The 121896-nt window shown below is 45.2% G+C and overlaps 1 protein-coding gene across 1 annotated transcript; it reads right to left on the minus strand.

Moving 5' to 3' along the window:
• Nucleotides 1-58379: 58379 nt before the first annotated feature.
• Nucleotides 58380-119842, minus strand: Chd1l (chromodomain helicase DNA binding protein 1 like). Its single transcript, XM_051166020.1, has 23 exons — nt 119718-119842; nt 111508-111620; nt 108321-108427; nt 107317-107431; nt 106126-106157; nt 101565-101646; nt 96507-96669; nt 93542-93697; nt 92716-92808; nt 90626-90722; nt 88749-88822; nt 87537-87647; nt 84363-84477; nt 83388-83541; nt 81680-81848; nt 74673-74821; nt 73197-73360; nt 66784-66986; nt 65696-65794; nt 63449-63519; nt 61287-61401; nt 59724-59832; nt 58380-58772 (listed from the first exon to the last, which is right to left on the minus strand). Exons 1-23 carry the CDS (start codon nt 119824-119826, stop codon nt 58694-58696), a joined length of 2679 nt encoding a protein of 892 aa, XP_051021977.1. The 5' UTR covers nt 119827-119842; the 3' UTR covers nt 58380-58693.
• Nucleotides 119843-121896: the final 2054 nt, after the last annotated feature.

A 121896-nucleotide genomic window follows, 5' to 3' on the forward strand; every position in this document is an offset into this window, starting at 1 on the left:
TTGCATGCCTATAATCCCAGCACTTAGTAGGCAGAGGCAGGTGGATCTTTCTGAGTTCAAGGCCAGCCTAGTCTACAAAGTGAGTCCAGGACAGCCAGTACTACACAGAGAAACCCTGTCTTGGAAAAAAAACAAAAAGAAAAAAATTATATTCCCTGTAGAAAACTATGAGAATGCCCATTTCTTGCAGACTGTTTTTATGATTTTAATTTGTAAGCATTTATTTATTTATGTAACGTGTGTGTGTGTGTTCGTGCACGCGCACGTACGCTATGGTCCATGTGTGGAAGTCAGAAGACAATTCTCAGGGCTCTTTCCTTCCCTCATATGGCATCAGAACTGAGAGTCAGGTCTGGTTTGGTAGCAGATACCTCAGCCCACTGAGCCATCTTGCTGGTTTTGTTTTTTCTTATTTTAATATGACTAGAGTTTTCCAAAGGACAGTGTTAAAGCACAGTGGAAATTGTGTGGTAATGCACACCTATAATCCCAGCCTTTGAGAGGCAGAGGCAAGACACTCTTGAGTTTGAGGTCTTCCTGGCCTACACAGCAAGACTACGTCAAAGAAACCTAAACACCACCACCACCACAGTGGAGTTCGGTGGCTGAAGTTGGGACGGAGAAAGGATAACTGATAGCACAGAGTTCTTGAAGAAGGTGAGGGAACCAGTGGGTAGGAGGCAGTTTGTCTTAGGGGGAAGTGTTGATGTGGTCATGCAGGCCCAGGAGGACGAGGGACTCTTCCATCAGTAGCTCCTACTTTCGTCAAAGCCCATGAGACGAAATCCTTGGATCATGTTATTAAGGAGAGATAGAGCCAGGATCCTGAGATCACTCACCAACTCATTACCATGGTGACATCTCACCAGAATTACACTTCAAAGGTTACTAAAGACGATTTTTAATTCAAATACAAATGATCATGGTGGGGATGTGCATGCTCAGGAAAGGAGTAGTAGACTTTAAACATGTCTCCTAACAAGGCCATTGAATTTTGACAAGCAGTATCATGTTACCCACATTTGACACTTCATCTCAGCCAAAAGCTGGGACGTGATCACACCATCTATAGTTTTAAAGAACACATAAAAGTTTTTCCTCATTACTTTGAAGGACTGCAAAGGATACAATTTCCAGGGTCATCAGAGTTGCCATATTTGCATAAAATGTGACACTTAAAAGAGAGCTCTTTAGGATTTTTCATAGATTCTTGAACAGCAGGGTTTTTTTTTTTTTTTTTAAGTATTATGATTCATTTTTAAAACTACACAAACCAGTAGTCCCAACTACTTGGAAGACTGAGGCAGGAGGTTCATGAGATCAAGGCTAGCCAGGTAAAATAGTCAACCTCCATTTAAAAAACAAAACAAAGCCAGTGTGGTGGCGCACGCTTTTAATCCCAGCACTTGGGAGTCAGAGGCAAACGATCGATCGCTGTGAGTTTGAGGCCCACCTGGTCTACAAAGAGAGTCTAGGACAGCCAAGGCTACACAAAGAAACCCTGTCTTGAAAAATAAACAAACAAACAAAAAGAAAACAGAGCAAAAAAGAACGAAATTAAAACATACATGAACATACCATTAGTTAAACATTAGAAGTTATAACAGTTAGTGAAAACAGTGGCCATGAATTCAGAGGAGAGTGGGGAGGGGCTTATGGGAGGGTTCAGAGGGAGGAAAGGGAAAAATGTTGTAATACTTTAATCTCAAATTTAACAAAAACCAGTATGTGCTCTTTTAAAAAGTTAGAGTATTAATATTCTATTTTTCAACTTTTATATTAAACTTACATTTTTATTAAAATGTATGTTTTAGTGCAATACATACTATGCTCTGTTAAATTTTAAAAATTTAAATTTCCCATTGCCACAAAAATTATTTATAGATTCAGTATTAACAATATAGTATTTTTTAAAAGGGCTGGAGAGGTAGCTTAGATGTTAAAAGCACTGACTGCTCTTCCTGAGGTCTTGAGTTCAATTCCCAAAAGCCACATGGTTGCTCACAACCATCTATAATGTGATCTGAAACCCTCTACTGACCTGCAGGCACACATGCAGGCAGAGCACTGTATACATAAAAATAAGTACAAAAAAAATTTTTAAACAATATAGTACACAATTAATTAAATAATTTCCGATTTTGGAAAGTATTGTTTATCATAAGAATGTAAAATTTCACTACAAATAAGACTTTTAAGAAAGGCTGGTTCTGAGGTGTGTGGTGCATGCCTTTAATCCCAGTACTTGGGAAGTAGAGGCAGGCAGATCTCTGTGCGTTTGATGCCAGTCTGGTCTACATAAAGAATTCCAGGACAACCAGAGCTACAATAATGAAAACTTGTTTCAAAAGGAAAAAAAAGGGCAGGGAGAAAGGAAAGAAAGAAGAAAAGGAGTAAGAAAGAGGAAAAGAAAAGGAGAGGTTGCTTCATGTATTCAATATTACTTATTGCCAAGGCAATATAGGGATTGACATCAACTCTATCTCAACTCTGTTTTTTCATAACTTTTTGTGGCTTTCATAACTTTCAGTGACAAGCAGCTAAACCCAAGAATATGAGTCTCTAGAAATAGAAAGACTTTTGTTATATGACTGCCATTTGGTTCTTTCAAAATCATTCTGAGCTACCCACCCATATCACACAGTATTATGTAATCAACAATACTGAAGTACATCAGTTAGTCCCTAAATTTTGTTGAAAGCAAGCAGTTGAGACAGTGACCTCCAAAGCTGATCTGTTGCCTACTAATTATAGTCATTTGCTTTCTCATTTACTGGAAAGCATCACAAGACTTGTCAAATTACTATTAACTGCGGCCAGCAACCCACTTAGGAATGTAGATTTGACAGGGTTCAGACAATCAAATCATTATTCATTTAAATACACTTTCCTAGTGAAATGTTCTTTCTAAAAATGGGTCTAATTTTATCATATGCTTTTGCTGGAGTCTTAGGCCTTCAATTGGGTACCTATCTCCTTTAACTCATAGTAAATATCCACAATGCAATTTGTTTGCCTAGCCAAATTCTCATAACCAAATCTATCAGGCAAATTAGGGGGAAACCCGACTTTTTATTTAAATAAGCATATTACTACACATGCTCATGATAGCCATGCAACTACATTTAAAAAAAAAAATACCGGTGTAAGTAAACAGACACACGAGGCATGCATAGGCTCTCCGGGAAGGGCTGCCTTCGCCGTGCTGCTGGCACCCTCGTTATTACCAATGCACAGGGCCCTCAGCATAGCCATGCTGCTGAATCAGCAAAGGGGACCTGCTGGGAAGCAACTGCTGTTCCTTGTGCTGCATCTACAACAGGCATGAATCGTGGGGTTGACCAAGATGACAACTTCTAACGTGAAGCTTCTCCTCCAACAGAAATGTGAGGAGGAGTAGGGAAAGTTGGATGGCTACAGTGAGGTCCCTTGAGAAGGGAGCTTGGCCTAAGCCAATATTGTACCTTGTCCTTTGGCAGGTGACCCTAAAGCTCCTTTAGACTGGTGGGAGATATGCACACCCTTGAGACATAAATCAGGAGTAAATATAGGGTAAACAGTAGGAGACCATTAGCAGAGCGAGGCATTCCCTGAGCTAGGTGAACTTGAGCCTTGAAGGAAGAGAGTGTGCTTGGAGCAGCACAGGCTAATGGACAGCTGTATCTGGAAGAGCTAACGGATGCACAGCAAGCTGATATTCAGGGTGGAAATACCCAGAAAAATCTGCCCATCCCAATGACTACCCAAACGTCATTAGTGAATTTCAGTGAAAGTTTATGGAGCCACTGGCAATCCATTTGCTGAGCACAAAAACCTTCTGCTAATGGTATCAAGTTTGAATATTCATTGAAATTAACTAATGATCTAATTAATGAAAAGACAGATGAAAATGGTAAATATTTTTTTTCTTGAGACAAGGTTTCAAGGAGCACATACAGGCCTTTAGTTCTCTAAATAGTCAAAGGATGGCTTTAAACTTCTGTTGCTCCTGTCTCTACCTCTCAAGTGCTGGTAGGTATATGACCTTACTGAGTTTATGCAGTGCTGAGGATCGAGCTCAGTGTACTTAGGCAATTCTTCTGGCAACTGAGACACTTCTCCACTCCCGGTCAAGGAATTTTTGACCAAGTTTTATATGATGGGATCTCCCAAGACTGGGTGTTCGCAGATAGTTGACTATGGAAAACAAGCCCTGGCTCTTTTCCCACTTGTAGTCAGCTCCATTAACCCTTTGCCTACAATTTTCCTAAAATCAGCTCTGATCCTGAGTCTCATTACCCACAATGGCTCCAAATACAATGCTGACCACATGGCAATACTTTGACTTCCGTGTTCTGACATTGGCTGTTGAGCTCATTATAATTCTGTGGTAGTATCTCACGCTGAAATAGATAAATAGGGCAAGAAGAAGTGAGAGTTTCAGGCTTTATTTTAAATGTGTGTGCATGCATTCATGGTTTAGGTGTGTGCACATGGATGCAGGTGCCTAGAGAGGCCATCAGATCCCCCAGAGCTGGAGTTCCAAGCAGAAAACTTCCACTACAGGTTGAGCCATCTGACATGGGTGCTGGGAACTGAGCTCTGGTCCTCTGCAGAAGCATTGGGTACCTAACTGCTGAGGTATCTCACAAGGCCCTATTTGTTGTTGTTGTTGTTGTTATTATTTTTAAGGCGTTTCAAAGTCTTTGGATTTTGAGTTACATTGCCAGAATTTAAGATGAAATTATGACTTTGTTTACATTTGTGTTCTACTTGGCAGAATTCCCAATAAGCACCTGAGGGAGGATAAGAATCAAAAATAAATCAGGTACATCTTCAAAGGTACTTTGTGAAAAAAGAGGGAGGGGAGACTAAGAAGGGGAGCTGCTTTTCATAGGATCTTTATCTTGGATTGAGTTTGCAAGGATTTTTTTGAGTATTTTTCTATCAATGTTCATAACAGAAATTGGTCTGAAATTCTCTTTCTTTGTTGAGTCTTTATGTGGTTTATGTATCAGGGTGACTGTTCCCTCATAGAATGAGTTTGGAAATTATACTTCCATTTTTATCTTGTGGACTAGTTTAAGGAGTATTGGTATTAGCTCTTCTTTGAAAATTTGGTAGAATTCTGTGCTAAAACCATCTGGTCCTGGAATTTCTTTCTTTCTTTTTTTCTTTTTTGGTCATGGGAGGGGTTAGGAAACTTTAATGACTGCTTTTATTTCCTTAGGATTTATATGTCTATTTAAATTGTTTACCTGATCATGATTTAACATTAGTAAGTGGAATCTATCAAGAAAATTGTCCAAATCATTTAGATTTTCCAATTTTCTGGAGTACAGGCTTTTGGAGTAAGACTTAATGATTCTTTGGATTTTTTCTGTATGTTGTTATGTCTCCCTTTTCATTTCTGATTTTGGTAATTTGGATATTGTCTCTCTGCCTTTTAGTTAGTTTGGCTAAGGGTTTGTCTATCTTGTTGACTTTCTCAAAGAACCAGCTTTTAGAGTTGTTGATTCTTTGTATTGTTATCTTTGTTTCTAAGTTGTTAATTTCGGCCTTAGGTTTAATTATTTCCTGCCATATACTCCTCTTGGACATATTTGCTTCTTTTTGTCCTAGAACTTTCAGGTGTGTTGTTAAGTTGCTAGTATGGGATCTCCCCAATTTCTTTATGAAGGCACTTAGTACCATACATTCCCCTCTTAGCACAGCTCTCATTGTATTCCATAAGTTTGCATATGTTGTGCCTTCATTTTCATTTAATTCTGGAAAGTCTTTAATTTCTTTCTTTCTTTCTTTCTTCCTTTACCCAGTGATCATTGAATAGAGAGTTGTTCAGTTTCCATGAGCTTGTAGGATTTCTGTTTTTTCTGTTGTTGTTGTTGTTGTTGTTGTTGTTGTTGTTGTTGTTGTTGAAGTCCAGTTTTAGTTCATGGTGGCCTGATAAGATACACGGGGTTATTTCAGTTTTCTTGTATCTGTTGAGACTTGCTTTGTGACTGAGTATATAGTCAATTTTGGAGAAGAGTCTATGAGATGCTGAGAAGGTCTATTCTTTTCTGTTTGGATGGAATGTTCTGTAGATGTCTGTTAGGTCCATTTGACTCATAATGTAAGTTAGTTTTGTTATTTTTCTGTTTAGTTTCTGTCTTGATGACCTGTCCATTGGTGAGAGTAGGGTGCTGAAGTCTCCTACTATTGACGTGTATGGATGGTTCAATGTGTGATTTAAACTTCAGTAATGTTTCTTTTATGAATGTAAGTGTCCTCACATTTGGGGCATATATATTCAGAATTGAGATGTCATCTTGATGGTATTTTCTTTTGATGAGTATGCAGTGTCCTTCCCCATCTCTTTTGATTAATTTTGGTTGAAAATCTATTTTGTTAAATCTTATAAAAGTTGCTCAAGTTTTTTGTTGGGTCCAGTTACTTGGAAAACCTTTTTCCAGCCCCTTATTCTGAGGCAATGTCTATTTTTGTTGGTAAGGTGTGTTTCTTGTATGCAGCAGAATGATAGATCCTACTTTCACATCCATTCTGTTAGTCTGTCCATTTTTATTGGGGAATTGAGTCTAGCAATGTTGAGAGATTGACCAATTATTGTCGGTTTCTGTTATTTTGATAGTGGTGGTAGTGTGTGTGTGTGTGTGTGTGTGTGTGTGTGTGTAGTGTTTCTCTTCTTTTGGTTTTGCTTGCGTGGAATTATTTATCAAAGAACTCATCATAAAACTGGATACACTAAATCTGATAGGAGAAAAAATGGGGAATAGCATTGAATGCAATGGTACAGGAGACAACTTCCTAAACAGAACACCAACAGCTCAGGCTCTAAGATCAACAATTAAATCATGGGACTTCATGAAACTGAAAAGCTTCAATAAGGCAAAGGACACTGTCAAAGGCCAAAACAGCAGCCTACAGAATGAGAAAAGATCTTCACTAACCATACAACTGATAGAGGTTGATATGCAAAATATACAAAGAACTCAAGAAATTAGATAACAACAAACCAAACAACCCAATTAAAAATGGAGTACAAAGCCAGGCGTGGTGGCGCATGCCTTTAATCCCAGCACTCAGGAGGCAGAGGCAGGCAGATCACTGTGAGTTCAAAGCCAGCCTGGTCTACAAAGTGAGTCCAGGACAGCCAAGGCTACATAGAGAAACCCTGTCTCAAAAAACCAATAAATAAATAAATAAATAAATAAATAAATAAATAAATAAATAAAAATTAAAAAAAAAAAAATGGAGTACAGACCTAAGCTGAAAATTCTGGACACAGAAATCTTTAATGGCTGAGAAGCACTTAAAGAAATTTTTTACATCCTTTGGTTTCAGGAAATGCAAATCAAAATGACTTTCAGATTCCATCTTACATGTGTCCAAATGGCTAAGATCAAAAACTCAAGAACAGCTCCTACTGGTGAGGCTGTAGAGCAAGGAAACAGTTCTCTACTGCTGCTTGGAGTAAAAACTTGTACAAACACTTTGGAAATCAACTTGGTAATTTCTCAGAAAATTGGGAATAGTTTTACCTCAGGACCCAGTTATACCACTCCTGGGCATTTACCTAAAAGATGCTCCATCATACAACAAGGACACTTGCTCAACTATGTTCATAGCAGCTTTATTTTTAATATCCAGAAACTGGAAACAATCTAGATATCCCTCAACTAAAGAATGGATAAAGAAAATATGGTACATTTACATAAGGGAATATTACTCAGCTATTAAAAGCAATGTCATGATGAAATTTGCAGGCAAATAGATGAAACTAGAAAAGATCATCCTGAGTGAGGTAGCCCAGATCCAGAAAGAAAAACATGGCATATGCTCACTTATAAGTGGATTTTAGCTATAAAGTACACAATAACCATGCTATAATCCACAGACCCAAAAAAAGCTAAGTAACAAGGAGGGCCCAATGGAGGATGCTTGAATCTCATTGAGGAGGAGAAATAAAATAGACATCGGGGGTGGATGCAGGGGTGGGGAGGGGAACAGGAGGGATCAAGTGTGTGTAATATAGTGGAAGAGAGAACTGAAATTAGTGTGTGTGTTGGGGGGGGTATTCCTGGGACAGCTAGAAACCTAGGACAATGCTTTCTAGGATTCTCCCAGGAATCTATGATGGTGACCCTAGCTAAGACTCCTAGCAACAGGAACATGAAACAGTCACCTCCTGTAACCAGGCAAGACTTCAAATGGAGGGATGGAGATACCAGCCCAGCACAAAATCTTCAACCCACAAATTTTCCTGCCTATAAGAGACATGAAGATCAAGAGGGAGCAGAAAGTGGTGGAGTGATCCATCAGTGACTGGCTCAACTTGAGACTCACCTCATGGGAGAGAGCCCACCCCTGACACTATTAACAATACTCCACTATATTTGCAGATAGGAAGCTAGCATAATGGTCATTTGAGTGGCCTCACCCAGCAGCTGATGAAAACAGCCAAACATTAGGGAGAGCTCAAGGAATCTTGTGGAAGAGGAGGAGGAAGGATTGAAAGAGCCAGAGAGGTCAAAGGCACCACAGGAAAACCTATAAAATCAAATAACCTGGCCTCAAAAGGGCTCGCGGAGACTGAACCACTAACCAGAAAGCATCCATGGGACAGACCTAGCCCCCCACACGTATGTAACAAATGCACAGCTTGGTCCTCATGTGGGACTTCTAATAGCTGGAGCAGGGGCTGTGTCCGACTCTGTTGCCTGTCCTTGGATCCCTTTCCCCTAACAGGACAGCCTTATCTAGCCTCAATAGAAGATGTCCTACTAAACTTGAGATGCCAAAAAACGAGTAGACATCCATGGGAGGTCTCCCCTTCTCTTAGGAGAAAGGGAGGGGGTCATAGGATAAGAGGAGGGAAGAGGGCAGGACTTTGAGGAAAGGAGGGAGTGGAAGATCTGATTGGGATGTAAAGTTAATTAATTAATTAAAAAAAGATCTTTATCCAAGGCCTATGCAGGCACTTATTTGCAGAGCAGGCTCTGTCCCCTAACAGCCTGTCTCAGGAAGGCTAAACACTAATCAGTGGCAATTAAAAGTTTCACTGGGCACTATTAAAACTTTCAAAGTCAACGGGTTGGAGTAGCAGTGGCAAATGGGTGGCAATGGGGATTGCTAAATAGTCAGTGTTTGCAAGATACATCAGCCGTAGGAGTGTGCAAATTAAAAGATTTCTCCTGCGACACCAAGTCACCGAGAAACTAATTTAATCACATCCCTAAATAATTAGAAGCTCCGTGCATTCATTAAGAACCAAAAATAAGTGCTTGCGCCATGTGCAGGTAAATGACAGCAGGGACGTGCAAAAGTTGTTTTCTAGTTCAGACTCAGAAAAAAAATGTGTCATTTTTATTGGTTGAAGAAAAAAGAATCCCTGTAATAATTTTGTGGTTATGCTCTCGTTAGGAGCCACGGGAGAGCTTAAGAAGCCCAGAGCTCTCATAAAGCATCCTGGTATTTTCATCCAATCCTCAATAACAGTTTTATGATAAAACTAACATAATGAGACAGAAAGCCCTTTAGCCCTTCTGCCTAGGGATGCTTAGTGTCAGTACACACACTGAGGTTAGGGTAAGGCTCACACCAAAAGTTTCAGGTGGCTGGGGGGTCTATACAGTTTACCCTGGACAGACTTTCAAAGGAAGAAGGAATGCTTAGTGTCTGGGGCTGAGCCTCTGGCACAGATTGCTAAGTTTGAAGCTGTCTTGGACCAGAACTTTGGTTTGAAGTAGGAAGCAGACACACTTTCCCTTCACCAAAGTATACTAAACTTTCTTTACATTCAAAGTCCGCTAGGATAAGCCCTGCAGAGGACACAGTGCTGGGCTACTTGCCAATGCTGACCTCCAGAGTTTGTGCATGTACCAGATAAAACTGGTCCATCAACAGAGATGTTGACAGCGTGGAATAATGGGCTGAAAACATAGTGTTCCCTGAAAACACCGGTAAAGCTTCGAATGGGTGTGTTCACACTGTGGAGCCGTAGGCTACCACAGGACTACTTACACTGCAGACCTTCTAGATGAAGATGGAGCTACATCTCAGTCAGGAACCTGTGGTCTTAAGACAAGACATGAAGCTTTACCCACACCCTCTCTGGTCCTACTGAGGCAGCCCTCGGGGGAAGTATGAGCTTTTGTTAGATGTAATCAGCTATGTTATGAATTTAATTTTGAAGTCGCTGTAATAGAAACTGTGTCCTTGGGGTGATTGGTCAATGTTTCAGATAAGAATTTGGGCAGCTCCCCATGCTGTGTATGTGGCAGGCTCAGCAAATAGGCCTGGAGCGCCTTTTGGGTCCCTGTATGAATAGATGGTGCCCTTTACAGTATTTCTCGATGCTGCAGCACATAAGGTTCTCAGTTGTTTAGCAGAATCGTGAGCAGCCAGGAAGTGCAACACTGGTTCCTCTGCCTTCAAACCCTCTGAAAAAGAAATTGCATCTCTTCTCTGTTAGGAGACAAAAGCACTGGCTTTTCTTTCTGTGGAGTTTTCAGACCTAACCTGTCATCTCTGATTCTCATCATCTATACATCTTGGGACCCTGAAAGAAGTGTGGGGAAAACAATGCCACCTTAGTTTCACCTAATTTGAAATGTCTAATATGTGTCCTCTTTCATATCTGAATTTAATATTCCTCACTGTGCTGCACGGTCTGAAGAATGAAACAATGACCATACTGTATGCTTCAAAGGAGTGAGTTTGTTAAGTATATGGCAAGCCAAACGAAATGAATAAATAGTGAGTAGTAATTGACACACAGATGGAAAGCAAAGTGCTATCAGATCAGGTATTTGGATCGTCCATCATAAGTTGACTGGGGAAGCACCTTTAAGACAATCAGCAGGCTCTCCCAATAGACAGTCCCAAGTAGAACAGAATGTCCCCTCCATTGAGGTGTCCGACTAAAAGAACAAATAGCCACAATTAGAGATGACACCATCAAATCCAGCAATCGCAATGGGTAGGCCTAGAAAGCTGAAGCAGTCAGCTGATGTTTTCAATGAATTTTCTCCCCATGGCTTAATTTCCAGTTTCCCTTTCCCACTGTAGCACCTTCTATCACAGGATGAATAGCAGTAGTGTCTTTTAGAAATGGTACATCATCCAGCTGCTCTCCATGGCACAGTGTTTTTAACCCTTGGGCTGGTCTGTCTTCTGCATCATGAAGCTAAAGGGGTCAGCCCGGCTCCTTGCAAGGAGCCTTGAAGGATGTGCTTGGGTCTACACTGGGGGTGGGGGACAACCTTGTTTCCAGAGCCAGCTTCACATTGAACTCCAACAACACGTGACAATTTACCAATAGAATCCACTTGACACTCACCAAAAAGCCAGACTCGTGTGGGGAAACACTTAGAGGGCAGTACTTTCTTTCTTGCGATTATCTTCTTGACCAAGTGTGAGTGATACAGTCCAAAGAGCTAGTTCTTCAGATGGAAAAACCTGGGCAGGGCATGGGTAAGGAAGGTCAGAGACAGGGAACTGTGCCCTTGTTTCTCCTGCAGAATATGCACCACACATGCCTTGTCTGGATGCTGGGCTCTTTAGGGGCATGGCCCGGCCTGTGGATCCCAATGATGTGAGCCTGTGATGTAGCATCATGTAGCATGTGAGCCCGTTCTTTAACCAACCCTTTGCAAAAAAGGAAGGAGGCTTACAACTGGTGTCCACCCACAGCTACTCTCCTGCATCTTGGGCGCTCCTTTTTCTTGGCATCCTAGGAGGAAGGCACTGGGTTTTAAGGATGAGCAAAGGCACCTCCAGATGCACCAGGAAGCACCTGTGAGTGCACTGTGCGGCTGCATGTATGAATGTAAAGTAATAGCACTAAATTATAATGAAAGTTACTAGAAAGCAAAGCATGGCTTAGCAGTCAAGAGTGTGTGCTACTCTTCCAGATCTGAGATTATGGGACCTGCACATCTACCAACTCCAGTCTCTCTTCTGGTCTCTAAAGGTGCACCACCTCCCCTATCTCCTCCCCTCTCCTCCCCTCCCCTCCTCCCTCCCTGTCACCTCTCCCCTCCCCTCACCGCCCCCTCTCTCACCAACACACACACAAATAAATTCTTTAAAATACACAATTCTTTGGTATATGTAGTGGATGCAAACCAGAAACCACCAAAGTCCAGATTGGCGTACTAATGAGTTTTATTGATTTAATTGGACTTTTAAATGTTAAGGGCCTCTAAGGGTTGATTTTTGTCATTGCTTGGATGTGTAGGACTTTAAGAAAACTGTTGTTTTGCTCCGGTAAACAAAAGCTTGCCTTGCAAGAGAGGATGTGCAATGTGACTTTCTGTTCTTTGCCTTCAAAAGGCCCTGCCTAAGGTGGCTGGCCTCTGTTTTTGGGAATCCCCAATTCTCAGATGTAGACCCGGTGCCAGTACATGAATAAAAGCCTCTTCTTTGTTAAAAAATCCTGGGCGATAAGAAACTGATTTCGAGGCATTTATTTAGGAAAGGGTTGCTAGGATGCCAGATGCTGGATTACAGATAGCTGGGAATTTCTTCTTAGGGTGGTCTAGGCTTTGGAGGTCACAGTAACCCAACTTTTGAATGTATTAAAAGGCACTGGGTCATACACCTTAAAGAGATACATTCATGGTATCTGAATTATATCTCAATAGTCTCCTCCTAATCCCCCAGAAGAACACTTTACTCTTGAATTTGAATTAGGTAGAAAGAAACCAGAGCTAGCCAGTTGCTTGCTAACATTTGTTTGGTCTGGCTAGCCAGTGTGGTCAGTCAACCCGACCTCTCCACTTAGCTTTAATCAAAGAGGAGTTCACACTCTGCCACGCCTGCCTGTTAGACTGGATGTTACAATGGCTGAGCCCGGCTCTTTTTATTCACTTGTAAATATGCACTGAAGCTCTCAACTAATGTATACAGCCAATATACGTAATGAATAGATTAATAATAAAATCAAATCATGAAAGGAAAAGAGCAAATGACTGGCGTGCAGTGTTGTCAGTACAAATCCACCGAACTAAGAAAAACAGCCTGTTGGATTCGGCTGCTAAGGAACGGCAATTTATTTAGAAAGCAGCTGCCTTTCCAGAATAGATTATCTTCTGATCAAACTGATGAATATGGATGTATGGAGGGGAGGGGCGGCTGGCTAAAGATTGCACCCAAGATAATTCAATTGATTCCCGTCTGAACTGCACTGCTGGGATGACGCAGCTTGATGGGCGAAGCACTCGCCTGTCCGTGGCAACCTTTAAGGACAGAAAAAAGATGCGGTCTGTTGTGGATTTATAGTGGAGAGCTTATCGTAGCGCTCCATCACTAAAAACAGTAATTATGTTCCTTTGACTTGGTCACTCCAAAAAGAGAATTCAAGGCAAAGTTTTCCATGAAGAACGAAGATCCATGCACGCAGTCTCTGCAGAAAGTTAAAGCCACAAAAAAAAAAAAAACAAAACAAACAAACAAACAAAAAAAAAAAACCTTACTCCTCCCATAGCCTTTTTCTTCCCACCATCCTTCCAAGCATGAACGATATGAAGAGACATGAGTGAAACCCTGAGCCATGGGTGAGTGGGTGTAGAGTAAAAGGTCCGAGCCAACTTCCCGGTTCGAAAATCTACCAAACCTACCAATCCCAGAGTTCAAAACCCCCCACCAATCCCTGGCTTTGGTTTGGAATCTCACCAATCCCCGCGCTGGAAATCCTGCTGAGTTCCTTGCTGCTTCTCACCCAAACAGAGGTAGCTACCGTCTTAATGTCTTTCCCAATAAATCGGTGTGAGGTTTAGTGAGCTGTGTGGCTTTGTGGTATGCCTTGGCTTCCAACTGCCACGATGCCGTCCCCTTCTGTGCTATACCACTTACATAGGGAAGCCCTCTCCACTCCGAGCTGTAACACTTCCGTTGGCGGAAGCCTTTCCTCTCGGAGCTGAACACTTAGAGCAGGTACCAAGAGAGTTGCTTTAATTTGAAAGTCCCCAAGGTAAAAGTCTTGGGTGGCTCTATTGGAAACATTTAGGAGGCAGAGTCTACGGAGCTCTTTAGGTCATTGCGGGCACCCCTTCAGGGAGATGGTAGGACCTCAGTATCTTCCTCTTCCGTTTGCTTTGTAAGACAACTAGGTAAGCGTTCCTCAGTGGTGCATGTCCACCGCTTATGCCGTTCTTGTCTGAGAGAGCCCACTCTGAAGCCTCAGCTGAAAACCTCTAGAACCATAACTCGAGCCTTTTTCACTTCTTAATTTAATTGCCTCTGGTAGTTTGCCTTTGCGGTGGAACGCTGAGGGACATAGAGACCGTTCCTGTACTTCCGGTAGAGCCAGCGCCCCTTGAATAACACCAGCCAGGAGCTGTAAAATTGCCGAGTGGGGCAGAATAAGGTTTTGAGCCAGGTATGTTCACGTCCCAATAATTAGTTCACCTTGGGCGTGTTATCAGCATTCCAGGCCTCCACTTCATGATGCGCACACCAGGGCTTTTCATATTTGCTCTACGGGAGCACGAATGGCTAAATGAGACGTGGCTTTCCACACAGAGGGCACAGAACAGCCAGAGATAACTACATATAACCAGATTATAAGCAGACTCTCCACTGTGACTTTAGATCTATTTCGAAAACGTAGACTTCTATTGAATTAATGAGTCCATTTTCTTTCTGGAATTCACTTCCTGTGGATCCTGTGGCTGACCCACACTTAGGTGCAAGTGCCAGTTTCATTTCAAACTCACTGTTAAACTGACCCCTATCATGGTGTTGAGCCCTCCAGTGACTGTCCCTTATGTCCTTCAGATTTCAAAACGGAACGTTGACTGTAAAATGGTGGTAAGGAAGAGAATCTCATAGATGGCCATTCTGTTCCCAGGGTGGCCATGGTTACAGAGGTCATTAACTTATTTTGTAAGCATGAATCCACAATTCATCCACTGGGTGGTGCAGCAGCATCCTTTAGTTTTAATGCTGTCTTGCAGTTGGGTGGGAAAACAACAATAGAAAGCAAAAGAAGGGCTGGAGAGGTGGCTCAGCGGTTGGAAGCACTGACTATTCTTTCGGAGGACCTGGGTTCAATTCCCAGCACCCACATGGCAGCTCACAACTGTCTGTAACTCCAAAATCTGACACCCACAGACATATAATGCACATAAAATAAAAAATGAAGCAAAAGAAATGCTTCAACACACTCATAGCCACGAGTCTCTCTGGTTTCTTTCTTCTTGGAGACTGTGCTAAGATGCAACTACTAATGGTCTTTGTTAGTAAGGACCCCTAAAGTTTCAATTCACATTAAAAAAAAAAAAAAAAAAAGCTTGTCTTAAAAGAAAATATTTACCAAGACCTGTCCAAGAGCAATCCAGTGAACACACTGGCATGGAGGGGGCAAGGAGTTCACAAGCCCCTCACTTGTAACTGAGGAGCCATGGACAGAAAGCTGGCTGCTTCAGGGACAGGGAGCCAGTCTTCTTTCAGGGTGTGGCTCCTGGTGGGTAGAATATATGCACAGCACAATTTAGACTTGATAGTTATTTTGAAAAGAAAACACAAAATTGGAGAGGTAAGGAGGGGGGAGGGGATGTAAGAGGAGTTAGAGGGAAGAGTTGGGGGTGAATGTGAGCAAAACACGTTGTGTGAAGTTCTCAAGAAATTCATTAGAAAATAGTATATTCATAATAAAATGTGCATAGCATTTTATGGGTGTGCTCTGCCCCTTCACCGACTTCATTTCTCATAACTCAAGGGCTTCCTGCTGAGGAGAAGCTGTTTGGGAAGAGAAGCAGGTCCCACTCTTGCTCTGAAAGGATAAACTATTACTCCTTTATGAAAGAGAAAAGTCACAGAGGTCCCCGCTCCTGGCAGTGACAGCTAACAAGGCTAATTGTTCTCCTTCTCCGCATGCTGTTTATTAGAAAAGGAATAGAAGAAACAGCAGGTGGGCCTGAGGGGGAGTCGGAGCAGGCTCTATATTTAGTCTTAAGAGTCAGGCAGGGAAGAGAGGCTTCTGGCTGTGACCGGAGGAATCTATGGCAGATGGGCAAACTTTTTTTTTTTTTTTTTAATACTAAGAGAGTCTAAAACCATGCCTTATCCCAGTAAGACAGCCCAGGACTGATGACAAAATAAGAAGTCAAGATGGGTTAGAAGAAAATCTTTACTGAAATCAGAGGGCACCAATTAAGTGTGCCTGAGCACCGCAAGAAAGTCCTGATGGCACCCTGCCTGTGACTTGGTTGAATCTTGTATCTTCTATATATCCACTATATCATTTTATGTAAAAGGAACTTTTATTCTCCTGGCTCAGTTGCCTCAGAGGCTTACTACCTCCTTCTACTAACTGAGGCCTAAGCCTGGAAGCTTCTAACCTCCTTACAATCTAACCTAGGCCTAGAATGTTTTCAGCCTATGACACTTGCTGCTTAATAAGCTCACCCTTGTTCTTTCTGAGCACTGGGCAGGCTGGTTCAACTCAGCTGTTCTGTCTCAAACTCCTCTCCCAGCTGACTTATTTAATCTGGCTTCTCTCTTGGCTCAGAATTGCTCTGCTTGGCCTCAAACTAACTCAGCAATCTGCCCTAATCTTCTGTCTTCTTCTCGTTTTCTGGGTCATTCTGTCTTCACCTGAGTTCTCTCTCTGCAACCCATCTCTATTACTGTCCTGGTAAAACTGCCTCTTAAGTAGCTTCCTTACCCCACCCCCATGAGAGTTTGGCGTATCCTATTCTGTCAAATCTTCTCTAATTCGTCACCTTTTCTGCCCCTCAATTAGACATCACTTTCAAACATGGGTGTTTCCTTCTACAAATTAACTTTATCTTTGTTTGGGATTAAAGGTATGTATCACCACGCCTGGACCTAAGCTTTGCTTTACCTGATACTTGCACTATACCAGGCTGGCCTTGAACTCAGATCTGTTGGCCTCCTGGATTAAAGTGTATCTGTATTCCAGCCTGATCACATATACCTAAAGGTCTTTGGATGTGATCTCTTGCCAGCCAGATCACATAGACCTAGAAGGCCTTTGGATGTGATCTCTTGCCCAAACAGCTTTGTTCTGAATTAACATTCCTCTACATTTTAAGCAGGTATGTTTACCATTGGCTGTTTAAGGAATGTGGGGATTATATCTTATTATTGTTGTGTGGAAGGTTTGTAAGTGCAGGAACATGTGTGTCAAAGCATGCATGCCATAGCCAAGTGCAGTCACCAGTTGCAGGAGTCTGTTCTCTGTGTCCACCATGGGTTCTGAGGGTTGATCTCAAGTCCTTGAGTTGGTACTGCCAGAGTTTTCCCTGGCTGGGCTTTCCTGCCAGCCCCGTCTCTGTTTTGTTTGTTTTAGACAGATTTTCACTATATAGCCCTGGCCACGACTCACGAGGATTCACCTGTCTCTGTCTCCCAAATGCTGACATTAAAGCTGTGCACTCCCATGCCCGGCCAGTTTGTTTGCTTGTTTGCTTTTAATTGAAGAACAGTATAATCTTTTTTTCTCAGTTGCCTATACTTAGGGTTATCTGGTTCTTTGGACCATGAGATAAACAATTATAAAACTGGTGTTTGGAATGAAAGTTTAAGAAAGCAGTGAGTGGGCTGGAGAGATGGCTCAGTGGGTAAGAGCACTGACTGCTCTTCCAGAGGTCCTGAGTTCAATTCCCAGCAACCACATGGTGGCTCACACCCATATATAATGTGATCTGATGCCCTCTTCTGGCATGCAGGTGTACATGCAAATAGAGCACTCATATACATAAAATAAATAAATAAAATATTTAAGAAAGCAGTGAGCTACATTGCTTTCTCTCTGAAAAAGACTGCTTAGTCTGTTTGTTATTGCTATAACAAAGTATAGCAATAACAAACATATATAAAAGGCCTGGGCAGTTATCTGATTATGTTATTCGGCTCGTGGTTCTTTGGACTATTGAGTCTAAATGACTTGCTGCCAGCGCCCTGGTGAGGGGCCTCTGGCTGCATCCCAACATGGAAAAGAAGCAGAAGGCGAGTGGTGTCCTGCAGGGAGGGCAAACATTTAGAATATTCCAGGCTCATGAGAGACCTAACTCCTCCTAAGAAACAGCGTTAATGCACTTACAAAGTGGATTCTGTGTGACCTAATTACTTCCTGCTATCCATGACTGGAAGGTTCTCCCTGCTCAACACAATCTTACTACAGACTGCACACCCAAACCTCAGCAAGGGTTGAGGTTGACTCAGAAGCTGAGTAGAGAATTTGAGATGTTCTCCATTATTATATTGCTTATTTTTTATGGGTTCTCTGCACACAGTCTCTAGTGGGCCTGACTCGCTGGTTTGAGGTAATGCCTTGGACTTCCCTTTTCAGACCAGCACTCCCTGTGACTCCCAAGCACGTTGGGGTCCTTTGCATTGAAAGTACTAGGACGTTCTTGATGTGACATAATATAAAACAACGTTTCCTAGAAGCGTGAGGTGGATTCTCTTGGAACACAGGTAAGAGTGCAGCTGGATCTTCTCTCTCTCTGCCCATCTGCTTCTAGTTTGTTCTATCCTCAGAACAGACCCGACACAAGCTTGGGTTCTGTGCTCCCTACAGTTACCCATGTGCTCCCTCCCAGGCTCACTTCCGAACCCCAGAAGAGAGAATCTGATTGTCAGACCTCGTCCTGTCCCAGTCAGTTAGGAAGGTGCAGTCACATGGTACAAATGTGGCGACTGGCCCTGTGGGTCAGGAGTGCTATCCAAGGGGCATCCTGATGTCAGTGCCCTGAAGGCAACGTGCTTTGCGGTTACGTGCCAATGGCAGAGATCATGCAGCCATCTATGCAACTAGTTCATTCCTGGGCATGTGATCTGAGGCATTACAGATATCTAATGGCTGTTTTGTTTTTTTGTTTTTTTTTTTTAATTAGTATAGAGGTTTGTTTAAAAAAAAAAAAAAAAAAAAAAAAAAAAAAAAAAAAACCTAAAAATAGAATTACTGTAGGATTCGGCTATGCCTCTGACTAACCCAAAGGAATCTAAGTCAGCATACAGCAGGGAGCTACACATCTGTGCTTAGTGAGTTTTTTCACAATAGCCAGGATAAGGAATTGGCCTAAGTGTCCATCAACTGCTGGATGGATAGAGAAATTGTGACATATGCACACAATGGAGTTTCTTTCAGGCAGAAAGAAACACAAGTTAGTCCATCTGCAGGAAAATGGGTAGAATGACAGACTTTTAGTAAAGTAAGCCAAACACAGACAAATATGACATTTTCCTCTCACATGCGAACTATTCACATATGTGTGTGTATGACAAGAAAGTGAAAAGAGCTTGGCAGGAGGAGGGAGGGACAGCAAGAATGGGGGGGGACATGGCAGGAGGAGGGAGGGACAGCAAGAATGGGGGGGGACATGGCAGGAGGAGGGAGGGACAACAAGAATGGGGGGGACATGGCAGGAGGAGGGAGGGACAGCAAGACCAGGATGGGGGACATGGCAGGAGGAGGGAGGGACAGCAAGAATGGGGGGACATGGCAGGAGGAGGGAGGGACAGCAAGAATGGGGGGGACATGGCAGGAGGAGGGAGGGACAGCAAGAATGGGGGGACATGGCAGGAGGAGGGAGGGATAGCAAGAACAGGGGGGACATGGCAGGAGGAGTGAGGGACAGCAGGAATGGGGGGGACATGGCAGGAGGAAGAAGGGACAGCAAGAACAGGGGGGAACATGGCAGGAGGAGGGAGGGACAGCAACAAGGAGGGGGAGGAAGACATGCTCTCAGCACATGATACATCGAGTGGAGATGTCATTATGAGCCCATGACTCCGTACAATGGATGGTTTAGTAATAGTACTTTAATACTTGTTCTTTGTATTGTATGTACTATGCTCCAGAGTGAAAAGACAGAGCAAGGGAAAGACTGTAGTTTCAAAGTACACAGCTTCAGGCTTCCAGGCACAGTGACTTAAAGCCTTAAAGTCAGCTGTATGGCTCTGCAGTAGAGGAATGATGCTCCCACTTTCCTCCATGCCACACAGGTGCCCTCCCACGTTCTCACCCTTATATGCATCTGGGAATCAGCTGGAGAGATTGTTATTACTCGGTTCCCATGCACAGTCTCTAGTGAGCCTGACTCGGTTTGAGGCAACACCTTGGACTTCCTTTTTTAGACAAACACCCCCAGTGACTCCCAAGCACAACACCCCTGAGCTGTGCTCTTTAAGAAGTTGGTCCTAATAAGGTGGCCAGCACAGTCACTCCTTATATGTTTAGCTCATTTCCTAGGTCAATGTTACCAAGTTACTTCATTTATTAACGTAAACTTTCGACAGATGTCTACCTTTTTGCACCATGTTTTGTTTTTATTTACCAACCCCACTCTTAACACTAAAATTGACACTTCTTACTCATTTTTTATAGAAAAGCTGTTTTGTGATTCCACATCATCCCATGTCAGAGGAAGGAAGGCAACAGTAAGGGGAGGTCTGAAGGAGAGAGGCCAAAAGGCCCCTGGCTAGCCTCTGGAAGCAACACTGATGCATGGCATTATGAGGCAAATCAGCTTGGTTTCCGGTTACCCCACAGGCCCATGCAATGTGTTCATCACCTGCAAGCATCTTTTTTTTTAAAAATTTTTTTATTAATTTCTTCTTGTTACATCTCAATGGTTATCCCATCCCTTGTATCCTCCCATTCTGCCCTCCCTCCCATTTTCCCATTATTCCCCTGCCCTATGACTGTTCCTGAGGGGGATTACCTCCCCCTGTATATACTCATAGGGTATCAAGTCTCTTCTTGGTAACCTGCTGTCCTTCCTCTGAGTGCCACCAGGTCCCCCCCTCCAGGAGACATGGTCAAATCTGAGGCACCAGAGTATGTGAGAAAGTCATATCCCACTCTCCACTCAACTGTGGAGAATGTTCTGAGCATTGGCTAGATCTGGGTAGGGGTTTAAAGTTTACCGCCTGTATTGTCCTTGGCTGGTGCCTTAGTTTGAGTGGGACCCCTGGGCACAAATCTGCTTATCATAATGTTCTACTTGTAGGTTTCTAGAACCCTCTGGATCCTTCTACTTTGCTATTCTCCCATGCTTCTCTCATCTAGAGTCCCAATAGGATGTCCTCCCCTCTGTCCCAGTTTCCTGGTAAGTGAAGGCTTTCGTGGGACATGCCCCTTGGGCTAGTATGCAGATATAAGTGAGTATATACCATTTGAGTCTTTCTGCTTCTGGGTTAACTCACTCATTATGATCATTTCTAGCTCAATCTATTTATCCACAAATTTCGGGAATTCCTTGTATTTAATAGCTGAGTAGTATTCCATAGTGTATATGTACCACAGTTTCTTTATCCATTCTTCTACTGATGGACACTTAGGCTGTTTCCATGTTCTGGCTATTATGAATAAGGCTGCTATGAACATGGGTGAGCAAATTTTCTTGTTGTGTGCTGGAGCATCTTCTGGGTATATTCCAAGGAGTGGAATAGCTGGGTCTTGAGGAAGCTCTATTCCCATTTTTCTGAGATAGCACCAGATAGATTTCCAAAGTGGCTGTACTAGTACCTGCAAGCATCTTAAAGAAATGGGCTAGCTGTGTTGTAGCTTAAGATTGAGATTCAGAGAAAATGACTTTTAAAAAAATGTCAAGATGAGCTCTGACTGAGCATAAACTATGCAGCAGGCACTTCTGCACCTACCAATAAACTATCCAGCTCACTCTTGTAAAAACTGTGAGTTAGGGATTCTCAGTACAGTGATGCACGCATTTTGCTTTCCAGTACACTTTGGCTTCACGCAGATGTACTCCTGTTCAAGCTGTGGCAAACTGTTTAAGGAAACACTGCTCTGTGGGTAGCTGTTAGTCATCACAGGTGTGCCTGTTGCACAGGTGTGTTTACTGTACACAGAGCCGGCTTTTGCCAATGTCAAGCCCTGGGTGACTGCTCTGTCCTCTCTGCTGCCACTCCCAGGATGCTGAGGGATTCTGAAGAAACACAAAACGCAGCTCCCCAGGTCCATCCTGAATCATCTTCTCTCCAAGGCTGGAGTGTCATTGCTGTTCAGTCCCTTACATCTCTCGGAATTGTTGGTAAGTATTGTCTATTCCAATGGTTCCTCATTTCTTAAGACTCCCCGACTGCGCCCTTCAACTCAATTCTTTCTCCAAGACCACTTCATTCTTCGCAGATGGCCATTGTAGTACATTATTGCTCCCCCCTCCTTTAAATGGATGCTCCCCTGACTTCACTCCAGAGAGACTTCAGTCACCATGGCAACCACTGCCGGCTTTGGTTCATTTCCTCAGAAACCCCAACTGGCAGAGATGGTTGAATCGGGGAACTTTTACAGGAACATTCTGGGGCCTTTTGATACTTGAAGCTGAAATCTTAGGGGCAGCTCCAAATTTAAATCACCAGAAAGAAACTGATCCCTGACCTCAAAAGGATAAGCAAAAAGGGGTCTAGAAACAGAAATCTCTGGTCCTTCTAGGTGTTGGACGGTCATCACGGGGTGTATGAAAACATGAAGGCAGGTCAAGAGACCCTGCTGTCAAAGGCATTTTCACGCTTTGTTTCTGTGCCTTGAATATACATTGAGAGTGGGGACCTGAAAGAAAGCAAATGACTACCTAATCTTGCTTCTGCCTTCACTGTCACTTCAGAGCTGATGCACTGAGTGATGTGGGCAGAGAGTGACATGGAGAGTGACAATTCAGGCCTTTTAAGCAAAAGCTGTTGCTGTTCTCTTTGGGCCAGACACTGTGCTGTGTTGTACAAAAGGAAGAAGCACAACACAGACTCGGCATACTAGCAGAAAATGAAAGCCTTCCCAATTACACCACAGTCAGCTGCTCCGAGGGCCTCGTGTCATGATGCTCAGAACAGCAGCAAGCCAGCAAGGGGACCCCATGGATTAAGAGAACCCCGACCAATAGAGAACCATTGAGCCTCTATAGCACATCCGAGCAACCAGAGAGTTCCATCCTACTTTGAGTCAGTCCACAGAGAATCCATAGATTCCCCTAGGAGGCACCCATCCTTTATGCATGTGGGGGTTTGAAAATTCTCTTCCCCTCATCAGCCTCTTATCGCTTGCTCAGCAGCTGAGAAAGAGCTCTCTTGGCCAATATTTGAGGTTAATAATCTGAGATTGCACAACAGTCAATGAATAAAATGCAGTAAGTGGGTGTGTTGGTTAGGTTTCTACTCGACACAAGCTAGACTCATTTGGGCAAAGGGACTCTCAACTGAGGACATACCTTGGTAAGACTGACCTATAGGCAAATTTATTGGGCTTTTTTTTAATTGGAAGAGCCCCACCCACTGTGGGTGGTACCAACCCTAGGCAGGTGGTCCTGAGTTGTATAAGAAAGCAGGCTGAGCAAGTCATGAGGAACAAGCCAGTAAGTAGTTTCCTCCATGACCTCTGTCTGCATCAGCTCCTGCCTTGAGTTTCTTATCCTGATGAAGTGTGACCTGGAAGTGTAAGATGAAATAAACCCCGACTTGCCCGAGTCGCTTTTGGTCATGGTATTTATCACAGCAATAGAAACCCTAACTAAGACCGACATAAGAACAGCTGGCAACCCACGTAAGGAAAGTGGCAACCCATGGAAGGACAAGAAGAGGAAAAATGGTTTATTTTGCCAAAGGGGTTTAGGAAAGAAACAGTTGGCAAAGCTTCATAGAAGAGAAAATAAACAGTAATGTGTACTCAGAGCTTCTAGGTGGTATTTTAAATCATATTTCCCTCTTGGGGAAATTAAGAATAGCAAATATTTCTATTTCAAGAGAAACATTTATTCACAGCAATTAGAAGACTGCCCTAAGCATTCAAGTTCTAATTCTTCGCTGTGCATGGTGGGTGAAAAAACGAAGGTGAGAAAGACACGCTGCCTGGGATGTTGAGTACAGACAGGGGAGACTTGGATGATGAAGAAACACATTTGTTATCACCAGGCCTTTTAAAACAAAGCACTGGAAACAGTATTAAAGGTGAACAAAACTATTGCGAGAGTAAAAGACGCATCCAGGAAGCTAACTGCTTTATCTCTCCCAGCCTCAGCCCAGGCTCTGGGGTGAACTCTGCCTGGTTGTGGCTCTGGATGTTTTTATTAAGACTGTGTGAGACACAGCTGTATTCTTCCTTTACCCAGAAGGCAGCGAGCACTCTCCAATTCACTCTCCAGATCCCTTAAGCTTACATGACTTAATTTCTTTTTTTCCCCATTAAATTAGAATTTGAAAAAAAAAAACGTATTATTAGTTTCCTCAAAGGGTTTTGGAGAGATAAAGAAAGCCATCAAATCTTAAGAGTGTCATAAACCTCCGGGACACACATGGCACTCAAAAACTGGAGATGATGTCTAATGATAACATTTTTTTAGAATGTCTTTCATTATTATGCCATGTCCTGAAATCTCATAAAAGCATAACAGAAGTGGGCTTGGGAATTTCACGAGAGGGAAACGTGTAAAGGGAGAAGAAAGAGGACGAGCGTCCCCTCCATTTTCCTTACTGCTCGTTTCAAATTCTAGGAAAAGTAAAATATTGGTCAGGAAGCACAGTTAAATGAGTCTATATAATAGAAACTAAGGTAGGGTGCTTAAAAGCAACATGTTTTAGTAATGCCGAAATAGAATCCGCATGAGACTGGCAAGATGGCTCAGAGCCTGGGAGGACCCGAGTTCGGTTCCCAGCTAGCATGTACTTGTAACTCCAGCTCCAAGAGGCTCTGTTGGCCTCTTCTTGCCTCTGTGGGTCTTACATGCACATGCACACACACAAAGCCACACATACATGGACATGAATAAAAGAAAATAACCCTTAAAAAAACAGTAATCAAAATCCTAAAATTTCCCAATAGTGGACATTCTATACTGCCCTAAAAACGTGTTCTGGAGCGCCCTGATTATACTTCAGCTCGTCGACGTGGCCAAAAGCATCTTAAAGGTTGTGGTTGTCCATGTCCCCTGGATGGGGAGAGCCCTGGTGGCACTCAGAGGAAGGATAGCAGGCTACCAAGAAGAGACTTGATACCCTGTGAGCATATACAGGGGGAGGAGGTCCCCCTCAGTCACAATCATAGGGGAGGGGAGTAAAGGGAAAGCGGGAGGGAGGGAGGAATGGGAGGATACAAGGGATGGGATAACCATTGAGATGTAATATGAATAAATTAAATATATATATATATATATAAACAAAAACCAAACAAACAAAAAAAGGTTGTGGTTGTCTGAGTTATTGCCTTTGGTTAGCTATGTGTACAACTCCGGAGGATGGGAAGGGCACCGAGAACCCCTCTGATGGCAGGAACTACAGTGGTAACAGAGGTGACCTGTCCTAAGATGCAGATTGGGAATGACAGCTCTGCTCAAGTTTGGTTCAAACCCAAAGAAAAACGCTGCATCATTTGCTGACACCAAAATGCTCACCAGCACCTCCAGCATGACTTCCTTTCTCCAGTTCAGCCTCAGAGATAGTACTAATGATTGCCAGAGATGGGAGTGAAAGCCAAGCTTAATCACCATAATTGACAATTAAGTTGGGTAACAACACAGAGACAGGTGATTTCACACAAGGCTAATGAAAATGGGCGATTAAAATCCACACACGTTTGGCAGCAATTATGAGCTCCTGGAGCCATTTGCTTTGAAATGTGCACACTTCACAGGCAGCTGCCTGCCAACGAGGCAACTCTGAGCAGGACCAAGAAAGAAAGGGGAGCAGACAGAGTTACTGGAGATCCCAAAAGGCACCATTGCTTCTTGGTGGTCTGTTGCATCCTTTGCTCTAGCCCTCATCGCTTAGAGCCACAGAGAATGGCACCCTCTTTCTATAGAAAGCATGGGACTGGGCAAAGGATGAGGGTGTTGGCACTAACAAATACAGGAGTGGCAAGGCAGAGGGAGCCCATGGGCGACATGCTGGACCAGATGAGAGGGGGATGGATTTCCTGAGAAGATCTTTTAATGATGTTTTAAAAACACTGAAAGGGCATTTAAACAAATTTGCTTATTCTTGTTTTATGTATAGGAGTGTCTTGCCTGCATGCATGTAAAGGGCACCATGTATATGCCGTGCCTGTGGAGTCTTGAAGGCTATGGCTCCCTGGAACTGGAGTTACAGATAGTTGTGAGCTTCCGTGTAGGCGCTCGGACCTGAACCTAGCAAGAGCAGTAAGTGTTCTTAAACACTGAGAGCCATCTCTCCAGTTCCTCTAACCCCTACTTTTTAAACAGGATCTCACTGTTCAGCCTTGGCTCACCTGGAATTCACTGTGCAGACCAGGCTGGCCTTGAACTCACAGAGATCCACCTGCCTCTGCCGCCAAAGTACTGGGATTAAAGGTGTGTGATGTCACACCCAGCCCTAAAAGGACTTTTTTTTTTTTTTAAGTATCCATGTAATGTAAAATGAAAGCGATGGAAAATGTTCCCTGTTTCTCTGGGATGGCAGAAGAGTGGGTAGCGGCAGGTGGATTGGGAGTGAAAGTCTAGTGTCTACTAGTTTGAGGCATCTTGGATTATAAAAACTCTGGAGGGAGTGGGCTAGTCAAATATAGCAGTTAAATGTTCCCCTTTTTATCCATTGTGACAACCTCTGTCTTTTCATTAGATAATTCTCATTAAAGTAATTATTGGTGCCATTAAGTCAATCAAGATCTGTTGTTTCTTAATTGTGGCACTTTGCCTTTAGAAGGTCTTGAGTTTATATAATTCCATTTTTCTCCATCAGCACATCAAACATATTTTTTTTTCTGTTGTGTTAATGGTTGCCTTAGAGTTTGAGTAGTAACTTTGCAATTCATGTGTCTACCTTGATTTTGTGTGGAGCAAGCACTCTGCTATGGACTTTTCGCAGTTCTTTGCTCCCATCTCTAATGGCTCTGTTGTCCATTTGTTTCTCTTGCCCATGGCATATAGTCACCCCACGTACTGTTATTGTCACTAAACAATTAACTCCACTGTTAACTCATATTAAGAAAAGCAAGACATTTTATTTTTATCTTCATTTGTTCCTTCCATACTTTGTTATATCCAAATTCCTGATCTAGCCATCTTCCTGTTCCTCTGTGGCAGGGCAGGTCCGCTGCTGCTGGGTTCTCTCCATTTAGTTTAAAAGTGTCAAGTGCCTGGTCCATAAAACAGGATTTCTACAAGGTTACAAATGATTCTTGGTCATCTTAGAGAGGAATGTCAGTTGGGACAGCCTGCCTTGCTTTGCACTAACAAGTTCAGGAAGAAGAGGCCACAGGAGGAGAAATGTGAGCTGTGTACTGCAACCATTTCCAAATTCCTAAGACCCTCACTGCACGCCATTCAAGGGTCACAGCCATCTTTTTTTCCTTCAACTTCCCAAAGGAGAGAGTGTGCCAATAAACACATTCTCCTATCAAAGGTCAGGCTCCTGTGTCTTTCTGCCTCCTGTCCCTTTAAGCTGCCTCAGAAACCTAACAAGAGACAAAGTGCTTAGAAGGATAGTTTCGGTGGGTATAGAATTCTAGGCTGGTGGATTTGTCTCTTTCAGCCATTTCACTACATCACCCACCCTCTTGCTGCTTTCACCTTTGTCCCGAGAACTCTCTGTTAGTTGTGTTCTTTTGCTTCCCTTTCATTTAAGGTTTTCTCTGTGTTTGCTGCTCTGAAGTTTGACTCTAACATAGCCAGGGCTCTGTTGCTGTTTGGTTGGTGGCCTTGTTCTGCTTTAAGGTGCTGGAACAAACCCAGGGCTCTCAGCATGAAAGGTAAGTGTTCGCTGGTTCTCCATCTCTGAACTTTTCTTTGCTGGAGGATTGGTGCCAGTTGTCATTCTGGGAAATTCTTGGCCATTTTTATTTTACATATATCCTCTCTGCATGGCATTCCAATTATGCGTTTTATATCTTTTGAAATCGTATCATTTTTTTTAAAGTGTTATAATAATGTAAATGAAGGCACCGTGAAACCATGAAACTGGACCACTCTGTGGGTAGAAAGAAAAGTTTATTGGTAATCCAACTGCTAAGATCATCTCTTGGGAAAGAGAACTTGATTGGCTTCCTGGAGTTGAAGTCAGGAAAGAGTGCATGATTTATTCTAAGATCGGAGCCCTGGGCATTGCCTCTGGTTGGTCAGGTACTGTTCTGTGTCCTTACCAGTTACTGGTTTGGGGCAGTTTCAGTCCAATTTAGCTAAAATTAAACTGCAGTAGTTGACCGCCTGGTTTTTCAGTAGTAACAGTTTGTCCTGGCAATCTCAATTTTCTGGCAAATCAATGGAAAGTTGGTGGTTTTCCGCTTATTTGGCTTTAATCCTATTGTGGGTATGGAAATGGCAGCATCCAACACAATGCCACACCTTAAGCAAATGTTTCTGCAATGTTAATGATCCTTCAAGTCTTGCCTTGCTCCCTTAAAAGCTACCCGATCCAAAGGTAATTGCTAAGCATCTCTTAGTCTTGACTGTCACTCCAAAGGAAATTAGAGTCTATGATAAGGTGTTTCCTCAACTTCCTACCCTGTGGACCACACATTTGACCACATCAAAGTGCCAAAGGGGACTCCTCCTTCTTATATAGTCTAGACACCCCAAACTTCCCACCTCTGTCAGTGGCTCTTCCCCATGCATAGCCCCCCTCCCCACCGTGTATGTGTGATTGTGTGTGTGTCTCCTCTCTCCCTCCTTTAGTCATTGCAATTGTGTTAGATTTTTGCATTGCAGTGACCAATATCTTAGAAAAAAAAAAACAATTTAAGAGAGGAACTGTTCTGGCTTAGGGTTTTAGAGCTTTCAGTCCACCATGATAGAGAGGGGTTGATGGAAACACAACAGCTCAGTCCGTAGTGACCAGGAAACAGAGGAAGGATGCTTGCAGTAACAGACTTCTTCCTCTTTCTTGCTTCTAAACCTCCAGTGTACTCAATGGACATGTAGATCAGGGCATACCTTCTGATACAGGCCTCAGCTATAAAACAGGATTCCTATGAGGTTACAGACACCCTTGCTCAGCCTTGTTAGTCGGTCCAAAAGGGAATGCCTGTCTTCCAAGGTCATCTGTCTCAAACACTTTCATGAAGGAGAGACTGCAGGGCCACACGTAACAGAACCTATAGTCCAACAACTTCTTTGTTTCCAACCCCTTCATCCTGCACTTACCAAGGGTCACAGTCAGCTTCTGAAAAGCTGCCCTGTGTGTTAATAAACACAGTCCCATCTGTTGAAGGTCAGACTCTGGTCTCTTTCTGTCTTCTGTCTCTTTTATGCTGACTCAGAAATTTAGCAACCTTTCCCTTGAGTTAGTTCTTGGGGAAATGCCTGCACGAACACACTGAGATGCGCTTTATTAATCTCTACCTATTTTTCAAGCCATTCAAGCTGATGACGGAGATTCACCATCCGACAAGTGCAACAAGTCACCTCCCTGTTCACTTGACAACCAAACACATTTATTATACCATAAACCATGGCAGTCCACCCCTGATGCCTTAAAAGCTCATGTGTCCAACCCATAGTGCAAAATATGTTCAGCCCATCACCAAGGATACCCATAATATTTACAGTTACAATATTACTTAAAAGTCCAAGTTCAAAGTCTTCTCTCAGACTCAAGACACACTCTCCAGAAATATGTTCCTATAAACGCAAAAACAAGTTATTTGCCCCCCTAAGTACCCAGCACAGAGTAGTTCTCATTCCAAAGGGGAGGAATTACAGTACAACAGGAAAGTCGGGACCAAAGCAAGACTGAAATCCATCAGGGCAAACAGTAAACCCTGTAATTCTGTGTCCATTATCCAAGATGCATGGTCTGATGTGAGCTTCCAAGGGCTTGTACAGCCCCATCCCTAGGACACTGCCCAGTGCAGCCCACATAGCTTCTCTTATAGTCACTGTCTTCACCTTTGCTTGCAGGATGTCATGTGCCTGGCACCTCCAACATCCTGGCATCTTTATCATGTCTTCCAGGTTGCCCTGTTGCCTCCTCTGGACCTGTCTGCAGGGATCTTGTTCTTACTGTACACTGCCTGGCCTCCTAGGACTTTCTTGGAAATCTGAGCAGAAGTTTCTATGACCTCCTAAGACACATAAGCCTGGAAAACTAGCATCTTGTGGCCAATGGCAGGAGCAGCAGCTGAGTCCCTTGTGCCTTCTCCTTATGCTTACAGTTGGCCATCTATTTTTACACATTTTCTGACTTTTTTTCCATCAGAGTTCCTCAACTATTAGTCATAGCTATGCCAAAATCTGTATCATACTCCAGTCCAATTATAATAAATGCTTACTCCCTTCTGACTGTTTAAAATGTATTTTCTTTTATTATTGTTTGGGGTGCTTTGTGGCTCTTGTAGCTGTAATCTGATGTTACTACGCTGAAGCCCTGTTGATATGGTGATAAAAGTCTGAGGAAGAAGCATTCAAAGTCCCATGATCAAATTCAGTCTTTTTGGTTGGACTTGCATCTCTAGGGGTGACCTCCACAAGTACTTTTCACTTCCTCTTAGGTGGGACAGGAAATCAAGAGATGACTGAAATAGGGTCAGGTTCCTGATGTCTAGATGAGATGATGCTATGTCCAAGTTTTCCCATGGAGAGTGGATCTTAAAAGGGAAATGCTTAGGGGGTATTCCAAAATGTCAGAGCCACACTGAGGAATATTTCCTTGACTTTTCATATCAGTTTCTGGAGAGGAAACTTGTAAAAATGTGGAGTCCTAAGACTGTGGCCTCTGTAGTTTCTTGCTCCCTGTAGAACATAGTCTGTCTCCAGCAGTTCACCAAAATTAGTAGTTTTTTAAAAACTAGTTTATTTGTGTATATGGATGTCTTGCCTCCATGCATGCATGCAGCACATATATGCAGTGGCCATAGAGGCCAGAAGACGGCATTGGCTCTCCTGGAGCTGCAGGGGCCATGTGGGTGCTGGGAATGGAACCTGGGTCCTCTGGAGGAGCAGTTGGTACTCCTAACCTCTGAACCATCTCTCCATCCCCTGGAATTTGTAGTTTAGGCTGTCTGCTAGTTGGTACCTGGAAGCTCCTGCCCCTGTGGGCAGAACTTGCCTGACGTTTTCTGGTTTTGCTTTTCTCCAGGTTTCGCTGTGCAGTGCTACTTGGCCACCTCAATTTTACGGTGGTTTAAAAAAAAAAGCCATGCTGTCTATTTTCAAAATTTGTTGTTGTTGTTGTTGTTGTTTTATATTCTTATAAGGGCAAGTGCAGTGATTTCTGAGCTCCATACCCATCAGAGCTGAATCTGCTAATCTAATAGTTTATTTCAATTAATTTAGATTTAAATACAAAAACTGATACTTGAATGAATAACAGGAAAACTTTACATGTGTTTGGAACAATTTGAATATAGGAACCTAGTTTTTTTTTAATGACAAATTCTATTCAATCCATATATAGTTTATATGTTTCCAGTGAAATTTACCATTCAAATTGAGATGGATTAAAATATAAAATACATATTCCAAGCATTAAAAGAAGGTAAAAGATATCTTGTTAATATTTTTGTGATTTTCATATTGCAATAAAATATAATGGATTAAATAAAAATATTAAAGTTATGTTGTTAGGGGATGGAAAGATGGATCAGTAGTTAAGGCCATCACTGCTTTTGCAGAGGACTGAAGGCCAGTTTCTAGAGCCCACATGGCAGTTCACAGAAGCCTGTTACCCCAGCTCCAAGGGATCTGAGACCCTCTCATGCCTCTGTGAATACTGAGCACACGTGGTGCATATACCCACACACAGACACATAAAGATTTTAAAACACATTTCATGTATTTTTGGTTAGATTTTTTAAAATATGACTATTAGAAAATTTCAAATTGCTTATGTTGTATACATATGACATTTGGTGATATTGCTCTATAGTTTAAATTAAGCATCTTTGGCTTATCACAGTACACTTTTAAGATGTGTTATAAGATCGCACAAATGATTTTGAGGTTTTGATTTGTGTGTTTGATTGTTTTGCTTGGATGGTTGATTTTTTTTTTCTTTTTGTTTTGTTTAGACACAGGCTCACTGTGTAGCCCTGGCTGGCCTAGGACTCTCAATTTGGATCAGGCTTTCCTTGAACTCAGATGTTTACCTGCCTCTGTCTTCCAAGTGCTAGGATTAACTGTACGTGACTATTCCTCATCTGCACATGTGCTTTAAAATCTTACAGTATTTGTTCCAAATCTTTCTTCTGTCCTTTACACTATTATTGTCTTGCATTGTATTTCTGTGTTCTAAACAACGCACTAAATTATTGCTTTGCTATTAATAGGCAGTTGTCCACTAAAGACGTCACAATTAAGAGAAACACCTTTTCGAATTTTTTTATTGACCCACATGTACCCCACTGCCAGCATTTCATCTTTGTGTGTAAATACACTGACACCAGTATTGTTTTGCCTGGAAACTACCATGTGCCGGTTTTCATAATGCAGTTCTGCATCTGTTTAATTATCTCAGCCTTTGTTTATCTGAAAATATGTTCTAATTTAGCTTTCATTTTTAAAGGATAATTTCACCGGATAGAAAATTCTAGGTAGACAGGGCATTTCCCCCTCTCCTTTCCCTACTTGAAAGTTGCTGTGTTGGCTTTGAATTGACATAATTGCTGATTTATAGTCTTTAGAAATTCTAATCTTTGTTTTTTTCCATTTTTTTTCTGCTTGTATGTGTATGACATCTTTCTTCTAATTTTTCTTTTCAGGTTGATCATGTCTCTAGTTTTCCAATAACTTAATTGTGCTGTGTGGTGAAGTGATTTGGGGTGTGTGTGTGTGTGTCTTCTTTGAGGTTCACCAAGATTCTGTTTATTTTTAGTTTTTGAGACAGTACCTCTATGTAGCGCAGGCTGCCTTGTAACTTTCATTCTTCCTGTCTCAGCCTTTCAAGTTCTGTAATTTCATAGCTGGGGCATCACATGTGGCATTTCCGTTTTTTGCTGTTTGTTTCTTTTGTGGGACTGGGATCCAACAACCCAGGGTCTTACCCATCCTGAGCAAGTGCTCTTCCCCAGAGTTACATCTCTACCCCTGAGATTCTTCATTCACAAACATCAGACAATGTTGAACCACTCTTTGCTCAAGTGTTGTTCTGCCCTGATCTCTTTCTAATGATGCTGGGCCACACGGCATAACATTCTGAGAGGCACTGAGACTCCCACTGTACTCTTGCTCACTCAATGCCCTTTGGACAGATTCTGCTGCGATGCCTTTGCTTGCAACATTTCCTCCTGCAGTGTCGGACCCTCTCTTAATCTTATCATAGGAAAATGTTCATTTCCAGCATATTGCTTATCATTTCTAGGGTTTCTCTTTGTATTTATATATTCTGGGTTTTTTCTGTTGTATTCATTTTTCTTTATGTTTCTGAGCACATGGGTGTATTTATAGCACCTGTTATATTTTCCTGTTTAGTCAACCTTCCCTTGTCCTTTGAAGTCCACTCCTCATGTCAGATTTCCTTCTGGGTGCCTTGGTTTTCTCCTGACCTGTGTGGAATATGTCTTATTAGAAACTGAATGCTGTGACTTACACATTGTTGGTTGCTTCATCTCAGTTTTTCCATTAAAAAGAAAGACTCTTGAACTATATTCTTAGCTGCAGTTATTTGTTCAGTTTGATTGTGTTTGTTTGTTTGAGACAGGGTCTCACTGTGTCACTTTGGCTGGCCTGGAACTTGCTGCGTAGACCAGGCTGCCCTCAAAGTCATAGAGATCCCCCCCCCAGCACCTCCACACCTGGTCTAGCTTGATTCTTCTGGGGTTTGCTTTTATGTTCTCTGGGGCAAGTCTTTCATACTCTTTATTCCAAAGCTGTATTGATCCCACTTCTAAGGCTTAGTTTTCTGGGCCTCCCAAAGTGGCTTCCCCACCTTTCCACCCTCAATTGTTGAAGAGATAATGATCTCTAGTTCTCACAGTACAAATGCAGCTATATGTAAATGGTGTGTTTTGTCTCATGACTAGGAACAGGACGGGCTGTGTGTTTATGTGTGTAAGCCTGTATCTTATATCCGTATGATTAGGACCACATGGCAGAAGTGCATTTGTGCATTATGCTTTTATTAACTTTTTATTGATTATTTGTAAATTTCACATCATGTACCCCAGTCCCACTCATCTTATCGTTTTGTATCCACCTTCCACCCTTGCAACCTCCCTCTCAAAAAAAAAAAAAAAAAAAAAAAAATCTCATCGTGGAAGCTGCAGTGTGTCACACAGTAGACCCTTTGTCCACACTTCCTTACGTGCAAATGCTCATTGTAATGAGTCTTTGGTCTGGTTTGAGGCCTCTGGTTTCTACTATACTATCAATACTGGGCCCTCACTGAGATCTCTTCACGAGTTCCAGCAGTTCATAGATGGCTCTGAATCTGGTCCTGGGTGGTAGCTGAGTTACCAGGCCCACCAGCTCTCCCGCATCCACACCATCAGGGTGAGCTGTCCAGCATTGCCCCAGTTAGCTCTCCCAGTTCCTCAGCCCACAAGGGGAGGGGCCAGTTCTGCAGCTCTGCAGCTCTCCAGCTCTCCAGCCCTGCAGCTCTGCAGCTCTCCAGCTCTGCAGCTCTGCAGCTCTCCAGCTTTACAGCTCTGCAGCTCTGCAGCTCTCCAGCCCTGCAGCACTCACTCCCTCAGGGCCTTCTCATTCACACCACCACTAAGGCCAGCTCTACTTTGCTGCCTGGGTGAGGTGCTCTCCTGAGTGCTGCAGGCGGTGAGGGTCAGCGACAGCTTTGCGGCTCTCGTGACATCAGGGCCAGCTTTCTGGAGGCAATAAGAAGCAAGGAGGGTAGCATTATGCTTTAAAAATAAAAGAGTCATTTACACCTGAGTGTGTATGCCTGAGTGTATGCATGGACATCATGTGTATGCAGTACCCAAAATAGGACAGTAAAGGGGATCAAATCCCCTGGAACTGAAATTACAGGCTCCACATAGTTTCCGGGGCCCCATGTAGGTGCTGGGAACTGAACCTCAGTCCCTTGGAAGAGTGGCAAGCTCTCTTAGTTGCTGAGCCACCTCTATAACCCTTGTGCTTTTACTACTACTGTCAAATGGTTTTCAAAAGGGTTTGCAATGCATCAGATTTCCATTTTTTAAAATGTAGGAAAGCAGGTGTCCTCTTGTCTACGATAGACACTGGCACTCTGAATTTTGGCAGCGCAAGTAAGGATTGCACATTGTCACTTTAATCTGTTTCCTTGGCAACTGCTAGAGCAGAGCTGGGGTTCTGTTTACTAGAACTTTGAGCTTGCTTTTTCTCCTCCTTAGGATATTGTCTTGGAGTTCCTATTGCTGCAAAGAGACACCATGGCCATGACAGCTTTTATAAAGGAAAACATTTATTTGGGACAGACATAATTTAGAGGTTCAGTCCGTTATCATCATGTCATCATGTCGGCACATAGGCAGACACGGTACTGGAGAGGTAGCTGAGAGTTCTACACCTGGATTGGCAGGCAGCGGGAAAAGAGTGAGACACTGGGCCTGGCTTGGCCATCTGAGACCTCAAAGCCCACCCCTCAATGACACACTTCCTCCATCAAAGCCACACTAAACAACGAGGCCATCTCTCCTAATCGTGCCACACTGTGGGGGTCACCTATATTCAAACCACCACAGATATGTTCTCGTGTGTTCTAGATTTCTACTTCAGTTTCTCTTTAAGGCAAGATTTCAATCATCAACGTTTTCACAAAAGCCATTCATTTTCTTTTTTTCCATAAGCTTGACACAGTGGCATTGTTATGAGGTATTCACCAGAAAAGTCTTCTTGGACATGAGTTCAGGCTAATAGAAAGTAATTATTAGCCAGCCAGTGAGAACACTGGGTGCTTGCGACCTCAGTGAAGTCCTGAGCATTTCTCAGGAGTGAGCTTTTAAACACAAAACAGATCCTGATTTGGTGTCACTCAGTTAGAATGAATGGTTAGCCGGAAGCAGGACCACAGAAGGCAAAAGGCAAAGCTAGCACGTTTAGGGACTTTCCCAGAACTCTGGATATCAATGGATTAGGTCTCCATTCTCAGTTTGCAAGCTGTTGTTGCTTGTATACCTGGTTTCAATAAGAGTGTCAGCTGTGCTAGTGTCTGGGGGCATATAGCATTCCCCACTGGCTCCATGGGCGTGAGTCAAATCATGGCCTAATTGGGAGCAGGGAGCTATCATCTCTGTACCCTAAGTACTTTAGCCAAATCTATTTGCTGAATAAGGAGGCTGTGGATCAAGTTGGCTTCTATAGTGAGAGCAAAAGGATGAATGGTCCAGCCCTGGAACAAGTAGTTAAACAGGGGAATCCGGAGAACAAAGACTGTTATCAATTGTTAGAGTCTTAATGTCCTCTTTTCTTTCTTGAAGGTTATTTTTGACCATGCCTAAACTTTCTCTAGCTATCCCTGAGTGGCTGGCATAGAAGCAACATGTCTTCCCCAGGGTCTCACAGACACCTCTTTGTCTCATAAAGGGGAGGTGCAATCCTCTTTGAGCTTGAAGAACAATCTCTGCTAAGGAATATAACTGGGCTTCCAGATGGGGAGAAGAATTGTCTAGATGGCCCAGGTCTATGTCTACTTGGGCACTGATTTCCTTAAAACTTTCACCCCACTGTAGCTGAAGTTCCAGCTGCAGTGGAGCCTGTGATGCCTGCCCCCACCAACCAGGGAAGGACAGTGGGACAGCTTGCTGCATGTGAAGAAGGCCAGAATCTAGATGGAGGGGGCATGCCCTTTTTTTCATTATAAATGAACACCTATGATATAAACACCTATGATATGAACACCTGTGGTATGAACACCTGTGGTATGAACACCTGTGGTATGAACACCTGTGATATAAACACCTGTGGTATGAACACCTGTGATATAAACACCTGTGATATGAACACCTGTGGTATGAACACCTGTGGTATGAACACCTGTGATATAAACACCTGTGATATTAACACCTGTGATATGAACACCTGTGGCATGAACACCTGTGGTATGAACACCTGTGGTATAGCATGCACCAGGACATAAAACAGTGAGTTCTCCTCCAGTGTAAAATGTTTAGAAGCTATAAAAAGGAACCCAAAATAGTTGCCAGCTGGCTATAAAACTTTCTGTTGGCTTTAGCCCATGTCGAGTAGTCTTCTCTGCTGGGTACCTGAGAACATAACTCTTACCATCCTCTCTGAGCCTGTGGCAAGGTCTGCTTTCTTATGCCTGTTTCCCTTCCTTCTCAATAAAGCTTTCTACCTTTTATCATATTTCATATTTCAACTTTCCCTCGGTCCATTCCTTCTTTTTTCTGTACTGTTCACTTTACTTCCTTAAGATAAATAATAAATTATTTTACTTTAAAACTTTTTAAGTGATAAAAATATTTACTGTTAAATTCTACTTGGGCTCTGTACCACAGATTTTAGTGGATAATGGTTCAGGTTTGATATAGGTGTGTGTGTGTGTGTATGTGTGTGTATGTGTGTGTGTGTGTGTGTGTGTGTGTGTTTATACAAGGATTATCTTAAATGTGTTTCTCACAACAGTTGGCCATGTGTGTCTGTGGGTTCAATAGCCACATAGTCAACCAACTGTCTACTGTGATCAAGTCAGACTTTCTCTAATCCCTATTCCCAAAGCAACACAGTGTAACAGCTATTTACATAGCATTGTATTATGCAAAGCTTTATATAAAATTTAGAAGAGATTTAAAATATGTAAGAGGATATGTATGTGGCTTATGTCCAACTATGATGCCATCTCAGATAAGGGACTTGAGCATAAATGGAATTTGGAATTCATCAGGATTCTAGGACTGTCCTGAGATACTAAGGGGTGGCTAGGTTTTTGTTTGTTTGTGGGTCTGTTTGAGTGTGTGCCACATGTGTCTGGGTGCCTGCAGAGACCATATGGGAGTGTCTGATCCAGAGCTGGAGTTCCAGGCAGTTGTAAGCCACTCCATGTGGGTGTTAGGAACAGGTCTCTAGTCCTCTGGAACAGCATCAAGTGCTGTTATAACCACTGAGCCATCTCTAGGGCCCAAAATGCCTGTTGTTAATTTATCATTTCATGATTTTATTTCCAATTCCTGAGAACTGTAGTCAGAGAAGACGAAGTATTTTTACATATCTCTTTTTAAAAAGGAGAAGCCCGGGATGGTCTTGAGTGACCCACAGGCAATGTCAGCTGAAAACTTCTGGTGCTTGTTTCTGCCTCTCAAGTGTTGGGATCGCACATGTCCCCCCATGGCCAGCTTCTGCTTCCTTCTTCTCCTCCTCTCCTCTCCTTCTCTCCCTATTCTCACCTTCTTTTTTTCTTAAGCTTACAGCTTTCTCTAGAGTCAATTACACAATCGAAACTTAGAAACATCACACAGGATATTCTATATTCTCTTTTGAAGCACTGTGGTCAATTCAGTTGAGTTCACTGGTTACATTGCTAAATTTCTCCAGGTTCCTTTTTGTCTTAACAGTTTTAGATGTCTTCTGTTGTTGTTCTATACAATTATATTTTTATCTCTTTTCCTGGATTTCTTCTGTTTCTTTTTTCTTTACATATTTAACTACTATTAGTTTTGCTACATATTATTAGTTCATATTTTTTGCCATAAAGTACACATTGTTGTCTTTATCTTGTTTTGTGATTTTAATTTCAATCCTATATTCTAATTTCAATACTTTTACTCCTGAACAACCACTCTTCTGATGCCACCTGGTAGTTCTATTTTCAGTTAAGACACAAACTATAATTAATGTCAGATGCCAGCCATAAGTAGGTACCCACACTTCTGTCTGACTTGTCTATAAATGTTTTATTATTATAATTTGTAAAAGTAACCTTTATTCTCCTGGCTCATTTGTTGTCTGGAAGGCTTACTACCTCCTTCAGCTAACCTAGGCCTAGGCTTGGAAGCTTCTAGTCTCCTTACAATCTAACCTAGGCCTAGAATGTTTTCAGCCTATGACACTTACTGCTTAGTAAGCTCACCCCTGTTCTTTTTAAGGTCTGGGCTGGCTGGTTCAACTCAGCTGTTCCAGCTCAAAGTCTTTTCCCAGCTGAGTTTTTTAATCTGGGTTTTCACTTGGCTCAGAATTGCTCTGCTTGGCCTCAGACTAACTCAGCAATCTGCTCTAATCTTCTGGCTCCTTCTCATTTTCTGGTTCCTTCTGTCTTCACCTGAGTTCTCTCTCTTCAACTGATCTCTCTATTACTGTCTTGGTAAAATTGCCTCTTACGTAGCTTCCCTTTCCTCTCTCTTCTCATTAGAGTTGGGCGTATCCTATTCTGTTAAATCTTCTCTGATTTGTCACCTTTTCTGCCACTCAATTAGACACACTTTCAAACATGGGTGCTTCCTTCTACAAACTAACTTTACCATCATTTAGGATTAAAGGCATGTACCACCACCCCTGGACCTAAGCTTTTCTCTACCTGATACTTGCTCTATGCCAGGCTGTCCTTGGACTCAGATCTGTTTGCCTCTGTCTCCTGGATTAAGGCGTGTTTGTATTCCAGCCAAATCACACAGACCTAGAGGTCTTTGGTTGTGATCTCTTGCTAGAACAGCTATGTTCTGAATTAAAATTCCTCTACAGTTGCTGTTTGTTTGTTTTTCAAGACAGGGTTTCTCTGTGTAGCCTTGGTTGTCTTGGACTTGCTTTGTAGACTAGGCTGGCCTTGAACTCGCAGCGATCCACCCGCCTCTGCCTCCCTGAGTTCAGGGATTACAGGCATGCACCACCACACCAGGCTGAATATGGGGGCTTTTAAAAACCCACTTCAGGCTTGATAACTCAGGAGGGTGCCTCACAGAACTCACCAAAAGCATGGGTGAGCAAGATGATTCAGTAGGTAATGGTACTTGCCACCAGGCCTGACAACTGACGTTCCATCCCTGGAGTTTGTATGATGAAAAGAGATAGTCAACTCCTGAAAGTTGTCTTCTGACCAGCACCTCCATAGGTGTGTGTATATATGCATATGTATGTATATATTGTTGCTGTCTTCTGACCACTCAACATATATGTATATGTATATGTATATGCATATATACTGATATGTATATATACCTGTGTATTTATATATATATGTACATATATACATGTATGTATTAAGAAAAATAAAAATAGATAATTACACTTACAATTACACTACTTCAAAGGACAAAAGATATAGTTCAAGGACATAGGAAACACAGGGCCTGGTCTGTGTGGGGGAGGGGTGTCTTCCTGTGGGATCTGGATGAGTAACCCCCTCACAATGTATCCACCAACCAGGAAACTCCTGCAAGCTTCAGTGTCCTGATATTTTTAATCTGTCATTCATTATATAGGCAGGATTGATTAAATCACTAGCCTTATGATTGAAGCTAATCTTTAGCATCCTTCCTTCCGCTCAAGGTCGAGTCTCAGAAAGTTCCAGCCTTCTAATCATGTGATTGGTTCTCTGACAGTCACCATTTTGAAGCTATCTTAGGCCTCCACCTGGAGTTGCCTCATTAGCATAACAAAGACATTCCTATTACTCAGAAAATCTCAAGGGGTTTGAAGCTCAGTGCCAGAAATTGGTGACAAAGACCATCTGTGGTATGTGTGTGTGTGCGTGTGTGTGTGCGCGCGCGCGCACGCACCCTCACACCACACATTTCTTTATGTGTGTTGTTAATTTTGCCTTTCTTCATATAAATGATATATAATATATAGGTGGGCATTTTAGCCTTATCTGACACTTTGTGTATCTTATGGGGAAATTCTGTCTAAAATATAATGCCTGATATAGTTGACTGTGTTGCTTTTATAATTAAGATGATAAGATATAAGATGCTAGGCAAGAGATACACTATTAGGTTAGGAGTTTATTAAATGAGCATGGGGAGAGAAGGAAAGGGGGAAGTCGTACCCCAGAGAGAAAGAGAGAGAGAGAGAGAGAGAGACGGAGGAAAAGAGAGGAAGAGACAGACAGAGACAGAGGGGAGGAGAGAAAGAGCTAAGAGAGAGGGGTGAGGTAGGTCTGTCCTTTTATATACTGGGCAGGGCCACGCCCCCATGGCAGGTAGGTAATGACGTCACAGGTAGGCAGACTGAAGCAGAATCCTAACATTTGCTCTTATATTTAACAGTGTACCTTGATTTTCTTTTTCTCTTCCTAATGTTGCCAGTTTTATCAAATTGTTGTTTGTTCTTTTTTGTCCCATGTTAATTGGATTTACTTTTTGGTTCATTTAATACCTACCTTCTTTTCCCAGCACTAATAATCAAAGCATATTGTTCTAATTTTCTCTGTTTAAGGAAAAGAAAACAGGCCTACTATAAGGTTCTAGACACCTAGCTGAAACTTGTTATTTACTTTGTAACAAACCAGCTACAATCTGTCCCATAACGTAAACAAAATCCTCTATGAGGAAAGTGACTTTGAAAGGACTAGTCCTCTTATGGAGAGAAACATTTTTTGTACACTGTATTCTGAGCAGTTTCCCCTTTGCCCACCCCTTCCATGTCCTCCCAGCTCCACACCCACTCAGCTCCGTGCCCTATCTTCCTCTCATTAGAAAACAAACAGGCAAACAACAACAAAAAGCAAAATTTTAAAGAAAAAAAAACACAAGAAACACACACACCATAAAATCACAAACTATAATACACAAGCAATAAGACCAAAAAAAAAAAAAAAAAAAAAAAAAAGTTCAAACAATGCAATATGAGGCCAAAAAGAAAGAAAGAAAGAAAGAAATCTACAAAAATATTGACTTCATTTTGTATTGGCCGTTTACTGGTTTGGGTCCTCCATGGAGGATCCATTGAGGAGAATTCATTTTCCCTTTGCAAACAGATGTCAGTAGAGACAGCTTCTTGGGTAGGGGTGAGAGTCCATGTTCCCCTTGTTTTTGCTTAGTTCAACCTTTTCTGTGTTTAAAGTCCGCTCCCTCATGCAGCTCCTTGGAGTCCAACCTCGTAAAGAATATGTTTTACAAAGATGAATTAATTACTCATGAAAGCTAATTGGACCTTTGAATTATTGTCAGTTTGTTCTTCGATACCCAATAAAATGTTTTCATTTTATGTTCTTCCTTAGTCTTGTTGACAAAGAAGATGAAAATAATTTGCTGCCATCATATTTACCTCCACTTCTGTAGGTCATTCCCTCTGATTTACTGACACTGTTTAGGATATTTTATGCTAGAATGGTTTTAGAATTTTCTTTGTAAATGTCTCTTATTTGGAGTGTCCTTATCTATCACTTAAATTGTACATTTCTATAGAGACTGCTATGACCATTTACATATAAATATACGTGTAATGGGAGGTGGTAAGGTAGCTGAAGGAAGGGACAAGAAGACTGAGATAGAGAAAGAGTTTCATTGGCTTTTGTTGGGTTTTGCTGGCTTTTGTTGGGTTTTGTTGGGTACTCACTTACCTGCTTTCTTTTCAACATACTTGTGATTGGAATGAGAGGTTCCCCCATAGTCTCAGGAATCTCAATACCTGGTCCCCAGTTGGTGGCACTGTTTGGTTAGGTTGAGGAGGGGTGGCCTTGCTGGAGGAAATGTGCTACTAGGGGTATGTTTTGAGAGTTAAAAGACTCATGACATTTCTAGTTCTTTCTTTCTTTCTTTCTTTCTTTCTTTCTTTCTTTCTTTCTTTCTTTCCTGCTTTCAGTTTAAGATATGTGCTCTTGGCTCTTCTTGGCTTCTGACTCCAGCCACCCTGCCCTAGCTTTGCCATCATGGACTCTTATCCCACTGTAACTATAATAAAATGAGACTTCCTCCACCAAACAAATTAATCCATTACTTTTTATTCCAGTCTTGCTCACATCCTCAGAACACAGGCAGATGCAGCCAGATGCCCTGCCAGAATATCACATGAATGTCTCCGAAGCACAGTTGCTGAGAGGTCCTTATTTCCTTTTGAAATCTCATTATCCAAGACTCCACTGTGTAAATGTAACTCTTATTCACCTGAGGTAATTGTCATCTTGGAAGCTTACTACCTCTGTCTGCTAACCTAAGCCTAGCTCTGGAAGCTTCTAGCCTCTATACAATCTAATCTATGCCTAGCATGTTTTCAGCCTCTGAAATGTACTGCTGAATAAGCTCACCCTTTCTAGCTCTTTCTAAACTCTGGGCTGGCTGGTTCAACTCAGCTGTTCTGGCTCAGACTCCTTTCCAAGCTGACTGATTCAAACTGGCTCTTCTCAGTTTTTCACTGGATTGTTCTCTTTGGCCTCAAAGTAACTCTAGCAATCTGTTCTAACCTTCTGACTCTTTCTCATTCTCTGGCCCCTTTTGTCTTCACCTGTGTCTAGCTTGTTCTCTCTTCAACCTGCCTCTGTAAAACTCTCCCCATAAAACTGCCTCTCCTCTCCCTTTCCCTCTCCCCCTCCCCTCTGTCTCCCCCACCCCCAATCTCTCTCTCTCTGTCTCTCTCTCTGTCTCTGTCTCTCTCTCTCTCTCTCTTTGTGTATTGATCCTTTAGTAGCTTTTCTTTCCTCTCTGTCCTCATGAGAGTTGGAAGTATCCTATTATGTCAAATCTCTCTCTGATTCATCACTTTGTCTGCCCCTCAATTAGACATCACTTTCAAACATGGGTGCTTCCTTCTACAAACTAACTTCACCTTCATAGCTTGGGACTAAAGGTGTGCACTAAGGGTGTGTCTTCATTCCAGCCAGATCACACAGACCTAGAAGGTCTTTGGATGTGATCTGTGCGGCCATGTTGCTGAATTAAAATTCTTCTACACCACTGTCTGCACTGCTCTCAGTATTTTGGTCTTCCCTGACTCATCAAAATGCCTCAATAAATCCTAGGGCTTTTTAACCCCAAAGTTACAAACTCTGCTATATGCCTCCTACAAGTGTGTTCCAAAGGCCTCAGAACCACACGATCCTGCTTTTCACAACACCAGCCCCACTTCTTAGCACCACTTGTACATGTTACTTTCATTTTTTCTTGCTGTAACACGTATCTGACCAAAGAAAATTAGAGAGGGATTTGTTTTAGCTCCGTAGACAACGGGAGATGCAGAAACAATTGAGGTGTTGCTGAAGTGAAGAACTGGATGCTTTGAAGGGAGTCGATCATTGTGAGGAAGGCACAGTGACAGGAGCTTGTGACACGCAGTCACATTACATTTGCTGTCAGGCAGCAAAAACAATGAATGCTAGTACTTAGCTTACTTTCTCCTTTTCATGCAACCCAGGACCTCAGCTCAAGGAATGGCGCCATGAACATCAACAGTGGGCCTCTCGCTTTGACCTAATCTAGGAACTCCCACAGAGACGTTCCCGGCAGTTTGTTGAGGATTCTAGATCCTGTTAGGTTGTCAGTCAGTATTCGTCACCACACCATCAATTTGGACTATCACTTATAGAACAACTTAAACATATGGACTCAATATTTAATTTGACCTAGGAAGCTTCCATCTGTTACTGTTTGTTTTTCTCAGGTTTGCGTTCACATGTTACACGCCCTTGTTCTCTTTCTGATAGACTTTTCACCCATAATTCTGTCTTTTTCTTTTCTTTTCTTTTCTCAAACAGGGTCTATGTACCTCCTGCTGGCCTGAAACTCACCCTGTAGACCATGCTGGCCTTGAACTCACAGAGATCCACTTGCCTCTGCCTCCTGCATACTTCATAATAGAACTTCAAGATCTCTCCTCTCGAGTTTCAGGTTATTTCTTCCACTTGGCTTTCTAGTATCATTTCCCATCTTATCCTAAAGTTAATTTATCATAAAACTTTAGCTCAACGTGTTTTGGTTTTGTTGCAGGCCCCCAGACCTTAGCATGACTGACACCATGTTAGGGGCACTACCCTGACCTTAAAACCCAGCATGTAGGCCACAACTGGGAATTCCAAAATGGGAACAGAGACTTAGTCCACAGTACCAGAAAACTCTCCAAGTAAAAAAGTCCCTAAATGTACTAACCTTGTTTCTTGCCTTCTGTATTTCTGCTTCTTGATAACTGTTATGTGACAACCACAATGTAGTTTTTGTGCATAAAAGACAGGGCTGAAAGGCTTGGGGCTGCATGACTTGGGCAAGCACCTTGCCCATCTGTTGGCTGACATCAAAGACTTTGTTTTTGGCTTTATGGGTGTTCATGTGGTGGTCTCTGGTGGGCTGACCTTGAAACAAGTTTTTACAAAAGATTTGGAGGTATTGTCTTTTTGTGTTCAAAATTGTTATTGGTCTTTCTTTTTTCTTTTTCTTTCTTTCTTTTTTCTTTTTCTTTTTTTTTTTTTTTTTTTTTTTTTTTTTTTTTTTTTTTTTTTTTTGGGCGTGTTGTGGTAATACATGGCTTTTTCTGAATGTTTGTATTTCCTTCCCTTCCTCTGGCTTCTGGTCCCTCATTAGAGCACTGTTAATTTTCTCCTGGTCTTCTGAAACTGGCTCGTGCACATCTGCTAGTACTCTAGTTTCATTCTGTGGTTGTGATAAATGCCACGACTAAGAGCAACTTAGGGGAGGGAAGAGAAGGAGAGGGGAGGGCCTTTTTCAAATTACGCGTTCCATCCATCACTGAGGGAGGGCAGGACAGGAACTTGCAACAGGAGTGCTATGTTGTCGGCTTTCACACAGGCTCATACCTAGCTAGCTCTTTTAAATCGCAGAACCATAGGCCTGTGGAATGGTGCTGTCCAAAGTGAAGTAGGTCCTCCTGCATCAAGGGACACTCAAGTCATCTCCCAACGCACGTGTGATCTGGACACACCTTCAGATGAGACTCCTTTTTCAATGAGCTCTTCAATGAACCAAGGCTATAGTAAAGCTTTGTGGGTGGAAAACTTGGAAGCACCAGGAGACAGGAAGGAGGCCCCTGCCACTGAGGGTGGGTGGGTGGAACAGTTTGAATGGGAGCTCTCATCAAAGCACTTCCTGCTCTAACAATTTCCCAGCCTTAGGTTTGGAGAGCATTCATCTGTGATGCTCAGCTACACCTCAGCTCTGCCTCTCCTGTTGATCCTGTGTGACAATCATCATGCCTGCTAGATTATTAAGCCACACAATTTCCATTTCCTGCTTTATAACTAATAAGGAATTAACAGCAACATCATTGGTGAATAATTTTATTTGCTATTACTTTTATAACTTGAAACTAGTTTTAATGACTGATTTATTTTCTGAAATAAGATCTTACTATGTAAGTCCCTGGTTAGCGTGACTTGCTATGTAGCACTGACAATTTTTGCTTGGTTTGCTTATTTCTATGATTTTCACAAAACGGTGATTTTTGTGACTTGTTTTTTTATTCCTTCCACATGTTTCTGAAGGAATGTTTATATAGTCCATCCATTTTTAAAAGTGGGTCATAATCCATTGCTACCATTATTTATTTTGGTGTTCACAATCAGAACGTGGCCATTGAGATCCATTTCAAATTGTCTTCTGGAGCCTTTTAGTAGAAAATACTTGGAAACTACACTTTGAGCTTCACTCTTACTCACTGTTATCAGTGACACCATTTACAGGCCACACGATGTAGAGTTGAAATGATGTTTCAGTTTTACATGTACTTCAATTTCATGTATATAATACAAGATCAAATGTATTAATATTATATATTCGTTAACCTGTGATTTTGAAAGGCCTCAAATAGGTAAAACAAGCATTAACAGAAATAACAATGCTACTGAAGGAATAATATCTAAGTCCAAATTAGATTACAGAGCCATCATGTGATACTGGCACAAAACAGACACATGGGCCAGTTGAGGAGATGATCCAGAAATAAGCACGTGCAGCTATAACAACCTAATGTTTTGTTTTGCTTACAAAGCTGTCAAATATATAAACGGAAGATAGAGCATTCTTAGTAAGTGGTGCTGGGGACACTGGATTTCCAACCATAGATGAGTGAAACAGACTCATATATCTTACCCTGCAGAAAAATACAATCCAAAATGGATCAAAGACTTATTTCTAAGACTTGAAACTACATGTGAGACCATATCAAGATATAGACTAGGATTTCTGAACAGGAATCCAACACTACAGGAAACAGCTGCCCCCTGATGTGTACACACACACACACACACACACACACACACACACACACACTGGCAAATGGGACTGCATGAAATGAAAATGCTCAAAATAGCAAAGGAAGCAGTCACCTTAGTGAAGAGATAGCCTACAGAGCAGGGAAGAGATCTCTACCAACTAACATCAGAAGAGGAACTAATATCCAGGGTTTATAAAGAACTGAAAAAAAAAAAAAAGATACAGCCCTCATCATCTATCAGTAAATGGTCTCATGAATTAAATAGACAGTTCTACAAAGAAAAGAAAATGGCTCAAAAATACTTGAAAACATGATTAACATCCTTAGCCATCATAGAAATTAAAGTTAGAACTGTTTTGGTATTTTGTCTTCTCTGTAGTCAGAGTGGGCATTACAAAGAAAACACATCACAACAAATGCTGGTGAGGACACAGGGAAGTGACAACCTCTGTTCCCTGCTGCTGAGAGTGTGAACTTGTCCAACCGCTGTGGAAATCAGTATGGGGTTGGGGTGTCTTCAGAACAACAAAACCAGAACCACTATAGGATGTAGCAATATCACTCAGGCACATCCCCAAAGGGCTCTAAGTCAGCAGCCTTCGGACAGACTTTCACACTCACAACAGCCAGGAAATGGAATAAGCCTAGATGTCCCCATCAACAGATGAGTGAATAAAGAAATGGTTTACATGGCCAACGGGACTTTATCTTCACATAACTTCACATAAAGAAAAATGAAATCATAACATTTACATAAAAATGGATGCCTCCGGAAGTCACTGACTAAGCCAATATATACCGCCTTGCATGTTTTCTCTTTTATACAGAACCCACATTTTAAATTTTAGATGTGTGTGATTAATTGTATTTTGTGTTTTCAGGACATGAAACCACAAAAGAGACCAGGAGAAGGGAAGCAGAGATCTTACAGGTGTAGAATAGGATATATAATACATACAATGAGGAAAAAGAAGGGGACCATCTTAGTTGCTTTTTTTCCTGTGACAAACACCATGACCAACGCAACTTATAGGAGAAAGAGATTACTGGGGGCATAGCACGAATGCATGACCAGCATGGTAGAAAACATGGCAGCAGGTAGGCAAGCATGGCACTGGAGCAGCAGCTGAGATCTTACAAAGTGTCTGCAAGTAAGAAGCAGAGCTAACTGGGAATGGCGTGGGCTCTTGAAACCTCACATCCCACCCCCAGTGATGTACCTCCTCCATCAAGGCCACACCTCCTGGCCCTTCCCAAACAGTTCCACTAACTGCAACCAAGATATGAGCTATGGGGGCCATTCTCATCCAAACCATAATAAAGGCCACATCAGAGAAGTAAAGTAACTAGAAGAAAGAAAACATGGAGGAGGGAGGGGACTGGGAAAAGAAACAAATGAGACCAAAGTATGACGACACGTATACAACAGTACCATAATGAAATCCATTATTTTGTATGTTAACCTAAAATAATAATAATAATAATAATAATAATAATAATAATAATAATAATAATATAATAAACAAAAACCATGTGAACTTATTTGGATATTTCTAATTCCAGTCTAAGGTGGTAGGGTTCTTTTTCATCCATGCCTGTAGCTTTCCTCTCCTAGCAGGCACCCTGTTGCCTAATAATATCAAATGTTTCTCCTTGGTGAATCTCACAATAGTCACAAAAATGATTCTCCATTTACACAGAGATCATTTTGTTGTCTTTGTGATTCCTGTGTCTCTAATTTTTTCTTTCCTCTTATATCAGCCAAAACCTCCAGGATAGGATGAACCGACACAGGGGGTAGTATTAATAGGTATCTTTGTTCCTGACATAGTATACGTGTTTTTAAAGCATCCTTGGCAAAATATTAATAGCAGTGATGTGTGTCTGTTTCATCTTGTTTTCTCTGTACCCATCAATTTATATTTTCATTATTATTAGTAGTAGTAATTTTAGAAATACAGAATGATTCTTAGTATGTTGAAGTCCTTTTCCATATCGACAGTGATAGTATAATTTTTCCCATCATGTATGTTAGTAAAAAAGTTCACTATTATATAAAATGATAAACATACTTAAACCTGCAGTTATACGTACAAAAAAGTTATGTCTTAGACCTTTTGTAAATATGAGGTGACGTTCCTGGATGTTTTGCAGGATGTTCTGCTTTGTCTTGTTACCATGCTCCAGTCCTGGTGCCCTGCTACAAGCATCAGTGTTCTAGAATGAGAGCAGTAGCTCTTCCATCTAATGCAGCACTTGGTTGACACATGTGCAAATTTTCATCGGTGATAACCCAAATCACAAAGTATGTCTAAGCCACATTATGCATCTGGGATAAGATAAAGATAGAATTATGGAAGAACTCGATATTCTAGCTCTCTTTCTGCTCACTTTCATATCCCCCGTGTGTGTGTGTGTGTGTGTGTGTGTGTGTGTGTGTGTGTGTGTGTGTGTGTTTTCACTAGGTAGTGAAGTCTGGCCATGAGATTACAGGTATGATATCACCATGCCCAAATGGATATTCTATTTTTATTATACCTAGTTTCTATAACTGCTGCGATGAAATGACTATTTTCTCACTGTCTCTGTTAGTCACCTTTCACTCCATAGCAAACACCTGAAAATGCCAGTAGCGTGTAATAGTGCACATTTATTTCACTAATGGATTGGTCTACAAGGACTCCCAGGCACCTGTGCTTCAGCCTTTACTAACCGGTAAAGTGGTTTTTACTGTGAGAAAATAGTATGGTTGTGCGGAGTGCCAGCAGGTACTCAGCACCTCCGCTTCCAGACTACATGCAAGACACATCAAACTGATAAAATGGAGAAACGTTGGTGTCTTATGAAATACTCACAAAGATGAAAAACAAAATTGTTCTATAATTGTGAGGAGATAATTGTAATGTGTAAAATTGTAAAGGATAAGTATAATATGATTGGGGAAATTACTATCTTAGCAACAGAAGATGTGATTCATGTGATGTGAAAGAAGAGGGCAAGGAGTCCTGGGAGTCAAAGGTTTAAGTAGGGAAGTGGGGTGAAGAGATGAAGGAGACAATGGGTAGAGAGTGGGTTAACTAAACCTGAAGATAGACTTTTTTTTGACCTTGTAATAAAATGGCTTCTAATCTTAAGATGGAGCCAGGCTGGTCCATCAGGCACAGCCAGTAAGTTTTCCCATACTCCAGCGGATGCTGTCTATGTGCAGACAGCACTAAGTGGACTCCAAGGGACATTAAAAAGGAGAAAACATGAAATAGGGGAGGAGATGTGTGGAAGGGCTCGCAGGGGAGATGAGAGGGCAAATCAGTAAGTAAATATGATCATAACTCATCGGATACATACAGGAAATTCTCATATAATAAATACAAAATAGGTTTTTTTTTCAAATGTCTAGATAAATGCATGCAGTTGGCATCAAATGTGATGCTCCAATGACTGGTAAACTACGAGGAAAGGTTTTCTCTGTAAAGGAACAGAATCCCCTATGACATGTTCACGCATACTGAGTTTTATCTGCTTCCCGCACCACGTATGCCTCTCACCTCCTTGCTCCCCATAACCTGCTTGTGTCTTCCTTCCCCCTGTATTTCCCTTTCTAGTTTAATTTCACATTGCTCTTTATCCTCCTTCCTTAGTGTTTCTCATGGACCCTTTTAAGTTCCATGTCTTCTGCTCACAGTGATGCTCACATACATACACACATATGCAAATTAAAGATAGGATCCACATGAGGAATAGCATGTTTTATCTTTATTTCTGATCCTGAGTTACTTCACTTAATACATTTGTTATATTCATTTTCTAGCAAAGTTCATTTTTTGTATCTAAATCAAATCCTGTCGTACATATGTGTACTACATCCCATTATCCACTACTCTTCAGGTGACGGACATCTAGGCTGATTCCGTTTCCTAGCAGCAATAAACGTGACGTGTCTCTGGGGTAGGATACAGAGTACTTTGAGTACATGCCCAGGGGGGTATAATATTTGTAGTTTTCTTCACACTCATTTCCACAGTTGCTGTACCAGTTTGTGCTCCCATCAACAGTGAATAAGAGTGTTCCTCTTTCCCCGCATCCTCATTAATGTTATTGTCAATTGGGTTCTTGATTACTGGAGTCCAGCTCTGATGGGTTCAGGACCCAAGGAGGATAGGTGGAGTCGGTGAAAGAAGACTTGGACCAGTAAGTTCAAGTCACACACTGTGGCAATGAGACAACTCAGGCCACCTTTATTTATACACCTATTTTTTCACAGTTAAAATGATTTTACATCCATTTTCTTATTTTCTCATGTAGAATCTCCTTTTAAAACTTCCTATGTCTAAACATAACGGGCACACTGTGTTTCTACCTCCTTCTCCTCAATCCTGGTGGTTTCCTGCTAATTGTGAACTAGATCAAGAAAGAGGAAACAGCTTCAGCAGTTAATAGCCAACCCAGCACACTGGTATATAACCAAGTGCCCATGGTTACAGTATAGAGAGGAGACAGACTACATACCCAGGAAATTCTGGTTTAATTATTGGCACCTAAGGTCTCCACACATCCTGATCAGGAGATCCAATTCTTCTAATGCCCAGGCCTCTCGGCAAATCAGTAACCTGAGTCAGATCCTCATTCTTGCTTGGCTAGCCTCTGAATATTCCCATTAAGTCTTGGAATCAACAATCCAGCTAGACCCTCCAAGCCTCTTGGTAATCAACTAGCTGTTGTTTGGAACAGTTCAGTGGGCAGAGTTGTCAGAACCAAGTTCTCATTGGGAGACAGCATCTGAACATCAGCTGGTAACCCAGGCCAGGGCCTCATGTTGACTTAACCACATATCATTATTAACAAGCAGAGGAGTAGTGATCCGCTCCATTCCCATAGTCCTCAGGGACAAACAAGAATGAATCATAGTGCAAGCTTTCCCCCTCCATGACCCATCCCCCCACCTTCCATTTCCCCCCTCCCTGTTATGGAGAAACTGCCAACATCAAAGCCAAAAATGCAAACACAAGGCAAAAGCAAACCAAGAATTCCCTTAGAAAAGGCCAGGAGATTCTGTACGGATATCCCTACACATCTTTGACATGTGGGGACCCAACTCCTCAGGCCTTGCCAGAAGGAAAGCCACCTGCATTGCATGTTCAGAAAGAGGCATGGCTGCTGCCATTTGATGATAGCCATTCTCATTGGTGTAAGATGGTAGTTTTGTTGTGTGCACATATATGCACATGGAGACCAGAGGGCAACCTGGAATGACATTTCTCAGGAGACATAGTCCACGTTGGCTTTGTTTGTTTATTTTTAAGACAGGGTTTCTCATTGGACTAGCTCCAGGGAGAGCTTCCTTCTCTATATCCCCAGTGCCTGGGTTATAAGCATATGATACTCTGCTCTCTGTCTGTCTGTCTCTCCCCCACCCTCTGTGTGTGTGTGTGTGTGTGTATGTGTGTGTGTGTGTTTGTGCGCGCGCGCGTGCACGCACGCACATGCCCTGAGGATTGACTTTAGATCCTCCTGTGTGCATGGGAAGCACTTTCTTTACTTAGCCATCTTCTTGGCCCCCTCCACACAATTTTAGTTTGCAATTCTCTGATGGCTAAGGATGTTGAATACTTTAGAAATACTTATTGGCTGTTCATAGTTGAGAACCGTCCTTTCAATTCATTGATCCATTTCCTGATGGGCAGTTTTGGGGTTTTTTAGTGTTTACGTTTTGCTGTTCTTTAGTTGTTCTAGATAATAAGCCTTAATTAAGAATAGCTGGCAAAAGTGGTTTTCCCATTCTGTAGGCTGTTTGCTATGCTAACAGTTTCCCTTGCTACACAGAAACATTTTAATACCACGTAATCCAGCTCCTGCGCTATTGGAGTTCTACTCAAAGTTCTTGCCCGTATCTCTATCTTGGAGTGGTTTTCCTGTTTTCCTCTAGCTATTTATGCATTAGTTTTAAATCAAGCTCTTTGGTCCACTCTGAATTGACTTTGTTAAAAGTGAAAGATACGACTCTAAACTTACTTTTTCTGCGTGTGACATTTCAGTCTCGCAAGCACCATTTATTTAATAGGCTATCTTATTTCCAGGATGTTTTCGCAACTTTGTCAAAAATTAGGTGGCCAGAGCTATGTAGGTTTATTTCTGGGTAGTTAGTATCTCTTTTATGTTCCATTCAGCAACATATACATTTTATTCCAGTACTATTATTATCTCTGTCACTGTGGCTCTGCGGTATAGTTTTGTTTTTGAGACAAAGTCTTACCATGCAACCCTGGTTGGCCTGGAACTTGTTATGTAGACCAGGCTGGCCTCAAACTCAGAGATTGTCTGTCTTTGCCTCTCAAGTACTAGGATTAAAGGTGTGCCCCACATCAACATGCTAAATACAGTTTGACATCAGCTATTATGATGCCTCTGGCACTGTCCTTTCTATGCTATGGCTGTGTTTCCATATGAACTCTAGAACTGTTTTCTCTGATTTTGTGAAGGATGTCATTAGATTCTGATAGGGATCACATTGAATCTATAGATAAGTTTGGGCAGTAGAGCGACTTGTACAATATTAATTCTGCCAGTCCAGAAGCATGGACATCCTTGATATGGTCTAGTGTCTTACTCAATTTCTTTTTCAGTGTCTTAATGTTCTCATTGTAGGGGTCTCCACCTCCTTGCTTAGGTATATTCCTTGATATTTTAAGCTATTGTGAATATGATATTTCCCCTGATTTCTCAACAAGCGTGTGTAGCCAAGTTATATATAAAAGATGCTGATTTTTGTGTGATCTTGTGTCCTAAAACTTTTTACTGAAAGAGATCTAAAAGTCTTCTGTTGCACTCTGTGGAGACTTTTACCTATAGAAGTATGTCATTTCAAATAGGAATAGTTTTACTTCCTCTCCATTTTTATGTTTTATATATTTCTCTTATTGCTTTGGCCAATGGTTTAAACATTATTTTTAATAAGAGTAGAGGAAGTGGTTATCTTTGTCTCATTCTAGATTTTAGGAGGAAATGCTATTTTCTACATTTAGTACAATGTTGGCTATGCCTGTTGCATATAGCCTTTATTGTGTTGAGGTATACTCTATCAATTTCAACTTTCGTCATGACTTGTATCATGAAGGCTTGCTGAACTTTGCCAAATGCATTTTCTGCATCCATCAAGATGATCAGAGGACTTCTGTCTTCAGGTCTATTAGAAATTTATTATATTTATTGACTTGCATATATTGAATCAACCTGGCATTGCTGGGATTAAACAAAGTCGGTCATGATGTATGATCTTGATGTGTTCTTAAATTCAGTTTCCACGCATTTTGTTGACTTACTTTTCTGTGTTCCTTAGGGAGAATGTTCTGTAGTTTTCTCTGTTGTGTCAATATCTGGTTTTGGTGTCAGGATATTGAGTTTATAGAATGAGTTTGGGAGTGTTCGTTCTTGTTTCTATTTTGTGGATCAGTTTAAGAAGTGTTGGTTTTAGATTTTCCTTAAGATTCTGCTAAAGTTCACTAGTGAGTCCACTCACTCCTGAATTTTCTTTGTGAGGAGATTTTTAACTACTTCTTCAACCAGATCACTAGCTTTGAGTCTGCTAAATCTGGCTTTAGATTTGGATGCTGTGGTGGTTTGACCGTGAATGTCCCACACAGGCTCTGATGTTTGACTACTTGGATCCCAGCTGGTAGTGCTGTCTGGCTAGGTTCAGAAGGTGTAGGCTTGCTAGAGGAAGAATGGCACTGGGCGTCAGCTTTAAACTTTTAAAAGTCAGGTGCCATTCACAGTTTGCTCTCTTGACTTATTGTTTGCAGTTTGAGATATGAGCTCTCGGCTGTTCCTGTTGCCTATTGTCTGGATTCCCTCTCACAATGGGCTCTTATTCCTCTGGAACCGTAAGCTCAAACAAACTCTTTCTTCCATTAGTTGTTTTTAGTCATGGCATTTTTTTTATTTTTTTACAGCAATAGAAAACTAACTAGAAGTAGTTGGTCATAATGTGTTTAGAACTTTAAGTTTCTAGGTTTTCCAGCTCCTTAGAATGTAAGTTTTCAGTGTACTCCATAGTGATCTAGACTTCATTAATTTGTTGCAACATTGCCTTTTCTTTTTCCTTCCTTTCTCCCCCACCCTTCTCTCATAAATGCTGTATGCAGAGTTATTCTGCAAGACAAACAACTGCCATCATGTGGAACTCAACTGTGCTAACTTGCACAAGATTATCCCAGCTGGCCCTGTGGACTGTTTATATCCCTTTGTAGAAGGCAGGGGGGAGGGGTCACTAGATCCTTGCATGAGCATCCAGCTACTCCCTACCACCTGTTGTATGCAAATCTGCCCTGACTGCATGTGGCTAGAGTATACAGGCTGGAGAAGACTAAGGGAGAAGGGCTGCATCTACACAGCTATGAGAAAGCCATCATCCCTCCTAGGTAAAGACTGCCTGGTGTGGCTTTGGGAGAACACCTATGGTAAACACTCACCTATGTCCTATAAGCCCAATAAACTCACTGTTTTCTAGAGTGTAACTGTACCTGTTTATCTCTGGAGCCTTAAGAGGAATGCTATGCATTATTTACATCTCCCTGGGAAGAAATCTTAGCCAAAGGTATAGCGAGCAGGAGTGTAAAGATGTGTATGCCCATGCACGCACACATGAAGAACAGAGCAGGAGACAGAGTGGCTTCCTCTATTCTCTATGTTAGTACCATGAGATGGGGTTTTTCACTGATCCTAAGCTCAATGTTTTGAGGTAGACTGGCTGGCCAATGAGCTCTCTGGATCTGCTTGTCTCTATAAACCCAATACCGCTCCCAGCACGAACAGCTGAGGCTGATGTCCTACATGGGTGCTGAGGATCTAAGCTGAGGCTTCCACGCTGGCAGAAAAGCACTCACTGAGCCGTTTCCCCAGCCCATGATTCCCCTTTCACCTCTAAATTTATTAATTTGAGTATTCTCTTTCTTTTGGCTAGTTTTGCTTTGGGTTTGCCAGTTATTTATCTTCTCAAAGAAACAGGTCTTTGATTGACATTATGCATGTATTGTTCCATTCATGTCTGCTGTAATCGTTACTGAAGCCCAAAGTCTATCATCACGTTAGCTAAGGTCTCTCTGATCATCTGATAGCCATAAGCTTCTCTCTTGCGGCTGATTTGGCTGCATCACAGAGGTTCTGGTAGATTGTGCTCTCATTTGATTTTAGGATTTGAAAATCCTCTGCTGATTTTTCAATGACCCACTCACTGTTCACTCAAAAGTATATTGCTCGATCTCCAAGTATCCGTGCATTTTCTGAGTTGAGCGTTGATGATGAGATGTTATTGGATCTAGTTTTTCCAACCCAGTCAGCCTGTGTCTTTTGTGAGTTAAAGGTGTTTGCATTCAAGGCTACTATCTATTGAGAGGTCTGCACTGCCAATGCGCATGTTGCTCTTTGTTCTGGTTGGCTGGCTTATTTGTAGTTCTTCTGGCAGTACTGGGGGTTTTCTGATTGATTTACTGTGTCAGATGTGATGTCTTCCCAGCTGTCTCCTGTTCATCCTTATTTTCATGTAATGTACTTTTCTCTGTGTTCTCATGGATGAAACTGTCTTTTTCTTCTGTGTATAGTACTCCTTTAGTAACTGCCTTGTTTACAATTATTTTTATGTGTATAGATGTTTTGCCCAAATACATGTCTACATGCACCTCACGTGCCTGATGCCTGAGGAGGTCAGAAAATGGCCTTGGATCCCCTAGAACTGGAGTTACAGACAAATAGGAGCCATTGTGTGGGAACTGGGAATTAAATTTCAGTCTTCTGGAAGAGCAGTCAGTTCTTAACCTCCAAGCCATCTCTTCAGCACTTTTATGCTTTTAAGGAAATATTTTAATTTTCTACCAATTTTTAAAGATAACTTCATTGGGCTGGTTATTTACCTCCAGGGCGTGTAATATCAGTTCATGCTTTCCTGGCTTATAGGGTTGATGTTACTCAGATGTTTCTTTACATATGAGTTGGCATTTTCTTCTGGTAGCTCTTGTAGAGTTTATTGATTATTTTTACATATTTACCATAACATGTGATGAAGAAGTTCTTGTCTGGTCATGTCTATTTGTGGTTTCAGATTTGGGACTTCCTCAGCTATTAGTTCATTGAACAGAGGGACACCAAGAACATGTACAGAGGAAAGGGTGTGTGATGTGACCTGCAAACTGAGCAGAGAGGGTCCAGAAGACCAAATCTGCCTATACTTTGATCTTGGACTTGTGACATGCTGTTGTTGAAACCACCTGGCCTGCGACATTTGATTACAGGAGCTCCAGGAAGATAATACACTGGGTAAAAAGAGTGTGACATTAAAAAAAAAAAAGTGAGCATGACAGAAGATAAGCTGAGATTATTTTGTCACACAGACTATCTTGTCATAGAAGCTAAAATAAGAGTGGTTCAACAGGGAAGAAACAGTCACAGTGAATAGACTCTACTGGGAGGTCATGGTGAGCCCCAAACTAAACACTCTGGACTTAATGAGGCACTGGTGTCCTTTCTACTGATTCTCTCAGGGGAGCAGGCGTAAAATCCATGTGCGTGACGAGTGTGTGAGTGCATATATGTGTGTATATGAGTGTATGTGTGTGTGTGTGTGTGTGTGAGAGAGCATGTATGTGTATGTCTATGAATATGTATGTGTGCATGTCTGTTTTTGCATGTGCATGTGTGTGTGAAATGACAACTGAATACGGAGAACCCTTAAATCAGGGTATTACAAGAAAGGAAATGAGAAATTAAAAAATTTTTAATTTTGTAATTAAAAAGGTTTTAATCTGAAAGACAACTTAGGTGTATAGAACTTTGGGGATAAAGGAATGGGGGATAACTTTCTGGCTGGCGAAGGCCCTTAAGTTTTTACCGATCTTTTTTTCCTGGAATGAGATTTGAGCTAAGCTAGCTGTACCTTGTAACTATTGCTGTGGTTTCCATTGGGTTGGCTGGCCATCTATTTTTAGCATGATTATGAACCTTCACTTTAATGCCATTGATTTGTGAGTGAAACAACAACTGGCTGTTGCTAGTCAGGGGATCGCAAAAAAAAAAAAAAAAAAAAAAATGACGTTTCTGTTTTTCAGGTTTTACACTTAAGTATTTAATCCATTTCCAGTTTATTAGTCATAGCAGAAATACAATGCTTCTCTCATATTGAAGGCTAGTCGTTTGCATATGATTTCAATAAACATTTGTGTGCCTCAAATTGTTCTATATGATATGGAAAATAAAAGAGAAGGGATCTTTCTTAAAGTCCTTAGTTCTTAAGCAATGAACTGACTGACACACCAATATGCTTATTATATACCTATCAGGCATATGCGCAACCCACCTGTCGCCATTTTGATGCTCTATCTAGCTCAGTTAGGTTTCTGTTTCCTGGATCTGACCTGCTTTGACCTGACAGTTTACCTGGAAACCTTTCCGTCTGTAAATCAGTCTGGTGGAGGGTAAAAAAACTAGGTTCAAGGGGGTGGAGGGTAAAAAAACTAGGTTCAAGGGGAGAAAGGCAACATGAACTATTAACAATAGAAAATTTATTATTATATAAGCTTATGCAATCTGAAGCCAAAGGGCTTTTCCCATATAAGCTGTACATTCCTGGATTATAGGAACTGGATCACAGTAGAGCTTCCGGGGGGAACAAAAGTAGAATTCAGAGAAAACTACCCGAGAAATTCCTGAGTGAAGAACATAGCTGAAGTCAGCCTTCTTTCCTGAAAACTCAGTCACCCTGGGGACATGGCATTACTAACTGGTTGCTAAAACTGGACCCGATGCCAGGCTGGTTGCTAAGGAACCAGTGGTGCTGAGGAGGGAGATGTAGGCAGTGAATGGCGGGCAGCAGCCTTACTTCTAGGAAAATAGTATCTGCAGAGATGGTTAAGGAAGACATATCTAATTCAACTTCACCCAAAATACCAGTGCTCATGTAGTCACTGCAAAACGCATAATGTCTTCTCTTCCTATCAGAAACTTTTCTGCTATTGTTAGGACTCATGACTGTCACTGTTATGTGGTATACTAAAATTCTCAACATTGCGCAAGCACATAAAATTTGACTTCTTTATTAAACATATTAAAACATAAATGCTTTAGAGACCACACAGAGTACACATATTTCAGTAAGGATTAAGGTGAAAAGATGGAGTTTCTGGAGGTTAATTCTGCTGTTTCTAGCCAGTTTACAGTTTACAGCTAAAAACTGCTGGCCTATAGAGCCAGGTCTTAAAAATATTAATGTAGTGCTTGTAGGTGATGACTTAATGCTCACAATGGAGTTCACACTGCCTCTCAAAAGCACATCAGAAAGGGGTAGGGGCATACATAGCTCAGTGAAAATGTGTTTCCCTAGCACGTGGAAGACCCTGGATTCAACCTCTAGCACTGTAACTCAAACAAAACACAAAGACGAATACATCAAAAGTGTTCACTTGTTTAAGTTAACTTTAGTGAACAAAATGAAGGGTTTTGAGAGAAATGACAAGATATATTATCAAATGGCAGTTGCTCAATTAGCTTTCCCCTGATATCTTTTTATTATTTATGTATTTATTTTTCCAGACAGAGTCTCTCTGTGTGCCCCCTGGCTATCCTCTATAGATCATTACGCTGTCCTCAAATTCAGAGAGCCTCCTGCCTCCTGACCACTGAGTGCTGGGATTAAAGGCATATGCCACCATACCCAGCTACCATATTATCTGTTTTTAATGAAAAAACCATGACAGGAGACTTAGCCTTTTATCAAATAGCAATATCAGGAGATACAACACAACTGTCTTCCTTGATTGAAATACATACTATCGAGACCACAAAGGATACATGTATGTTGGGATGCCTCTCGCAGCCAAATGTTTCCGGATAAGTCTTTCAGTACCATACCAGTTAAAACCCTTTGTAGCATGTCCAATGCGTGGAAGATGAACACTTGCTATTAAAAAGAAAAGATTATGATAATCCATGGAAAATATACACAGGAGAAAATAATTATTGAAGGTCTCACACAAAGAACACAATTATAATATCAAAAATATTCTATGGAGGAAATGGAAAAGGGTAAGTAAGTTTTTATGTAGAACACAACACCCCAAAGGTTCTAGAAGTAAGTAGATATGGTAGACATAGATTATGACTGATGGGTGAATCAAATTAAAACTAGCATAAATTCTCCCATAAGTCAAGAAATTCCACAAACACTGAGAGACACTAGGGTTGGACAGATTAAACTGTCAGAAAAGAACAGTTACAGTATGTGACAGGTGAGGAAACTGAAGACAGCTTCCTTGTTGCAGGATATTTGATCCCGCCGTGAACCCCAAGACTGTGAACTGTAAAAAACCTGTTTCTTGTTTGCTGTGGTTGAGCCCTAGCACACACCTTTAATCCAAGAGCTTTCTGTACACAAGAGTTAATAATGTTAGCCCTAAGTTAAGAGGCAGAGCAAGAAACCAGCAGACAGAGATAAAAGAGCAGGAGGGACTTTGAGTTGAGGGGTATTTAGGACAGCATGGAGCAGAAGAAGGACTTTCTCTTCCTGGCTGTCAGCCGAGCTGAGGAAGAAAGGCCTTTTCCTCTGGGACGTCAGCTGAGGAGGAAGGCTAGCTCGGTGCTTTCCCTGCCTCTCTGAGCTAGCAGGCGTTCACCCCAGCATCTGGCTCCTGAGTCTTTATTGATAAAATTGAACATCTGAGATCTTTTTCTTATTAACAACACTTCTTAAGTATGCAAACATTGTCCACAAGGGAACAGGCTATGTGAACACAAAGTGATGTGGCTGAGACCTCTGGTGGAGTGAGAATTTTTGGTTTCTTGAAAAGCACAGAAATATTATAAGAATATGTTTTTGTTTTTTTATCTCAGGTGTGGGATATGGGGCTGCTTCAGACTGTCCACAGCAGCTGACTATGACTTGTCTCGTGCTCTGGCAAGGGTGTGATTTTGCCAGCTGAGTTTACATTTGGAATTCTGGGGACTCTTCAGAGGGTATAAATGAGAGCGGCCCGAGAGCTGGGGCGGCTGCTCTCTCCCTGCTGCTGCGTTGGCTGGTTGCTGGCTGGAGATACCCTGCCTATGACAAGGACTGGTCTTGTCCCAAGGAACTCGACACCCCTAATCAGCAGGAACTAGTCTCGAAACGACTACGCCCCTTTCCGCTCCATCCTTCTTTCTCTCTTACCTAGTGATGGGGGTTGGAAGGGGTTGGGATAGTATGGGGCGGCAGGAAAAAGAAAACTGATAAAGTAGCCAAGAGCCCGGATACATGGATACACTCTATTTTGCTCTTGCTATGCAAATCAAGGGAGTCTTGACACGCCTTATCTCCCTTCAAAAGTCACAGCACATGTCTGGACAGAAATTCTCATCCTGAGCAGAGGGAAGGCTTACCTTTCTTTTTCTTTGCTGCTGAAAATATCTTCTTCAGACCCTCTTCTAGGGCTGCCATCTTAATGCCAGACAGGACATTGGTGCGATCGCGGTGTTGAGCCACAATCAAGGCCAACTAGAAAGAATAACCACCCATCAACTGACAGGGCACAAGGCAGCCACACTGCCACAGAGACACTGACTGCTACCAGGGCTGAGATCCATCCCTTCTGGACACTGCCTGGACAACAACATCCTACAACATACAACATGGCTGGCCCATTTGATTTTGTGGTAACTTAAGTAGGCTTCTCTTCCTCATTTTAAGATAGGGTCAAGCTAGAGTCCAAAACATGGATCTCTTAGGTGTTTTCCCGGGAAAAGAGAACTGTTCAGAATCTCAGCTGGTATTTTGTCAGGAATTCTTTAATTCAGCCCTGCTGAGGCCTGAGCAATAGGCCTCATCCAGGTATGCTGCTGTGCACTGTGAACACCTTTTCTTTTGGGGTGCTAGGGATTAAACCCAGGCAAGTGTCCTATCGCTGCCACAATCACAGCCACCAGCTGGAGTCCTTGGATTCTGTTTCTTATGCACAGATACTGTTGTCCCCCTCTACCCACTTTGTGCAGCACTGTATACATTACCAAGTGAAGAAATGGAAAGCTCTATGCCGGTAGCCACACAGGTCTCTGAGTATGAGCTTTTCTTGGCCTCACTTTCTAAATCTTTTTCTAATTCATCAATGATCTGGCTCAAAATCCACGGATTTGGGCCTCAGAGACAGTCAGGTGGATGCAGTGAAAAGTAAAACTCACTACAGATACTCCAGATGACAAGCAAGCAGGAGATACTTAAGATGCAAAGCAGAGGAGGTGTGGGTTGCTTCCTGTCTTCTGTCAGCTAGAAGTATAATCCTTCACACAAATTTTTGTATAAACAAAAATGAATGCTGAGAATCTTGCATCATACTTTCTTATTCTACTCAGGAAATGGTTTTGAGCATATTCTATGAGCCAGCACTGTGTGGAGTACTGATGATAAAAGAAACAGAAGGGGCTGGCTGCCAAGCCTGTGACCTGAGTTTGATCCCAAAGACCCTGTGGTGGGAAGAGAATGTACATCTGTAGGTTGTCCTCTAGCCTGACACATGTACGCACAGGCAAGCATGCGCGCGCGCGCACACACACACACACACATACACACATATTATAAATAAAAATGAATACTAAATACATACATCTACACAAATGATTTTTTAAAAAGATAGGAATCCCTGTATAAGAAGGCCCTGCAGTTAGGTCAGGGAAGAGCGAGGAGGTGTTTTAGGGACTATAACGGATGGAAGCCTTGAGGTACAGAAAAGATGTACAGAGTGACCAGCCCTACTGCTCGTTGTGGATGGACTGTGTCCTTTGCTCAGTTGTTGTGTTAGGGCTCTAAACCCTTGGACCCTAACTTGTGTCCACATATGGACAAAGTCTTTATGAGATTAAGTTCAAACAAGGGTGGGCCCTAATCCAAGCTCACACATGTACTTTTACAAGGAAACTTTGGGAGCTGGGGGAAACTTGAGATGCAAGTCCAAGGGCTGGAGTTCACTCCTGAACCCACATAAAAAGCAGGGTGTGGTGGCCAAATGGGGGTGAAAGGGGGCTGCTGGAGACCAGGCAGATCCCAGGTCTTGCACATGAACTCCAGGACAGAGAAAGCCAGTCTCAAAAAGACAAGGTAGGTGGCCTGAGAACTGACACGTGAGGCTGGCCTCCACATACACACATATATGTTTGCACACGCGCGCACACACACACACACACACACACACACACACATACACACACAAACTAGGACACATAGAAAGGTATCAAAGATGTGGACACAGAGAAAGACTGTGAGGACAAGGTGAGAAGGGCTGGTTATGTACAAGCTATTAGAAAGGCCACTAGAGAAGCCAAACCCACTGCTGCCCCATGTGGTCATGTCTCCAGCACTCACAATCTGTTTCTAAGGCTGAAGCTACCCAGTCTGTGGCATAGATGTGGCAGCCCTAACAGGCTACCCTACCACTACAGAGGTTGGGCAGTGAGCAGGTGCAGGCCGGATAGGAGAGGGTTCAAGAGTAGCAGTTATGAGCCAAGAGCTAGTCCTGGTGTGTGACGGTTTATTTATTTATTTTTTAACTTACCAAATCTTGCCCTTTGTCTCGGGAGTCTTTATCATCAATGGGAAATAAAAGGACATCGCCCAAACTCAAGTCTGAGGTTTTAAAGAGAGACAGCAAGAAGAACATTAAGTTCACTGAAGGGTTGTTCTGAATCTTCCCTAACTGTTCTTTTTCTAATCCAATCACATTTTTGTTATTTTCTTGCTTTTTGGAATATGATCTCACTCGGTAGCTCGGGCTGTCCTTGAACCTGCAGCAATCCTCCTGCCTCGACTTTCCCAGGCACGTGCCACCACGGCTTGCTCCGATTAAGACTTTGTACTCTGTCTATAAGAGTTGTTTATAGCCTCTCCCTGTCTCCTGACCTGCCATCCTCTCAGCAGGTACTCGGCGGCTCCCTCCTGCATTTTCACGCTCTCCGAACTCTGTGGTCCTCCTCCATCACCAACCTGGCACCCCGGTGGCCATCACGAGATTCTGAAGGGCAGAGGAGTGAGGTGGGCGAGTTCTGGGCTTGAGGTGCCTTCGGAGGCCCCTGCTCGTGTCACATCACTCACACGCTGCATTCTACCATTTTCTATCTGTGCATCTCCCTCTCATCCAAATCACATCAAGGTGATGCTCTGGACAAACAGGCCAATTGAGTCCTGGGGCTTGATGGACCCAGTCTGAATTTTCTAGTCCAACAAAATATGATAAATATCCTGCATGCCCCAATCTCTCAAGCCGTTTGAAATCACTGGAGGCCTGGCTACAACGCTCTCCCAATCAGATTTCCCAAACAGGCAGACTACCTGCAAGTGGGCTCCATGGCTGTGGCTAGGCTTCTTTTTAAAATGTAAGTTTACCCTCCCACCTGGGTACTGGCTCTGCCCTGGGCTACCAGGGACTGTGTCACTGCTTCTGTCCTTGAATCCCTCTTCAGAGATGACAGCACTGACCACCTCTAGTTTCAAGGTAATATGGCCACTGAGCGGGGGAGTGGCCACTCCCAACGCCGCTCTTACTCCGGTGTCTGGATACTATGGAACCCTTTACCCCCTTCATGACATCTGTTTTCCTGTGCAAAGTACGTATCTCTAATCTAGAAATCCAAAATCCAAAATGTGCCCAAATCTGAGTTTGAACTCAGATTCTCACACGACACCAAGGTAGGAAGGTGCCCACCTGACCTCATGCAGTGGGTGCGTTAAATATGCTATTACGCACAATTTCCTTCATGCTGCCTGTTAGATGTGTGTGGGACACATGCGGATCTTACATTTCGACTTGGATCCCATCCCCACAGACTCATAACGTGCACACAGGTCTGAAATGTGAAGCCCTTGCGGTCCCAAGCCTTTTGGATAGGGTCTACTCAACTTTCACATCAAGACGCTACATTCTCAAGCTGCTTGTTCCCTCTTCCTGCCTCAGAGACTGAGTGGCGATGTGTCCCAGGCTCTGCCATCTTGTCTTATTTCTCCGTCGTGATTACAACCCAGGCTTTGCACAGGGTCTCCTCATCCACACCCCTCCTTCTGCTCTCTCCCTGGGTCTCTGCGGTTCCAACCGCCAGCACAGTATCCACAATCACTTCTCTCAACAATCTGCATCATTAGAGCCAGTATTTGTGCTTCATCTGCTTACCCTCCCCACCCACCATGAAGGGCAGAAGCATGAGTTACACTCCATCTCTGAGAACTGTGGAAGGCGTTTGTTCCTCCCACCAGGGCTCTTACCCTCTCAGCCACCTCAGGAAAGGGGTGTGACTGCCGCACATAAAAGAAGGCGCCTTTCCCTGGACCCAGTGCAGAAGGTTAACATGGCTCAGCAAGTGGCCCTGCCCTCACACAACCTTATTTCTATCTTCAGGGAGCGTGGTGGCCCTGGCTGTGGTGACTCAAGCCTGAGCTGCCAAGAACTGTTAAAAGTGTGTCCAATTTCGCTCCCCTGTGGAGACGGTCAGTGGGGCGAACAGGGACACCATCTTCAGTCAGAACACTTATATCCGCTATCCTTATCCCAGCCCCAAGGGAAGCAGGGAATGTGTAAGTGACAAATTATGAAGAAATAGGGATGGGGGGGGTGCACGCAGGGCGGATCTGCCTTAGCGGTACACACAACGGGCAGCTAGTGGCACAAGCCAGGTCCTGCTGGCTCTTCTCTGTCCTGCAGTGCTTCCTAACCCACCCGATGGACCGTTTTAAGCATCCTCTCCTGTCCTGCTCTGTCCTTGGCCCTCTCGTCCTCCTCCTCTTCCTCCTCCTCCTCCTCTTTGCTCCTCACCTTTCATTTTCCCAGCCAGCTCATACATTTTCCTTGGTTCAGCCGATCGTGTTTCCAGAGCCGTGAATAAGCCGCCTCTGCCCCAGCGGCCGGAATCATCTGCAGCAGAGAGAAGACGTTCATCTACACAGGAGGCCAGTCCAGCCCACGGCTTAGAAAACCAAAGGCACACTAAACAGGCTTGTGGGAAAATGACGAGGAAATATATCTGACCTCCTAGGAATATTCTAGAAGGTACATGTGGCCACTGTGCCAGGAAGGGTCATGACAGGAATCTCAGAAAGTAAGTGTTCTGAAAGAGAAGCTCCTGTGTATCTGTGAGTGCTGAGGGTAGGAGGTGGGGCGGAGAACACAGAGTAGATGGGCATGACAGAGCCCGCACACTGGAAGAAGGAAGCAAAGCAAAGCTGCTTTAGTGCAGCTGGTTACACCTTGTATTTATACTCGTTTATTCTACACATATTGGCTCATATATCTTACGTGTCAAGCACTGTTCTAAGCACCAGGCTTATACCAGCAAACAACAATAACAAAAGTCCCTGCTCCATGAAGCTAATTTTCTAATGCAATGAGAAAGTCAAATAAACAAATACACGTTATCGTGCACCAAGGGACAAAGCTCGTGACAAAGGAGAGCAGGATAGAATAAGACAGAAAGTAACACGGAGACCACTCTGCATAAGGCGGCCGGGGAAGACTACTCTGAGAAGCAGACATTTGTGCAGCGTTCAGTGTGGTCACTGGGGAAAGAGGAGTCCAGGTGAAGGAACTTAAAGTGTGATGGCCACAGGAGGGACACACTTGGGGTTTCGCTTTTCCTCATAGGATGTATTTATTTCCCAAATGCCACCTCATTGCACCCTTAACTCCACTGTGCAGCGAGCAGATAAAGAGGATGGAGCCCAAGGTGGGTGCATAACAACCAGCAGAAAAAGAGTCCAGTCCCCCTGCTAAGAGCCATGCATGCCCCTTGCCCATATGATGCCGCACTGGGGTCATCAATTTTAGGTCACATTTTACCTTATCCTTCTAACTTCTTGGCATCTATAAAGACAAGGTATTCTCGGGGTCACAGCCCGCTCTCGTACCTACGCAGTGCACAATGACAGCATCCTCTTCGCCGGCCTGGGGGTGGGTGACATCACCACTGACATAGTTGATGGACGCTGAATCTAGATCCTCATAATCTAGCTCGGCCGAAGAGTCATCTCCGCCCTCAAGGTCCTCAAGCTCACTGTCCTCCGAGGGCAGGCAGGCGGACTGGTAACTGTTGGATTCCCACCAGGCCATCCTTCACCAGACCAGAGAGAGTGGATTAGTGGCCCCTTGGTCATCTACTCACAGGGACTGCAATTAGCGCCTCCCCTGGCTGACGTTTTCTGCCTATGCGGAAATAACCAAGTTTTACTGACTAGCCTGACCGCCTCCCTCGACGCTTACAAGAGGCCACCGAATGTGTCAGGGCCTCACAGCCTGAGTTCAATCCTGGGAGCCCGCATGGTGAAGGGCGGGAAGAGACTCCTGCACGTTCTCCTCTGACCTCCCTGTGTGCACCATGGCACATGTGTGTGCACACGTGCATGAGCTCGTGCACAGACACACACAAACAGACACACACACACACACAGACAGACACACACACACACACGCACACTAAATAGATTCTTGTTTGACAGAACTCAGCTTCACCTTGGCACAGAGGACTAAACATAAAGGTTTAACCTTTTAAAACATACTCTGACTCCAGTAAGAGCTGCCAGAGTGATCAAGGTTTTCTGGCTTAAAGCCATGTCAGCGGTGGGCTCACTACACAAGGCCCCCAGCAACAGGTCAGCAGTGGGCTCAGTACACAAGGCCCCAGCAACAGGTCAGCAGTGGGCTCACTACACAAGGCCCCCAGCAACAGGTCAGCAGTGGGCTCACTACACAAGGCCCCAGCAACAGGTCAGCAGTGGGCTCACTACACAAGGCCCCAGCAACAGGTCAGCAGTGGGCTCACTACACAAGGCCCCCAGCAACAGGTCAGCAGTGGGCTCACTACACAAGGCCCCCAGCAACAGGTCAGCAGTGGGCTCACTACACAAGGCCCCAGCAACAGGTCAGCAGTGGGCTCAGTACACAAGGCCCCAGCAACAGGTCAGCAGTGGGCTCACTACACAAGGCCCCAGCAACAGGTCAGCAGTGGGCTCACTACACAAGGCCCCCAGCAACAGGTCAGCAGTGGGCTCACTACACAAGGCCCCCAGCAAAAGGTCAGCAGTGGGCTCACTACACAAGCCCCCAGCAACAGGTCAGCAGTGGGCTCACTACACAAGGCCCCAGCAACAGGTCAGCAGTGGGCTCACTACACAAGGCCCCCAGCAACAGGTCAGCAGTGGGCTCACTACACAAGGCCCCAGCAACAGGTCAGCAGTGCGCTCAGTACAGAAGCCCCCAGCAACAGATCAGCAGTGGGCTCACTACAGAAGCCCCCAGCAACAGGTCAGCAGTGGGCTCACTACAGAAGCCCCCAGCAACAGGTCAGCAGTGGGCTCACTACACAAGGCCCCCAGCAACAGGTCAGCAGTGGGCTCACTACACAAGGCCCCAGCAACAGGTCAGCAGTGGGCTCACTACAGAAGCCCCAGCAACAGGTCAGCAGTGGGCTCACTACACAAGGCCCCAGCAACAGGTCAGCAGTGGGCTCACTACACAAGGCCCCAGCAACAGGTCAGCAGTGGGCTCACTACACAAGGCCCCCAGCAACAGGTCAGCAGTGGGCTCACTACACAAGGCCCCAGCAACAGGTCAGCAGTGGGCTCACTACAGAAGCCCCCAGCAACAGGTCAGCAGTGGGCTCACTACACAAGGCCCCAGCAACAGGTCAGCAGTGGGCTCAGTACACAAGCCCCCAGCAACAGGTCAGCAGTGGGCTCACTACACAAGGCCCAGCAACAGGTCAGCAGTGGGCTCAGTACACAAGGCCCCAGCACAGGTCAGCAGTGGGCTCACTACACAAGGCCCAGCAACAGGTCAGCAGTGGGCTCAGTACACAAGGCCCCCCAAGCCACAGGTCAGCAGTGGGCTCAGTACACAAGGCCCCAGCAAACAGGTCAGCAGTGGGCTCACTACACACAAGGCCCCAGCAACAGGTCAGCAGTGGGCTCAGTACACAAGGCCCCAGCAACAGGTCAGCAGTGGGCTCACTACACAAGGCCCCCAGCAACAGGTCAGCAGTGGGCTCAGTACACAAGGCCCCAGCAACAGGTCAGCAGTGGCTCACTACCACAAGGCCCCCCAGCACAGGTCAGCAGTGGCTCACTACACAAGCCCCCAGCAACAGGTCAGCAGTGGGCTCAGTACACAAGGCCCCAGCAACAGGTCAGCAGTGGGCTCACTACACAAGGCCCCCAGCAACAGGTCAGCAGTGGGCTCAGTACACAAGGCCCCCAGCAACAGGTCAGCAGTGGGCTCACTACACAAGGCCCCAGCAACAGGTCAGCAGTGGGCTCAGTACACAAGGCCCCCAGCAACAGGTCAGCAGTGGGCTCAGTACACAAGGCCCCAGCAACAGGTCAGCAGTGGGCTCACTACACAAGCCCCCCAGCAACAGGTCAGCAGTGGGCTCACTACACAAGGCCCCCAGCAACAGGTCAGCAGTGGGCTCACTACAGAAGCCCCCAGCAACAGGTCAGCAGTGGGCTCACTACACAAGGCCCCCAGCAACAGGTCAGCAGTGGGCTCACTACAGAAGCCCCCAGCAACAGGTCAGCAGTGGGCTCACTACACAAGCCCCCCAGCAACAGGTCAGCAGTGGGCTCACTACACAAGGCCCCAGCAACAGGTCAGCAGTGGGCTCACTACAGAAGCCCCCAGCAACAGGTCAGCAGTGGGCTCACTACACAAGGCCCCAGCAACAGGTCAGCAGTGGGCTCACTACACAAGGCCCCAGCAACAGGTCAGCAGTGGGCTCAGTACACAAGGCCCCCAGCAACAGGTCAGCAGTGGGCTCAGTACACAAGGCCCCAGCAACAGGTCAGCAGTGGGCTCACTACACAAGGCCCCAGCAACAGGTCAGCAGTGGGCTCAGTACACAAGGCCCCCAGCAACAGGTCAGCAGTGGGCTCAGTACACAAGGCCCCAGCAACAGGTCAGCAGTGGGCTCACTACACAAGGCCCCCAGCAACAGGTCAGCAGTGGGCTCAGTACACAAGGCCCCCCGCAACAGGTCAGCAGTGGGCTCAGTACACAAGGCCCCAGCAACAGGTCAGCAGTGGGCTCACTACACAAGGCCCCAGCAACAGGTCAGCAGTGGGCTCACTACACAAGGCCCCAGCAACAGGTCAGCAGTGGGCTCAGTACACAAGGCCCAGCAACAGGTCAGCAGTGGGCTCAGTACACAAGGCCCCCAGCAACAGGTCAGCAGTGGGCTCACTACAGAAGCCCCCAGCAACAGGTCAGCAGTGGGCTCACTACACAAGGCCCCAGCAACAGGTCAGCAGTGGGCTCATACACAAGGCCCCAGCAACAGGTCAGCAGTGGCTCAGTACACAAGGCCCCCAGCAACAGGTCAGCAGTGGGCTCACTACAGAAGCCCCCAGCAAAGGTCAGCAGTGGGCTCACTACACAAGGCCCCAGCAACAGGTCAGCAGTGGGCTCACTACACAAGGCCCCCAGCAACAGGTCAGCAGTGGGCTCAGTACACAAGGCCCCCAGCAACAGGTCAGCAGTGGGCTCAGTACACAAGGCCCCAGCAACAGGTCAGCAGTGGGCTCACTACACAAGCCCCCCAGCAACAGGTCAGCAGTGGGCTCACTACACAAGGCCCCAGCAACAGGTCAGCAGTGGGCTCAGTACACAAGGCCCCCAGCAACAGGTCAGCAGTGGGCTCAGTACACAAGGCCCCAGCAACAGGTCAGCAGTGGGCTCACTACACAAGGCCCCCAGCAACAGGTCAGCAGTGGGCTCAGTACACAAGGCCCCCAGCAACAGGTCAGCAGTGGGCTCAGTACACAAGGCCCCAGCAACAGGTCAGCAGTGGGCTCACTACACAAGGCCCCCAGCAACAGGTCAGCAGTGGGCTCAGTACACAAGGCCCCCAGCAACAGGTCAGCAGTGGCTCAGTACACAAGGCCCCAGCAACAGGTCAGCAGTGGGCTCACTACACAAGGCCCCAGCAACAGGTCAGCAGTGGGCTCACTACACAAGGCCCCAGCAACAGGTCAGCAGTGGGCTCAGTACACAAGGCCCCAGCAACAGGTCAGCAGTGGGCTCAGTACACAAGGCCCCAGCAACAGGTCAGCAGTGGGCTCACTACAGAAGCCCCCAGCAACAGGTCAGCAGTGGGCTCACTACACAAGGCCCCAGCAACAGGTCAGCAGTGGGCTCACTACACAAGGCCCCAGCAACAGGTCAGCAGTGGGCTCAGTACACAAGGCCCCAGCAACAGGTCAGCAGTGGGCTCACTACAGAAGCCCCCAGCAACAGGTCAGCAGTGGGCTCACTACACAAGGCCCCAGCAACAGGTCAGCAGTGGGCTCACTACACAAGGCCCCCAGCAACAGGTCAGCAGTGGGCTCAGTACACAAGGCCCCCAGCAAACAGGTCAGCAGTGGGCTCAGTACACAAGGCCCAGCAACAGGTCAGCAGTGGGCTCAGTACACAAGGCCCAGCAACAGGTCAGCGGTGGGCTTCACTACACAAGGCCCCAGCAACAGGTCAGCAGTGGGCTCACTACACAAGGGCCCCAGCAAACAGGTCAGCAGTGGCTCAGTACACAAGGCCCAGCAACAGGTCAGCAGTGGGCTCACTACACAAGCCCCCCAGCAACAGGTCAGCAGTGGGCTCAGTACACAAGGCCCCCAGAACAGGTCAGCAGTGGGCTCACTACACAAGGCCCCCAGCAACAGGTCAGCAGTGGGCTCAGTACACAAGGCCCCCAGCAACAGGTCAGCAGTGGGCTCACTACACAAGGCCCCCAGCAACAGGTCAGCAGTGGGCTCACTACACAAGGCCCCCAGCAACAGGTCAGCAGTGGGCTCAGTACACAAGGCCCCCAGCAACAGGTCAGCAGTGGGCTCAGTACACACGGCCCCCAGCAACAGGTCACAGTGGCTCAGCTTACCACAACGGCCCAGCAACAGGTTCAGCAGTGGGCTCACTAACAAGGCCCCAGCAACAGGTCAGCAGTGGGCTCAGTACACAAGGCCCCAGCAAAGGTCAGCAGTGGGCTCAGTACACAAGGCCCCAGCAACAGGTCAGCAGTGGGCTCACTACAACAAGGGCCCCCAGCAACAGGTCAGCAGTGGGCTCAGTACACAAGGCCCCCAGCAACAGGTCAGCAGTGGGCTCAGTACACAAGGCCCCAGCACAGGTCAGCAGTGGGCTCACTACACAAGGCCCCAGCAACAGGTCAGCAGTGGGCTCAGTACACAAGGCCCCCAGCACCAGGTCAGCAGTGGGCTCAGTACACAAGGCCCCAGCAACAGGTCAGCAGTGGGCTCACTACACAAGGCCCCAGCAAACAGGTCAGCAGTGGGATCACTACAGAAGCCCCAGCAACCAGGTCAGCAGTGGGCTCAGCTACACAAGGCCCCAGCAACAGGTCAGCAGTGGGCTCACTACACAAGGCCCAGCACAGGTCAGCAGTGGGCTCAGTACACAAGGCCCCAGCAACAGGTCAGCAGTGGGCTCAGTACACAAGGCCCCCAGCACCAGGTCAGCAGTGGGCCTCACTACACAAGGCCCCAGCAACAGGTCAGCAGTGGGCTCAGTACACAAGGCCCAGCAACAGGTCAAGCAGTGGGCTCACTAACCAAGGCCCCAGCAACAGGTCAGCAGTGGGCTCAGTACACAAGGCCCCCAGCAAACAGGTCAGCAGTGGGCTCAGTACACAAGGCCCCAGCAACAGGTCAGCAGTGGGCTCACTACCCACAAGGACCCCAGCACAGGTCCGCAGTGGCTCAGTACACAAGGCCCCCAGAAAACAGGTCAGCAGTGGGCTCCGTACACAAGGCCCCAGCAAACAGGTCAGCAGTGGGCCACTACACAAGGCCCCCAGCAAACAGGTCAGCAGTGGGCTCAGTACACAAGGCCCCCAGCAACAGGTCAGCAGTGGGCTCAGTACACAAGGCCCCAGCAACAGGTCAGCAGTGGGCTCACTACACAAGGCCCCAGCAACAGGGTCAGCAGTGGGCTCAGTACACAAGGCCCCAGCAACAGGTCAGCAGTGGGCTCAGTACACAAGGCCCCAGCAACAGGTCAGCAGTGGGCTCACTACACAAGGCCCCAGCAACAGGTCAGCAGTGGGCTCAGTACACAAGGCCCCAGCAACAGGTCAGCAGTGGGCTCAGTACACAAGGCCCCCAGCAACAGGTCAGCAGTGGGCTCACTACACAAGGCCCCAGCAACAGGTCAGCAGTGGGCTCAGTACACAAGGCCCCAGCAACAGGTCAGCAGTGGGCTCACTACAGAAGGCCCCCCCAGCAACAGGGACTCCCAGCCTGGTATAATGCAAACAAACTTCTTCCTGCGTTCAGCCTCCTGCTTCTCCTTCTTCTTCTCCTCCATCCGTCTCCTCCTCTTGGCTGCCGCTTCCTGTCTTTTCTCCCGCCTGTCCTCCAGCTCTGCGGGGCTCAGAACCTTCTTCCTTTTGCTGGGCCCTTCTGCAAGGCCCGGGATGAGAACCTTGGAGAGATAAAGACCTGCAGTCAGGGAGCTCGGGGCTTGCGGGCCCCTCTGCAGGCTGCATCTGGAGCAACAGAAGTACATCTCCACACTGCCTGGTGGGGGGGGGGGGGGCTGACAGTGAGACACCCTAACTTTCTGGCCCGTGTGATGCCCCATAGGCACTGTGCCCACTGGGCACTGAACTCAGCCCAAGCACTGCTGGGGTTGGTAGAGGCAGTCTCAATCATTTCATGAGGGACAACATAATTCCGGATAGCTTTTCTTTCTTGACTGGAATCGTAGATTGTAGGACGCCATTTTAGTTTAAGCAATCTTACTGCAACCCTCCCTACAAATGCATTGCATGATTCCTTTTGAACTGTATCATTTCAGCAACCGCATTATCTAATGACAAGAGAGCATACATGATGTGCCAGGCATCCTACTAATTATTTGATTATTTATGACTTAGAGCCACGGATGCCAATAGCAGACATGGCGTCTTCTTGCCAACAATGTGGTCCTGAAGGGATCTGAGGGGTGGCTTTGAGGTCCCAAATCTGCTTTTAGTTGCATGAAGCTGTATAAATATACTTGCCTTCTTAATGTGTACTTGAAGGATCTCATGTAGCCCAGGCTAGGCTTGAACTTGCTATAGAGCTAGTCTGGCCTTGAACTCCCAATCCTCCTGCCTCCGGTTCCCAAATGCTGGGATTATAGGCATGTAGCACAATGCTCAATTTCTTGGGTTTTAATGTGAATTTTTAAAAATTTATTAGTTGTGGGTGGGGGCCTAAGTGTGGAGGCCAGAGGACAACTTTTGGAAATCAGTTCTCTCCTTCTACCATGGCTTCTGAGAATGAAACTCAAGCCATTAGCCATTTACAGCAAGTGCTATTACCTGCTGAACCATCTTGTCAGTCTCTTAATGTCTTTCAAATATTTATTTATTTTATGTTTTATGTGTAGGGGTGCTTCACTTGCACTATGTGTGTGTAGGAGCCTGTGGAGGTCGGAAGACAGCTGTGATCCCTCAGAACTGGAGTTACATGAGAATGTGAGCGGCTGTGTAGGTGTCGGGAATCTGGGCCTCCTGAGAACAGCAGTGGCTCTAAGCAGTGCGCCATCTCTCCAGCCCTTCCCCTGCCTGGCCAACGCTTTTAGAACATTTTGCAGTTTTTATACTAGAGTTCAGTTCACTCTTTAAATTTTATCAGCCAGTCAACACACACTTGTTTCTTAACAACCCATCCTAAGAGAACAAAGTGACCTCGCATCATTCTTTGCTTTCTTAGGGTAACATAAGTCTGAGGACTTTATGGTTTCTTACGCTGCCTTTATTTCGGAGGGACCGGCCACCGTGACTCGCTTTCTCTAGAAGAGTTTTCTGAAGATTCACCAGCTGTTCAAATGACTTTCTGTCTTCTTTACTGGGCTCCTTGGAATAGTCCCTGCCTTCAAATAAGTACATGTGGTCTTCTAGGAACACAAACCCAAAGAAAGGGATGTCAGGCACCGGGAAATGGAGTAATACTAGTCAAAGCAGCTACGAGAGAGAACAAGAAAATGGTCATATTCTAAGAACGAGACAAGGCCAGCTTATGAGCACGGTGCTCTAGTTCCCGTCGCGGACACCTTTGGGCCCTGCATACGAATCCTGTAAGCTCGCTTTTCATAGGGCAGAGCACGGCTCATGACCCTGGGGAGTCCCCTCACCCTGCTGAGCCTGTGGAGGTCTCAGTTATCCCCTTCTGCTCCTCCGTGTGAATCTCACTGGCATAAAGATCTCCCAGCAGATCCCCATTTTTCAATGCCAAGCACACATTTAACACTCAGCCCACTCCCAGTAATAGTAAACAAACAATTGGCATGTCATCTGAGAAAACGAACCATCACAGAAATGATCCCTATATTTACAGCACTGAAGCTCCCACACTGCACTTCCTGCCTCATGCCTTGCACAGGGATGTCGTAGTCCCTCGGCTCCCACTGCTGGTTTCTGCCTTACACAGCTGGTTCCCGCCTCCCACCTGCACACTGGTTAATGGGGGCTTGCACAGGGATGTCGTAGCCCCTTGGCTCCCACAGCTGGTTCCTGCTCACACTTGCACCCTGGTTACTGGGGGCTTGCACAGGGATGTTGTAGCCCCTCGCTTCCCCCAGCTGGTTTCTGCCTTACACAGCTGGTTCCCGCCTCACACCTGCACACTGGCTAATGGGGGCTTGCACATGGATGTCATAGCCCCTCGCTTCCCACAGCTGGATAATGAAGGAGGCCTTCTGATTCCGAGGCCAGAGTGCTCTCTCCTCAGTAGCTGACTAGACACAGGAAATATTCTTGAACTGTGTTTGTTCTGTGAGATCACTGTGTTTTAAGACTTTATTTTTACTTTAATTACATGTATCCATGTGCCTGTGGGTTTGTACACATGAGTACTGCGCCTGGGGGTGTGAGAGGAGTGTACAAATCCCCTGGAGCTGAAGCTGAAGACAGCGGTGAGTTAGCAAATATAGGTGATGGAAACACAACTTGAGTCCTCTAGGAGGGATAGCGAGTGTTCTTAGCATTTGATTTCTGTAACTGTGTAAAAGGATAAAGCGCACGCACACGGGGCAGCTTTACAGATAAAGATCATGGCTCTGTGAAAACGGTGAACAGTCAAGATGAGGAATCAAGTCAAAGTCATCCATGATCAGCAAGCAGGAACAGGAGAGCATGACCAGAAGCCGAAGAGCACTCGGCAGCACACGTTAGCACACATTACCAAAGCATGTGTTTTCAGACCACTGGGAAGTCAGCTCTAAGTACCTTTTCCCTGGAGAATACAAAAGCAAAACATTGTTCCGTTCCTGAGAGATCGATTGCTTCACACTTGTACCAAACTCTAACCAGCTGTAATTCTAATTGGCATTTGCTAATTAAATCAGCAGGGGGCCTTCAACGAGATGCTCTATCAACAAGTGGAAAAGAAAATAAAGATCTGAGAAGTGTCAAAACACAATCAACATATGTAGCTACATACACGATGAAATTCTAACTTCTCACATAAATGTGCCTTTTTAAAACCCTGGTGTACAAGATAAACCAATCTCCGGTTTGGGGTTTTCCCCTGGGGCTGCTTTAATGACTAGTCTTTCATGTCCACAGATGTGGATTTTTAAAGCATGCACCCTCACACTGCAGCCAAGAGGAGGCTGCACCCACACCTTAGACCAGCGGTCCTCAACCTGGGTCTCCACCCCTTTGGGGGTTGAAAGACCTTTTCACAAAGGTTGCATATCAGTTATTCTGAGTAATATACATCTATATTATAATTCATAACAGTAGCAAAAATTAAAGTTATGAAGTAGCAACAAAAATTATTTTGTGGTTGTGGGTCACCATAGCATAAGGAACCATATTAAAGGATCACAGCATTAGAAAGGTTGAGAACCACTGCCTGAGACCCTCACATATACCCTGCCAGTCCAACCACCTTCAACACAGGGATCCTAGACCCATTCATCAAAGACAAGCCTCCAAATGTTAATTCCTGGCAGTTGGCCTTGTCTAAAACCATGTAATTTTTTAGCAGTCAGATTGACTTGGAACAGTAATGATCTTTCTGAAAACACTGCAATTTTATTTTGTTCTGGCAAATGCTGAAAAAAAAAAAATAAAGCTGAAATTAATCTAAGTGGTTGAAGAAATGGATGTAAGCTTTGGTATTTAAGGTAATCAAATATAACTTTAAAAATATGGCCACATGAATCTCTTTCTCCCTTCACCTGAAACTTCTAAATGACACTAACGGGATTTTAAGAAAGATGTATGAGGCAACGGAAAAGTTCAGTACTCTCTGGAGAGAACAACAGAGCAGCAGGAGGCACAGAGGTGGAACACGGGTGCTCAGCCCAGGCTAACCACGGAGCAGACCCTCCCCACCCCCACCCTCCGGAAGCTTAGCATGCACAAATGCAGAGGACCACAGCTGGGGGCCTAAGAGAAGATCTGCATCCCAGAAACACTGGAAACACAGAAGCCACAGCTTTAACCGATGAGTTTATTTCAACCCCTTCTCCTTCCATGGATGGTACTGGAGACTTTGTCTCTGACACAGGCCAATTAAAGACTTCAGATGAGAATGTAGGAAGGCTCCCTCAGTGCACAGTCTGCTCACCAACCGTAATGCTGGAGGGAGGCCCCGGGAGCATCTTTCTGCTCACAGCAGAGCTAGCTGCCTGTCAGCCTCGGGTTACTTTACCAGCACGGTGAGCACATTGCCAGAGGATGTGAGCATTCCTAGGAAACTGCCAACAAGAACAAAGGATTCCAAAACAGCATTAAAGGAAAAAAAAAAATGAGGAGGAAGGAAAGCAACTGGAAAAAAAAGAAGAAGAAGCAGGGCAGTGGTGGCACACGCCTTTAATCCCAGCACTTGGGAGGCAGAGGCAGAGGCAGAGGCAGAGGCAGGTAGATCCCTGTGAGTTCGAGGCCAGCCTGGTCTACAGAATGAGTCCAGGACAGCCAAGGCTATACAGAGAAACTCTGTCTTGAAAAATCAAACAAAACAAAAAAAGGAGAATGAGAAGGAGAAGAAGGAGAAGGAGGAGGAGGAGGAGGAAGAGGAAGAGGAAGAGGAGGAGGAGGAGGAGGAGGAGGAGGAGGAGGAGGAGGAGGAGGAGGAGAAGAAGAAGAAGAAGAAGAAGAAGAAGAAGAAGAAGAAGAAGAAGAAGAAGAAGAAGAAGAAGAAGAAGAAGACAATGACACCCTTCTTGTGATGTACGTTCTAAACCTGTAACAGGCAGTCTCAAAGAAGAATCCGGACAATACTGCACCCTTGAAATGACAGCAGAACACAAAGCAGAGAACAAGAAAACACCAAAACATCTTGAAGAATACAAACGAGAGGCTATCGTCCGGAATGCCAGACACACACTGAACAGGTGAGCAATCCGCTGCCTCTAGCAGTATCAGAGGTAGTGAGGATGCCCTGAGACCTGGGTACCAGAGCAAAGACCACCACGGAGAATGCAGAGACTAGAAAGTAGGTGCGGCCCGACATTTCAGAGGGCACTGCGCTTTGTGTATTTGTGTAGGGGATGTAGGGATACCTTTCTCCTCCTCACCTTGTTATAGCAAAGAGAAAGAGAAAGTGAGTGGTGGAAGATCAGCTTCTGTAGAAACAAAAGCAGGTGACATCACGTCCATCCCACCTGACACCCCAAACAGGATGCAGCACTTTATAAGGGCCCAGTTCTCAGGCATAGGCAGGCCTGAGCTAGAGACACCGACTTCCTGTCACTGAGGGTACAGGGAAGCAGTCATTGACAACAACCATGAGATGTCGAGAGCATTTTTCACACAAAAACACTCCAGTGGTCTAGGAATGTACCTCAGCTTGTACAAAGCCCTGGACCAATGCCCAGCACTGCACAAACCAGCATGGTGGTACATGCCTATAGTCCCAGGCCTGGAGGCGGGTGGGGGAGGACCAGAATTTCAAAGCTAAAGATCCTTAACTTCAGTGGTGAGTTTGAGGGCAGCCTGGGATGTACAGGACCCCAAACAACAAATGAACAAACACTTCACATCCAAAAATTCAGAACATTGACCAAATTCCGGGGGGTAGGGGGACATCTATACATGTGTCAGGTGCACAACAGGGTCTGCACGGTTGATCAGCACATGTTGGATTTAAGAGGTAAACCTCAGGCCTGAGTGATGGCTCGCCACTTAAGGACTCCTGCTGTTCTCGCAGAGGGCTGGCTCTACCTGGGAAGTGCGTGGGGAGAGACAGCCTTGCCCTCAGTGGCAGGACAGATCTCATCAACTGACACTGCCCTGGATTTTGACAGCTCTGAGGCTAGCTGCAGATCAAACTCTGGAGCTACCGTTATCTACCACTGTGCTGCCCGAGGAATCAGGACGGGACACAGGAAACATGACCAAGCAAGGAAGCAGCACTCTCCCAACATCCACAACTCAGCGACTGAGCCAAGAAAAGTGCAAAGGTTTCTGGTAGGGATGACAGATGACCTGAAGGAGGCTGCAAACAATCAGATGAATTCAGGACCTGGGCAAGGTCAGCAATACAGAGGGAAGGTTCAAAGCAAGGCAGCAGTATGGATTAATAAAAACTGAGAAAAGATATTCTGGACAACAAAAAGAGAACAAAGAGAAATGTTGAAAATGAAAATTTCAATAAATCAAATTAGCTCACAGGGGGAAGAATGACCAAAACACTCACCCAACCAGAAAGAATAGCAAAGATGGCAGCCAGGGTCAACAAACACTACATCTGAGGGCTGGAGGGAGAGATGGCTCAGGGGTTTAAAAGCGTTTGCTGTTCTTCCAGGTTTGGTCCCCAGCACACACATGGCAGCTCACAATCATCTGTAATTCCAGTCCCAGGGGATCCTATGCCCTTTTCTAGGCCCCCCCCAAGCATGTGGTACACAGAAACCCAAACACATAAGATAAAAATAAACACATCTTTAAAAAGATAATGCATCCAAGCACAAGGGTCTGAGTTGCGATCTTGGAACTTATAGAGAAGCTGGGCATGGTCCCCTGCACACCTGTCACCCTGGCACTGATGGGGACAGAGAGAAGAGAATTGCTGGGCCTTGCTGGCTACCAGCCTAGATGAAAAGTGAGCTCCAAGTTCAGGGAGAGAGACCCTGCCTTGAAGGAATAAGGCTGAGAATGAAACAGGAAGACACCCAATGACCTTTTCTCGCCTGCGCGCAAGCGCGCGCGCACACACACACATACACACACACACACAGGAATGAGGGAGGAGGAAAATGATGGAGGATATTTTAAGGCAAGCACAAACTGAGGCAGTTCATGACCTCCAAGCCAGCACTGCAGGAGATACTCACAGAAATACTACATACAGAAGAGGAAGTAGGAGAGGAAGGAATAAAAGTCCGGAGAAGAAGGGCTAAATAAAGGAGAGCTGGGAAGGAACCCTTCACATCCAACACAGTAACAGGCAAACTCCTACCACTGTCAGGAGACAGGAGAGAATAAAGAACAAGCCATACAGGAACAGGAACAGCCTTAAGTGCAAGTGAACTCAGCTCACCAGGCAAGTCACAGATTAGTTAGCTGGCAAACAAACAAATAATAAAATAAATCTAACTATCCCTCCAGGCTGGTACACTCACAAACTCAAAGTATGAAAGACACCTGTCAAGGAAACAGACCTAAAGCAAGCTGACATAGGCATCTTTGTATCTGCTTAGAGAAGACTTCAAACCAAAATTAGTCCAGAAAGAAGGCCTGCGTATATTACTAAAAAGAACAGTTCATCAAAAAGAGAAAACAATTTAAATATAGACACCAACTTTGGGGCTCCCAATCTAATGAAAACAAACACTACCAGACATAAAAGGCCAGATAGGGCCTGATATAATAGTGGAGACTGTCATCTCCAGAGAGGGCATCCAAACTAAAAAAACAAAACAAAACAAAAAAAAAAAACAACAAAGAAACCTCAAAGCTAAACTATTGCACAGAACAAATGGACTGCTTCATCCAACAGGACAGGACACAATCCTTCTCCGTAGCCTACAGACAGTGCCTACAGGGGATCCACCCATCCTAGGTTATAAATAAAATCTCCCTGCTTGGTGGTGGTGGTTGCTGTTTGAGACAAGCTCTTGTCAGATAGCCCTGGCTGTCCTAGAACCTGCTACATAGCCCAGGCTGACCCGTGGAGATCCATCCTGCTTCTGCCTCTTGAGCACTGGGATTGAAGACACCACACCCAGTTCACAAGTCAAGTCTTACCAAATGTGGAAGAACAAAGGTCATGTCTTGTATCTTACAGATCATAGTATGAAAAACTAGAACTCAATAGCTAGAAAAATAAACTCCACAGATACATGGAAATCAGGAAAAGAGCAAGTCCAGCAAGGGAAGTGAAAGACTTCTACAATGAAAACCGACTGACACCAAAGTATGAGACTCAAGAAACAGTAGAAGAGGGAGAGCTCTTATGCTCATGGATTGCTGGAACTGATATTGTAAAAACATCTATATTAGCAACCAACATAGTCACTGCAATCGCCACCAAAATCTCTATGACATTTCTCACACAACTAGAAAAAAAAAATCCTAAAATTTATATAGAAGCATAAAACCCCATAATAGCTAAAGCAAAGAGCAGAAAGAATGCTAAAGGTGTCAAGATACTCAAATTCAGATCGTATTGCAGAGCCACAGCTACAGAAACAGCATGGCATAGGCGTGGACACACAGGATACGAGAGAGGTCCTCATTCAAGACCCACCTCCCGCTGTGCACAAAAGTCACCTCAAAATGGACCACAGACTGTAAGATCTTACTTCCTTCCTCTTGCTCTCTGCCGCCTCCAGCTGCCGCTGCAGGCAGAGTGTCAGCGCTCCACTGGCCGTCTCTGGTTTCTCCCAGAATGGATTCCAGGTCTATTTCATCCGTGGTGCTCCCCTCTGAGGACAGCAGCTTATCCAAGCCAAACTTGAGGATCTCACTTAACTTGAGTGGAGAAAACAGAAGTTCAGTTAGATCTGATGGGAGGGAAAAAAAAAAAACAAGACCACAGGATGTGGCTTGCTCATGGCTAGGACACGTCCCTTCTCTGATAGACAGCCAGTGCTTCCTATCCACCACGGGCAATACCAAGCAGCACTTGTCGGCTGGATGAGAGTAAGCAGACGGGTGATCAAGGATTATCAGAGTTACTGACTTTGAAAGTCTATAATGATACAATATGGATAAGTTTCCAACGCTTTTTCTAAGAATAAGTTATTTCAAGCATTTCCTATAGCACTTTACCACAGCGTTCTTTTTCTCACGGGCTTTTCCAGGAAGCACAGGAGAAGTCAGACTCAGCTGTTCTCTCACTGCTAAACCTCTTGATCTCATTATGAGCTGACTCCGCTGGCCATGTGCTCACCTACCACATGCTCCGTGGACACCACTGCACCAAAGGACAGTTCCAACACCTGGCCGAGACTCTTGGCTGCTTTCTCCCATCCTCTGTCTTTGAGTGCCCTCACACACTCGCTGTGACTAACAACCACAGAGGGCTCGGGAGCATTTCCTACCCGGCAGCTCCCAACTCCGCATATTCCCAAACAGTAACTCAGGTTCCCTTGCATCTTGCCCCTTTGGACTGGACTGTCTGTCTCTAGATGGTCTTCTTTGTAAGCTGGAAACCTTTAAGGTAGGCTCTGATAGCTTGCAAACTCCTTAGACAGCTATACATAAAACCAATGCAACTGGCTTCGCATTTGGCACTGAAGCCCTAAGAAAGCCAATTCTCCGTGCTAAGGATTCGGAGGAAGGAATCTGGACTCGAGCCTCCAGACACCTTGGAAAGGCTCCGGCTGATGAGGTTCACTGATGCAGGAAAAGCCACACCAAGAATCGGTGAGTTTGGATCTTGGACTGAATAAAAAGAGGGAAGTGAGCTGTGCCCAAACATTCACGGCTCCCTGCCTTTTGACTGTGGATATGTCACCAGCTGCTCGGGGCTCCTATGGATTTGACTTCCCTGCCAGGCTGAATTTGAACTGTGAGCTAAGATAACCCCCTTTGCCTCTAAGTTGATTTTGTCTGGTGCTTTGTCAAAGCAAGAAGAAACGAAACTAACACAGATGTTCAGAATCAATTGCGATGATTACTTGGCTTTTTTTTTTCTTTCCTTCTTAAAAAAAATTCTCTTAATTTTCTCAGTGTCCTCAGACTTTACTAATAGAATCTTCATGCTGAGAAAAGCAAAGAAAGTAGATCCCCGAGGTTATGGTATAGCTTCAAGCCACACAACCAGTGAGTGATGAGGCTTGGGTTTAAACCCGTTAGCCCAATACCCGCCCCTTTTACTCTCTCTCTCTCTCTCTCTCTCTCTCTCTCTCTCTCTCTCTCTCTCTCTCTCTCTCTCTCAGTCTCTCTCTCTCTCTCTCTCTCTCTCTCTCTCTCTGTCTCTCACTCTCTCTCTGGCACCAAGGCAGGCACAGCTTAGCCTGGGACCAAATCCTGCTGAGCTCAAGGATGAGAAGAACAGACTCCAACCTGGAAGTCGGCCTCAGCTGAAGGGTTCTGGACTCCAAGAGTGAAGTGGCCTCCTTCTATGACTGTGTTGGTAAGCTGCAGTTTGGAGGCTGCCCTCCTATACACGATTTCCTCCACGGTGTCTCGGCTGATCAGCCGGATGACTTTAACAGACCTGTGAGCAAGTCAAATGACAGCAGCGTGTGAAAAGCACAGAGGAGGCTTCTAGAAGACACGCTAGGCAAGGGCACCTGAAAGGAAGCAAAGCTGAACACCTACACAGGGGGCTCGCTATGCGAAGGACACTTTTACTGGGCACTGAGTACTTTCGAGACAGATCTGGCCTTCAGTTATCCCTGAGCCTTTCCGAACAGTGGAAGAAAGGACGGTGAGGTGATCTGACTGTGGCACGCACCTGTGGCCAAGGAAAACCTCTTAGGCACACTAGAATCCCTAGGTCCACGGTCCTGTCTCCTCCCAGGTCCTCACCACCCATCCATCCAACTCCAGGCCTTCTTTCTCTCTTAATAAAATGGGGGGGTGGGGGTGCAGAAACACACACACACACACACACACACACGATCCATAAAAACACAAAACTGGAAACCATAATATGCAAGATTTTTTTAAAAGCCCAAACAAAAGCATTCTGAGACATTTCTACAAAACTACTATTGAGTTCATTTTGTTTTAGCCTTGGCCTTTTTTTTTTCTTTTCAAAGTGAAATAGGTCTTAGTTCACTGAATTAAATAGCTTCTAAAGATTCCTTCTAATCCTTTCATAATTTGGCTTCTCATCCAACAAAATGAGTCTGGTCTGCAGTGTGACCCAACCACAACAGCTGCACGACCCAGCAGCAAAGCTGGGCTCACATGGGGCCTCTCAACTCCCTGTTCGATGCCGACACAAGGGACTACGTTGTCTCCCTCCTTCCCAACCCAGGCGCATCTAACAAACCAAGGGAGTGGAAAATCGTCGGCGCTGAACTCACTCACTTGTTCTGGCCAATTCGGTGAGCTCTGGCGGCTGCCTGCAGGTCATTCTGAGGGTTAAAATCGCTGTCGACAAAAATAACGGTATCTGCTGCTGTTAAGTTCATACCCACTCCGCCTGGCAGTAAGGTAAGTAAGGAGTGTCATCCGAGGCCCAGACAGAGTGACACTGAACTAAATCAGCCAGACACTCATCTGCAACCCCAGAGCCTGGCATGGTCCCCATGTGCTCCCTTAACCTCCTACTGCCTGACTTGGGAGGATTTAATCATCACAGAACGAGGGAGTAGGGACGAGCAACAGAGGAAGATGCTCAAGTCAGGAGCGTGAGGCAGTTTCGACCCTCCCATACTTAAAAACACTTGGCTGCATTTTTGCCTAGGAGAGTCTGCAAAGAAAAGGACATATGCTCCTTCAAAACTGAGCTGTGAGCATGGGACAAGTTGTGTGGGCGTTCGGAAGGGAAGGGCCCTGACCCACGCTCACAAGCCCCGCTAGGTAGTGACATCTCTGACATGCTGGTGTGAAGGACAGATGACGCTCCTGGGCAGGAGGGAAGAGTGCTTCCCCTGCTCTGCAGAAAACCTTAGCCAGGCGTTCTGTAACCACGTCTACGCTAGCCAGATGCAGGGCGACAGAACCAAAGCCGAGAGCACCTCGTGCAGCAACTCTCTGGGTTTCCCTTGGTGCTGCAGGGGAAGGGGTGAGGCGCAACCGTGGGTTCCGGGGAATTAAAAGACCATGAAGGCAAATTACAGCCTTTTCTCTTTGATTAATGTGAAAACTAATACAAAATAGACGGGCTCTTGTCGGGGTCATTAGAGATCACCGCTGAGACAAGGGAGCCTGACGGGGCTTGTCCTGAGAGCTGGAATTAAAGGCTCCTTCCCAGAAGGGGCTACTGACTCCCAGCTGGGTAGGAATATTTTAATTAAGCTTTCATAGAAAATTAAATCTGGAATAAAGAGCTGATAATGAGTGATTACGGAGTGGTGCTAGGATACCTGGCAGGGTTAGTACACTTATGGGTTGTCACTTCTGAGCATTTTGTACAGACCCACTCTTATACCCTACCTTATGGGCTCTGGCTATTCATTAGCGCCCTTTTGTTGATGCTGAGATGGAAACCAGAGAGGTCAAAGTACGTATTTGAAGTTGCACAGCCATAAGATAAAAGAGCTACGACTCCGTCTCCCAGTAGCTCTTGAACCTGCTGGGTTCACTGTCTGAGCTTTTGTGGTTGCTACTGTAGTCTGTCTGTCTGATTGTCTGTCTTTTTTTCCCCCTTGAGATGTGGTCCTAGTGTGTTGCCTAGGGTGACCTCAATCTTCTGGGCTGAGCCAGTCCTTTTTACTGAGCTGCCTAAGCAGCCAGTACTGTAGACCATTCCAATACACCAGCTCCGGCCTGGTTTTTCTCACTACACTTTTAACACCTCCCACGTACTCATTTCATTTAAAAATGTGTAGCATCACACTATGCTAAAGCGTGCGCCATCTTTCCTGGGCTAAGGCTACCAAGATGCAGCTCTTCTCAGAGGGTGAGTTCCCCTTTCTCTGCAGTGCCAGGGAATAGCCCAGGACCTTGGCCATGCTACCCCGGCATGGCAGTGCGCTGAACTCCAGCCCATACCAATGCCTTTTTAATAAGCTCTGGCAGCAATTGTTTGAGACCTATTCATGAGCTATCACTGCCCCCTGGTGGCAATATGACACACTCACAGGAACACTTGAACACAGACTGCTGAACAAATGAAAACGCCGCAGAGTCTGCAGCAAGAAAGCGGACAGAGAGCTGGAAGGTCTGCTGCTGGAAAAGGCGAATGTCCAGGTGCCTCTGTGCCTCCAGGATCTGCTCAGGGCCCTCCAGGGAAATTTACTAACTCGGATGGCTCCTCCTTCTTAACTTTAGACATTTCAAACAAAGAGCTATTCTCTGAGTAGATAAATAATGAAATCTTCAAAGTATCACAAATAGAGCTGCGTTCCCACGATGCTACATTTGACCTGACCCTTCAAGTTTCTCCTAAGACCACTAGAGACAGATGCTGATATAAATGAAGGGCTGAGCTGCGGACCTTGGGAATCTGATTACATCGTGCATTGTTATCTTTATTAGACAGATAAGGCATATGCCCGCAAAATAATCTCTTTGCAAAGGATTCTATCTAGTGCTTCTTTTATATGCCCTCATGGCACTGATGGCTCAGTGAATGCTTTCTAATGAAACCAGCTCTTGTCACTGAGATGCTGATCTCTCTCTACTAGAGGAACATTCATCTCTGCCTTCACTGTGTCTACTCCAGGAGGATTTCCCTTCGTAAGAAATAAGATAAGGTGGGGCTGGAGGTGGGGTGGAGCTGGAGGTGAGGTGGAGCTGGAGGTGGGTAAGGTGGGGCTGGAGGTGGGGTGGGTGGGGGTGCATACTGCTCCTGCACAACACATGGCTTTGGCCCCCAGACCCATGTGTGGCAGCTAACACTATCTGAAACTCCAGTTCCAGAGGGTCTGACACTCTTCTTGCCTCCAAGGGCGTGTGCACATAAATGAGAAGTTTTCTCCGTGAAATAAAACAATGAAACTAAGACTATGAATTTAAAAGGGATTTAAGGATGATCCAGAATCTGTAAAAACATTATTTCCAAAAGCTAACATTCACCCTCTTATTGATAATATACCACAGATGTGATAAATAATAATGCCTGACGTTATATATAGGCATTGGCATGATCCTAAGTAACTAGCCATATTACTGTGACCACGTCGTAAAGCGACTGAGTGTTCATTAAGCTTTTGCTTGGTTACAGTGGTAGTTCTGGAAGAAGGCACGGGCGGGAGACTGCCTCATTCTGCTGTCATAGTTCAGGCCTGCATCCACAGATGTGACCAAAGCTCCCCACAGAAAGCATCCATCTGGATGCTCCTAGTCCGGGAGTCAAAGCAGGCGAGCGTAATTCCTAAGGACTCAAGACTGCAGCTTCGGTCCTTGGATGAGGTCACAGCTTGAGTATCAAGTCACCATGCTATAAGTTCAGTCCCTGGCCTCAATTCCTTCCTGTTGGACCGTTTGGAAACAACCTCACCTTTCAGAGAACTGGGGGGGGATGTACTAATGGCCAGGGTGTTAAGCTCTCTGCCAGATCATTTGCCGAATTTCATGAAGACCTGTGTGGCCTACCTGCCCGGGTGCTCAGGAGGAACACAAAAATGGGCTGTTTGCCAAAGTTCTTAATGGCCAGGTGTCTCTCTTCTCCTCTCACGGAGCCATCCACACGCTCATAGCTGTAGCCTTGACAAAGGGGAGAAAACAGGACAACCTTAAGTCCTTTTTCAAGGATTCCGGGAAACAAAAAGTAGCCAACCCAAAACCCAAAAGTAGCTGTCGGTTTTCTACTTTTCATATAGGAACAAAAGCTCCACTTCTAATAATTCCCATGGGGGAAACGTCTAAATTTAGGGGGGACAATACTATCATTTTACAAAAAAGCACATCATAGCACATTCATACTCCCTTCAAGGCAGCTGAGGTGGCATTAATATGTACTTCAGGGCGTTTCCGAGCTTTCAACAGCAGACTGCATCTGAGGAGATGTGCGCAGAAGTACAGGGTGCAGGGGAGCGGGTGTGTCTGGTGGCCCAGTGCTTGCCTTCCTCTGAAGCTGGAGGCTCTCTCACCTGTCATCACGCTCCAGGCCTAGAGAGCTAACTTGAGCTCTGTCATTCTCCTGAGGTTACAAGAGTGCCCTGGCCTGGCTATCCTCCGGTATCTGAGGCCCAGTGTGGACTGACTTAAACTGCAAGGTCTGGATCTGCCACTTCCTCACCAGGGGCCTCAAGCTCAAGCCAATTATCTACACTTATTTATTACATACTAAACAGAGTACTAAACTCACGTGATAGCCCCACATCTTAGTGTTAAATAGGAATAACGGGCCCATTTGATTTCTTCCCCCATTTGATTTGTGGAATATCTGTACTTGCATATCTGCCTAGAGCTTCCGAGTGAGCGCTCAGCTGCTCAACTGCATGTTTTAGGACCTTGAAGGTCATTGCCATCGAGACTTGTCTATTGAGACAAGAGGGGGTGGAGAGATGGCTCAGAGGCTAAAAGCACTTGTCTAACATTTCCACAGCAGTTGCCCCAGTGCCCATAATCGGAAACCACACAACCACCGGGAGCGTGGCTGCTCACTTCCGTCCACACGTCTCTGCACACTGCCAACTTTTGCTCGGCACACCAGTGTCCATGTGCCCTGCCCTTCTACTGGTGCTGAAACATGTTGTGGCATCATCTTCCTCTGTAATTCCCCACACCACAGGACTGGCTGGTCCATATGAGACTGTTATAGCTAAAAGTGATTCAGGCAGTGCAGTGGACAAGGCGAGTCACCTCTGTAATCCATATAGTCTTGCAGAATATCCAACATATGGGTCATTTGGGAGAAAAGTAAAACCCGATGGCTCCTGGCAGGAAAAAAAAAAACAGAAAAAGTGACAATTTTAGTAATATTTAAGGTACATTTCCCTCAGGCAAAATTCTTTGATAAAAAAGAATATAAGCTTATAAATAAGTGAGATACTAAAATATAATGTAATGACGTCTTCAGAAACTCTGAGTACTACTCCACGCAAGGAATATACATAAGCCCGGAACTGTCCCCTTCAAAGTAACAGTTCTTAAACTCTGGAGAGAAATCCCCAAGGGCATTTGTCAATGCACCACAGGCCACACGAAGACCCAGAGGAGCAGGACAGCTCACTGGAGTGTCAACTCTTTGACGTGAAGGAGATGCAAGCTTTTATGTCAAAAGCAAGATAAACACACATTTACTTAAAGTAGAATGCAAAACTCAAACACGCATCATGGTCAGCCACCCATTACTAATCTTACTTGGGGAGATAGCCACTATTATTTATAGCTATTTCAGTTGAAAGCTCAGAGAAGCACTGTTTTAGGAAGGGGCAGATGATATCTCATCTTCTAAGATACACAATAAAAGAAGAAAAAGGACGAGATAAATGATGGATTAGGAATGAAGCCAAGGTATGGTGAGATGGTTCCGCAGTTATGAACGCTGTCTGCTTCATTCTACAGGACCTGGGTTCGAGTACCAGAACCCAAATGGCAGCTGACAACTGTAGTGACTCCAGTTCCCTGGGCTCCAATACCTTCTTTTGACCTCTGTGTGTCCCCTGTACATACACGGTGCACTGACATTGACATGTCTGCAGGCAAAACCGCGGACACATAGAAAGAAAGAAAGAAAGAGGGGCTGGAGAGATGGCTCAGAGGCTAAAAGCACTGACTGCTCTTCCAAAGGTCCTGAGTTCAATTCCCAGCAACGACATGGTGGCTCACAACCATCTATAGTGAGATCTGGTGCCCTCTTCAGGCGTGCAGGTGTACATGCAGGAAAAAACACTGAATACATAATAAATAAATCTTTAAACCAAAAGAAAGAAAGAAAGAAAGAAGGAAGGAAGGAAGGAAGGAAGGAAGGACAAATGAAGCCAAGGGCTGGGGGTGCGGGGTGGCTTGTTGCTTGCCTCACACGTAGGAGGGCCTGAGCTTCATCTCTACAACCCACGTACAAAGGGTGGGTGTGGTGGCATGCACAGCATCTCAGCACTGGAGAGGCAGAGGCAGAACCATCCCTGAGTTTGCTGCACAACTAGTCCAGCCTAACTGGTGACCTCCAGGCTAGTAAGAGGCCCCGTCTCAAAGGGTGCAGGCAGTGATTCTGACGACATCTGATGTTACCCCTTCTCTTCACGGAGAACAAGCTAAAAAAACTCAAGCAGCCACACAAGATCTTCTGATGCCCAAGTCACACCTCTGGGGAAGTGTCTCCCCAAGCTCCCCTTGAGTTTAAACCAAGACCCACAGAGCCTTATGATACACCCTGATTCAACACAGGCTGCCAACTGGCAGTCGTGGAGGAAAAGACCAGTGCTGCCTCTAGTGGAGCAGAACACGGTCAGGGTGATAAGGCTGCCAGACACTGATGAGTCAGCCAGCACACCGAAGGAGGACACTGCCAATGCTGAACTAGGCCCTAGAGGCTGTGGGAATCCTAACAAAAAAGTGACCATACAGTGGGTAAGGACAGATGGGGTGGCAGGGGCCATGAGCAGAGAAGGTAAAAACCTTAATCACGGCCCCAAAGAAAGGAAACTTGGACCAACCTCAGAGAACCTATCAGCTCAGCACCATTTAGGTCTCAGCGGTTACTAGCTCAGGGTAGTAAACGTAAACCCACTGCCTACCTGGAATACAGAAATGCCAGCAGCCTGTCCAGCAGGTACAGCTTCCCGCTGGCCTCAATCAGGTGCTCTCCAACCTCAAAGGGCTCCGGTTCCACACCTAGGAAAGAAAGAGCTCGTTTCCGGTAAATGTGCCCCACTAGAAAGAGACTCCCTGAGGAGAAATGCTGATTGTCACCTACCAACAAGACAGCCCGTACCCCTGGCACTTGATAACGAGCCAAGGCTCATGTCTGGTTGATGAACTGTATGATTATGTGTTTGTATGATGTGACCTCCAATCACAAAGCCAGGCATACCCCAAGGGCAAACAGAAAAATCAATGACAAAAACAAAAACAAACAAACAAAAAACCAAAAGCTTACCTAAGGAGCAAACCCACCTCGATGTTAATAGTCAAGAAAACCCAAATTGGACTCTTGAAGCTCTCACAGGAACTGAATCAACAATCAGGTTCACAGATAATATACATTCTGAAGTACAGGTAGCAGTCAAAATTACCTAGAGGGTGTCCTTTAAAGTATACATGGTCTCCTTCATTGAAACAAAAACCCCACGTGCATCTAGTTAAGATCCTGTGAATAGTTTACACAGCTTCTGCATTAGGAACTTCTACCTTGTAGCCAGTGTTTGCTACTCTGTGGCTTCTTTTTCTCTTTCACCCTTCCCAATCCCTTTCCACCCACCCACTCTTTTAAAAAAGGATTTATTTGTTTGTTTGTTTGTTTGTTTAATGTATATGAGTGCTTTATACCTGCAGGCCAGAAGAGGGCACCAGATCTCATTATAGATGGTTGCGAGCCACCATGTGGTTGCTGGGAATTGAACTCAGGACCCCTTGGAGACCAGATGGTGCTCTTTATCGCTGAGCCATCTCTCCAGCCCCCTTTCCACCCTTTTAACCCCCAACACTAAATGGGGGGGGGGGGAGTAATAGAGAGGAAAGGGGGTGATGTAATCATGAGACGACTTCCTGTTTGTTAGGGGCACCGAATTCCTTGGGTCAAGTTTGATCTTCATCATCAGGATATTTTTTTTTTTCTTTTCTTGTTTTTTTTTTTTTTCGAAACAGGGTTTGTCTGTGTAGCCCTGGGCATCCTGGACTAGCTCTGTAGGCCAGGCAGGCCTTGAACAAACAGAGATCCAGCCTCTACCTCCCTGAGTGCTGGGATTACAGGTATGTGCTAACATGCCAAGCTTCTAATTTCTTCTTCTTGTTTCTTCTTTGTGCACAAATACTTACCAAATGGCAACCAACAGCATCCAACCAGTAACACACCTATTGGGGGCTCTAGCACTTATAAAAGTTCTGAAAACTGAAACTTCTGAAAAGTTTCCAGAATTCCAAGTGTCACACAATTGCAGAAGCAATCTGCAGCTGGCAAAACCACGCCTCTGCTAGAGCACGGGGCAAATCACAGTCAGCAGCTACAAAGCAGCCCCATATCCTACACCCAGGAGTAAAGTGAAAACACAGTCTTATACTATTTCTGTGCTTTTTTTTAAAGAAACCAAAATTCTCATTTCACTGCCTGATGGCAATGATACCTGCACTAGGCTCTCCTATGATAGAGACTCCAGGCCCACAAATCCTAGACTTGCCCCTAAGCAATGACGACTGTGCCACAGGTCTCTGAGGAGTTGACTGAACCATAAAATGAGACAACCACTGGTGGAACAACATGGAGACAACTGGTGCATCAGCCAGGCCCTGTAACAGGAAGGGACTGAGGGATGCTGGGAGAACCTGGAGGCCAGGTCTGCTTTGACTGTCCCAGGTATGAATCCCAACAAAGATGTCTGCCTTCTGGGAGAATAAAGAGACAGGACAAACAATTCAGGATCTATAAATGGATCTTGGAGTCAAAAATAAAAAGAGAAACATAACCTAATAGGATATTAGGAAGACCTTAGAGAAATCTGTGTAGATATGTCAGGTAATACTGCTATACCAAAGAGCATAGACCCTGCCACATTCTCAGCCTAAGACACAAAGGGCAGGCACACCTCGCTGACCGCTACACCTCACCACGGTTTGGCCACAGACTGTTAACAAGACGCTAATGAGGAGGGCCGTGCACTGCCTCACTCACCATCGAACAGATATGGGTGGTCCACACACTTCCGAAGCTGCACTAGAATGTTCTGGAGTTTGACTTTCTTTGCCGTCTCGTTCTCGAATGCATCTGAAATCGTAAGAAAGACAGGTTACCAAAGCAGCCTCTCCTCCATGTCTCCACAGCCTTACACATTTAATCACACGCGCCTCAGATCTGTGCAACTTCGCAAACTGGAGTGAGTGCGTGCGTGAAACTTACTTATCCTTCATTTAAGGAGGAACACTAAACCGTGAGTTGAATTTAGCAACCCGCTTACCCTTTTCTTCAAACATCTAAACCCCCCACGGTAACTGTTAGGAGTGGATAGAAATAAGAGAGACTCCACTTCTGCCTGTCCCCTCTCACTCCCAATTCCTCTCAGTGAGTTTGAGTCAACAGCATTTTGCAGCTCGTTAGGCATCCAATGGGCTGGAAAGATAAAAGGCAGGACTAGGATGCCTAGAAGTGCTTGCTAAAAGGCAGTAAGGGAAATGGGGCCAGAGGGAAGAGGACGATGTAACAGTGAAGTCTGCGCTACTCTTAAGAGCCCCACCCCACTGCCACTCACACACACACACACACACACACGCACGCACGCACGCACACGCACACACGCACGCACACGCACACAGACACACTGCAGCCAGCCTGAGACTCACTCAGAATCTAAGACTCAGCCCTTCCCTGCAGAAGGAGGGAGCCAGGTTACTGAGCAATTCCTGCATGAAAACCACACACTTGGCTTCACAGCAAACGCGCGCACGCGCGCGCGCGCACACACACACACACACACACACACACACACACACACACACCGTACCTAGGTCTTTCATCAAGATGGCCTTGTAGTACTTCTTCTGCAGCGCTGACAGGCCATGGTACATCACCACCTCTGTCTTCTTGGGAAGCTCTGTGGCTACCTGAGCTTTCACTCGCCTCAGGAGAAAGGGCTGCAAAAGTCTGTGCAGCTCATTTGCTGTATAAGGAAAAAAAAATTAAAGTGTAGAATCCAGGTATTCGACAACTAACAACATACGGTCAGAGTTCTGAGTCGGGGCAGTAACTTTCATATTACAGATGCTCCTGGACTTACAATGGGGCTGTGAGCCTGTAAAGCCACCGCAGGTTTAAAATATTGTAAGTTGAAAAAAATGAACTTAATCTCCATAACCTACCAAACATCGTGGCGTATACTAGTTGTGCTCTGAGCCCTTACATTAGTCTTCAGTTCAGCAAAAGAAACCCAGTTTACTAAAACAAAATAAATAAATACAGTGCTGAGAGGCAGCAAGGCAAACAAGAGCAAGGGCATTTGCTGTCAAGCATGATGACCGCAGCTTGATCCCCAGAGTCCACAAGGTAGAAGGGAAACACTGACTCCCACAAGTTGTCCTCCGACCTCCACACCTGTGCCATAGTGTGCACACGGGCGGGGAGGGGCAATAAATATAAAAGATACAATTTAAAAAGCTGGATATTCCTATGATTCATTGGCAGTTGTGATACTGGCATATATTTAAGCGAGGCTAGCACTTGTAGCAACACGAGGCACTGTGAAGCCTCACTCTGGCTGACTGGAAAGCTGTGAGTTCTGAAGCCACACAGCCTGAGGAGACAATCTCACCACACCATGAGCCCAGGAAAAGATGGAGTCGTCTACGTTTTTTACGGCCAAGCAGCATCCGCTGGGTATTGTGCCGTATGACAGTTATCTAGTCACCTGTGGTGGACGCTTAGCTGAACTCTAGCCTGCTTACGGTAGAGAGCGTATGACATCAGCTCCCTTGGACATGATCTGGATTGTCATATGCACGGTAGTTACATTTTTAGCTCTCTGAGGCACCCCAGTACTGTACCGTTTACACTAATTTATATTCACCCCATCATTAGTGGGTTCCCCTTTCTCTCTGCTCTTACTGGCATTTGTGATTAGGGGAGGGAGAAGGGGGTGAATTGTACTTCATTGTAGTTTATATTTTAATATTTATTTATTTTAGCTTTATGTGTATTAGTGCTTGGCCTGCTTGTGTATGAAGGCAGCATGCGTGTGAAGTGCCTACGAAGGTCAGATGAGGGTATCAGGTAACTCCCTGGCGCTGGAGTTACAGACCTTGTGAACCTCCGTGTATACGCTGGAAACCCAACCTAGGGCCTCTGCAAGAGCAGCCAGTGCTTTCACCACTGAGCCTCTAGCCTCACTGTGGCTCTGATCCACGTTTCCCTAACAACTACTGATGCTGAGCACTTAAATATACATACATACATACAAACATGCATACATACAAACACACTTACATACGTTCATACATACATATATAACAATGTGCTATATAACTCAGAGCAGTAAGAACAACGCATTTTTCTTCTTTGACAACTTCACACACATATGCAATGCACTACGGAGGGTGAAAGCACTCATAAAGAAATGACGGAAGTTCAGTTGGTGACATGCCAGTTATCTGCGCTGATCACCACCAATGTGTGCACGAGTCAAAACACTACACTGTACCCTCATAAATCTGTCAACAGCAAGTCAAAGTTCGCACACATTGCCCACTTGTCCACTCAATGTGCGTTGGTCTACGACATAAAAGTCCTGGAGCCACACAAGCGGAGGACCGTCTGTGCTTCCTCCTCCCTGGGTTCTCAGCTCACTCCTGAACGGTCACGCGCCCTTAGCCTGCGCACTGGGAACACTTAAGAACTCTATTCTCACTAATAATCCTGGGTTTTGGAGGCCCTCTTATTATTCCCAGGTGTTCCTGCATGAATTCCTATTGCTCGGCATTACAGCTTGCAAAGGTGGGCAAGTGACTGTGCCCATGTTAAGGGCGGAGTCAAGCGCAGCTCAGGAGCCAAGCCTCTTATTCAAGGCCACCCAGCTGGCCAACGCTGTCAGCATCCGAATTTGGTTCTTCTGGCTTCACATCCTTTAGTCCCTCACCCGGTATCTTGAAGATTAAAAACCGTCCTAAATCAGAATTACACTGCTCGTTAGGAATGCTGGAAACAGCAAATATACACACAGGACGAGTAACCAGCTAAACTGGAATTTCACGTAACGGCAAACAACATTTGAATGCAGTATACCCATGTAATATGTGACTGGACATATGAAACTTATCTGGCAACTCTAATCATGGGAGTTACATAGGAGAAATCTGTAGCCTATGGTCTAGGGCTTTCTGTTAGGAAAAGCCTCTCCAACGCATGCCTACCCAATACATGCATGGCACCTGCATGAAGGGTGAAGCATGGCACACACACACACACACACACACACACACATACACACACACACACACAGACTTCCACATCTCTTAAACTCTTGGTTTGGGTACACGGTTAAAAAAAGGAAAGAAAAAAAAAACCCGCCAGTGCTAGAGAACACTAACTGATGCTATGGGCCTGTGGTAGGCACCCTCCTACCTCTTCCAAAAATGAACTGAATGGGCCCCAGAGAGTTACGCATAAGAAGACAAACGAAGCCGGGCGATGGTGGCACACGTCTTTAATCCCAGCACTCGGGAGGCAGAGGCAGGCAGATCACTGTGAGTTCGAGGCCAGCCTGGTCTACAAAGTGAGTCCAGGACAGTCAAGGCTACACAGAGAAACCCTGTCTCGAAAAACAAAAAAACACAACAAAAAGAAGACAAACGAAGACTACAGTGGCGGCATCTGGCGCTGGCCTTTGTTTGTGTTACCTCTCTGGTCTTCAGGTTGTTTCTCCTCTTTTCTATCTACATCGAGCCCTCCTGGGGATGCTTAGGAAGAGAGGTACCTGCCTGATCTGGACTCTTTCTCAATGTCCTGGTAACGCTGAACAAAGTCCTCCACCTGCTCCCTGCAGAACACATCAGCCTCCGCGACGCTGAGCAGGGAGTACAGCTCCTGGAGACTGTTCTGGATGGGAGTTCCGGTCAGCAGGAGACGGAAGACCACTGAGAACTCAAGCACAGAAACCAACAAAGTTAAAAACCCCCACACGGGAGGAAAGACTGTGTTACCCAACACACAGCAGCATGACTTAATGGGGATGACTGAGGCGCACGGCACCGGGAGGCTCGTGTTTGGGCTGTGATGACTGTGGCGCATGGCACCGGGAGGCTGGCACTCAGGCTGTGTGCTTTCCTTGATGAAGGAAGTGGCTCCTGTTTCAACTATACGAAGTGGAAAATAGTCCTACAGAGAAGACTTTGTTGCAACGATGCAAGTTATGTCACTTCCTGAATGAGTGTTGTGGAATGGGCAATATGTTATTTGTAGCCAACCTCAGAGTTAAATTATAGGTTGCACCCTACGTGGGGGAGTTATTGGGGCAACTGAGACTTGTACACGAGTGCCGCGGAGCTGGAGACGCAGAAGGTGAACACATTAGGCCCCTCCACTACAGCTAAGAAGCAGGTCCAGACTAAAACAATGCCTTCTGTAAAAAACCTTATGGCATGCTAAGATTTCTGGATGTTTCTGGACACCGTGGTACGTGACATCCCCAAACAGAAGAGAATTCTTTAAACTCTCAGAAACAAATGAAAAAACCAAAAATAAGAAATTCCTTATTGGTAATTAAACACGAGTAATTAGCAATGACATTAAGAGTTAAGAGAAGCAGACTAGGCCTCCCTAGGGACACGTCCTACTTCCGGGGGGGTTCTTTCTCATTCTTCCTCACTCAGTAAATCTATTTGCTTTGCTCAAAAACACAAAGAAAATCATTAACAAGAGATTTTAATTAGACCAAGGATGGCCAACCCCTGAGCTGACATAAGAGGAACTATCGAAATGAATCTAACAAAATAGAAAAGCTATATATGTATGTTATTTTAAACATCAAAATACATTGGGCACTATTAATGATACTCTGCTATGCATGCACACAGGAGCCTGGCACAGCTGTCCTCTGAGAGGCTCCACCCAGCAGCAGATCCGAACAGATGCTGAGACTCACAGCCAAAGATTGGGCAAAGCGTAGGCAGTCTTGTGGAAAAGTGGGGGGAAGGACAGAAGGGCCTGTAGGGGACAGGAGCTCCACAAGACGACCAACAGAGCCAATTAACCAGGGCCCGGATGTCTTGTAGACATTGCAGCACCAACCAAGGAGCATGTGCAGACTGGACCTAGGCCCCTTACACAGATGTAGCCTATAGGCAGCTGGGGCTTCATGTGGGTACACTAGTAAGGGTGGGGTGTGTGTGGGGTGTCGGGGTGTGTGGGGTGGGGGGTGCTGCCTCTGACATGGACTCTGTTGCCTGCTTTTCAATCACTTCCCTCTGATGGGGACTGCCTTGCTAGGCCACGGGGAAAGAGGACGAATTCAATCCTGTAGTGACTGGATGAGCTGGGGTGGGTTGGTAGGGGAGCTCCCCTTTCTGAGGAACAGGGGAGGGGGAGAGGGAGGAAAAAGGGAGGGGGGACTGGAAGGAGAGGAAGGATGACCAGGATGTAAAATGAATATATAAATTAACTTAAAAAATACAGTGGGAAGAGCCGGGCGTGGTGGCTCACGCCTTTAATCCCAGCACTTGGGAGGCAGAGGCAGGTGGATCGCTGTGAGTTCGAGGCCAGCCTGGTCTACAAAGTGAATCCAGGATGGCCAAGGCTACACAGAGAAACCCTGTCTCGAAAAACCAAAAAAAAAAAAAAAAAAAAAATACAGTGGGCACAATGCAGATATTCACACACACATGTACACACAAGATACACTGCAGTGTTGTTGCAGGGGTGGGTTATGGTGTTATCCACTTTTTTTATCTTTCTAGATTTTGGCTGTGGAAGGAGCATACGAGGATACACTGCTTTTATAGCTTAAAGGAAAAAAAGTGAAGTGACCAATAGCTTAAAACATACTACAAAAGTTTCGGCAATCTCCTTTTGTTCTTTCTGAAATGCCCGTTGGTCATCTACCCATCTGTGCCTGTTCTGCCTGTTGGACAATATACTTTTGAAGGACTTCAACTACGTGGACTGAGGTGTTTTTTAAGCACAGTAATGAGAATTTACAAGGTGTATTTGGGTAAAGAGCTGAGATGGTCAAAGAACAGGAGGCCACAGCTACTAGGCAGGCACAATACTCAGCTTTTCCCAGGACACGAGTAAAGTTTGCCATTCAAAGTTGTGTCCTTTTTGGCATCAAAACTTACAGTTGGGAAATAAAAGTCAGAAACAACGTCTTTATAGCACTTTATAAGGTTTGTGTACAAAATATTATATAAGCACATCCTTTATTAAATATTTTGCCACTTTTTATGGAAACTTCAGTTGGGAAATGCACTGTTAATATGACATACAAATTCTAGCACCAACTCTCTGTTTTCACAATGAGGGCACTTCCAACATTGATAAACAAATCAAAAACAGTGTTAAAACAGACAAATATAAAACCAGACAGAATCCCCCTTCACACCTTTCAGTCCAATAAATACATGGTCTTGTTTGGTTGTTTGGCTTTTTCTTTTTCCTTTTTTAAGACAAGATCTGACTATGTATCCTTAGCTGTCCTGGAACTCATTCTGTAGACTCAAACTCACAGAGATCCGCCTGCCTCTGCCTCCCAAGTACTGGGATTAAAGACTTGTGCCACCATGACCAACCTAAATAAATGTATTTTCTTTTCAACCATCTAGTGATCTACAATCCAAACCTCTCCTAAAAAGGAATGCTGACATGTCCCAGAGCAATGTTCTCACTCCATCCCTCTGAGACTTAGTTTCCTGATGAATAACAGGTGCAGGCTCGCTGGTTGGTAGTGGTGCATGCCTTTAATCACAGCTCGGGAGGCAGAGGCAGGCCAGCCTGGTCTACAGAGTGAGTTCCAGGACAGCCAAGGCTACACAGAGAAACCCTGTCTCTAAAAAACAAAACAAAAAAGCAAACAAACAAAAAAGAAAAACAAGTGTAGGCTCCAAAGTCAGCAACAAAACTCAGTCTCCCCATTTCAAATCACAAGCCCAGGATGTCTTTACTGTACCTGTCTCTTCTCTCATTGTACATCAATAAATTGACAGAGTTTATGAAGCATTCTCTGACAAGGACAGACACCTAGAATATGACAATTGTTATGATTCAGATGTGTTCCCTCCAAATACATGCAGTGCTAATGCAGTAGCTCCTTTTGAGTGGGATTGAGGGCCTCTTAAAAGAGTCATTAAACTAGCCTTCTCTTCCCTCTCTTGCTCTTCCGCCACATATGAACACAGCACAAAGTCCCCGACACCTTGGTCTGACTTTCCAGCTTCAGAGCTGTGAGAAATAAATGTCTGTTCATTACGACCCCAGCCTGTGGTGTTGCGGTAAAGCAGCACAATCAGACTGACATAAAAGCCTCTTGGGAGAGAGACACTGTTAAGGGTCCCTAAAAAGAAGGCCATGGTCAGAGGGCAAGAGGATGTCCTAGGAGGAGCAGCAATCTACAGAGGTGACGTCTGCTTTCAAACACCCAAAACTGCAACTTGTAGGCCAGCAACTACAGAGCACAGACCAAAGGATTCCTACAAATGGCACTCTAGATGTAAGTGATTTATTATGGGATGGACCCAAGCTGCATCACCACAAAGACTAACGTGCAGGCTCACGAAGGAACAAACCTTTCGACTAGGAGAAAGACAGGCCACTTTTCACAGGGCAAACCACCCCGTGTCTCCGGAATAGCAGGGAGGCCAGGAGAGGGCGAGAACGATGTATCACTCTGTATAAGGCACAGAGACTAGAGAGGATGAAGGAATACTCAGTGCTACGGAACTGGTCTTCTTATGAGCTATTAAATTCTTTACATGGGTAAATTGGGGAAGAGGAGCAATATGCCCAATGCATCAGCTGCTGCAAACAGATTTATACTGAGCTCTATAAGGAAATCCAAGGTGATCAAGAGAGAAGTGAAACATTTCCCAAAGTATAATGAACTTTATTGGAGTGGGGTCTTATCTGATAACCAGGCTTAATAAACATTATCTTACAAAAGATAAAAGACATTATGTACTTTTTCTGGTGTGTCCCTCCCCCAACACTTAGCCCTACAGTAATCTGACTGACCAAAAAAAAGAAAAAGAAAAAAAAAGGTTCCGTTAAATCTACACTATTCCGGCCTATTTTTTAAAAAGGTCTGACTGTGCGGCCCTCCTCCATCATTCTCCTGAGTACCATGATTACATACATGCACCATACCTGGCTGCTCCCTTAAGAGGAGGGACGGCGTGGTGGCGCATGCCTTAAATCTTAAATCCCAGCAGTTGGGAGGCAGAGGTAGGCAGATCTCTGTGAGTTCTAGGCCAGCCTGGTCTACAGAACAAGTCCAGGGCAGGCAGGGTTCTGTTACACAGAGAAAGCCTGTCTTGAAAAACCACGCCTCTAATCCCAGCACTTGGGAGGAAGAGGCAGGCATGAGTTCAAGGCCAGCCTGGTCGACAGAGTGAATACAGAAAAGCCAGGGCTACACAAAGAAACACCGACTTCAAAAACAAAAACGAAAAAAGAAAGAAAGAAAGAAAGAAAGAAAGAAAGAACGAGGGGAAGGGGGGGATGTGTAAGCAGGGGAGCTCAGAGCTGTCAGGGCAGTGATGTCACCATGCATGATACTGCCATGGTGGGTAGACGTCATTACATATTTCTCCCAACCAAGCAGCGTCTACAATATCAGAAGTGAATCTGTTTGTTACAGATTCTGAGCGATGATGTCAACACTGCTCTGATGGGGGATGTTGGTAATGAGGGAAGACATGGACGGAGGGGCAAGCGAGGGGGCGTCTCTGTATCTTCTGCTCGATTTTGTTATAAAACTAAAACCACTCCTTAAAAGACTATCTTAAGTCAGTCAGATGACAATCAAGAGTAGTACCCTGTGAGTTTACCTCTGAAAGTGTCCTGTGCAGCAGGGAGCACTGGTTTTTCAATCTGTGAGCTTCGTCCACAGCAAGAACACTCCAGGAGAAGCTGTGAAAGAGAAGCGACTTTCAGCTCCTGCGCGCCTCAGACACGTCTTGCAGCCACCTTGCTACGGGACTGCAACTGCCATCACAAAGATGGACCACAAGCCCGGCTCTAGAAACATGTGCAAACCACCTTCTGAGACACAGCTACATGCCTGGCAACAACTGCATGAGGGGGTATGTGCCAGGGGCTCCCCCTCCAAGAAAGAAAAGGTGGCAAGAAGAACAGTATCAAATCAGAGAAAAGAAACATTTATAGGCACGTGCCAGGTGCTGAACTTGTCGCTCTGCGTGTTTAGTCCAAAAGAACAGGGTGAGAAGAGAGGATCGGGCCAAGTGGGAGACAGACGGGGGCTCAGAGAGGTTAGGGGATTTGGCCAGGCTCACAAGGGCAGAGTCAAAGCCACAAGACAAAGCAAAGAGAGCGGTGCCACAGCACATGAAGAAGCAGGGTTTCAACAAGTGCTGAGCGGAGCCAGGCACTAAAGGGATGGCCCTAGTACCTCCTGCTCTGTTGACACTGAGGTGCTCAGTGGCCACTGCAGAGCCTGGTTTGTTGTCTAGTAGGCAGCAAGGGCAGTTTATCAGTAAGCTCCGGTCAAAAGAGCACATCCATACACACACATGCACACATGTCCATACTGCATGTGTCTTACTATGCAGTTCAAACAGGCCTCAAATTTGCAATCCTCCTGCCTCGCACTCCCCATGTGCTGGGACACAGGCATAGATCCCTACTACTCTTTGGCTATAAAAGCACATTTTGGCAAATGCTTTTGGAAACCTGTTGCAATCCTTCCCAAATATGGTAACTATATTGCACAAATATGTTCTAGAATGTATTATTTAAAATAGCAAAAACTGAAAATAATGAATATCTAATAACAGGTGATAAAAAAACATATGGCTATATAAAAATGCATACATGATCACTACAATAAAATGCTAGCTAGGTGTGCTGAAACACAACTGTAATCCTAGCAGGTGGGAGGTAGAGGTATAAAGACACTACAAGTGTGAGGCTAGCCTCAGCTACACAGCAAGGCTAGCCAGGGCTACATGCAAAACTATCTCAAAAAAATTAAACGCTAAACAAACAATATATAAATATTATATGTCCTTGAAAATTGCAAACAAAATTAAACACAAGATAAAATGTAGACCATACTAATATTATTAGTTTTACTTGTAAGCACAGTGGAATATTACATTATATTTTAATGTTTTACACTTATTTAATTGGGGAGTGGCACATGTGTGCCATAGTGCGTGTGGTCGAAGGACAACTTTCATGAGTTGATTCTTTTCTTTCCTATTAGATCCTCAGGCTTGATCTGCATAGGAAGAGTCTATCTCAAAATCTCAAAGACAGACAGACAGACAGACAGACAGACAGATAAACCATGGAAAGAAAATTCCTCAGAACTTAGAGAATGGCGCTAATGCAGAGGTTGGCCTATGAAAAGGAAGTCATCTCATGAAGTTACAAAAGAGAAGAAGGACAGCCATGCCAACAACAGACGGAGAGCACAGGTGCCCACGCTGCTTATCTCATTCATATCCTGTGGGGGGGGGGGGGGGGGGGGACGGGGACCTGGGACCCACGGAGAGCACAGGTGCCCACGCTGCTTATCTCATTCATCTCCTGGGGGGGGTCTCTGGGACCCACGGAGAGCACAGGTGCCCACACTGCTTATCTCATTCATCTCCTGCGGGGCGGGGGTGGGGGGGGAGAACTGGGACCCATGGAGAGCACAGGTGCCCACACTGCTTATCTCACTCATCTTCTGCGGGGGGACCTGCCTGGGACCCACAGAGAGCACAGGTGCCCACGCTGCTTATCTCATTCATCTCCTGCGGGGGGGGGGGGTCTCTGGGACCCACGGAGAGCACAGGAGCCCACGCTGCTTATCTCACTCATCTCCTGCGGTGGGGGGACCTGCCTGGGACCCACGGAGAGCACAGGTGCCCACGCTGCTTATCTCATTCATCTCCTGCGGGGGGGGGGGGGGAGACCTGGGACCCACGGAGAGCACAGGGAGCCCCGGGGACCGGGATCGGGGTACACTAAGGGTCTCCATGGTTGGACAGTGGTCATGACAGAATGTGTACCCATTGGACAGTGTCACCACAAATATGTGGCCTGGTTCCCTTTTTATACAGGCAAATATCCAAAATGCTTAGTAAACGAACCAAGGCTACTGGAGGGTGAATGTGGGCACATTAAAAGAAAGTGGGTCAAGTCACCATCAAGGATGCTCTTAGCCAGGCGTGGTGGCGCACGTCTTTAATCCAAGCACCTGGGAGGCAGAGGCAGGCGGATCTCCGTGAGTCTGAGGCCAGCCTGGTCTACAGAGGGTGTTCCAGGACAAAGAGGTTCTCCAAAGAGAAGAGAAAAAGTACAGGGACTCCAGCACTTAATAGAGAGTCCAATAGTCTAATTCTCCTAATTCAAAGACTTCATACGCCTGTAATCCAAAAGATCCCAAGCTGTTTATGGCACCAGCGTGCGTGGTCTTAAATGTCGTGTTATACTTGCATGCTATACTCAGCAAGTACGACACAACTACAGGAAACACAACCTTTGCCAACGCTCAGAGAACACGTCTATGTTGTGGGATTCATGCTGAGTCAACATTCGTTATAAGTGGTCCCCGGTTGTTAGGTTCGTAACTCCTCCTACCAGTGTGCTTAGAGCAGATTATCTGAGACAGACAGAAGGACACTGTTTCTCCTAAGGAATGTGACACTCCGGTGCAGACTTAAAAGGAGGCTGGAGAGCACCGAGTGCTGAGTTTGAAGCCATGTTTTGCCGTTTATTCAAGTTATCTGTAATAAACAGTTAATTTTGGCTGTCAGCTTGACACATCCAAGCAGAGGGGCCCTCAGCTGAGGTATTGCCTCCATCAGATTGGCCTGTCGCCAAGTCTGCGATGCATCTTCGGAACTGTTAACTGATACAGGAAGGCCCAGCCCACTGTGGGCAGTGGCATCCCTAGGCCTGCTGTATAAGAAAGCTAGCTGAGGAAGCCAGGGCGAGCAGGCAGTAAGCAGAGCTCCTTCATTATCTCTACTTCACACTCACATACAAGGGGGAGGAGGAGACGGAGAAAGAGAAGAGGTGGGGCGGGAGAAAGGGGGTTAATGAGCCAGTGCATACCATGGTGCACCTGTGGAGGTCAGAGGACAAGTGAGGAAGTGGGTCTTTCTTTCCACCATGGGTTCTGGGGAACTGACCTTAGGTCATTAGGGTTGCCTGGAAAGTGCTTTTACACACCAGGCCCTCTAGGTAGCCTGGTTTTTATAAATTTTAAATGGGATAACTCATAAAATACTCAGCATTTATGGACTAGTTTACTGTCCTTTAAGATTTCACATTTAGGGGCTGGAGAGATGGCTCAGAGATTAAGAGCACTGGCTGCTCTTCCAAAGGTCCTGAGGTCAATTCCCAGCAACCAACCATCTATGATGACATCTGGTGCCCTCTTCTGGTGGCAGGTGTACATGCAGGCAGAACACTGTATAAATAATAAATAAATCTTTTTTTTTTTTTTAAAAGATTTCACATTTATTGCCTGGTTTCTTTTTATTTATTGCATGTATGTGCACATGCAGGCACATGTGCCGGCAGAGGGGAGAGGCATCAGATTTCCTGCAGCTGGAGTTAGTTACGGGCAATTGTGAGCAGCAGGCATCCTCGCCGCTGACCCACCTCGTCATCCCCTAACTGGACTTCTGTCTCCATAGGTTTGCTCTGTGACCAACTTTCCTGGTATCGCTGAGCACTCTCACAGTTCCTCTCCAGTGACTGACTGATAAACTAAAGGGGCCAGGGAGCTGACTCAGCAGGTAAGGGCATTGATGTACAAGCCTTGTGGCGTGAATTCGAGCCCTGCAAGCCACGTAAAAAGCTGGATATGGTAGCACATCTGTGGTCAGAGCACTCCTATGGCAAAACGGGACAGAGGCAAGAATCAGACAGAAACTCAAGGGTCGGCTCGTCCTGGGTGTGACACACAGTGGCAGGAAGAAGAGACCCTGCTACGAGACAGTGGAAGATAGAAAATCAACTCCCACACACAGGCAAACACACAGATACAGACGCATGCAGCGGGGGAGGGCAGGCAAGCAGGCGAACACACGACTTTCAGAAAGGCAAACGGCAGGCTGGGACACTGAGAACTCAAGGGCAGAGCGCTGGCCTGGCATGTGCAAAGCCCTGGTTTCAAGCGCTAGCACTCCTCTCTGAGAAAAACTGTTAAAAACAGACAAAGGGGAAAGACAGAAAAGCACACATTCCCCCGTGGGTAATATGCTCACTGAAAAGCAACCAAACACTGAACGGGAGTCACAAAGTCCATGCCGGCCTTCCGGACTTCAAAACTAGACCCACGCAGGAGAGGGGCAGAGTTCCACAGTGTGAAGAGAACACGTGACTCTCGCGGTTCATGCAACAGTCCCTGGGGGAGCACAAGCCACTTACGATTTTAGGAATGAGGCATCTTTCAAGCAAATCTGAAAAAGTAAGGAAGACAAGTTAAAAATGGCCGGTGGTAGGAAAATTCCAGTGCAGACAAGCTACTTGCTGCCTCAGTGGGATTACAGCTTGTTCTTCACTGAGTAAGACACAAGACTCAGGGCGTCCTTTCTTTAATGTTTTTTTAAGGTTTATTTATACGTATATTAGTGCGCTATCTGCATACACACCTGAATGGCAGAAGAAGGCATCAGATCCTAGTATAGGGTGGTTCTTAGCCACCATGCCGTTGCTGGGAACTGAACTCAGAGCCTCTGAAAGAGCAGACAGTGCCCTTAACCACTGAGCCATCTCTCCAGCCAGGAGCATCTGTGAGTTCGAGGCCAGCCTGGTCTACAAAAGAGCCCAGGCTAGCCAAGGCTCTGTGTAACAGAGAAACTCTATCTTGAAGACACACACACACACACAGAGAGAGAGAGAGAGAGAGAGAGAGAGAGAGAGAGAGAGAGAGAGAGAGAGAGAGAGAGAGAGAGAGAGAGAGAGAGAGAAGAAAGAGCAGGCAGAGCAAGCAACAAGGAGCAAGCCAATAGGCAGCACTGCTCTGTGGCCTCTGCATCAGCTGCTGCCCTGAGTTCCTGACCTGGCTTCCCTAGGTGACTGACTATTAGTTAGATAAGTAAGAAATAAATCCTTTCCTCCCCTTATTGCTTTTGGTCATAGTGCCTTTTTTTCTCCTCCCCTGAGACCAGGTTTCTCTGTGTAGCCCTGGCTGTCCCAGAAGTCATTCGGTAGACCAGGCTGGCCTCGAACTCACAGAGGTCAGCTGGGATTAAAGACTTTTGTTTCAGCACAGGAAAACACTCTAAGACACTAAGCACCCTCCCTTCCTGTGCTCCAGTTACTTAACAAGAGCCGCTTTCCCTCACCGCTTCTGTTCATCAACCAAGGGACAGCGCAAGTGCCACCTCCAAAGCCACTCCCTGAGAAGCATCGGGAACGAGAGTGAAGGAAACTAAGCCACATGAAACCCCATGATCCTTCACTTCTGTGGTCACAAGCCCCTTTGAGAATATGATGAAGGGTCACTTCCCTCCTGCCAGACCCCCCAAAGTACACTCTGTTTAACTAGAATCGCAGTGGAGTTACCAACGTCTTCGGCCTAGGTTAGGGGTTCTCGCTAGAGAAGCAGATGGCTACCTCATAGGTGGTCAGCAGCACATGAAAATGAGATTCCTGTCTTAGGTCTTGCTGAAGGCGGGCTCTTTCCTCCTTGTCACCCGTGTATGTCACACAGGAGAGGCCTGGAGCAAATCTGCAGTGAAGAAAAGAAGCAGATAAGTGCAAACGTTAGACAGTGCAGATTACACGGAAACCCACACTTCATGAGAGAGTGTAATGTGCAGGCCCTAGGAGGCCCAGCACCCAGAAAGAGTCCAGGGGCCTCCAAATCGTGCCTAGGGTCATGGTAAGGCCCCGATGTAAATGTTTAGGCATTAGGGTCAGGTCTAAAGGCATTATGTTGGCTTATAAAAAGAAACAAAGCCGGGCGTGGTGGCACACACCTTTAATCCCAGCACTCGGGAGGCAGAGGCAGGCGGATCGCTGTGAGTTCGAGGCCAGCCTGGTCTACAAAGTGAGTCCAGGATGGCCAAGGCTACACAGAGAAACCCTGTCTCGAAAAAAAAAAAAAAAGAAAGAAAGAAACAAACACACACACACAGGCATTAGTCAGTATGAGAAGGATGGCTCTCCTTCAGTCCAATAAACTTCACTAAAAAATAAATACTGACCTTTATTTCTTTTTCTTTTTCTTTTTTCTTTCTTTCTTTTTTTTTTTTTTTCCCCTGAGATGGGGTTTCTCTGTGTAGCCCTGACTGTCCTGGACTCACTTAGGATGGTCTCGAACTCATAAGAGATCTGTCTGCCTCTGCCTCTGCCTCTGCCTCTGCCTCTGCCTCCTGAGTGCTGGGATTAAAGACTACACCCATGGAATACTGACCTTTAAATTGCCAAACAGTAGTGATAACACCTGGACCCTCCTACCCTGGATCCTCAGTGTCTACCTACCTTGCTTCAATTCAGACCTTCCTAGAATAAACTCATTAACCGTGTAAGACTCTAGTATTTTACTGTATTTTCTATACCAGCCAGAATATCTTAAGAAATGCAAAGAATAAAATTTCATCTAGTTTACTCTGTACCTCTCCATCTCTTCTTTCCAGTTGCTCAGAACAGACAAGGGACAAAGAATCAGAAATGGCCCTTCGTCGTTCAGTCTTCCCACCAAGTATGTGAGGAAAGCGATAGTCTGAAAGGAAGAAAAGGAAGTCAGTGCTGATCCCATTTCCTCATGAGAAATAACCATAAAGTCCTCACAACCACCGCAATACACACAGACACACACACAGACACACACACACACCTATATGCAACTTATTTTACAGTGAAATTATGTACAATCTTTTACATGTTAGGGGAATACGCCATTCCTTGAGGGAATCAAGGAAACCTCAATAATCTTGCCAAAGGGATTTAAGGGGTTCAATTAAGTAGTTGTAAGCCGTGAAGATCAATATCTATATAACTGAACCTCTATTGCAAAGAAAAGAGCCAGGAAACAATAAAAAGGAAGGAAAACAAGGCACCTGGTGGACGAGGCCAGCTCAGCAAAACTCTAAACATCAGCCGTGTCAAGGCATGACTGGAAGCATGGCCTGCAGGTGGTGGCTGTCTGTGCTGGCTGGGGTCACCCGTAAGCGTGGGTCCTCTCTCCCTATAGCTCTGGGTCCCCTGTGAGCGTGAGTCCTCTCTCCCTATAGCTCTGGGGTCCCCTGTGAGCGTGGGTCCTCTCTCCCTATAGCTCTGGGGTCCCCTGTGAGCGTGGGTCCTCTCTCCCTATAGCTCTGGGGTCCCCTGTGAGCGTGGGTCCTCTCTCCCTATAGCTCTGGGGTCCCCTGTGAGCGTGGGTCCTCTCTCCCTATAGCTCTGGGGTCCCCTGTGAGTGTGGGTCCTCTCTCCCTATAGCTCTGGGGTCCCCTGTGAGTGTGGGTCCTCTCTCCCTATAGCTCTGGGGTCCCATGTGAACGTGGGTCCTCTCTCCCTATAGCTCTGGGGTCCCCTGTGAGCGTGGGTCCTCTCTTCCTGTAGCTCTCCCCGTACCCACACATAGTTAGAGTCTGCTCTTTTTGCTGGGCAGTCTCTGGTCCCAGTTTTATAACAGCACATGAAACGAATGCTTTGCTTTCCTGGAGCACATCCCAATCAATTAACCTCACAAGTGGAAGAAAAGAGTGTAAAATGAAAGCCTTTGTAAAGCCCAAAGCATTCCTTCAGGGCACGCCTGTATACACTACCCAAATGCTGCACTACATGTGAGGACATGGCTGTGCCCAGATGCTGAGGTTATTTCCAGGGGGAGGGAGGAACTATCCTAAACATAAATCCAAACCCTGAGAAAGCTACAGGCCAAAAGAGGTTATCAAGATTAATTTACACAGCACAATAACAGTCCCCCATTTCTTACCTATAAAACATTTAAGTATATCAGTATATCTGTAAAACATAAAATGCTAAACTACAATGGTACTATCAGACTGACAAAATACAAACTGCATAAACCGCACATGCATGATGGAATACTGTACGAGAAACTGGTAGTTTTTAAAATAAAATTGTATTAGTTTTATGATAGAAATAACTTTCTTTTAAAATCATTTATGCAACTGCAAACTGTGCCGGGCAAGCTTCTCCCAGCACCTTAGCTGCATCAAAGCTGTTTTCTTCAGCTATCCTCAGGTGCCACTTGAGAAAGTTTAATTCTGTCACCATAAACCAGACAGACAGGTCAACAAACCACATGTGCAGGTCTGTGTGGACTTCAGGAAGCATGACATGAAGACAGGCCATTCATTCTCCGAAGAGGAGAGAACACACTGTGACTCCATCTGTGAGGCTGGCACTAACCCGGTGTGAACACCTAACAGGTGTACAAGGGCAAGGACACTCCAGACCAGAATAATCTTCATGACAGAATGCAAAAACTCTAAATAACCTGCTGGCAAGCCACACGTAGAGATGGCATATTCTGGGGCACTTCAAGACTGAAAGACCTGCTGGCTCTGAATGAGGGTCAACAGGACAAAGTGAATGACACAGAGACACACGGAGGGTCCTCATGATCCAAGAGTCCGTTCGGTCGTCCTCCTAAAAGTATCCAGCAGACTGACCCTTGTTCGAGCTGCACAGCTCTCCATTCACCTATATACCAGGACTAACTTTCTTTGCCCAAGAAAGCCACAGTTGATAAGTGACATCTCAGGGTACAGAGGTCATACTGTACACACTGCCACACTGTGCCTGGCTTAAATGAAGTAGTCTCCAACCTAAGACCAGGCTAGCCCATGTACAGCTTCAGAGGTTTGTATAACCTGGCAGGTCTCAGAAAGGGGCGGGTAAGCTTCTAAGAGGACTGATAAGACCCCTGATTGTCAAGATAGGGAATGCCTTTCACCACGGTTTTTAATCAGCTTGCCTTTGCCGTGTATCCTAACTATGCTGACATTAGTATTCAATAGACTGGGTGAACACATGATATCTATCTACCAACCCAAACCCAAAAACAACATGTCAACTCAAGGCAGTTTTGCTCATCATCCTGACAGAAGTGTCAGTATCAGTGTTGCATGTGCTTAGCAACGTCCACCACCCCAGGCTCTCCAGGTCTCTGGGCTTGATGCTGCCTCCTTCAAGGCCATTAGTGGGCTAGGCAAATTTAGAAACCACAGGATACCACATTCACACCGTGCTATCCTGAGAAAGCAGATGCCACACCGAGTACTGCTAAGGAAGTCACAGTCAACTTGACGCTAGGGCAAGTCAATTTCTTTTCTATAGAGAAAAGCCCTGGACCAGGCCCATTAATTGCTCTAACTAAGGCATGCATTCTCCCAAACATATGCTAACATCATCACCATCACCATCATCACCATCATCATCATCATCATTATCACCACCACCACCATCATCACCATCACCACCATCATCACCATCATCATCATCACCATCACCATCATCACCACCACCATCATCACCATCATCATCATTATTATCATCACCACCACCACCACCATCATCATCATCACCATCATCACCACCATCATCATCATTATCATCATCATCACCATCACCATCATCATCAGGTCAAACAAATCTACTGGCACAATTTCTAAAGAGCCGTAAGTTGAAAAAGCAACTCCAAGATCACACTCCCTTAACAAGTAACTTTACGTATTTGACACCCTAGCGAGACACACACGCTGCTGCAATGAGTGGGTCAAGATAACCGCGGACAGTGTGGAGGGGAGCCGCGCTCCTTCCACAGCAGCGTACCTGGCAGGTCTTCCCCAGGCCCATCTCATCTCCCAGGATGCAGCCATTCTGGCGATGGAAGCACTGGGCTAACCAATTGACTCCCTCCAGTTGGTAAGAGCGTAGGTGAATCCCTGGAAACAAAAAAACAGAAGCAGTCCGACGAGCAGAAACTTCAGCAGGCCTCACCTCCCACACCCCACTCCTGAGCAGCCACGGCACTCATTTCCCAGCTAACTTTTGAGGCAGACTTGGTCACCACTCACTCAAGCTCCTAAAGCACGCTGTGCTTGTGTCACCTCATCCACCTGACAGAAAATCGACCAAGGTTCTGACCTCCACTGCCCGAGTCTTACACTGCTACTACTCAGCGCTGGAAATGGGCGTTACCAAAGCAACTCATTGACACACAAGGCGAGGACCATGCATGGTCAAGGAGAGATACAGACAGGACGGCTTCACCGTGTGCTTCCACATGCAACAGTGCATCATACGGAGTACTTCACCGTGCTTGGAGTCTTCCATGGTCTCATTTACTCGAACACTTGGTCCCCAGCAGAGATGGGTTGTGGAAGCTTTAGGGGGTGGGGCCAACTAGAGGAAGTGGAAGAGAGCACCAGGGAGCAGATCTGCAGGGTTATAGCCTGGTTCCACCCAAGCTCACCTGTGCCACATACCACGGGCTGCCTCACAGCTACCCCTGCCACCTCTGGGACCTGCGCCCGCTTCCAAGCTTTTTGCAATGGACTTTACCTCCATATGCCAAAATAAATCCTTTAAGTTACTTTCATCACACTTTCTTGTCACAAAGATAAACTAATGCTGAAAATTGGTGCCAAGAAGTGGGGTCACTGCTGTGATCAGTCTGGATCTGTGGTTGGTTTGTTTGTTTGTTTGTTTTTAAATATTTATTTATTTATTATTTATACAGTATCTGCCTGAATGAGTGCCTGCACACCAGAAGAGGGTGCCAGATCTTACTGTATATGGTTGTGAATCACCATATGGTCGCTGGGAATTGAACTCAGGAACAGACAATGCTCTTAACCTCTGAGCCATCCCTCCAGCCCGGCTCTGTGGTTTGTACAACTGGTTTAAAATAAAGAAGCTCTAGTGTCCTGTAGGCAGGATGGGGCTGGGAGACCAGAATGCCAACATGAATTCAAGAGTAGGGGTCAGAGTGCGATGCTTCATGGGGAGAGGACTCTAACTGCTGTGTGCTGGTAAACTAACCAGGCTTTGTCCTGCCAGGGTTCTGAGGCTGAATTCAAAAGTATCAGATTAACAAATTTAAAAGAAGGAATTTCAATACAGCTCAGCATTTAGGCTGCGGCACGGACTGCAACTGCTGCTTTTAGTCAGGTTGACTGTGAGAATCCAGAAATCAAAGAAGTGAAGAAATGTGAAAAATATAGTTTGGCAAAGGAAGGCGTGTGAGCAAATTTAAAGTTATAGATAAGACAGAAGACTACAGACCTATGAAAGCACCCAGGGTGTAAAATTAAAAGTCCATTTGAAAACCTTTCACTTTGAAGCTCTTATCCCTGCAGATCACTAAAAGACTTCATTTTTTTCTTTTTACTATTTTATTTAATTTTAATTAATGTGCATTGGTGTGAGGGTGTCAGATCTTGGAGTAACAGACAGTTGTAAGCTGCCATGTGGGTGCTGGGAATCGAACCTGGGTCCTTTAGGAAGAGCAGGCAGTGCTCGTAAATTCTTAGCCATCTCTCCAGCCCCACTAAAAGACTTTAAAAAACAAAAACCAAAGACCCTCTTTCAACCAAAACAAGAAGGTATTGTAACTTTCTACATATAAAGTGCTTTGGTTTACACTGTCGACTTAAAAAGATGCAGAGTCATCACCTTGGAGCTAAACTGATTTCTGAGAGTGTCTGAGGAGTTTTCTAGATTAAGGTAATTGGTGTGGGAACAGCCACCCTAGCTGCCAGACCAAATGAAAAGGAAAGACAATTGAGCATTAGCACTGACTACAGAAGAAGGACCCAACAGAATCGACCTGGCTAGCTCTGTGCATGGAGCATAGGCGTCCCAGCAAGTCAGGGAAACAACAAGGAAACGTGTTTCCCAAAACACCTCCAAATTGGACCACAGGCCTGTCAACAACCAACAGCAGTGAGCATCCACCAAACTGAAGGCCAGCAGGCAGGCCTCAAAGGATACAAAGGAAGCCAGGCTCGGTGGCGCACACCTATAATCCCAGCGCTCAGGAGGCAGAGGCAGGCAGATCGCTGTGAGTTCAAGGCCAGCCTGGTGTACAAAGCGAGTCCAGGACAGCCAAGGCTACACAAAGAAACCCTGTTGGGGGGGGGGGGGACACAAAGGAGCTGATCACAATGCAATCAAATTTGAACCTGCCAACAGAAATGTGACAAAGAAGATTCCAAGCTCCTGGAAACAGACTTATAAATCTTCCAAATAATCCACTGCCTAAGTCTCAAGGGAAAGAACTACACTAATCAGAATGAAAACAGAAGCCTAGTATGTTAAAATTTATGAATCAAAAATTAAAGTCACAGTAAGATCACAGGCTGGAATGTAAAATTACAGACGTTCTGGGGTTGGGGGAAAGGCACAAAGTCTTTGGGATCTATAAAGAGACCACAGTTCTTTCTTCCTTTTTAATTTGTGTATATGTGTTTATGTATGTATTTATTTATTTGTGAGTGCAGGCACATGAGTGGTGGAGGATTTGTAGAGGTCAGAGGACAACTCTTGGGAGCCAAGTCCTATGACCTTGTGGCACCAGAAACTGAACTCAGGTCATTAGATCTGTGCATGGAAGTACCTTTACCCACTGACCCATCTTGCCAGACCAAATTTTTATACTTGATATCAAAAGCAGGCAATCAAAATAGTAAAAAAAAAAAAAAACTGATAAATTTGAGCAAAATAACTGTCTTGCAACTCATATATGTAAAAGAAAATCCTACTATCTAGAATATAGAAAGAACTCAAAAATCGAGTGGAAAAATATCTAAGTTAAAAACTGGGAGAGAGGCCGGGTGTGGTGGCGCATGCCTTTAATCCCAGCACTCGGGAGGCAGAGGCAGGTGGATCGCTGTGAGTTCGAGGCCAGCCTGGTCTACAAAGCAAGTCCAAGGCAGCCAAGGCTAACACAGAGAGAGACCCTGTCTTGAAAAACCAAAAAAAAAAAAAAAAAAAAAACTGGGAGAGAAAAAAATAAAAATAAAAATAAACAATAAAAACTGGGAGAAAAACAAAGAGACAAAGCAAGTAGGAGCATTCCTATTCAGACCACTGTAAGATATCACCACCACTATTAGAATAGCAAAAAACCAAGGGTAAAACAAGCCTTGCCATAGATGTTGAGACCAGATCACTCAAGCACAGCTGGGGAGGATGGGAACAGCCACTTGGAAAATACTGATGCTTTCTTTAAACACGCAACCAGCCCCTGACCCAGGCATGGAGCCCCCCTGTGTCTGTCACAGGGAAATAAAGACTGATGTTCACATAAAACCTGCACACAAACGTTTTCCAACGCTAAAGGGAGGGAGGTGAAAGCAAAAACAAAAACTAACCAAACAAACAAAAAACCTAGAAGCAATTCACATCAATTTCAGTAGCTAGATGGTAAACAGCCTGTGGCAAATCTATACCTCTCACCAATAAGAAGAAAAATCCATGAGAAAAGTGGGAAAATCAACCTCCAGAGATCACACATCACGTGACAGGAGTTATATATCACTTAAGACCTGTGCATGCCACTTTTCAAAGTGACAAAATTACAGAAATGGAGAAGACTGGGCTGGAGATGTAGCTTAGTGACAGAGTGATTGCCCTCGTGAGCCAAGCCACAGGTTCAATTCCCAGCACTGGAGGAAAATAAGGAGGGAGGAGGGGGAAATTGAAAGAGTAATGAAAAGACAGAAGGCAGTGGTTGCAAAAGATCAAGAAAATGGTGGTAAGGAAAGGCGTACAGCCATCAACAGGCAACCGGAGGGGCTAACAGCAGTGGAAATGTTCTGCATCTTGGCTGTGTAGATAGATGGCAACGCCTAACTGATGTCAGATTTTGCAAGTTGGTACCACTGGGGAGAACTGGGTGGCGCCTACAGAGAGCTCTCGTGTGTTGTTTCCTGAAACTGCATGTGAATCTGCAACTGCCGCGTTATAAAAGTTTAATTTTCTTATTTACAAAAGATTTATTTTTAATTGTGTGTGTGTGTGTGTGTGTTGGCCGTGTCTGGCTATGTGCACATGAGTGAAGTTGCCCACACAGGCCTTTTCCTCCTGGGCTGTCTGCTGAGCTAGTGAGCCTTTGGGGCCTGAGCCGAGCAGGAAGATCAGCTGGTGCTTTCTCTGCCTCTCTGAGCTAGCAGGTTTTTCACCATAACATCTGGCTCCTGAGTCTTTATTGGTAAAATAGAACAAACAGGGATTTTTCATTAAAACAATATACAGTATTATTTATCTATCCTGCTTCCTTCTTTTTCTGTGCTAACAGTTCATAAGCACACACCGCCGACACGCTGACACATACTTCTGCATTTCCGGCTCTATCCCATGCATTCAAACCTCCTGTCTGCTCACTTCCCACGTGCATAGATTCCGCCTGGTGTACAATGTGTAGCTGGGTTTGCTCTGCACACATTTCTGGGCCTTCTACATATTTTAAAGTATCATTCCCGAGGCCGCTGGCAAGCATATAGGCAAGCACACAGACAAGCATTAATTAAGATATGTTAGAGCCAGGTGGCGGTGACACACAGCTTTAAACCCAGCACTTGGGAGGCAGAGGCAGGCAGGTATCTGTGAGTTCGAGGCCATCCTGGTCTACAAAGAGAGCTCCAGGACAGCCAAGGCTATTACACAGAGAAACCCTGTCTTGAAAAACCTTTAAAAACCTAAAAACCTAAAAAAACCTAAAAAAAAAAAAAAAAAAAAGATTCATTGAAAACACAGATTTAAATTAGATACACAGGGCAGGGAAGGTTCTTTCTGGAGGAAAGAGAAAGACCTGCTCAACAAGAAAGAGACCGACCATTCCTGATACTGGGAACCTAACCAACTACTCAGAAGGGAAGAACATGGTAAAATAACAGTAAGTATCAAAAAAAAAAAAAAAAAAAAAAAAGGCCACAAAAAATCATGTTATTAATCATCTAAAACCAAAACAGGCCTACAATGCACTTAATTCTGCACATAAATACACATATGTAGCTTTCACAAACTCTTCTCACCTGGGACGACAATGCTCCCTCCCATAGCCAAAGACCACCTAACAAAAACCCAGATTCCAGACATGAGGAGCCCCAGTTGTTGCTCAGGGCTGTCCAAGAGATTCCTGAAATATACAGCCCACTGCTGTCAACCCTGGCTGCACACCCAGAGATGGAAAGTAAGTCCCTATGGCTGATGACACCATTCACTTCAGAAAGAGGGCCCAGAGACCCCGGAGCTGGAACTAGCGAGAACGCCCCTCCCTTGGGTCTAGCTTTCATGGCACCAGAAGACATCATGCAAGTTTCCAAAGGAGAGACGCTACTAACAGTCTTGCCCAGCCATGGCACCTAGGAGCCACACCGACTACCAGCAAGGCACAATAACCCTGAGGAATCAGGAGTGGCACGCATACTTTGGCAGTAACCAACAGCTCCCTAATTGGGCTTAAGACCTGCTGAGCAAGAGGAAGACCATGCCTAATACTCGAAACCAAGCTAACTACTCAATGCTAGTGAAGTAACGGTTATTGGAGAAGCATAGTCCCTAACAAACTGTCAGCATTTGTCCTTAGACACACACAGATACCTGCCGTCCCCACCCCTCATCAAGAAATCCTCTCTTTGCAACAGACGGAGACCAATACAGAAAACCACAGCCAATCAAAATGCAGAGCTGTAGATCCCAGTCCCGGTGGACACGGCTACGAAACACTCCCACACCTAAGGCTCGAAGAACAGAGTGGAAGAGGAGAAAGGATCGGGACGTTCGCTGTGACATTGCGTCTCCTGGTAACACCAGAAGTTACTTCCATAGTCTCAGCAACCGTGACTGCCCACACAGGCAGATAATACCAACGAACATGCCAAAATGGACAGCGAGAAGCCCAAGACGCCTCAACCCTGCACAAAGAACCATACGCAACTAAGAAAGGCTGAGAGCAAAAGAGAAGATCTTCTCTAGAGAAGAGCATCCCAATTGGTTGTCCAAAAGGTCAGCCCTGGATGAATGCATGCATACAAGTGACACTAAACGCACAGAACAAGTTATATTTAGGAATATATGCATATGTGTATATGCACACAATAACAACTTAAGTGGAGAAAAAAGAAGCCATGGATTTGAAAGAGAGCAGGGAAGGGTATATGGGAGTGTTTGGAGGTAGGAAAGATGGGGGCTTTGTAATTATAATCTCAAAAATAAAAATGTAAAAGTTGAATATAAAAGAAAAAAACACTGATGCGAACTGTTTGGCCCACAGGACTTTAGGAGTCATCTTTCTCTTCGACCTCATCATCATCTACATCTGTCGCTCCACTAACCAGAACATTTTTTTTAATTCATGATATATTTAATCACTGACACATTAATTACAATTGTTTTTCTGAACGAGCATTTTTCGTTGATTATTTACTTACAACCTGATTGCAGCTTCCTCTCCCTCCTCTCTTCCCTGTCCCTCCCTCTCATCTACCTTCCCCCCCCCCCCCCCACTCACCCCTCCTCCCCTTCTCCTCAGGAGAGGGGAGGCCTCCCATGACATCAACCAGCCTTGGCATGCTAAGTTGCAATAAGATCAGGTGCACCCTGTTCCACTGAGGCCAGGCAGCCCAGAGGCAGCAGTGCAGTCAGAGAAGCCCCAGTGCACAACTGCTGCACATGCGCAGAGGGCCCAAGCCCATCCCACGCATGCTCTCTGGTCTCTATGAGCTCCTGTGAGCCCAGGTTAGCTGATTCTGTAGGAGACTAGCTAGAAACACAGGACAGTAGAAACACCCAGGAATCTCTGAGGGCGACCCTAGCTAAGACTCCTAGCAATGGGGGATATGCAGCCTGAAGCAGCCATCTCCTGTAACCAGGCAAGACTTCCGAAAGAGGGACCGGGACATCACCCCAGTCACAAAACCTTGGACCCACGTTTTGCCCTGCCTACAAGATGGGCAGGGGTAAAAGATGGAGCAGAATTTGAGGAAAGGGCCAACCAATGACTGGCCCAACGCCATGAGACGGAGCCCAGCCCTGACACTATTAACGATATTCTGCTATGCTTATAGACAGGAGTCTAGCATAAATGTCATCAGAGAGGCGTCATCCAACAACTGATGGAAACTGACGCAGAGACCCACAGCCAAACAGTAAGTGGAGCTTGGGGAATCCTGTGGAAGAGAGGGAGGAAAGATTGAAGGAGACTTTTTTTTTAGACAAGGTCTCTCTATTATGTAGCCCTAGCTGTCATGGAACTAGCTGTGTAGCCAAGGCTGGCCTTGAACTCAGAGATCCACTTGCCACTGCCTCCCAAGTGCTGGGTTAAAGGTGTGCTCCACCGCCTGGCAGAAATGCACCTTTTATTGCCTTTTCAGAAGAAACCCTCACATTTTGATAGCACTCTGCACGTGTAAGTCAACTGAATTCTTCACTATACTTTCAAAAGCACTTTACTGCTAGTTAAGAAACCGAGGGTCCGAGGGCCGCTATTTATTTCGCTGATCTCCTCCCCACACCTCACAGAACGCTATCGACAGCAATAAATAACGACCTCATGAGTGACGACTAGTGAGTCATTTTCACTTTCCGTTAAGCCAGCACTACATCCCCCAGCAGATACCGTCTGGCGGTGCTGAACAGAGCGGATGCTGTGAGAAGCCGCGGCTCCAGGTCCATCTGGGGTCTCCACATCTGCAACCTACCACACCTGGGTTCTCCACACCTGGAGCCTACACACCTGGTGGTCCGAACACCTGGGTTCCCCACACGTGAGATTCCCCACACATGGGGCTCGTAAGGGCAAGTGGGCTTAACACGAAAGCACATGAGGTAACGACAGGACAAACTTTGCTGGCAACGCGTCCAGCGCAGCTTTAAGAGTTCGTTCTCGAGCCGCAACAAGTGAGTGCGCATGCGCGGTCGGCCGGGCAGCGCAGACCCGGAGGAGTCGCTCCGTGCCGCGGAGGCCTGCGCCACCACACGCGCGCGCGCTGTCCCAGCTCCCGCCCGGCTCCCCCGGCCTCCGCCGGCCGCCTCACCCGTCAGACCCCACTGCTGTAAGTCCTGCTCCTGCACCCGCGTCCGCACCGCCTCGGCTCCTTGCTCGGCCTGCAGCGCCTGCAGGAAGCGCGGCGACTCGCCCGCCATCCCGAGAGGCTCCGCCCTCGCCGCCCCGCGCCTTCGCTCCCGCGCGCGCCGCCGCCAGAGGGCGCCCTCCGCGCGCGTTCCCGCGCCGCCGCAGCACGCAGGTGCACAAGGACTGTGGTCTGGGTGTGCTTTTGGGACCAGCAAAGGGCTTAGTGGCTGCATTTGCTCAAAGCTCCTAACTCCGAGGTTATCTAACAGCAGGGTCCAAGCTTGGCAGTCTCTGCTTTCATTTCTTATTGTCGCCTTTAAACTTTGCGTCAGATTCCTGAGCGGCTTGCTTGTGTTCAGTTAAGGTGTGTATGCCCAAAAACTGGCAATACAAGGTGGATTAGTCCTGTATTTATCTAACCCTTTTCCTCATTTATGTCTGAAAACACCAAGATAAGACTAACTTTATTACTTAAGGTATGTTAGTGACAAGACACGTTGAAAGTAAAGAACCTAAAAAAAAAAAAAAAAAAAAAAGAAAGTAAAGAACCTGGTGGTACATTCCTGTTGTCTCAGCACTGGGGAAGGCTGAGGCAGGAGGGCTGTGCGTTCAGACTGTCATGGAATAACATAGCAGGAATGTGTCTGAGATACCAGAAGAACTAAAATTGGATTTCAGGCTTACCGTGGCAAAGGTTAAGAAATAGGTCTACAGGAGATAATCTGGCCAGCTGCAAAGAGCAGCCCCACTAGAGATAGTGTTGCCTAGTGACTGACCTGAGGAGTCCCACCGGAGATAGAGTTGATAAGCAACCCAGTTTTATGACCACATTCCTTCCTGCCCACCGGAAATAGGGTTAATAGGAAATCAGACACTTCCCTGGACAAAGTAGTGTGAAAAAAGAGAACAAAGAAAGCTAAGCCATGGGCGGTCTTGGCACCTTTTTCTGTAGCCTGTCATTTAAGACATTATATTTAGATCTCTTTATGTTACTCAACCAATAGGTGATTCCCAGGCTAGGAACCCCCTGTTTTGGGATGCTGGGAGGGATAGGAAGCTATAAATTTACCCTCAGCTCAGAGATCGAGGCTCTTTCTGGATACCACTGTGTTGGTGACTGGTCAGAGCCCAGCTCGAGTCGATTAAAGGTCCTCGTGTGTATTGCATTGGTATCGAATCCTGGTGGTATTTTGGGGGGGGGGGGCTTGCAATCTGAGTACAGCATGTCTATAAATAAAAAGTATAAAAGCTCAGTTAGCAGAATGCTTACCTTGAATGCACCAAGCCCTAGCTTTGATCCCCAGTGCCAAGTAAGTTGGACATGACTGTGGGTACCTGTAATACTGGGGAGGTAACAGGAGGACTAGAAGTTCAAGGTCATCCTCAGCTACACAAGTTCAAAACCAGCCTAGGGTACATAAAACCTTGTCTTAAAAAAAAAAAAACAAAAACAAAAACAAAAAACAAAAAAAACCACTTTGAGAGAGCCTCCCCCCGTCAAGATTCCCAGAGTACCCACGTAAGCAGAACATCCATGTGTGATAAAAGTGATGACCCAAGTTGACCACGGTTGTCCACAGGATGCAGAAGCTGTGGTGCATCCTGTGTTGGCCCCTCTCGTGCAGCCTCCTCCAGGAACACACAGAACTAGACCCCGTACACTTACCAACCTGATCAAGGGGGAGGTGACAGATACACTGAGGTCAACTGCAGCTTCACTTCCTGAATCCCTCTGGGTTCAAGTCACCACTTTTACATCTGGGTTCAAGATGAACTCAAAACAAGGAAGGTATTCTCAGTGGGTATGTGCAGATCCTTTTTTTTTTTTTTTTTTTTTAGCAATATGAAGTACTGGTGGGCTCCTATGAGAATATAATGTATCTTCTGTCCTTAACCAATGGAGTTGAGCACACTTACTCCAACCCCCTCTATTGATTAAGTTCTTTGCTTCATAGTTATTTTTTTCCATTTGATTTGGGGGGAGGGGCAAAAGGCTATACCTGGTTTATTGAGAGTCCCCAAAATCAGAACCCTGGCAGCACCTCTGACCATGCTGTTGCATCTTCAAGTCACCTGGTCGCCTGAAATGCTCCCCCTAGTAGTTGACTTGTGACTGTCATTCCATGTGCCAGATTTCTCCT

The sequence above is a fragment of the Acomys russatus genome, chromosome 23 (genome assembly GCF_903995435.1).
Source record: "Acomys russatus chromosome 23, mAcoRus1.1, whole genome shotgun sequence".
Taxonomy (NCBI): domain Eukaryota; kingdom Metazoa; phylum Chordata; class Mammalia; order Rodentia; family Muridae; genus Acomys; species Acomys russatus.

Bases quoted from the DNA above. Each gene is read 5' to 3' on its own strand.
- Chd1l (XM_051166020.1), bottom strand. From the start codon at position 119,826: ATGGCGGGCGAGTCGCCGCGCTTCCTGCAGGCGCTGCAGGCCGAGCAA. The intron at 83,542-84,362 runs GTGAGTGAGTTC...ACTTGCTCACAG, and splicing joins CACCGAATTGGCCAGAACAA to GTCTGTTAAAGTCATCCGGC. The intron at 63,520-65,695 runs GTGAGGAGCAAA...TTAAAACCTCAG, and splicing joins GCTGGCTGGGAAAATGAAAG to ACTTGAGTTTGGGCGATGTC.